General features: G+C 33.4%; 11 protein-coding genes, 1 long non-coding RNA gene and 2 pseudogenes across 28 annotated transcripts; 9 read left to right on the top strand and 5 right to left on the bottom strand.

Moving 5' to 3' along the window:
* Window positions 1-200: 200 nt before the first annotated feature.
* On the bottom strand, window positions 201-3021 carry LOC148579060 (uncharacterized). The gene is made up of 4 exons (XM_088488342.1): window positions 2577-3021; window positions 1660-2255; window positions 1180-1442; window positions 201-774 (listed from the first exon to the last, which is right to left on the bottom strand). The coding sequence occupies exons 1-4, from the start codon at window positions 3019-3021 to the stop codon at window positions 201-203; spliced, it is 1878 nt and encodes a 625-aa protein (XP_088344468.1).
* A 7586-nt stretch (window positions 3022-10607) lies between these two features.
* On the top strand, window positions 10608-13245 carry LOC107623391 (probably inactive leucine-rich repeat receptor-like protein kinase At5g48380). The gene is made up of 2 exons (XM_021114001.2): window positions 10608-11714; window positions 12269-13245. The coding sequence occupies exons 1-2, from the start codon at window positions 10824-10826 to the stop codon at window positions 13166-13168; spliced, it is 1791 nt and encodes a 596-aa protein (XP_020969660.1). The 5' UTR covers window positions 10608-10823; the 3' UTR covers window positions 13169-13245.
* A 2769-nt stretch (window positions 13246-16014) lies between these two features.
* Window positions 16015-16518, top strand: LOC107622220 (pathogenesis-related protein PRB1-3 pseudogene; annotated as a pseudogene).
* Window positions 16519-17630: 1112 nt separating this feature from the next.
* LOC107622153 (pathogenesis-related protein 1C-like) lies at window positions 17631-18149 on the top strand. The gene has a single exon (XM_016324050.3). The coding sequence runs from the start codon at window positions 17631-17633 to the stop codon at window positions 18147-18149; it is 519 nt and encodes a 172-aa protein (XP_016179536.1).
* Window positions 18150-19292: 1143 nt separating this feature from the next.
* LOC148579059 (uncharacterized) lies at window positions 19293-21064 on the top strand. Its single transcript, XM_088488335.1, has 2 exons — window positions 19293-19510; window positions 19582-21064. Exons 1-2 carry the CDS (start codon window positions 19293-19295, stop codon window positions 21062-21064), a joined length of 1701 nt encoding a protein of 566 aa, XP_088344461.1.
* A 7990-nt stretch (window positions 21065-29054) lies between these two features.
* LOC148579058 (pathogenesis-related protein 1-like) lies at window positions 29055-29555 on the top strand. Its single transcript, XM_088488330.1, has one exon. It carries the CDS (start codon window positions 29055-29057, stop codon window positions 29553-29555), a length of 501 nt encoding a protein of 166 aa, XP_088344456.1.
* Window positions 29556-35585: 6030 nt separating this feature from the next.
* LOC107620022 (pathogenesis-related protein PRB1-3-like) lies at window positions 35586-36047 on the top strand. Its single transcript, XM_016322248.1, has one exon. It carries the CDS (start codon window positions 35586-35588, stop codon window positions 36045-36047), a length of 462 nt encoding a protein of 153 aa, XP_016177734.1.
* Window positions 36048-37756: 1709 nt separating this feature from the next.
* LOC107623576 (uncharacterized) lies at window positions 37757-42303 on the top strand. 10 transcript variants are annotated; one of them, XM_088504766.1, is made up of 12 exons: window positions 37757-38009; window positions 38097-38163; window positions 38262-38379; window positions 38567-38676; window positions 38771-38830; window positions 38909-38998; window positions 39263-39532; window positions 39650-39813; window positions 40229-40436; window positions 41106-41197; window positions 41848-41959; window positions 42046-42303. In XM_088504766.1, exons 3-6 carry the CDS (start codon window positions 38295-38297, stop codon window positions 38930-38932), a joined length of 279 nt encoding a protein of 92 aa, XP_088360892.1. In that variant the 5' UTR covers window positions 37757-38009; window positions 38097-38163; window positions 38262-38294; the 3' UTR covers window positions 38933-38998; window positions 39263-39532; window positions 39650-39813; window positions 40229-40436; window positions 41106-41197; window positions 41848-41959; window positions 42046-42303. The 10 variants fall into 10 exon arrangements, with proteins under 10 accessions (XP_088360892.1, XP_088360880.1, XP_088360877.1 ...); XM_088504754.1 differs by having other exon boundaries at window positions 37773-38009; window positions 38909-39532; window positions 39790-39813; XM_088504751.1 differs by having other exon boundaries at window positions 37773-38009; window positions 38909-39532; window positions 39790-39826.
* Window positions 42304-45778: 3475 nt separating this feature from the next.
* LOC107623575 (vacuolar protein sorting-associated protein 51 homolog) lies at window positions 45779-50900 on the bottom strand. 8 transcript variants are annotated; one of them, XM_088503012.1, is made up of 16 exons: window positions 50610-50900; window positions 50283-50380; window positions 50048-50187; window positions 49914-49968; window positions 49729-49836; window positions 49457-49560; window positions 49273-49350; window positions 48783-48860; window positions 48571-48674; window positions 48319-48419; window positions 48214-48233; window positions 47504-47856; window positions 47186-47278; window positions 46755-46905; window positions 46428-46515; window positions 45779-46341 (listed from the first exon to the last, which is right to left on the bottom strand). In XM_088503012.1, exons 2-4 carry the CDS (start codon window positions 50370-50372, stop codon window positions 49926-49928), a joined length of 273 nt encoding a protein of 90 aa, XP_088359138.1. In that variant the 5' UTR covers window positions 50373-50380; window positions 50610-50900; the 3' UTR covers window positions 45779-46341; window positions 46428-46515; window positions 46755-46905; window positions 47186-47278; window positions 47504-47856; window positions 48214-48233; window positions 48319-48419; window positions 48571-48674; window positions 48783-48860; window positions 49273-49350; window positions 49457-49560; window positions 49729-49836; window positions 49914-49925. The 8 variants fall into 8 exon arrangements, with proteins under 8 accessions (XP_088359138.1, XP_020968603.1, XP_088359161.1 ...); XM_021112944.2 differs by having other exon boundaries at window positions 49457-49555; XM_088503035.1 differs by having other exon boundaries at window positions 49457-49506.
* Window positions 50901-78171: 27271 nt separating this feature from the next.
* On the top strand, window positions 78172-79677 carry LOC107620021 (uncharacterized). Its single transcript, XM_016322247.1, has 3 exons — window positions 78172-78467; window positions 78656-78966; window positions 79028-79677. Exons 1-3 carry the CDS (start codon window positions 78172-78174, stop codon window positions 79675-79677), a joined length of 1257 nt encoding a protein of 418 aa, XP_016177733.1.
* Window positions 79678-83297: 3620 nt separating this feature from the next.
* Window positions 83298-83775, bottom strand: LOC148579057 (uncharacterized; annotated as a pseudogene).
* A 7403-nt stretch (window positions 83776-91178) lies between these two features.
* Window positions 91179-91679, bottom strand: LOC107622082 (pathogenesis-related protein 1A-like). Its single transcript, XM_016324003.3, has one exon. The coding sequence runs from the start codon at window positions 91677-91679 to the stop codon at window positions 91179-91181; it is 501 nt and encodes a 166-aa protein (XP_016179489.1).
* A 978-nt stretch (window positions 91680-92657) lies between these two features.
* Window positions 92658-93152, top strand: LOC107622290 (basic form of pathogenesis-related protein 1-like). The gene has a single exon (XM_016324155.3). It carries the CDS (start codon window positions 92658-92660, stop codon window positions 93150-93152), a length of 495 nt encoding a protein of 164 aa, XP_016179641.1.
* Window positions 93153-108118: 14966 nt separating this feature from the next.
* Window positions 108119-110870, bottom strand: LOC107621904 (uncharacterized). The gene is made up of 2 exons (XR_001615982.3): window positions 110476-110870; window positions 108119-110396 (listed from the first exon to the last, which is right to left on the bottom strand). It is a non-coding gene; the product is annotated as an uncharacterized LOC107621904 (long non-coding RNA).
* Between the last annotated feature and the right edge of the window lie 11026 nt (window positions 110871-121896).

The raw sequence follows: 121896 nt of genomic DNA, 5'->3' as shown, positions 1-121896 counted from the left end.
TGTTTATCCCTATGTAGGGTTTGTTTGTTTATAATGAGAGTAGTTGATAGATGATATGGTCGTTTACTATTTATTTGACATTTTTCGTACATGGGGTGACGAGGGGTGAAGGACCTCATTAAAACCTCTCCGTGAAAAAACCAAATATGGGAAAACCACGGTAGTAGGAAAAAGAGTGTCTCCCCTTGTCCTCATCACAATTACACAAAGTAGTTTCTTAAAGATGAGATATTCCAGATTCCAGGGACGTCGTCCCCCTCTAATGTTTGTAATGAGTATGCACCTTTGCCAAGGACATGGTGAATTCGGTATGGACCTTCCCAAGTTGCGGCGAGCTTTCTGTGTGTAGGTGGTTTCCTGGCCTCTTCTGTTCGTCTGAGTACTAGGTCATGCTCGACGAATGTTCTGGGTTGCACTCGTCTATTGTATTTTCGTTTGATTATTTCTTGCATTCCTTTTTGTTGTAGCTTCGCTTTGTCTCGAACTTCTTCTATTACATCTAGCTCTGCTCGCCTTATGTTGTTGTTGTCGGATGAGATATTCTCGGCTCTTGGTGAGTTTATAGCGATCTCAACTGGTATCATGGCGTGAGAGCCATAAACCAATCTGACGGGGGATTCTTGTGTAGTTGTTTGTCTTGTGGTGTTGTACCCCCATAGGAGCTCTGGTATTAGCTTGGCCCATTCTCCTTTGGCCTCGCCGACCTTTTTCTTTAGCGCTTGGAGGATGACTTTGTTTGCAGCCTCCGCAAGCCCATTTTTTGTGGGTGTTCCACTGAGGAGAAATGGTGTTTAATTTTGAAACCCTGCAAAAAGATGGCTAAGTTCTGGTCGGTGAATTGCCGACCATTGTCAGTGATAATTTCGTGTGGTATTCCAAATCGGCAGATAATGTGTTTCCATATGAATGACCGCACTTTATCAGCCCCGATTTTTGCTAAAGGCAGGGCTTCAATTCATTTTGAAAAATAGTCAATTGCTACGAGTAAATATTTTACCTGGCCGGGGGACTTTTGGGAATGGACCGAGGATGTCAAGCCCCCATTTGTGGAAAGGCCAGCTTACCTTGGAGGTGTGTAGTAACTCGGCTGGATTTCGTATAATCGGTGAGTGCTTTTGACAGCTGTCACATTTTTTGACTTTGTTGATGCAATCTTGTTTTATTGTTGGCCAGTAATACCCGGCTCTAGTTATTTTGGATGCTAAGATCATTCCTCCTATGTGGTTGCCGCATACTCCTTCGTGAACCTCGTCCATGATGATGTCGGCTTCTTCTTTGTCCACGCAGCGTAGCAGGGGTTGGGAGAACCCTCTCTTGTATAGATTGTGTCCGATTAGGGTGTAGGATGCTGCTCTCCTCTTGAATGTCTTCATGTCTTTCAATCCTTCCAGAATGTCCCCAGTTTGTAGGTATCGTTTGTATGATGTTCTCCAGTCGTTTTCCTGTGATATTGAGAAAATCGAGTTGTTGCTGAAGCTCGGCTATTGTTAGTTGAGATATAATAGATTCTTGTTGAGTTTTCCTAGTTGTTGCCAATTTTGATAGTGCATCTGCTCGGGTGTTTTGTTCCCGAGCTATGTGTGTGATTTTTATCGAACGAAATTAAGACATAAGTTCTTTAGCTATTGAATGGTATTTTTCTAATAATTGGTTTTTTACCTGGAACTGCCACGTTACCTGTTGCACGATTAGCTGTGAGTCGCAGTATACTTGAAGGTAGGTAATGTTGAGGGATTGTGCTAGTCTAAGCCCGGCGAGCAATGCTTCATACTCGGCTTGATTATTGGTTGCCTTGAACGTGAACCGAATTGATTGTTCGGTTTGGAGGTCTTGTTTGTTCGTGAGCAGTACACCTGCTCCAGATCCTTCTGAATTTGAAGCGCCATCCACGTATAGTTCCCACGCGTGATCTTCCTTTGTTTGTTCGGCTAGTTCAACCACAAAGTCGGCCAAAAACTGTGCTTTCATAGCCGTCCTTGGTTCGTAGGATATGTCAAATTCTGATAGTTCGATTGACCATTTTGTCAATCGTCCAGATGTCTCGGGTCTTAACAAAACTTGTCGTATTGGTTGGCTAGTCCTGACCACGATTGGGTTGCTTTGGAAGTAGTGTCGCAACCGTCGTGCTGTAACTATCAGTGTGTATGCTAGCTTTTCCATTGGTTTGTATCGTAGCTCGGCGTTTTGCAATATTTTGCTGACAAAGTAGACCAGGTGTTGCTGTCCTCCTGTTTCTGTGACTAGGATCGAGCTTGCTGCATTAGTAGAAATGGATAGATAAAGTAGTAAAGGTTTACCTGGTTCTAGTTTTTGCAGAATCGGTGGAGATGAAAGTATTAATTTGAGCTTTTGGAAAGCTGCTTCACACTCAGCGTCCCATTTGAATCTTTGTTCCTTCCTTAATATGTTGAAGAAGTGTTGGGAATGTGTAGAAATTGCTGGGAGGAATATGGACAGGGCGGCGAGTCTGCCGTTGAGTCGTTGCACCTATTTGACTGTTTGAGGGCTTCTCATCTTTATTATCGCGTCACATTTTTCTTGGTTGGCTTCTATTCCTCTGGATGTCAACATGAAACCGAGGAATTTTCCTCCCCTTACCCCGAATGCGCATTTTTTGGGATTTAGTCGCATATTATGCTTCCTTAGTTGTGTAAAGATTTCTTCAATATCTTTTCCATGATCTTTGGGTTGTTTTGTTTTTATGACCATGTCGTCGATGTATACCTCAAGATTCCGTCCTATTTGTTTGTTGAAAACTTTGTCCATAAGTCGCTGGTAGGTGGCACCTACGTTCTTTAGTCCAAAAGGCATTACTTTATAACAATAGTTCCCCATTTCAGTGATAAATGCTGTTTTATCCTGATCTTTGGGGTGCATTAGGATTTGATTGTATCCTGAATATGCATCTAAGAAACTCAAAACATAGTATCCTGATGCATTATCTACTAGTTTGTCAATGCAGGGGAGATGGTATGCATCTTTGGGGAATGCCTTATTTAGGTTTCTGAAGTCGACGCACATGCGCTATTTATCTGATACCTTTCTTACCATTACCACATTTGATAGCCAGGTTGTGAAGCGTAGCTCTTTGATGAAGTCGGCATCTAAGAGCTTCCGAATTTCTTGTAGGCAGGCCGACCTTTTCTCGTTTCCCATGTTTCGTTTCTTCTGTGCTATAGGTCGGACCCTGGGGTCGATCTGTAGCTTGTGGCAGATAAAGTCTGGGTCGATCCCTGGCATGTCGGCAGGGGTCCATGCGAAGAGGTCAGCATTTCCTTGCAGAATTTGTGTTATTTGTTCTTTAATACCTGCAGGTAATGAATGGCTAATGTAAGTGACATGATCATTATTAGAATCTAAGATTACCTTCTTGAGGTCGTCGGTTGGTGAAGGTCGGTCTTGTAGGTTCTTGCGAGGATCGGGTCGGCGATCTCGGATATGTTTGACACCTGAAGGGTTTCTTTTTGTTTCGTTTCTTCTGCGCTCCCTGCTGTTTTGATTTTTAAGCTCTCATTATAACATCGTCGATCTTGAATTTGATCGGAGTAGACGGTTTCTGTTTTGTCATCATTTGCCTGAAATTTGGAACAAAGATGGACAGTGGATACAATTGAAAAAAAAGAGTTTAATGATGGTCTATCGAGGATTATGTTATAAGGGCTCGGGCAGTCAACGACCAAAAACAGGGGAGTGGATCCTCTCCAGTGAGAAAAAACGGGATAGTATCCAGTGTTCAATCTAACCATTCATTGCTCTCTCTCTCTTATTTATTTCTGGTCCCACTCATAGAATCAAAAGTAATAGATCACACTGTATTCTATCAATTGTTAAAAAAACTGGAGAGGATCCTTTTCCCAAAAACAGGACGTCTTTTGTTCTGCAAAGAGGGTGGTCTCCTATTGTCGTTTGCAACCAAACGCTCCCTAGGATGGAAACTCGTTCCCCTCAGAAACCGACCAATTCGCCTGAAGAGGGTTGTATTGTGTTTGTGCTGAGCTTATTTTTTGGAAAGTGGAGTAGAAAATGACATCTACGCTGCTTCCTGGGTCTAGGAGTAATTTTCGGACAAGGAGATCTCCTGTTTGTATTGATATCACTACAGGGTCGTCAAGGTTGGTGGTCTTGGGCTTATGATCACTCTGATTGAATGTTATTGTCGGCGTAGCCGGCTGTTTTGTGGTAGTTTCGTCCGTTCTCTGGACGGCTAACATAGCCCCGTAACTCCTTTTTCATGCTGAGCTTGTATTCCCGCCTCCGACAAATCCGCCTGAGATGCAGTTAATGACTCCTCGTGTTGGTGGTAGTTGGTGTTTTGCCTTTTCTGTGGCATGAGGGTCTCGCTCTGATTGGTTGTCAGTGTTTGTTTGAGTTTGTTTTATTCGGCCGCTAATGTATTTATCCAGGTGGCCTTGTCTGGCAAGTCTTTCGAGGAGATCTTTGGCGATTACACACGCATCGGTCGTGTGGCCGAATTTCTGGTGGAAGGCACAGTGTTTCATTTTATCGACGTATCTTTGGTCCTGATAGGATCCCGCTCTACTGGGTGGTTTGATGATCTTGGCGTTCAGAATCTCCTTAATGATGTCTTCTCTTTTTTTGTTGAATTAGGTGTAGGCATCATATTTCGGGGTTAGCTTGAAGGGCTTCTTGGTATCCTTCTGATTCGGCATCTTAAGGTATTTCTCGTCTTCTCGCCGGGGTAGAGATCTTTCTACCCACCGAGCTTCTCTGAGTTCCTCAATCTCCATTTGTCACCGCTATTGTTTCTTGGAATTTTCCTAGCCTCAGGCCACTTTTTAACGCGTGGAGGTATACCTTGGGGTCAAGGTCGGGTATCTCTACGGTTGCTTTGGCGAGTCTGGTCATGTAATCCTTTAAGCTTTCGTGTTGTCCTTATTTGATGGTGCTGAGGTAGTCTGACCCATGGACGTATATTCTTGAGGCTGCGAAATAGTCTATGAAAGATCTTGCCAGATCTTCGAAGCTGGAGATAGAACCTGCAGGAATTTTTGAAAACCAGAGTAAAGCAGCACCATCTAAATAAGTAGGAAAGGAACGACAAAGTACGGGGTCCGAGGCACCATTGAAAAACATCTTGGATTGAAACTTTTTGACGTGCACTTGGGGATCACCGAATCCTTCGTAAGGTTTGAGTCCTGTTGGAAGTACAAAATTTTTCGGGATTTGAACACTCATGACTTCCTCGGATAAGGGGTTGTCCAGTCTGAGCTTTTCCTTCAGGGGAGTGACCTCCAAAGACTCGGATTCTCGAGTATGGGGGGAATTCCCATTAGGAGCTTTGGACGATTGTTCAGCTATTTTCCGGACCTCTGCTTAGAGGCTCGCGATCATGGCCAATAGTTCCGCTTGGGAGGGTGGTGACGCCCCGTTGTCTGTCATTGGGTGAATAACCTGCTAAACAGAGAAGAAAAGTGGTAGAAAAAGGTGGGGTTAGTTAATTAGGACTAAGACAGCCCGACGGTGGGCGCCAAATGTTCCGTGCTAGGATTCTTCCTCCGAGCTATAACTCGAACAAGTGCTTCTTTGGCTTGTTGCTTCTTGCTCAGAGAGAACTCCTCGAAATTCCGTTAACATCGGCATGGAACCTGCAAAAGAGACTCCGACGCCCAAGTTAGTAAGTTTCTTAAGAATGCGAAATGCTTCGTAAAAATAAAATTGGTATGTGATTTCTTAGTGTAGCTCGGTCTTGATGGATGTGACTTAGCTGCAGTTGGGGTTGTAGCTTGTTTATATTGACTTTAGGGGACTGAGCTTTGTAACGGTGTGATGGACGAATACTCCAGAATTCTTGGGTTTGTTTTCTGTATATTTGATAACGTCCGATAATAGTGCGGAAATCTTCGCGTAGGGATATAAAGAGATATTTTCGGTTGTGCTTAGTGCTCGGTCAATGATTCTGTAGCCGAAATTGTTGGTATGGTACACAAAGAATAAAAGTATTTATACTTTTAAAAAATACAAGTAGTTCTAAAAATAAAAAATTATTAAACCAGGCCTAAATATACTAGCTGCATCGCATATATATTAGTAAACTTTGAAATATTAAAGAAACCAGCTTTCACATTAATGAGAACCAAAAAGCAATATATATAACATGATATTATTATTATTTCACTTGTTACCTTCTCGGTTATCAGTTAAGGTTATATGTATATATTGGAAATATTTAATTAAAAAAATAGCTAAAATCAGCCTAAATTTATTTTATTTAGTATTTATTAATTATGGTAACAATTAATAAATATCTTATTCAATAATTAATGAATATTAAATAAAATAAATTTTAGTTTTTTTTTTTCCTAGTATAACCGAGTATCTATCTATATATATATATACACTCCCTTCCCTGAATCAACACTAAGAAATCGCCTTTAATTTTACAATCCTCAAAAAAATAAAAAGAAATTAACAGAATGAAAAGGTTGTTGAAAATTTGGATCGTAGTAATAAGTTTTGTAAGTGTGATTTCATGGTTTTTAGTGGCTGCTCAAAATTCTTCATGGAATAACTATCTTAGAGTTCACAACGATGCTCGTGCAAAAGTTGGTGTTGAGCCACTAAAGTGGGACCGGAATCTGGCAAGACATGCTATGAGATACGTGTATGAATACATTTCACGTTGCAATAGCATTAGATTTACGAAATCTAAATTTGACCAAAACATTGTACACTTCAAGTATTCATCAGAATTCGATCGAACCGGAATAGATGCTATGACTAGGGGTGGCAATGGATAGGGTAGGGTAGGGTTTGGAGTCAACCCTAACTCTACTTGCGGATTGAGAATATCTCAATCTTAACCCTACCCGTTTCTTAACACGTGGGTACCCGACTCTATCCGCAGGTTATAAAAAAATGCAACGTTATTATATAACTTGATGATAATTTAAAATAGAACTGACTTTTATGTAAAAAAAATTTATTAAATTATCAATTAATGATCTTCTTTTAATGACTAAGGATCTTTTGTATTTAATGAGAAGTCTTTAGTTCAATATCCATTTAAAATATATTTTTATATAAGTATATAATATATACATATATAGGGTGCGGATTGGTCGGGTAGGTTTGAGGCTCAACCCGCACCCTATCCGACCCGCACGAAAACCCTACCTACACCTTACTCTACCCGCTGCGAATCGGGTTGGCAACCCTACCCGACCGAATGAAATCGGGTTAGGTACCCACAGATAGAGTACATATTGCCACCCCTAACTGTGACTTTCTTTGTGAATCAAGATAGATGTTACGACTACAAAACAAATTCTTGTATTGATGACAAAAATAAATGTTGTTACTATCCACAGGTTGTTTGGCGTACAACTACTTCTGTAGGATGTTCTGGAAACAAATGCTTGAATAATCAAGGAACCCTTTTTACTTGTTATTATAGCCCTAGAGGCAACATTCCAAATGAGCGCCCCTATTAATTCGTCAATTATCTCCCTCAACACACTTCATCATCACTAAATAAATAAACCTGTTAGCACTCTATAATACCAATGTATTTGTAATAAGAATTTAATTTGGATATAATATAAGTTTGCACTTTTTCCTACGGTACGGTTCTGATCTTTACGATTAGAGTAAATATTTTGGGTATAATGAATAAATTTGTACTTTCTAGCCACTACGGTAGATATGTTAATCTTGCAGTTTTTTTTTAGATAAGCTTGTGAAAGACTTTTTGTCGTGTGTACTACTTGGGTATCTTTCTGTATAGGAAAAACAGTCAAAGAAGTAAATAATTTAATTAATTTATAATTATTTTAATTAATTTTATTTATTTATATTATAAAATATTTGTACTTAATTGGTTTTAATAGAAAATTTAATTTTAAATGGATACCTTGAGGTATTCTCGTTGGGTATCACCAGGGACAGATTTATATGTAAGTGAGTGAGAGCAAGTGTCCCACTAGAGTTTAAAATTTTTTTTTTCAATACATAGTAATAAAATTTATTTGCTCTCATTATATAATTAAATTTGATTCCATTATAATTTAATTTCACTTATTAACTTCAATTATGTAAAAACAAATGGTAATTTAAGATTTAAATAAATTTGTTATAATAATCTTTAAAAAGAAGGAGTAAAATAATTATAGATTTGTTATTTTATAATTGTAATTAATAAATAAATTTAAAATTAAAAAAATATTTATATATTTAGTGAATATTACTATTGTGTCGTGTATATATATTATATATATTTGATTATTTGTTCAAAACAGAGGTAACTACTAATTTAATATCCAAAAGATTCAGACACAAATAAAATAATCATTGAATGATTTAAAAATTACAAAAAAAATAACTAATAAATATTATATTTATTAAAAGTGACAAAAAAAATTTCGTATTTGACAAATGACATATTCATTTAATCTAAATTGTTTTGCCAACGTTTGAATAAATATTTAGAAGATGCACAAAAATATTTAGAGCAAAATTTGATTTCTAGATTTTTTTATTTTTCATAAAAATTTAATCATTCACAATTAAAAAAATTTTTAAAAACTCAGTTGACATAAAATTATAAATTTTTAAGAATAAAAATATCTTATTTTTTAATATTACCTGCAAAAAATTACATTAAAATATGACCTTTAAAGTCTTTTTTTAAAATATATATTTAATGTATATCTAATTTTTTGGAACTTATTTGTTGTTCACATAGTTATTTTTTATTGGCAATGGAAAAATAACTATTAAATATTAATATTAAATTAAAAATGATTAATAAAATATTAATCTTATAGTGACTATTAAATAAAAAATAATTAAATCTATAATAATAATAATAATAAAATAAGAAATTAAAATAGTATTTTTATTCATTGGTGTCTTCTTTTTAAGTTAACTTTAGTTATTTTTGGGACAACATCAGTCGAAAATTTTTTTTTAAATATGAATATTATAAAAATTCGATTTTGTAATCGTATGAAAGATGAATTTTTAAATCGTTATTTAACTACATATATAAAAACAGAGACATTTGATTGTATTGACAATGAAAAGATTATTTAATCTTTTTAAAATATAAAAACTAAAAAAATGAAAATTTTAATTTATATATTATTATTTAAATTATTATTTTAGTATTTTAAGTTGTTGATTATATAATTTAAAGACTAATTATATTTTATAATAATAAAGTATAATTATAAAAATTATTATCATATTATGTATATTTTGCCTCACTCACAAAATCTTCTGGATCCGTCACTGAGTATCACGGTAAAAAGCTCACCGAACCCACTTTCGAGTTTTCATTTTCTCTCTCTTTTCATGGCGTTAGGCAAATCATTGTTTTTAATCCAAGCAGCAAAGAAGCATCAACCTCCTCCATCCAAGGCATACTCACGGCGCACCCTTATCAGTAAACACTCGTTTCTTAACGCCGTTAGCGGTACTGCGATTCATTGTGGTTCTAATTCTTTCGGAACACAGTGCAATAATTCACATTCTTCTCATCAATTGTCTCCACACTATCAATCAAATCATTCAACTTCCGTAGCTTTCTCTTCGCAACGCGCCACCACGAGTCTCCCACCATCTACGCAACGCCGTCCAAGATGTCATTGCCGGCCATCCTGCAGTCTTCTCCTCCTCCTATTTAGTTTTGATGATTCTTTTAACTATTTTTTATGTTTCTTTTCCTAAATTTCTGACAATTCTTTTTATTAGTTTTGGATGATTTTTTTTTCTATGTAGTTTTGGATGATTCTTTTTCCTGTGTTTTATATGTTTTTTTAGGATTTGGATGATTCTTTTTATTAGTTTTGGATGATTCTTTTTCATATGTTTTGTATGTTTTTTCTTAGGATTTAAGTAATTCTTTATCTTATGTTTTGGTGTGTTTTTTTTTTTGAATTTCAAATTTTTTTTTAAAAAAAAGAAATTAGAATTTGCGTAATAAATGGTAAAAGGTGAATTAGAGTAAAAAGAGATAATTAATAATCATTAATTTTGTATCATTTAAAATATAAAATTAAATAATCATTAATTAATGATTATTAATTAATATAGAGTAAAATTCAAAATTATTTGTTAGCTTATTTTTTACTAGACCCTCTTGGTTCCTAGCAGAATTCGTCTGTATAATGTATTGTGAAAATAAAAAATAAATAAATAAAAAGTTTGCAATTAATACTAATCAAATATGTTAAAGCATTCATCATGGCGTACAAGTATATATTATATTTGATCGGTCATTTTCATAATCAATCACCCTGTTTATAAGTTAAATGTTAATTAATAGTAATACAATATTCAATCAACTTCTAGTTGGCTAGCCAACTCACTTAAGATACTTAGATTTGTATGATTTGTATTAAATAACACACTCAAAGTGAATTAGATTCAATATTAAAAAATTCTTAGCTTGTTTGACATTTCGAAATCCTTTCCCCTTGTCTTGCACGGCATTTATCTAGATTAATACAATAATAGTGATGAGGAAAATCAGTGATGAAATTAATATTTTTTGTCAAATAAACTGTGACCACATATAAAATTTTGTTATTATTATGGTCAGCAGAATTGGAAATATCTACGTTCTATGCGAAACTTGGGAACGGATTGTGTCTCTGCGAAATTTCGTTACCTCTTTGATCAACTATTGCTACGTTTGAAGATCTAGTAACTCAATAAAATTGACTATGAATTAATTAAGTAATAACAAGCACCATGAAAATTGAAAAATTCAGCTCATTCTCTCTCCCTCTTTAGTATCATCATATCCAACATAATCTTTCAATTTTGTTCATTTTCATTTGGTTTTTGCCGTGCCCAAAATTATGTTGAGTTTTGTTCCAATTCATATATTCTTGTGGTCATTATTGTTCTGTTTCTTCATGATTGTTTATGGAGCTGAATTAGGTGACATCAATTGCCTAAGAGAAATCAACAACTCATCGGACTCATCTAATCAAATATGGGATTTCAATTTCAATATCAACACCATAGATTTGTGCTCATCATTCACTGGTATTGAATGCATGAACAGTGGTATTGATGAAGAAAAAGTAATAAGTCTCAAGCTTTCCAACATGGGGTTAGAAGGCCAATTTCCTCATTGCATTGAGAATTTCTCATGGCTGCAGAATCTGAACCTTTCACACAACAAGCTCTTTGGGAATATCCCACCTGATATTTCAAGTAAGCTTCCATATCTAACCTCACTTGACCTATCAAACAACAACTTTTATGGGGAAATCCCAAAGGCTATTGCAAACTTGTCTTACTTGAATACCCTTAGACTTGATGGTAACCAGTTAAAAGGAACAATCCCAAAAGAACTTGGCTTTCTTCCAAGGATCACAGTGTTCAGTGTTGCAAACAATTTGTTATCAGGGCCAGTGCCTGTGTTTGTGAACAATAATGTTGATGTTAGCTTGAGCTATGTCAATAATAGTGGACTCTGTGGGGGAACAACATTGGGAAGTTGTGATGAAGAGAGCTTATTTGGTAAACCCTTTTGGTATAGTTTTGTTATTGCTTTTGTTTGTTCAGCAACTTCTGTCATAGTAACTTTCATGGACTATACTCAACCTTGGAAAGAATTCAAAAAGAGTAGTAAGAAGAGTAACACCATATATCCCTTGAGAAAAGAACTGAACAATCAAAAGCATACCACTAATGTAGCTCAATTGCTTCCACTGGCTTTGCAAGAGGAAGGAAATAAAGAGGTTTCTCTCTCTTGCTTTGTTTATTTTTTCTTTATTTTATCTCTAACATTTTTTAAAAATTTTAAAATATCAATTTGTTTCAATATTATCTTTATATTTCAAAATTCAAATATGTTTTAATTATATACCCTTAAGTGTTAATACCGTTAAAAAAGATATTATAGTAGCAATTATATACTATGTATCAGTGACAACTATAAGCTAATGTGTTAGTGACACATCAACGTAAAATTGTCACATCAAATGTTGGTTTATCCAAAAATATATTTAAAACATTTTAAAACGTCAAAAGATAAAATTAAAACAAAACGTTAAGGATAAAATAAAAATAAAATAAAAATTTTGAAATAAAAAATAATATTTATAATTCAGAAAATGTTCTTATAAATAAAAAATATATTGATAATACCTCTAAAACATATCACTTTTATCAAAATTTACTTTAATATAATAATATATTTTTTTTAAAAAAAATTATTATAACTATCATAATAAAAAAAATGCACTATTGTAGGATCTAATAGTATAGCATATTACTATTTCATGATTTACAGCTCTGTAGATTGTTGGAGAGATTGATACCAAGAATGAGCTTCATGGAGCTTTGCAAAGCAACTAACTACTTTAGCTCAAACAACATCATGGGGTTAGGAACAACAGGGATAATGTACAAGGCAGAGGTACCAAATAACTGTCTGATAGCAGTTAAGAGATTCTATGATTCTGAAAAGTACAAGAGACAATTCTTGCTTGAAACAATGATTCCAGGGAGACACATGCACCGAAACATAGCCTCTCTGCTTGGATTCTGCATAGAGAAGAAGGAGAGGATACTAGTCTACAGCTACATCTCAAATGGAACATTATGTCACTGGTTACATAATTCTCAATTGGAATGGCCTGAGAGGATTCACATTGCAATTGGGATAGCAAGGGGATTATCTTGGCTTCACAAAAAGTGCAACATCATACACCTCAATCTATCTTCTGAATGTGTCTTGCTAGACAAGAATTTCGAGCCAAAAATTTCGAATTTCGGCAAAGCAAAGTTCATCATGAACCAAAAGAATCATGCAAGGATGAGACTGTTTCTGGTTGATGAAGTCATTGGGGTGAAGGGTTCTTTTGAGAAGGATATCTATGACTTTGGAATAATCCTTTTTGAGCTTATAACAGGACAAAAATTAAGCCTAAGTAGTGATTCTTATTCTACTAATTATGATGATGACATTGGTGTTGATAATAGCTCTTTGAGGAGCTATATTAGCAATAGGTTGTTCACTGATCCTAGTGATTTTTATTATGCCACTGATAAATGCATAACTGGGAAAGGGTTTGATGATAAAATTCATGGCCTCCTAGAAGTTGCATGCAAATGTGTTAAACCTTCTATGGAACAGAGGCTGAAGATGGATTATGTGTATAGAACTATTGCAGCCATGTGGAAAGGTTGAACCTATGCAGCAACTACATAATAGACTGTATTTGATTTGGTGAATTGTAGTATATATTTTATATTTTATATCTTATAAGTGAGTTTTATGGTGCCTTCAAAATACATATGTTTTAACTTTTTAAAAGAGTGATTCTTATCTCTCAACATTCACATTTAGGTAATTTAGTCACAAAATTTATAGGTACCATAAAGTTATCCTATCTTACATGATATACAACAAAATTAACCATAGGATGTGTATAAGTACTTTTAATTTAAAATTTTTTCAGATCAAATTTAATAACTATAGTAATATATGCAAAAGTTTCACATCTGTTAGAGAAGAGAACAAAACATATTTTACAAAACATGAATTTATGGATGTGTTTTGATGGGTTATTGCAAGAAGCTTTGCTATATAAATGAAGAAGGTTTAGCCAGCATATATACTTGATTAGTGAGTCATTTCATTCAGCCATTTACAAGCTTTTTAGAATTTGACCCCAAGTTATGAAAGATCAGAGGCAGATCATCTAGTAAATAAATGAAACATGTATTCAAGTACATTAAAAGGTAACTATATGATATAATATAAACAGATTATAGATATCCAACCCTAAACACTTCTCTAATTTTTGGAAAACATTGGTAGAAAACAATAATAAAATGAAGATAAAGATGGTAATAGTAATAAGTTTTGTAAGCATATCATTGGGTGTGCTAGAGTTAAGTGTCAAAAGGGATGCACCTTATTCAGGCACGGACCTACGATTGGTAATTTGGGGGCACTTTCCCACTTTCATTTTATTTTTTTAAACAAAAAAAAGTATACATATATAATATGTCTCCATTTTAATTTTTAAAAGATCCACTACAAATAAATTAAGCTCAATTATTTAAAGTCTTTAATCCATTTTATCTTTTTATTATATTAACTATTAGTTAATCTAATTAAATTTAGTCTTTTTTTCATTCTCAAATTTCAGCGATCACTCATTTATTCTCTTAAATCTTCTTTTTAATTTCATATTTTCAACATTTTTTTTCAAAGCGTAACTGTTCGGGTGCCTGGACGGCTTCCAAGGCCCAAATCCAATTAGAAAGTTCAATAAATTTATTGCAAACAACCGTTCACAAGGTAACTTTATTACTTAAATTTAATTTTCATTTCTCAAGACATTTAGCCCCAACTTAAGGAAAAACTAACGCAAGTTGAGATTGGGAGCTAACATAAATATTCACAACCGAGGTATAACTACATTATAAATCTCAACTTGCTAAAAGTATGAAAATGGCAAGTTAAGTTTGGGAGCTATGTACCATATTTTTTATATGTTGAAAACACCAAATTATACCTCGGTTAAGATAGAATCAATTCAAAAATTAAGCGAAACTCCTTAACGTAAACGAATCCTATCCCAACAAACCCCTCTTCCAAAAATCATGCCCTCACGTAGGTTACGGAGATCTCGGCACTAGTTGACGAATAATTTAGCCCTAGCCGAGTTATAAATCAAGAGGTGACCGACAACATGAAGTAGAATATTCAATACACCACTTCACTGATTACGCGTATATCTTCTTAAGTAATTCTTCACTGACTTGAGCGTCGGAGTCCTTTTTGCAGGTACCACACTTGGGTCTGAATTCACGAGGATACTCTGAATTCAAATCGAATTTCCAGACACCTGAGACCATCACAAGACCGATGTATAGTTCGAAAGGAGTAATCCTCCCGGAACAAGTATTAATCATTAATTTTTTTCGACAATTAACAATTTCTTGACCCTCAATAAAGGAAAATAAAGATTAGTAAATCAAATAACAATTGAAAAATTAATAGAAACAACCAATGTTTTGAAAATCAAATTGATTCAATTAGTTAGATTGAGAATCGTTTAACTATGTAGTTTAGTTCATAAACTAAAATTATCTGTTTAAAAAATGTTCATTAACAATTAAATTGGCCAAAAATCGATCGATCAAACTAAATTGAAAACTGATCAATTTTTTTTTGTGTGGGTGTCTCTTCTTTTATGATTCTTGTAATATGAGTATCTATAATGAATTATTTAAATTTACGACAAAAAATTATTTTTTATATATAATAAATAAGTAATATTTAATAATTAAAATAAATTAGACAAAAATAATTAAAATTTATTTTATTTAATATTTATTAATTATAATAATAATTAATAATTAATTAATAAATATTAAATAACATCAATTCTATTTTTTTTCTGTTTTTCAAACATTATAAGATATAGTTTTGATTGGGTCAATTAATTTGTTGTATGCGTCAACCGAGAACAAACATGATCTAGTATATATCTATTATTTAGAGAAAAAGTAGTGTCATAAGATTAGCACATTTGTGATTTATAATCACTAATTAATTATTATTATTAATATTTTTAATAGTGTGAAATTATACATTTTTTTTCTACTAATTAAATATGGACCAAATTTTAATTAAAGTATTGATTTCTTCGATTTTTTCTTATTTAAAGTGTCTATCGTATCGTCTTGATTAAAAAACGTTTTTGTCGTATATATTAAAGTAAACACCTTTATTAATAATTTATATTTCTTTGTCGATCATCTAGTAAATTTCGATACATGTATTCTAAGTACACGAAAAGGCAACTACGACATAATATAAGGGTAATGTTAGGTAGAAAAAAAAAAGTCAAAACTTGCTTTATTTAGCATTTATTAATTATCGCAACAATTAATGAATGTTAAATAAGATAAGTTATGGCTGTTTTTTGCTGATTTTCTTTGGTTACTAAACATTTCCGATAATATAAATAGATGATACATACCCAAGCCTAAACACTTCTCTAAAACAATAAAACGAGGATGAAGATGGTAATAATAATAATAAGCTTTGTAAGCATATTATTGCCATTGTGCATAGTAAATGCGGTACAAGAGTCTCCAGAAGAGTATTTGGAAATCCATAATGATGCACGAGCAAGCGTTGGGGTTCCTCCGCTGAAGTGGGATGTGAAATTAGCAAAAGAAGCTCAAAAGCATTTGAATAAACTCATCCAAAATTGTCTCAAGGGGAAACTTCAGCCAATCCCAAGCCCTTACGGCCAGAATGCTTTGTGGAATATGGCATCCGATCCCTTTACGGGAGCAAAAGCGGTGGCATGGTGGATTGCCGAGAAAAAGTACTACGACCATAAATCCAATTCGTGCATTGGTGGTAATTGTAAATGCTACACTCAGGTTGTTTGGAGAAACACTACTCATGTTGGGTGTGCTAGTGTTAAGTGCGATAAATGCCAAATGAGATGCACCCGTGTTGTTTGTCTTTATAGTCCTTCAGGAAACGTTGATGGTGTACGTCCTTACTAATTAATTAAACTATTTTTATATACACTAAAATTGACCATTAAAATTGAATAATGCTACGTAATTAAATTATTATAAATAATAAATAAAAATATATAATTAATAATATTTATATTTATAAAAAAAATGAATTATCTTTTTAATTTAATTGATATAATTAATTTTTTTATAATTATCTTTTCTCATCATTTAATTATTCTAAAAGTTCATTCCAAATTTAATGTGAATCAAATCTCTGCCTCGGTTCCAACAGCTCAAATCACTTTCAACATGTCTGATCTCAAATCACTCTTCTTTTATGATTCTTGTAGTATGAGTATCTATAATGGACTATTTAAATTTGCGACAAAAAATTATCTTTTTATATATAATAAATAAAAAATATTTAATAATTAAAATAAATTAGACAAAAATAATTAAAATTTATTTTATTTTATTTATTAATTATAATAATTAATAAATAATTAATAAATATTAAATAAGATAAATTTTTATTATTTTTTTTGTTTTTCAAGCATTATCAAATGTAGTTTTAATAGGGTCAATTAATTTGTTGTATGCGTCAACCGTAGAACAAACATGATCACGTATTTATTATTTAAAGGAAAAAAAAGTGTCATAAAATTAGCATATTTGTAATTTATAGTTATTAATAAGTTATTATTAATATTTTTAATAGTGTAAGATTATATTTAATAGTGTGAAATTGCATACTTTTTTTTACTGATTAAATAAAGACTAAATTTTAATAAAAATACTAATTTTTTAGACTTTTTCTTATTTAAAGCGTCTACCGTATCATCTTGATTAAAAGACGTTTTGGCCATATATATATTAAAAAGTAAACACTTTTATTAAATAAAAGTATAAAATAAAATCTACCACCATAGTCTAGTAGTTATTATGAAAGATCAGAGCCAAGGATCATGGATTATACTTGATCATTAAACTGCTCTAATAATTGATAATTAATAATTTATATTTCTTTGTCGATCATCTGGTAAATTTCGATACATGTATTATTCTAAGTACACGAAAAGGCAACTACGACATAATATAAATAGATGATACATACCCAAGCCTAAACACTTGTCCTCTAAAACAATAAAACGAGGATGAAGATGGTAATTATAATAAGAATAATAATAAGCTTTGTAAGCATATTATTGCCATTGTGCATAGTAGCTGCGGTACAAGAGCCTCCAGAAGAGTATTTGGAAATCCATAATGAAGCACGAGCAAGCGTTGGGGTTCCTCCGCTGAAGTGGGATGTGAAATTAGCAAAAAAAGCTCAAAAGTATTTGAATAAACTCACCCAAAGTTGTCTCAAGGGGAAACTTCAGCCAATCGAAAGCCGTTACTACGGCCAGAATGTTGCGTGGCATATGGCATCCGATCCCTTTACGGGAGCAAAAGCGGTGGCGGGGTGGGTTGCCGAGAAAAAGTACTACGACCATAAATCCAATTCGTGCATTGGCGGTGGTGATTGTGACTGCTACACTCAGGTTGTTTGGAGAAACACTACTCATGTTGGGTGTGCTAGAGTTAAGTGCGATAAATGCCAAAAGAGATGCACCCTTGTTCTTTGTCTTTATAGTCCTCCAGGAAACGCTGATGGTGAACGTCCTTACTAGTTAATTAAACTACTTTTATTAAGTGTACACTAAAATTGACTATTAAAATTGAGTAATGCTACCTAATCAAATTATTATAAATAATAAATAAAGATATATGTTATAAGTTATAGTTTAATATTAACGAGAAATGATATATATATATATATATATATATATATATATATATTATTTTGTGTATTTTTTTCTTTCGTACATCTTTCACTTTTAGTATGAAAAATAATTGCAAAAAATGAATGAAAATAAAAAAAATTATCTTTCATACCATAAAAATATTAAAAATGTAAAAAAAAAATGATACAAATATCATTTTTTCTTTATTAATTATCACTTACCAAAACATGTTAGTATTCTACCATTCCAACACGTAAGAATATGATCGGCTAATATATACTATAAGTTTGCAATAGCTTCCTATTTTCGTTCTTGTTGCATTGATCTTGTACATTTTATGGTTATCAATTTTAGCTTAAAACAGTATGCAATTAGTATTAATCATTAATTTTTCCGATAATTAACAAATTCTTGACCCTCAATCAAGGAAAGTAAAGATTAGTAGATCAAATAACAATTGAAAAATAATAGAAACAACCAATGTTTTTAATACGTCACCCTTATCCTCGGTCGCACGAAAAGCTCAGCACGTGAGCAAATAAGTTTGGTTCCGCATCAATCGTCCGAAAAGCTCGGGACGAAAGCAGACAGGAACAGCCTCACCCAGTTGAAAATAAGAGACGTGCTTAGCAAGCCTAATCACCAAAACAGAATATTGTAACCAACCTACAAACTAGGACTTATCCACAGCAAACGGGCAAAATAACGCCTATAAAGCCGAGCTAATATCCTCGGCTAAAGTTTAGGTTCCATTCTCAGTCTTCATACTTACTTAATTACTCTCACTCGAGATTATCACTAACTTGAGCGTCGGAGTATCTTTTGCAGGTATTCCCGCCGCGGTGTTCGTTCCAGGCCGACGTATAGCTCTTCCTCTCCGACAGACGTTTGCTCGGAGTCACTAAGCTCGGCCACCTCAGTGCTAGGACGAATCACTTGGCGCCCACCGTGGGGCCGGAATATATCTGACCTCACCATCCATTTTATTTAGTATCTTACCTTATTTTGCAGGATTCCCTATCCTCGGACATGGCTGACAATGGGAACCCCCAACCCACACAGGCAGAGCTCCTAGCTCAGATCACCGAACTCCAGGCGGAGGTACGGAGGATAGCTGAACTGTCCAATGGAAAGCACGAAGGAGAAAGCTCTAAGAGCTCGGCGCAGGACAATACAGATCCCCTGAACATCACTCCACCAAAGGAGAAGTTCACCCTCGAGAACCCCTTTTCTGACGAGATCACTAAGTTCCAGATGCCAAAAAACTTTGTATTACCTACAATGCTGGAACCGTACAAGGGGTTCGGTGACCCCCGAGCTCATATCAAAAAGTTTCAATCCATGATATTCTTGCTAACAATGAGCATGTGCTTTGCCGGGCTTTTCCTACTTATCTTGATGGTGCTGCATTACTGTGGTTTTCTAAACTGTCTGCAGGTTTGATTTACTCCTTTGAAGAATTGGCGAGATCCTTCATTGACTATTTTTCTGCATCGAGAATTTATGTCCATGGATCAGACTATCTAGGCACAATCAAACAAGGCCAACATGAGAGCTTAAAGAATTACATGACCAGGTTTTCCGAGGCTACCATGGAGATCCAAGACTTAGATCCGGCTGTCCACCTCCATGCCCTCAAGGCTGGCCTCCGACCAGGCAAATTCCGAGAAACCATTGCGATAACAAAACCAAAAACACTCGAGGAGTTCCGAGAAAGGGCTGCTGGTCAAATGGAGATTGAAGAACTCCGTGAAGCCCAAAAGCCAGACAGACAACCACAAAGGAGGGATGAGGAAAAAGCTTTCCGATCACCAGGCAACAAGGATACAAAGAAGCCTTTCAAGCTCACACCAAAATACAACACGTATACCAGTTTCAATACCAAGAGAGAGAATATCATAAAAGAGATTCTGAATGCCAAAATCGTGAAGCCACCAGCTCGGGCAGGAAACTACCAAGACCAAAGGTTTGTGGATAGGAGCAAGCATTGCGCCTTCCATCAGAAGTTCGGCCACACCACGGACGACTGCATTGTCGCGAAAGACCTCCTAGAAAGACTGGCGCAACAAGGACTTCTCAACAAATACGTCGAGAGCCAGAAAGCCAGAAGAGCAAGCTCGGACAGGGAAGAGAACAAACAAACTGTGACAGACAAGAACAAAAAAGAGCAGACAACCCCTGACCCACCAAGAGGCATCATCAGCCACATATCAGGAGGATACGCAGGCGGAGGTGAAACAAGCTCGGCCAGAAAGCGAAGTTATAGGGAAATGCTGGCAATCGAAGGAACTCTACAGCCAAAGAAGGAAGAAGACCCAGGTGTCACAATATCCTTCAATCAATCAGACTTCAGATCGGCAAGCCCTAACCTTGACGACCCAGTGGTGATTTCCATCCAGGTCGGAGAGCTGTTGGTAAGGAAAACACTGCTGGACCCAGGTAGTAGCGCTGATGTCTTATTTTATTCTACCTTTAAAAAGATGCAATTATCAGAAAAAATGATACAGCCCTCCTCGGGAGAACTAATTGGCTTCTCCGGAGAAAGAGTCCCCATCATGGGACATATATGGCTGAGGACTACAATGGGAGAGATCCCTATGTCAAAGTCCATTGATATTCAATACCTAATAGTAGACTGTTATAGCCCTTATAATATTATAATCGAGAGACCTGCCTTGAATATATTCAGAGCGGTGGTGTCCACATTACACCTGTGTGTTAAGTTTTCAGTGCAGGAAAACAAGATAGCTACAGTGTACGTGACCATCAAGAAGCTCGGCAGTGCTACAATGCTTGTCTAAAGCAAGCCCATACGAAGGAGACAACTCGGCCCCAGGTCCAATCCATACATAGCTCGGCTGACACCACAATGTTAGCCGATCTCGACCCGAGAGAAGATCTCGACGAAAGACCTCGGCCAATGGACAACCTTCACAAATTAACACTAACAGCAGATGAAGAGCAATACACACACATCGGAGAAGCACTAGAAGGAAATGAACGAGCAAGACTTGTACACATACTGCGCCAGAACGCCGACCTATTTGCATGGACACCAGACGACATGCCTGGAATAAGCCCAGAAGTCATCTGCCACAAATTAGCAATTGACAAAACAGTCCGACCAGTGGCACAAAAAAGAGAAACCTCGGAGAAGAGAAAAAACAAGCAGCACTTGAAGAGACCAAGAAGCTCCTCAACGCAGGTTTCATCAGAAAAATTCGCTTCACCACATGGCTATCAAACGTGGTAATGGTAAGGAAAAGTTCAGGTAAATGGCGCATGTGCGTCGATTTTACAAATCTAAACAAAGCTTGCCCTAAAGATGCATATCCATTGCCTTGCATTGATAAGTTAGTTGATAACGCTTCTGGTTTCAAAGCCTTGAGTGCATACTCTGGTTATAACCAGATTTTGATGCACCCAGAAGACCAAAGCAAAACAGCTTTCATAACAGAGCATGGCAATTTTTGTTACAAGGTAATGCCTTTTGGCTTAAAGAATGCAGGTGCGACATACCAAAGATTAATGGACAAAGTATTCCAACAACAGATAGGAAGGAATGTGGAAGTCTATGTAGATGATATGGTAGCAAAAACGCCTGCGCAAGGGTCACACTATGACGACTTGATAGAAGTCTTCAACCAACTCCGAGCATATAACACGAGGCTCAACCCAGACAAATGTGCTTTTGGAGTCCAAGGAGAAAAATTCCTTGGCTTCATGCTAACCTCAAGAGGTATAGAAGCCAACCCAGAAAAATGCAGTGCAGTGCTGACCATGACAAGCCCAAAAACAGTAAAAGAAGTCCAGCAATTAGTAGGTAGAATAGCCGCCCTATCACATTTTCTACCCGCAGTGGCAAACCGATCTTATCATTTCTTCCAGACGTTCTCTAAGGGCAAGAAATTCACATGGACAGACGAATGTGAAAATTATTTTACGGAACTCAAACAGCTCTTAACGTCACCTCCAATACTCCAGAGACCAGAGCCAGGTAAGCCGTTATACTTGTATTTATCAGTATCTAACCATGCCATAAACTCGGTCCTAGTGATGGAAACAGGAAAACAGCAAAACCCAGTATATTTCATTAGCAAGGTATTGCAACCAACAGAAATGAGGTATCCAAAGATAGAACAGCTAGTGCTGGCACTAGTCACCGCAGCAAGAAGGCTGCGGCATTACTTTCAAAGCCACACAATCATAGTACGAACAGATCAACCACTAAGGCAAATATTAACCAGACCCGAGCTCGCCGAACGTTTAATAAAGTGGTCAATCAAACTATCCGAGTTCGACATTCAGTCGAGAAAAGCTCTGAAGTCACAAGTACTCGCTGACTTCGTGTCGGAGATGACTAATAAGACCCAACACACGGCAGCCAGTTGGAGCATACATGTAGATGGAGCATCAAACAAAGAAGGAAGCGGAGCTGGGGTACTGCTAAAAGAGGGAGAGAAAGTGATAGCCGAGCAATCACTTCAATTCCACTTCAATGCAAGCAACAACCAGGCGGAGTATGAAGCTCTACTAGCAGGACGAAAACTCGCCCAACAACTCAAGATACCTCAGATAACAGCCTAATGCGACTCATCACTTGTAGTACATCAAATCAAGGGCGAATACCAGGTAAAAGATCCTTTGTTAGAGAAATATTGGCTCATAACAAAGGATCTCATTTCAAAGTTCAATAAATTTAATATTATTCATGTAAACCGAGAACAAAACACTAGAGCCGATGTGTTATCCAAGTTAGCAACAACAAGGCAGGCGGAGAACACACTGGCCTTGTCACAACTAACACTCGACAAACCGAGTTTTGAGCAGGACACAATCTTAAGCATCATGCAGGTACCAGACTGGAGAACACCTTTTCTCAATTACATCAACACAGGTGCCATACCAAACGAGGAGCCGAACTTGCCACTCTTCTGACGAAGAGCAAGTTTCTATACAATACTCGGAAATACCCTATACAGACGGGGACACTCCCAACCACTCCTCAAATGCATCAGCAAGGATGAAGCCGAAGATATTATGGCAGAAACACACGAGGGGGTTTGTGGAAACCACATCGGCGGCCGAGCATTGGCGGCAAAGATATTGCGAACAGGATACTATTGGCCGACGATAAAAAGGGACTGCATCTCTAAAGTCAAAGCATGCGATAATTGTCAAAAGCATGCCACACTCTCAGAAACCCCGGCCGAGGAACTCCACACCATAGAGGTAAGCTGGCCTTTCGATAGGTGGGGATTGGATATCCTCAGACCCTTTCCGAAAGCGCCAGGCCAGGGCTTAAGGAAAAAGCTTGGCGAAGCTAAAGGGGAATGGGCCGACCTCATTTCGAAAATCCTATGGAGTTATAACACCAGCACCCAATCTGCTACAAGAGAAACTCCTTTCAAACTAGTATATGGTGCCGAGGTATTGATCCCAGTAGAGGTCAGCGTCCCAACACTAAGGACCGAGCTTTATGATCAGATGAATAACTTGCAAGCTCGAACAGCCGAGCTCGATCTTATGGAAGAAGAAAGTGACATCTTAGCCATAAAGCAACGAGCCAGAAAACAATACCTATAACGAAGACACAACAAAAGGGTAACTCGTAGATCCTTCAATAAAGGAGACCTCGTACTCAGACGCACAGAAGAAGCTCGGAAACCTCCAGCACATGGCAAGTTGGCAGCAAATTGGGAGGGACCTTTCCAAGTTCTCCAGAATCTTGGAAATGGGGCTTACAAGCTAAGAACCCTTAAAGGAGAACAACTCCCAGGAACATGGAATGTCTCCTCACTAAGGGGATACCAATCATAACATATGCTGTATATACGCGAATGATGGCACTCTTTTTCCCCTCTGAAGGTTTTTTCCCAAAAAACACACGGGTTTTACTCGGAGAGGGTTTTAACGAGGCCGGACGCCACAAATCATCACACTAATGAACCTTATATTACAAATCAAAATATTTTTTATCTTGACAGTTACTATATATTCCAATCAATAAAAATTCAAAATAAATTCGAGTTTCATACTCGGAAGTCAACATGCGCATGCTGAACACATTACTCGGAGAAATACAGATAAATAAAACAAACACCCTAGCTATCCAAGCGAATCCTAAGGGCTCACTCCACCACAAGCCCTATATTAGAGCCTCTGCTCTCCTTAGTAACAATCTGATCAGACAAGAAATGGCTTCAGCCATCTTCGATACATACACGCAATTGTTATCACGATACAATATATCACTATCATAACTTAACCAAAATATCATATTTTATAAAACAAAGTAAGTCATTATCAAGCCGAGCTACATACTCGGAACCCAAAATATCACTACCGAGAACAATACTCGGAAATTGTCCAACAAAGCCAAAACAGTCACAAGTTTAAAACCTACTACACCATGTACAAAATAAAAAGAGTAAACTAGCAAGGCCTAATCTGCCTTATCACCCATGCTGGATCCCTCGCTCTCACTTCCAGCAACAGCCTCGTCTTCCACAAGCTCACCATTCACGACCACCTTCATAACGTCAAGCTTTGAAGGATCAGCTTCCAGGTATAGCACCTTGACCTGGGAAACAGCGCGGTCAAAACCTTGAGCAAAAGCCTCATAAACCCTGCCTTCCAATTCTTTGATCCGAGCAGAGAGTTGATCATTCTCGGACTCCATGACCTTCAACTTTTCAGATGATGCCTTCTAGAGTTTCCTCTCATCAGCCAAATCCAACTCTTTCTTCTCCATGGAAGCAGAGAGCTCGGCAATCTTTTGGTTTTTTTCCTGGATGATCCCAGACAGCTCTTCTACCCGCGAAGCCTCTTTCTCCTCCCAATCCAGGGCAAGCTTCTGTGCTCGGCCAATAGCAACGATCTGGGCACCAATCACCTACAAAAAAGGAAAACAAGTAAATAGGTGACATCAACAAAAACTTAAAAATACAACAAAACAACCTATACCTGAAGAAATCGGCTAACACCAGCTCGGCCAACTTCGTCAATCATTTTCATGTCATTCGGGAAACAGCAAAGCTCATTAGCCATGGTACCAAAAGGATACAACTTCACCCATAGAGATCTAGCGTGCATGTTCTGATCATACCCATGGAGCCTCTTCTGTGATTCATATGCAGACTCGACCATCTGCAGAATCATGGATGACTCCCCCTTACCTTCTAAAACCTCGGCAAGGCTACCTTGACCTTGCCCTCTCTTCCTTTTTTGCTTCTGCCCAGGGCCATATTGAATCAAAGCAGCAGGACCTTTCCCAACGTTAGATGAAACCTCTTTCTCCCCTTTCTTACGCTGATTAAAGAAGAGCTTCAAACCTGCCATGGTCATGGCAGGAGCTTTCTCGGCTACAAATAAAAAACAAACCAAGATAAGGAACAACAAACCAAAACATAAACACAGAACAAACATAATAAAACAGATTACCTATGCGATCATACAATGCCTGCCTATCAGTATCCCATTTCAACATCTCGGCAACAGATAACAAACCTTTCGGACCCAAGGATTTAAACAAAAAATCCATCACAATATCATCATCAGGAAGCCTATCATCTACGTCCAAAGCTTGATACGGCTCGGCACACCAAAACAACGGAAATCTCTCGACTAAATGCTCATTCAAATAAAACGGGAAGTCTTCGGGAACACTTCTAACCCTAACAAACATGGATTTAAAATCCTTAAACGAAGACTTATATAGACCAAACACAGCACGACGAGGATAACTGCTAAGATTTACCCACAACCCCCTATTCACCCCTTTTGCCTGAAATAAAGAGAAAAACAGCCTCAAAGACGGCGGACGCTCCAACAGTTCCATCAAAACCTCGAAGGCCCGGACAAAACCCCATGAGTTAGGGTGAAGCTGGGTTGGAGCACAGTTCAACCAATACAACACCCCACACTCGAATTCGGTAAAGGGAAGCCTCACACCCAACTTAGTAAATAAACAACTATACATGAAAAAGAAAGACCAATCATCAAGTCGGTTGCACACTTGATCATCTCTTTCACAAGGTAATAACTCTATTTTAATACCACTACCCACCCTGACCCAGGAATCCGAACCCAGCAACCTCACTGACTCCTCATCATCAAACTGGGAAACATACCCCTTCACTCTAGGATCCACCCAACTGTACAGGTCACCCACATTATAGTCCTCCATCACAAGGAACGAAACAAGAAAGAGAGAAAAGCAAAAAAGGAAATAGAGGAGGAGTTAACACTGACCTTTCTTACTCATTCTCAGTCAGACAGAAAACACAAACCTTTTTCCTTTTTCGAAACAAAGAAGTATGAGGGAAAGAAGCAATGAAAACTACAAATAACTCCCCACCAGGCACAAAAACGGTTACAATACCAGAGCGTTTAAACCAATATTGTTAGAAATGAGAAGCATTAAACCCACTACAAAAACCAATGGACATGGGTGCCTAGAAAAACGGAGCAGTTTCACATCAATCATGTCACAATGGCGCGTAACACGAGGCAACCAGAAACGTTTTGCATTCTGAAGCAGAACCAAGCCGAGCTTGGGGGCTACAAGGAGCATATGCGACAAACAATTCGGCAACCGAGGATTGCGGTACTCTTGGTCCGAAAGCTCGCCTTAGTCCTGTCCAAACCAAGGCAAGCTTGGGGGCTATGATACGTCACCCTTATCCTCGGTCGCACAAAAAGCTCGGCACGTGAGCAAATAAGCTCGGTCTCGCATCAATCGCCCGAAAAGCTCGGCACGAAAGCAGACAGGAACGGCCTCACCCAGTTGAAAACAAGAGACGTGCTTAACAAGCCTAATCACCAAAACAGAATATTGTAACCAACCTACAAACTAGGACTTATCCACAGCAAACGGGCAAAATAACGCCTATAAAGCCGAGCTAATATCCTCGGCTAAAGTTCAGGTTCCATTCTCAGTCTTCATACTTACTTAATTACTCTCACTCGAGATTATCACTAACTTGAGCGTCGGAGTATCTTTTGCAGGTATTTCCGCCGCGGTGTTCGTTCCAGGCCGACGTATAGCTCTTCCTCTCCGACAGACGTTTGCTCGGAGTCACTAAGCTCGGCCACCCCAGTACCAGGACGAATCAGTTTTAAAAATCGAATTGAGTCAATTGGTTAGATTGAGAATTGTTTAACTACGTGATGTGATTTGGTTGATAAACTAAAATTGTCTGTTTAACTAAAAACTGTTCATAACGATTAAATTGGCCAAAACTCGATCGGTCAAATTAAATCGAAAACTGATCCATTTTTTGTGTGGGTGTCTCTTTTTTAATTTTTATGATTCTTGTAGTATGAATATCTCTAATGAACTATTTAAATTTACGACAAAAAAAAAGTTATTTTTATATATAATAAATAAAAAATATTTAATAATTAAAATAAAATAAATAAAAAAAATTAAAATTTATCTTATTTAATATTTATTAATTATATTTATTTTTTAAGCATTACCGAATATAGTTTTGATTAGATAAATTAATTTGTAGTACGCGTCAACCGAGAGCAAACATGATCATAATTAAGTATTTTTTAAATATTATTTTTTATTTTGTTTTTATTATAAAATAAATAAAACATAAATATTTTTTTAATTTTTTAAATAATTAGTATGTAAAAATATATATTTAAATTAATTAATAATAATAAATTTTTTAAAATATTGTCTAAAAACTGAATTTTAAAAAGTAAGTAATATTTTTTATATTTAAAGCGTCCATCGAATCGTCTTGATTATTAAATGACATTTTGGCGATATATATTAAAATAAACACCTTCATTTTATACTACTATATAAAATAAGAGTATAAAATAAAATCTACCATCATATTCTAGTAGTTATTATAAAAGATCAGAATCGATTATACTTGATAGAGGGTTGCTACACATACAAATCTTTTTGGCTTATAAGTCTTATAAATTGACATAAGTTCAACAAAACACACACATTACACTCCCACATTCAAGAGTAAATAAACGCACATTATTCAACCACTTCCTGTTTTCAAAGCGCACTACTCACCATGCATTATATGAACGACTCTTCTTCTTCTTCCTCCATGAAAACGAATTTTTTGCCAAATTTAAAGATAATGGAACTTCAGAAATACACCCAAACGATTACAGAAATACACACCCAAACGGTTACGAGAATTCACCCAAACGATTATAGAAATACACCCAAAGGATTACAAAACTACACCCAGAGGATTTAAGAAATACACCCAAAATTCGTTGAAGTACACCTTATGCATAATTCATAACTCTTTCTCTTTCTCCTCCTCATCTTCTGCTGCTTCTTCTTCTTCAAAAATGATTTCAGAGCTTGATGTCAAAAAATAATGAAAATCGAGAATAACGAAAAAAGAAAATAGAGAGAAAAGCACGTAAATGAAGAAGGAGAAAGAGAAGGCAAGAAACGAAAGAAAAGAAGAAGAGGAAGAGGAAGAGGAAGAAGAACGTGCAGCAAGAAGAAGAAGAAGGTGCAGTGAAAACGTGCAGTACGGTTCAAAGCGCGTTAATATAAATGACTTATAAAGACTTATAAAAAAACGCTTATATGTGGAGAATTATTCTAGTTGATAATTAAGCTGCTCTAATAATAATTGATAATTAATAATTTATATTTCTTTGTCGATCATCTAGTAAATTTCGATACATGTATTCAAGTACACGAAAAGGCAACTATGACATAGTATAAATAGATGATACATATCCAAGCCTAAAACACTTGTCCTCTAAAACAATAAAACAAGCATGAAGATGGTAATAATAATAATAAGCTTTGTAAGCATATTATTGCCATTATACAAAGTAGCTGGGGTACAAGAGTCTCCAGAAGAGTATTTGAAAGTCCATAATGATGAACGAGCAAGCGTTCGAGTTCCTCCGCTGAAGTGGGATGAGAAATTAGCAAAAAAAGCTCAAAAGTATTTGAATACAACCATCCAACATTGTTTCGAGGGGAAATTTCACCCAACCCCAGACCCTTACTACGGCCAGAATGTTGCGTGGCATATGGCATCCGATCACTTTACGGGAGCAAAAGCGGTGGCGGGGTGGGTTGCCGAGAAAAAGTACTACGACCATAAATCCAATTCATGCATTGGTGGTGATTGTGAATGCTACATTCAGGTTGTTTGGAGAGACACTACACATGTTGGGTGTGCTAGAGTTAAGTGCGATAAATGCCAAAAGAGATGCACCCTTGTTGCTTGTCTTTATAGTCCCGAAGGAAACTATCCTGGTGTACGTCCTTACTAGTTAATTAAACTACTTTTATTACGTATACAATAAAATTGGCTATTAAAATTGAATAATGCTACGTAGCTAAAATTAAATGTAAATCAAATTTTATATTTTTTTTGTTATTACTATATGTATTTATAATTTTATAATTTTTTCTCTCAAATAAAAATTTTAAATTTTTATATTTTTAATTCTAAAAAATCTCAAATCACCTCAACACATTTTATAAAAAATAAAAACATTTTAAATTTGATCGGTCTTTAGTTATTTATTAAAAATTAAAAATATTTAAAATTATTGGTTTATGATCTGCAAAATAAAATAATAAATAATAATAAAGTAGCATCAATTTATTGATTATGAATGGATATTATATGTATAAAATTATAAATATTATACATATAAATTAAAAGTATAGATGTTAAATTAAAGAATTTAACAATTTCTATTATACAACTTATATTTTATATATAGACTATAATAAAATAAAATATAAAATATAAACAAAATTAAGAAATAAAATTTTAAAAGTAATTATTAATTCGTTATATTAAAATCAATAAATAAACATACATATAAATAGTAAATAAAAAAGTATAATTATAATTTTTTGGTGTACATGAGATAATTTGAAATATATAACAAGACACATAGTTTAAAATTTGGTAATATTAATTATAAAAATTTGTCAATTATAAATATTATAGGTATGAAATTATGGATATTATTAAAGTAAAATTCTGGATGTTATGTGTATCCTATCTAACTATGAATATTATGTATATGATCTTATTAAATAAAATTAAAAATAAAAAGTTTTAGTTAGTTTTGGTTCCTTAAATTAGGGCTGCACGGATCGGATTGGATATAGCCTAAAATTCTATTCGATCCGCACTGCACTCATCGAATCGGATCGGATACGATATCCACAATTTTTCAAGCCAGATCCGATCCGATCCGATCCGCAAGTATGCGAATCGGATCGGATCAGATATCGGGTATATCCGCATAATTAAAAAAAAATGTTTTCAAATTCCATTTGGCTATTTTTACAAAAAAAAAAAAATTCATTTTTCACCTGTTTAAGCATATTTAATTTTAAAATATTATCAATAAAAATTCTCTTGAATAACAAAAAAAAATAATAACACAAGATTTAAGTTTAATGATTCTAAGTCGAAGTACAACATAAAAAATAAAAAACAAAATATCATAAAATTCATAAAACAACACACTAAAATTCATATCACGTTAGGGTTTATTTTCTTAAACTATGCTATTTATATGTGATGTGCGGATATGCGGATTTGCGGATCGGATCCGCGGATATCACTGCCAAATCCACAATTCGATCCAACCATATTGCGGATCAGATCCGATCCGATCCGATCTGATGGCTCTGCGGAGCGGATCGGATAATATCCGCAAAATTCGGATCGGATACGGATAATTACCGCGGATATGCAGATATTATCCGATCCATGTGCAGTCCTACCTTAAATTTAGTTTCCAAACTTTTTTTATTAAAATTATTTATTAGTATATAATACAAGTTAAAATATAGAAGATACCTCGAAAATGAGATAAAGAGTAATATATCAAATAAATACTAAATTCTTATTATTCTCATGATGATGCCATTATTGATGTTAATTGAGGAACTATTATTTAATTTAGCAATAACTTGTTCACTGGTCCGATCCTATTGATTTTCATTATGCCACTGATAAATGCATAATTGGGAATGAGTTAGATGATAAAATCTATGGCCCTCTAGAAGTTGCATGTGAATGTGTGTGTTATGCTATCATGTGAATGTATAAAACTAGCTATTAGAGCTGACTTGATGAAAGGCAGGGTCTATGCAGCAACCAACAAATAGACGATAATTAATTTGATGAATTGTAATGAGGTATTTGCTATGGTCTTTAAAAGTAATTTTTAATTATTAAAAAAGATTAAATAATTATTTTTTAATTTAAAAGTATACTAACTAAAAAATTTTAAATATTTAAAATTTACTAAAAAAATTAGACAACAAATATTAGATGCCATAGAATTGGCCTTATAATTAATATGTGACATTATACGTATATGCATAAGTTTTGACTTGTTAATTAGGCCTAATAATGATCAATATTTCTTAAAACATTTATATCAAGTTAGAGAGAGGGGGATTTTAAATCAAACATTTATATCAAGTTAAACCACACATATATGATATAATTTTAGTAATACAAATGGTTATTTTTGTAGAGAAATTATGTTTATATTTCTTTTTTTTATATTATTAATTTCAAAACGTTATTTGAAATACTAATTTTTGTGAGATTAATAATTCTATTATGGCAACATAGTTTAGATTCATTAATTTTAACGAAATTAATAATTTCATTATAGAAACTCACTTTAGTTGGTTAAGTTAAAGATATAAAATAGACTTTTTACTTCTAAGAGAATTTAGAATAAAATAAGTACAAAATTTATATCATATTCATCTTATATTTACTTTAAAATTAAAGGATACATGAATTATTTATACTAATAAAAAAAACCTTTATAATTTAAATAGTATATAATTAATACATAACACAGTTTAATTACTATATATCCTAAACAATATAAAATTTATATCCCTTTATTATAATTAACTAATTAATATACTTAATCTCTTGTTTCTCCTTGTTCCTGCATCACTATTATTTGATTAAGGCATTTACAATCTTTTTTAATTTGACCTCAAGTTATTATGAAAGATCAGAGTCAAGAATCATCAATTATATATAATCATTATACTGCTCTAATTGATAATTAATGTTTTATATTTCTTTCTTGATCATCTAGTAATTAAATCAATACATGTATTCAAGTACATCAAAAGGCAACTATACATATATAGCCATTATTCATTACAATATTATAATAATCCAACCCAAAACACTTCTCCACTAAAATGAGAATTGGCAGAGAACAATAAAATGAGAATTATGAAGATGGTAATAATAATAATAAGTTTTGCAAGCATATTATTGCCATTGTGCATAGTAGTTATGGTATCGAATGAGGCAGAGCCTTCGGTAGAGTATTTGAGAGGCCACAACACTGCACGAGCAAGTGTTGGGGTTCCTCCACTGAAGTGGGATGTGAAACTAGAAAAAAAGGCTCAAGAGCTGGTGAATGAATGTTTCGGAATCTGCTGGGGAAAAAATTGATGAAAGGACTAATTTGGTGTACGATATTCAATTTCAGGGACTAAAATGAGTCATTTGATGCAAAGTAAGAGACTAATTTGGTGCACATGTAACGATGACATAGTGGATGACACGTGGACAAATAGCATTACAACACGTGGCATAATCTGACACGTGGCAAAATAGCATTGTGACACGTGGCATATCCATTCACGTAGCATGCCACGTGTCATTGACCAACACGTCATCGTACCGTTACACGTGTCCAAACCATGAAGTGATACCTGTCACCAAAAGTCCATGTCATCAAGCCACGTCAGCGCATCGTTAACGGAAAACGGATCAGGGACTACTTTGGTGCAATTTTTCCAATCTCAGGATGTAATTAGTGCAATTGGAATTTCAAAGACGATTTTGATGCACGACGTCAATCTCGAAGACCACTATGAGAATTTACTCGCTAAAGTTTGGATCTGCTGAACACATTATAGCAGCAAAAGCGGTAGCGAGATGGGCGTGGCACAGAAAGAGTACTACAACCATAAATCCAACTCGTGTATTGGTGGTAAGTGTAAAGAATACACTCAAGTTGTTTGGAGTGAAACTACTCATGTTGGGCGTGCTAGAGTTAAGTGCGATTACTGCCAAAAAAAATGCACCCTTGTTGGTTGTCTTTATAGTCCCGCAGGAAACGTTGCTGGTGTACGTCCTTACTAGTTAATTAAACTACTTTTATTATTATAATAAAATTGGCTATGTCAGAAAAGTAAGAGAGAATATTAGAAAAATTGTTTGTGTGTATTTAAGTTATTTAGAATGATATAAATATAGATACTAAGATAGCGTTTGTTTTGAGGTATTGGAACAGAGATTTGGAGACTGAAACTCAGTATTATGTTTGTTCGCTCAAATACTGGTACTAAAATTTCTGTTTCTGTCTTTAAAATTTCAGTATTTCAGTACCTCCAAAAAGTGAGGACACAGGGGACTGAAATTTTTAGAGACAGAGACTGAAACTTTAATAACATTTTATACCTAAAATACGCTCATTTCAATTAATTAATTCCGATTTTACCTTTTGTAAAAATTAAATTAGAGTTTCATTCTTGTTTTAGTTTCTGTCTCCCACTTTGCACCAAACAGAATACTGAGATTTATTTCTGTCTCTGTCTCTTAGTCTCTGTCTCTCAGTCTCAGTCTTTTAATCTCTGTCTCTCCACCAAACGCTACCTAAGAGAATAGAAATAAGGGAACCACTTAAATAAAGACGCATAAAATATTTTTTTTAAAGATGTTTTTTAGTAATTAAAATTTAACACATAATTAATTAAATCGTGTTATTTTTGTTAAAATTAGGCTAGACAAATTGATTTGACCGAAAAAATGGTGAATCAAATCTTGAACTGGTCTAAATTAATATTATTTTTTATAGAAAATGATTACAAAATTCTATTATAAAAAAATGACTAAAATATTTCTATTATATATATTAATTTTGAGAATTTTAAATGCTAACCCTTTATTTTTGTATCGTCGTACGATTAGAATTTAGAATTTCCAAAATTAAAATATATATAAAATAAGAGTATTTTAGTCATTTTCTATAATAAGGATATTGTAGTTATTTTTTATAAATAATAATATTAATTTAGATCGGTTCAAGATTTGATTCACCTTTTTTTTTGTCAAATTAATTTGTCTGACTTAATTTTAACAAAAATAATATGATTTAATTGATTATATATGTTAAATTTTAATTATTAAAAAATATCTTAAAAAAAGATATTTTAGACGTCTTTATCTAAGTGACTCCCTAAAAATAATAAAAATATAATATTCTATAATAAATATTGAGATCTACTATTCTACTTATATTCTAACATACTATTAAAATTATCTATTAATATATAATACAAGTTAAAATATAAGATGCCATAGAATTGGCCTTGTAATTAATACGTGACATTATACATATATGCATAAGTTTTGACTTGTTAACTACGCCTAATGATCAATATCTCTTAAACATGTATATCAAGTTAAAGAGCGGGGGGTTTTAAATCAAACATTTATATCAAGTTACACCACACATATATGATATAATTTTAGCAATACAAATGGTTATTTTTGTAGAGAAATTATGTTTAATTATTAATTCCAAAATACCGTTTGAATCACTAATTTTAGCGAAATTAATACTTTTATTATTATGACAACATATTTTAGATATAAACTGGACTTCTTACTCCTAAGAAAATTTAAAATAAAATAAACAATAAATTTATATCATATTTAATTTACCTTCACTTCAAAATCAAAGAGCACATGAATTATTTATACTAATAGAAAAGAAAAAATCTTTAAAATTTACGTAATGTAAAATTAATATATAACACAAAAATTACTATATATCCTAAACAATATAAAATTTGTATTCTCTTATTATAATTAATAACTAATTAATATACTTAATCTACTATTTCTTCTTGTTCCTGCATCATTATTTAATTAAGGCATTTACAAACTTTTTTTAATTTGACCCCAAATTATTATGAAAGATCAGATTTAAGAACTATCAATATAATCATTATACTTCTCTAATTGATAATTAATAATTTATATTTCTTTCTTGATCATCTAGTAATTAAATCAATACATATATGTATTGAAGTACATCAAAAGGCAACTATATGATATATATACATAGATTGTACATATATAGCCATTATTCATTACAATATTATTATAGATTAATATTTGGCAAGCATTGGCAGAGAACAACAAAATGAAAATTAGGAAGATGGTAATAATAATAAGTTTTGCAAGCATATTATTGCCATTGTGCATAGTAGCTATGGTAGCTAATGAGGTTGAGCCTCCAGAAGAGTATTTGAGAGGCCACAACACTGCACGAGCAATGGTTGGGGTTCCTCCGCTGAAGTGGGATGTGAAACTAAAAAAAAAAGCTCAAGAGTTGGTGAATGAATACCTGGAAATCTGCTGGGGAAAACCACCGCCATCCAAGTCCCCTATCTACGGTGAGAATCTGATGTGGAAGTATGCATCCGCTGAACACGTTACAGCAGCAAAAGCGGTAGCGTGGTGGGTGACACAGAAAAAGTACTACGACCATAAATCCAACTCGTGTATTGGTGGTAACTGTGAAGAATACACTCAAGTTGTTTGGAGAGAAACTACTCATGTTGGATGCGCTAATGCTAAATGCCCAGATACACCAGGCGTCGTTGCCAAATGCACCGTTACTATTTGTCTTTATAATCCTAAAGGAAACCTTCAAGGTCATCGTCCTTTCTAGTTAATTACAACCGATGTTATATGCATCAATTTTTCTGTTCATTTTTTGCTATACACCTTTAAAAATGTTTGGTTGTTGTAACTACTCTTTAAAACATTTAACTAACTTTGTAATGGACTTATGTTATTTTTTTTATAATTATTTATTTGTTTATCTGTATAGTTATATATGTAAGATACATTGCGAAAAGTATTAATACTTAAAAAATTATATATTTTTTTGAAGTACGTCGTTAATTTTGGAAAGAATTTAGCATATTGCTAAAATTTATATTTCTATTAAACCAAGTGAAATGTATATGAATTTAAGGAGATGATATAAAAAAATTGTGTACTATTAATGAAAATTGATGAATTGACAACTCTAATTATAAATTGGATAAACTACATTATACTTTTAAATTGATTAAAATGGTATTATTATAAGACATATGATTTATTATACCACCTTATCAGAATTAACTATTTATGTATTTAACGCGAGGGTTTCTACACTTAAATTTTTAGACTTTTTTTAGTACATTATAATTGTAATTCATGAATATTTGACTTTTATTGGTATGATTTATTGGTCTATAAATATGAACAAAAAATGTTGTAATTAAGTCATGGAAGTTAATTCATATTCTTTGTAATATTAAGTATTCGATTTTGTATCAAGATAGACCAAATTATTTTAGGCTTCGAATAAAATTGGAAGCTTTAACAAAATTCAATACAACATAGACCAATAGCCAAGTGAATTTATCTGCACCTTATTATTGTTGCAAGTTACAACAGCAAATGTACTATTATATTAAAGGTTTACAAATGAAAGAATTAATTTAATTAGCATATACATGAATTGAGTAGTTACATCAGAATACCTAAATAAACTATCCATACAATAGATAACTACCTGCCATGACATTAAGACCCTAACCACAAACAATCACGGAATTGCAACCTCTAAATTATCTCATCACTATTCACCCACCCATTGCCAGCAAATTTTGTGTCCATTTCTAGTATATATTCAAACAATATAATGATGACATGAGATAATAATAATAATAATGCATGAGACCCACTTGACTTATTTTATATCTTAATTTATCATTAATCAAAATTTATACCAGTTTTTAGAGGTAGCCTGAATTGCTAGCTCAAATAAAGATGAAGTCTTTTCCAGATCATCACGAAATTCCCACACAATCCTAGCATGTATAAGTTTAAAAACTCAATTATTCCAAAATGTATGAATACAAATGCTTGAGATCTGTCTCCTAAACATTATACTCAACTGATTAGAGGTTCTCGTTTTATCCTTGCTGTTTCGTCTTATCCAACAGAAAATACTGATGACTGACTGAACATTGCCCTCCTCTGAAAGAAGTGATCAGACACTACTAGAAAACTAGTTATTACAGACGGATATTTCCGACGGATTTTATCCCACGGAAATACAGACGGAATTTCAGAGAAATTTTTTGTCGGAAAATAAAAAAATGAATTAGTATAAATTACAGACGGAAAAAAATCCGTCGATAATTCTGTCAAAAAAATTAATTTTTTCCGTGGAAAATGGTTACAGACGAAAAATCCGTCTGTAATTAAATAAACAAGAACGCAACATTTTATTAAATTATTACAGACGGAAAAATCCGTCTGTAATTTAAAATTTTCCGTCGAAAATATTAAAATAAATGTTTAATTCTCGTTCCTCTCTTCATTTCTCAAACACCATCCTTCGCGGGCTCCTCACCCATGCGGCCATGCCCTCCAAATCCTTCATCGGTGGCACCTCTCGCTGTTGCACCGCCACTGCCCGGAGCTCCATCACACCCCTTTCCCAATCTCTCCGTCACACCCATTCACCAGTCTCTCTCTTTCAGCTTCGACGCCGATGAATTTTGCCACCCTCTCGACACCGTTTTCTGTCGCTGCTCATTGAAGCTCGTCAGCATCGTCGTCGTTGATTCAGGTAGGCTCCGTCGTCCCTTTCGATAACATTGATTCTCTTGCCATTGTATATGTTCTGTTCTGAAAACAATTTAGGGTTTTGTTACAGACACAGAGATGGCAAGCTTTATGTGAAGGAACTCCAATTTGTTGAGCATTGAATTGAATCAGATTGGGTATATTTTGAAATGGACTTTGTTAATATGCATTCTACATGTTTGTTGTTTTGTCTATTTCTGACTTTCTGTTGTTGTTGTTGTCTCTTTGGGGTTAGCCTCATTCTTCAGGAGAAATTAGGAATAGATTTATGTGTGTGAAAGGGGAAACTAAAATTGGGAAGAAGCTTGAGAAATCACCCGTCTCAGAAGAAGAGCTGATCAAGAAAATTGAAGGTAATACTTTGACTTCAAATTGATTGTGACTATGTTGCTGCTTCTTGTCACCTTTGTCAATTAAGCATCAAGATTCTAGACGGCATGAAAAATCATCTCATGTTAAGACTGACAGGGATATGAAGTTTCTACTTAGATATAGAGAAATGAAAAGAAAACTTCTAATTCAATGCTTGAACTAGTTTAGAGTTAGCACAAGAAGAGGCTAACAACCTATCAAGCATGGTCCATTCGGATAATGTACGGCTCGAACATGATGTGGCCTTCCTCAAGGCTGTTTTAGATGATACACAAAAGGTACATAACATTAACACACTTTGATTGAAAAAGCACTTGGATCAATCATTTTATACAATAATGTTGTAATCACCTGATTGAGTTTTTGTTGTAGGAGCTGCACTCAACCAGAGGTGTGATTGCTGGAGAAAGAGCCAGGGCATTCCAACTACAGGTATAAATATAAATATTTGTATTAATTACTAGCCTTAGCTGTATCATTCATAACATCACTTTCTTTTTGTACACACAGTATGAAGTATTTCATCTCAAATAGAGATTGCAGTCAGTGGAGAATCGAGAACCTACTCCAAGGAAACCTTTTCATCTGCAGTGAAGTGAAGTGGGTAGTTGAAGAGTAGTTACTAATAACCATTTAAATCAGTTAATGTGATCTTTATTTATTTATTTGGTGTATAACTCATGATCCTTTTTGAGAACTAACCTTTCTCAAACATGTTAATAGATTGAAAATTTACACTTCATAGATAAATATTTTTATTACCCCTTTTTCTTGTATGTTTTCTTCTCTCCATCTTAATGATATTCTTTGATCATAAAAAAGTAAAATCCAACTAAAAATTGTGCAAATTATTTTGTTTCGCAGGTACTTCTTATCCTGCCAACTTTGAACAGCTTTTCGTATATTCTGTTTTCATAAAGAGAGATCACACCTACTGAGTCTTGTGAATGGCACAGAACTGTATCCACAACTGAAATATACCACAATCATTTGTTTTATCATCAGGCTCTTATTCTTCTTCTTCTTCATGAAGGGTTACTAAGATGTGGTAAGAGTTGCAGATCTCAAAAGAGGAAATATCTCTATTGAAGAGGAAGCCATCATCACTAAGTTGCATGCTTCTTTTGGCAACAGGTTAGTGCTATTTACTACTACTCTATATGTGTCTCAATGAGAGAGGTGACCTACAAATCCTAATTCATGGCATATGCATACGTCTCCTTATTGTTATGTTTGCCACTTTCCTTGCAGTCACAAAGGTGGCTGTGGGAAACATGTGAGGATTTGTTATTTGGTGCATTCATGACACATGGCTCCTCTTTCCCTTGGATTGATTATTCATTATTATTCAAACTAATGGTCCATTTTGCTTTGCTGTTTCAACTTCTCAGAATTAGGTTGGGCGTTGATCTACTGTGAGTCCCTGGCGTAAGCTTTTTTAATACAATACTATACTATATGTTTTAGTCGTCTAATTTACTATTCCTAAATCACACATTTCGGTCATCATTAAAAAATGCAGAAATATTTGTGCAACTCTTTTTTTGTTTGTGTTTTATTTCTAATTCGTTATTGTTGTCTCATTACAATAAGGTGCAATAATATAGCTTTTTAATTTCTCTCAGTGTTACCAAAAATGTGTATATATTTGAAGTGTGATTCTTATTTAAATATTATAGCAATAAGTTAAAATCTAATTTGTGTAAATAGTTTAATTAAATTTTTTTAAAAAAATTTAAACAATAAATATTTATATTAAAAATAGCTTATAAAATAAATTATTTTATATTTATTTTTTTAGTTTTTAAATTTTTGTGATGGCTGGATCAGCTTCAGGATCAGGGTCAGGGTAAACGTCAGTGGGTGCTGATACATGGAAGGCTCATTTAGCCATGGCCATGGTGCAGCTCTTATATGGTGGATACCATGTCATCACAAAAGTGGCCCTCAATGTTGGTGTCAACGAATTAGTCTTCTGTGTGTTCAGGGATCTCGTTGCCCTTTCTATCCTTGCTCCTGTCGCTTATTTCCATGAAAAGTATGCTCTTTTTATCTCCCTTTTCTCCTTTAAGAAATTTTTAATTGTGTTCTATTTTAGCCATAAATAATTACTACTTTCCAATTTGTTGTAGAAAAATTTAACCTGTTGGAATAATTACTATTTTGCATTTGCTTCTTATTGATGCACTTTTCACTGTATATGAAGGGTGATTCTGGCACCGTGGAGTCTGTGTTTAGGCCATTCTATTTGTATGAAAATATTAATTATTTAGAAATTTCTTCCTGCAAATTTAGAGCATGCTCTGTATTTCACTGATATTGAATGGCTTACTCCTTTTGGACATTAATTTGAGGCAATGAACAATAGTAATCTAAAACCTGGTTCAAGAAATGTACTATGTTTGTGCTTGATTGTTGCTACTGGTTCTAGGCTGCTAATCATGTTTATATACTATGTTTATATCTTATACAAGAAATCAACATATGCTTCTGCCACGCAGCCAGCAATTCCAGTCTTTACGTTTCTGTTTACTGTAATGATTACTAATTCACTTCAAAGATAAAGGAAGTACATGAAAATTGTGATTTAAATTTTGTGGGTCTCTCTAATTATATTTTTGCATTAGAAAGTTGTAAATAGCATTTTTCCATGATTTCAATGTTTCTGTTTAGTTCAGATTAGGAATTATGAATTTGGTTTATTTAGCAGGTGGAGTGGGACTGTTTCTGCTATTGTTTCAGAGGGGAGCGCAGTTGGCGAGAGTTTTTCTGCGACTGAAGTCTTCAAACTGACAAAATGTATTCATCTTCTCTCTGTCTGATTCTGATCAATGGTTAATCCTGCTATTCAAGAATTCATTTAAGATCAATAAAACTCATCGTCATGATTACATTATGCAGTGTTATATATATATTAGAGACATGCGCAACACAATAGATCACAGTATTATTTATTTATTTGTATATTACTGCACATGAATACTAAAGTAATTAATGCCACTCATTGCTGTTCCCACTAGTTCATGACCCATTTCTAATTGTTCCAAACATAAGTTAAGAATTAGGGACATAGATATGAGACAGTATTATTATATTGACTAATTAGCTTAAGTAATTTCTTTTAGCATCGAAAGGAAAGCATGAATGGTGACTGATGAGTATTTTATATATATATATATATATATATATATATATATATATATATATATGCAAATTTTATAAATTTAGGGGTTAAAATGAATATCCCGTAAATTGTAAGGGCATTGAATAAAATTATGCCTACTTCAATTTAACTATTTAAAAAGTATAAAAAAAGTCATGTTAAAAATGGTACTAAGATCATCAGTATGCAGATGGGGTAGATATGTCAGAAGTGCAGGTACTAAGATAGGTCAAAATGATGCTTTTCTCTGCAAATGTCATTCTAAGAGAATTGTGCAATCATGCAGGATGATTTTTCAGCTGTTATAACAAAGTCATTGGTGACCTTGGTGCATGGCCTGGAAACCAAAGGTGAAGTTGCATGCTCATCTCAATGGATCCATTAGAGACTCCACACCTGTATGTATATCCATATCTCTATCTTCTGAGATTCATCATCCTTTTATTCTTTTTTTAATTATTATCTATATTCATTTATTTTGCAGAGAACTCACAAAGGCCTTAGATGAAAAGAGTGTTATAAATTTCTCTCAAGTGGAGCATATTATCATGAAGTGTATCTTAGTCAGTGGCAAATATACACGCTAAGAGATTTCTTATTCCATAAGATTTGACTACATGCTCTTTTAATTAAATATTTATTTGTGATGAATTATAGTTGATGTATCAACACACTTTGATGTATGGTTGTTACTTAATATTATAGTTGATGTATTAATACACTTTGTTTATGTTTTGAATTATATTAACTTGTTTGTTTATTTTTTGAAATATTATAAATATTCGAATACAAAATAGATAAAAAATTATATTTATTAAATTTATATTTATTTTGTATGAAAACAGGTTTATTTTGTAGTAGAAAAATCTAAAAAAATATTATTTTACCTTATTGACGGATTTACAGACGAATTTTCTATCTGTAATCAGAGTGTGAGATGATTTTCCAAAGTTTAAATTACAGACGGAAAATCTGTCAAAAAATCCGTCTGTAATTACAAACGAAAAATCCGTCTGAAAATCTGTCTGTAATTACAGACGAAAAATCCGTCAGAAAATCCGTCCTCTTCGGGAAATGGATGGAAAATTTACAGAGGGAAAATCCGTCGATAACTGATAAAAATCCATCGGTAATTTTCCGACGGAAAAAAATCCGTCGGTAAATAATTTCCGACGGGGCTTTTACAGAGGGATAAAATCCGTCGGTAACCAAAAATCCGTCTGTAATAAAGACTAAATCTGTGTGTAAATCTGTCTGTATTAATCCATTTTCTAGTTGTGAGACAAAACTTCATATAATAAAAGTAGTAGAATTGACAATAGTAATAATTTATATACATAGTTAAGTGCCACGTTTATCTTAATCTTTATGACCTCTTTTTCGAAAAAAGAAATAGTAGATTACTCACCAATTCTCATACAAAGTAGTTAAAAATAAATAGTTCAAATGATGCAGCCTTGAGAGTGAGTTCTAAAATAGCACCATTTTTAGAAGAGTAGAAAATTTATTTACAAATTGATGATAAGTTGCATTTTTATTATTTCATCTAACGACCAATCTCATATGAGTAGAAATAAGCTAAGCAAGCATACCAAATAATGAGTAGTTTAAGATGAGTGCAAATCAAAGTAATATAACTAATCAATTTTTGAAGTAAATTAAGGCACTAATCCTAATCTCATAACCAATCATTTTTCCCAATATTGCAGAAACTGGCGAAGTGAGATTGGTAGCGCACAAACCTTGGCACTACTGCTCCACTGTGCGTCACTGATCCATCCTCCTCTCTCCGGTATCGAGCTTTCGAGTCTCCTGCACAGTGTCTAAAATCCATACTTCCTCATCCATGGTGGGTAAAATCCCTAATCTCCGACCCACCCTGCGCCTCTGTGTGGTTGTGGAGTCACGCGGCTGCCCTCCGTCCTTCTCTCACCAGCGTCGAAGTTTCCCATCTCCTCGATTGTGCGAGAAACACTTACACGCTCCTCCCCCGTGTGCCAATCTGAGCTATCGCGGCCTCTCCTGTCACTGGTTCGTTCTTTCACATTGATCTTTCTTTCTTGTTTTCATTCTTGGTTCATAATTTTGATTCAGGTTATTTTGATTCAGAATTTGTCTATATCTTCTATTAATTGGGGTTAAATGTTACTATTTAGAGTTAGAGATTTGAAGGTACTACTTTTTTTATTTATTGTGTGCTTTGTATTGAAATTGATAGTTAGAGTAAATAAATGAAAAAAGTTATTTGATTAATTCAGTTTCAATAATGTTTAATTCCATTTTTGACATAATATTATGGATGAAACTGTTTGAAATAAGGTTCCCAACCATCCTTTTCCTGGGACTCTGTTACACACTTACATTATCAATTGAGAGCCTTAAGGTTTAGCTCAGCTTAATTTCAGCCGAATCATGTGCACCGATTGTCTTCATACCCTGCTTTATTAGAGTTCTTCCATAAAGTTAGAAATGACTTAACTTCAGTACTAATAACTAGCTATATACTATATATCAGGATCAGAACTTCTAAGTTATTAACATTCTCATCAAGTCAAATTTTAATTCGAAACAGTAGTGAACTAGTTACTAACACTCTAAATTAGGCGAAATATAAAAAAAAGGATCATTATCGTTATTAGAGGAATGGTCAATTGGTCATGGATCGTGCTTCCCATTTTTGGAATTGGAATCATTAAAAAAGAGGGACTTAGGTGTGTGTATAAATCAGATAAAGAAATGCTAAGGTGTTCATGTTGATCTCCATTATACTCTTTGTATGCTAATAGCATCTATGTTCTGCTTCTGAGCTTGAAATTTTCAACTATTATATGATGACATTCTAGAGAGAGGGTTTTGTGCTCAATTATTGTATGAGAACCTTATCATGATATTTATGTTTTGATTAGACATCATTAAATCTGATGAAAGTTATTTGCTTAATTAATTTTATTGCTTATTCTATCTTCTTGTTAATTTATTATCAATTGATTGAATCTCTCAATGGATGAAAAACAAGAAGAAAAATAAATATTTAATAAAGGCAAATGAAAGATCCTAAATAACATCAAATATAATGTAAGAGAACATGTGCAGAAGAAACATACATAAATCCACATACTTGTCTTCATGTAGGAATCTCAGTGAATAGCTACAATTATATAAACATGAATAAGAATAGTGTTGTTATCATTTGATTATTGTTCTTACGAAACTTCTATCATGCTACAAAATATATTTAAAGCTGATCCTTGGACTAGTAGCTCGCTCTATATATACTCAATTTACTCAGTTTGTTATTAATAGAAAAAGACTTAACCTTGTTATCAAAAGGACAATTTAATTTCTTCTCCTTTAACCTGTTATTAGATACACTAAGTGCTTGTGCTGTCTTAATCTTGCATATGAAAAAATTTAAAAAGTAAAAAGGTTCTCTACAATTATATAAACAAATTTTGATACGTGTTTCATATTTTTGGAAGAGACCCAAAAGTAATTTCATTGGTTCTGTTAAAATATTAGGAGTTGCATCAATGGGATCGAAGGTACAGGGACAAATTTGGATGTGGGTTTATAACAAGTATGGGCAAGTGGTCCTTGCAAAAAATATTTGATGAAGTGAAGGTAAATATTTAGGTGTTTAATTCTGTGTATATTGTGTCTGACATATATAATACCGTTAAATAAAACATACCACAACTAGAAAATGGATTAATACAGACAGATTTACAGACGAATTTAGTCTTTATTACAGACGGATTTTTGGTTACCGACGAAATTACCGACGGATTTTGTCCCTCTGTAAAATCCCCGTCAGAAATTATTTGCCGACGGATTTTTTTTCCGTCGGAAAATTACAGACGGATTTTTACCAGTTACCGACGGATTTTCCCTCTGTAAATTTTCTATCCATTTCCCAAAGGCGACAAACTTTCCGACGGATTTTTCGTCTGTAATTACAGACAGATTTTCAGACGGATTTTCCGTCTGTAATTACAGACGAATTTTCCGACGGATTTTTCGTCTGTAATTTGAACCTTGGAAAATTATCTCACACTATGATTACAGACAGAAAATCCGTCTGTAAATCCGTCGGTAAAGTAAAATAGAAATTTTTTTAAAAATTTTTCCATTGCAAAATGAATACTTTAGGTTTATTTTTTAAATTTCCTCCATCAAACACACTGTAAATTGAAAAAAAAAAGAGGCCAAAAATCATATAGATAAACATAATATTCATTATATGATACCTATAAAATTGGATGTTATTTTTCAACATCATTGGCCGATATCTCACTATCTCAATAAAAAGATACCCAAAAAAATAAACCATTGACAGAACTATAACTATTTACATTACTCATTGACACTACTAGTTCCTTCATTTTCAACAATTTAAACAAACAAGATTTTATATTGATCCTATTCCTTTTAGATTGCATGATGGTGACTTGCTCAGAGCCATTGACAAATACACCTCCTGGATCTCCTTGTGGTTGTGTGGCCACTTCAAGTTAAACTCCACATCAGCATTGCAATATACAAGTTCTTCCCTTTAGTTTTCAAGCTAGCTGAGAAAATTACAGCCAGTCTTTTGTTGAGTCGCAACCAGGTTCGCATTGTTGGAGCTAATGCAGCAAATCATCAACTAGAGAAAATCCTGTTCTCTTAAATTTGGTGCCTCAAGGAGTTAAGTTTGATGATACAACAACATTCTTGATATACAAGAAATTCTGGCACAAGGAAATTCTCACTGATGCTTCCTTTTTTGGCACAAGAAATTCTGGCACAAAGAGTCAATATTATTAACGCAGAGAGAGTATTATTAACGCATCCGAATCTTAGTGATTAAATTAATGTGTTATGTACCTCCTCCAAAGGCTATATCAATTGATGGAATTCCTACATGCTGCACAAAAGGTTTATAATCTGATCCTCCACCACCTAATCTTCCAATCTTTCCATGTAAAGAAATAGTTCATGATTAGATTCAGGCCAAATCAAATGCAGAATTTTCACTACTCAGCAACAATTCAGCAAAGCTAGCAGTAGAAAATTTAATAATCACATATCTCTAATTTTAGAATTCAGATTCAGAATATAAAATTGCAAAATTAGAGTCTACAACAGCAAAAGCTTCAAAATTAGCAAGGAAACAAAAAGACAGCACGATTTAAGGCAATAAATAGCTCTTACCATTCAAAAGACAAGTTTTCTCCCCGGTATCTTTGTACTGACGGAGACATTGGTTTAGACGGAAAAGATAAGGCAATACAAGCACTAAAGGGATTGCAACAGAGTGACTGCCACACACAGAATCAGCTTCCAACCAAGCAATTGTGGCAACCTACAAGAGTTTTGGAAAATGGATCCCCTAATTAGAGAAGTCAATCAAGCATCTTGAGAGCCAAGAACAAAAGATACAAGTCTAGAAACTAAAAATTTTAACTGTTAATGAACAAGCTCTATGGAAAAGGAGAATGGTAAGAATGCTTAAATCTGTAGACAAATTACAAATATCAATATTATATAGAGTCCACAGTGCTGGTTTTTTTTCTCGAGAATGAGCAAAAGCTTTTATTTCATTAGACAGGAATAAACTAACTAATGCATGTGTTAAAACTCACCTGTATCATAAGCTCAACTAGTTCCTTCACGGATACTTCATTGTCTGGGTTTCCCACATTGAATATCTGTCCATTTGCTCTTTCAAGATTATCCTGTGACAAGTTGACATACACATTATCTGAAGCTCATGGAAACTCAAAAAGTTGGGTTAAGGAAGTCATGCAGTGATCCATTTCTATGAAACTCATAGACTAAGAGGTGCTGCCCATACTCTGAACAATAACCAATATAAATGGATGAATAGAAGAAAGAAAGAAAAAAAAATTATATAACAGATACAATGAAGAAGAAAATAAAAAATAGAGAGAAGAGAATACCAGTTTCAGAGGCTACGAGGAATAAGAGAATCAAGCATGGAAGTAAAAAGGAAGATTTTGCCATTCTGAAAGTAATTAGTTGTGGCTATGGTATGAGTTTGAGTGAAGTGAAGAAAGATGAATGAGGATTGGGTAGTGTAAAGTGGATGGGATGGTGTTACTATATATATATAGTTCAGCTACAATTCATATCCAGAAAATTTGGAGAGGTAAGCTGTCTTCTCATAACTTTCTGTCTTCACATAAATTTGGAGAGGTAAGCTGTCTTCACAGAACTACTAAATAATTAATAAAGGAGAGAACATTTAAGATAAATAAGGATACAGAGACATAAGGAAGAATTGAAGCATCACCTATTAATAAAGAAAGAAGAAAACTCAGTGCCTTAGCTTTAAATTTTCTACTTTTGTATATCTAATAACTAACTCGTAGATATGCCTTTTTGTCCCTCACTATGGATGCTCTTGTTAACAAAATTGAGCTAAAAGGCTTACACACAATGCATCAAGAATCAAAATCAAGTAGGAACATAAAGAGAACCACGTGAGGGACATTATAGGTTGTGCTTGTCTTTTAGGAGCCAAAAAGAAAATAATAATAATAATAATAATAATAAAAGTTTATTATATATATATATATATATATATATATATATATATATATATATATATATATATATATATGAGAGAAATTTATAACACCCTTTTCACCTAAGGCCTTTGTGAGTTCTCTGCAAAATAAATGAATATAGATAATAATTAAAAAAGAATAAAAGGATGCTGAAGATCAGAAGATAGAGATATGAATATACATACAGGAGTGTGGAGTCTCTAATGGATCCATTGAGATGAGCATGCAACTCCACCTTTGGCATTGACACCCACCACTCCATGTTCTTGTTTGTTAATTAGTGAATCTCACGGCAAGAATAAGAATGGAGAGAATAATAAGTGAAAGTGTAGAAACAGATGGAGTAATATGTATATTGAAACAGGGGGCTAATACTATATATATATATATATAGAAAAGCATCAGTACTTTAGAACAAAGATTGACAACTATTGTACCTCTATTGGAATTGTAAACACACATGTTGATTTAGATAAATCAAATTCTTTTCGAAGAATTTCTCTGTACAAAGAAGCCAATTCTTGAAGCTACATTCTTTAGCCTGCATGAATAAGCAAATAATATTTTGAAGTTTTGGCTAAAAATTAATGAATGCTAAAAATGAGATAAGTTTTGGCTAATTTTTAATATAAAGAAAATCAAAACAAACCGGATATTCCAACTGCTTAAGGAGCACTGTAGCTTCAGCTCTCTTTTGTATTGATTCAGAATTTGAAAATAGCTTCCTCTGGTTAGAGGGGGAAAAAGTCAAATTGTAGCATCAGTTATCCTTTCCAGTAAAACAGTAGAGATTTTAAGTTAACTATAATCTATATACTTTTAAGTCTTAGCCATGTTTGGAAGGATAGCTAATGTCAGCTAATCCTATTGAATATTATTGGTCAGTAAAATAGTAGTTGGTCACTAAATAAGACAGCATATAGCAATTCAACAAGGGCATTATATATGCCAATGTATAAGCTAATAAGGGAGGCAGAGAAACACAAATTAACACTTAAATAAAGCAAATTATAGAGGTATAGAAGATCAAACTAAGTCACAAGAGTAACAAAATAGATAAATGCATCTAAGATGGACCCAGGCTTGTTTTGCTTGATTGGCCCAAGTCCAAAGGCTTGGCAAAGGTGAAGGAACAAAACCTGCAAGTTTTTTACTATTGTAGCCATTGCTTCCTCAGAGACTAGCTTGCAATCCTGGAAAGATGAATCTCCATATGCCTAAGACAGAGAAGAACAAACTAAGATATTTCATCTATGACTTTGATTTATATGTTTGCGAAAGTAATCAAGGAATGGAATTACAAGCTATATCATCCAAACTAACCATTAAAATTGGCATTGCTCCAGTGTAAAACCTAACTGCATCTGCATAAGCTTTCGATTTGATGCACTTGTTAAGTCTATCAGGTAGATCATATATGAACTATTCTTCAACAAGGATGAAAAATATGTGAGCCATATTTCTAGAACATATAATTATATGCAATATTAGAAGTACAAAAAGTTGTATCACCAAGCTAAAATACATGGAAACATAAGTATTGTAGTGAAGAACAATGTGAAACCAGAAAAAGACACATGTAATAGCTCTAATACCTGAACTTTATGGAGAAGATTGCAAGTAGGATGCAGCTTCTCTATGTGCTCCCTTTTGTCAAAAAGAGAAGTGTTAACGCTGTCACTCCTTGACTGCACGGACATTATCTGCAACAACCAGGGAAAACACACATTCCTATCAAACTCAATTCGAATCGGATTGAGTAAACTATAGCTACAACTACCTTCTCAAGATGCTACTCCATGTTTGTCTCCATCCCGGAAATGTTACTTTTCATCCTGCGTGACGAGAAATGTCATCAACTCCTACCTAAAAAGCCACACATATGTTTTCAGTTTTCACACTAAAACTAAGTACCTCTTTATAGTATCAGTAGCATTGATGAACTTGTTATAGTTCTCGTAAACCAGCATTTGCAAGTCAGTGTCAAGATTCTTAATTTCAGCAGCCAGCTTGACGTGGCACTGAAGCAGCCCTTCCAAATTGGACTTGTGAACCTTCACGAAATTTCCCAATTTAATGATTCCAAATTAGAACCTAACAAACAGAAAATAATCACAACAAAATGCGAAGAGACTTGGAGGGAGGTTACCATGAGGTTCATGTAGTGATCGGGATCGAAGGAGTTGGAGTTGATATCGTCGGGTGAGGCGTGCTTGGCGGAGTCGGTGCCGGTGGACATGGCAGACTCTGGAGAATAGAAACTCTGAAAGTTAAAAACTATAGAAAGCAATGGGCTACCATGAATTTTAGGTCAAAAAAGCTTCGATTGCAGAAAATAATTCATCAAAATCAGAGTAAATCCGTAGATTCAAACTAAGCACAAAAGCAGAGTATGATAAACCTAAAACTAGCACAGAAAAATTGAGCCCTAAGATTTATCACGAAGAACAGAATCACAAAATCAGCATATATATACCTGAAATTTGAGATGGTTACAAGAAGAACTGAGAGAGCGAGTTGAGATTAGATAGAAGAGGCGCCAGAGGGAGCAGATGCAATGAAAGCGGAGGCAGAGAGCGCTCTACGACCATGGGAGTAGATGCGACGACAGCGGCGGCGGCGGGATCTCGTGCGACACAAGGAATGATAGAGAGAGACTGTGCGACGCAACGGCTCGGCAGCGGCAGCGGCAGCGGCGGAAGAAGCAGAAGTAGCAGCCACAAAGAGAAGAACTAGCTCGTGTTATGGAGAGAAGAAGAACTGAAGAAGCTCGTGTTTCATTTGGAAGAAGCTCCTCTTTCATTTAGGTTTAATTCAATATTTCTGACGGAAAATTTTAAATTACAGACGGATTTTCTGTCTGTAATAATTTAATAAAATGCAGCGTTTTGTCTATTTAATTACAGACAGATTTTTCGTCTGTAACAATTTTTCACAAAAAAAAATTAATTTTAACGACAGAATTATCGACGAATTCTTTTTTCCGTCTGTAATTTATGCTAATTCATTTTTTTTATTTTCCGACAAAAATTCCTCTGAAATTCCGTCTGTATTTCTGTGGGATAAAATCCGTCGAAAATATCTATCTGTAATAACTAGTTTTCTAGTAGTGATATATCAGTCCGCATCTTCTCTATTGCCAAATAGACCATCTACTGGTCCACCTAATATGCAGCCAATGCCATTGTTTGAGTTTGATTTCTAGCTTTATATATGTTAAAGTTTCAGCTTGTTAAAGATGCCTCCGATTTTGGTTTTAGCTTCAGGTGTACTGAATGTAATAGAGATTTATATTATTACAACTTATGTGAGAAACTTTTTATGGCATTAAGTTGTAGTTATGAAGTCATGTTTTTCTTTGTTTTTTATTTTATTTTTATTCACTCTATTTGTTGGGATTCATGAGTATCTGGGTCTATCAATTTAGTTTTATAAAAGTTCAAAGCTTGTGAAGTGGGCAGAAAGCTACTGGCATTGGGGTAGGGGTGGATTACGTAGCAATCTCTCATCTATAAAATTTAGTTTTTGATATTTGATGGCATTTGTGGTTATTTTCTTGTTTGGTTTAGTTTACTGCCAAAGGAAAATTTTGGCTTCTCAAGGTAGCTTTAGTAGAAGCAATTCATCGATGCACCACCCATCGCAGGTTCATGTCTGCCCTTGGAGCACTGCAGATTCAGACTCCTCACTTCTGTTCCAACTTCTACTCATTGTTAGTGCCTTCTTCCTTCTGCTCTGCTCATTACTTCTGGTGTTTTCTTTTTTGTTTGATTTGTTCTGAACTTTCTTTCTATACACTTTGAAAATGATTTTGCTCGTTTTTTGTGCCCAGTAATCTTTACTATGTAGCTCCCCTTTCAAGAGACGTTGTTCAAATTGAGTGTAGTGAAAGATGCAATTGAATGCAGTATAGGAATTTTACTATTTTTAATTATATGGGTTTTTTTAAGTTGTAAACTTTGTTCATGGATTTTAATGTTGCACAGCTTGTTGCTATTGATGCCACTACAAGTGCATTTTATGGATTCAACAATGGTATGCTTTTTTGCCCATCTTTTGGGAATTGATTTTTCTTATTACATCTATATTGTGCATATATGTCTATCTCACTAGACATGTTAGCTTTTTTTTTTAACGTAAAAACCATAAAAGAGTAATTGCATATATGAGATTGGCTGTGATGGAATAACATGCATGTATGTGTAGTGCTTAGTCTTTGTAGGATGAAAATATTATGGAGGCAGAGGGCCCTTGATTTGAGATATTTTTTAATATGTTTTAAAGTCAATTTAGCTCATATCCTAACATTTATTGAATTAGTTAACTAGTATGATTATTTAGCATTTTTGTGTGCATAGAATTATTGTGTTGGAAGGACATGAAAATATCAAGAGTCTCATTTTTTCCTTGATTTTATTCTCTAGTTAGTTTCATGGATAATTTTTCCATTATTAAAAGGTAAGGACAAATGTAAAACTGTGGTTTTAAGCATTAAGGCACAACATTATTCTTGATAGTGACATTTATATATTGTGCTATATTCTTGTCTAAGCTCTATAGCTTGATCACTTAAGGCATGGATTATTCAATGGCATTTGAAATCCTGCTCGTCTTTTATATTTGGTATTTGAGTAGGTGTTCATCACCATTCCATTATCAATTATTGATATATGTTGTATCTTTAAGCCTGATGTGCTTGATTAATTTAGTTGCTCACTTTTTTTCTTCCCGAAAAAAAGTTTTCTCACATCAAAGTATGCATTTAGGTTATGAAAGAGCTTATAAGAACCAACAAGAAAAACTCTTGGGTAGAATTAGTTCACTAGAATAATGGAAATTGTGGTAACCATTGTAAGAAGGGATAATTATATCTATATGTTCTTTAACTTCTTAAGGAAAAGAATTTCATACTTCAAATTGGATGTTGTTGGAAAGATGCCTTTGTATGTAATGTAATAAAATTTGTTTGTTTGTCCAATGAAGAAGCATTTTATAAGAAATTAAATGACTCCACACACTGATTAAGTTTATTTTTGATTGATGATGTATTCTAAATGTTGTCTATCTGGATGACCCCTTGGAATTTTTGTTAATGTTTATGGCTTCCATTTGAGTATTTGTTGGCATATCATATCTATTTTTCTCAACCCTCTATTTTATTTCCTTAATGCGTGACATACTATTTTCTCAATTGTTCTTAAGAGTTCCTCCAGCTATGGCTTTGTCCTTTGGAAATGATGTTCAAAATGGTAGAAATCTAAGTCTCACAAGTGCAATGCAGTTAATCGAACGTGTTCCTGCTGCCTTGCTCTATTGGCCACTAATTCATTTGGCTGGGGCAGCTACTGATGACATTGCATTGGGTGTTGTTGTTGGAAGTAAAGGAAGAGGAAACCTGCCTCGTGCAGTATTTGATATTCGGGCCACACTTCTACTACTACTTATTGGTAAATAATTTGTGTTGAAATCTGTAGTGAAATGGTTGCAAGTTGCTTTTGTTTTTATTCTTATGTTGATTTAAAAGAATGTTTTTGCTCAACCGATATTTGATAAAATGCTTCATTGTTGTTACATTTCATAATTTTTGTGTGCCTGAGTTTACTTCCTTTCATTTTTCTACTTACAGTCTTAAGATTGAAATGCTTATAATCTATTAGGTTCAAAGCAGCAACAGAGAAGAAAAAGAGGCAGGCGATGGAGAGTGCTTTGAGATATCTATTTCAATGGCAGGTGAGGAGCTGCCACCAGATATCATTGCAGGGATGAATTCGGTGGAAGGGTAGAGTGAAAAATTAGAATTTTAGGATTGGACTTATTTTGGTTTGAAGTAAACATTTTTTTGAATTTCACTATGCAATTCTTAGCAAGAGATTTACTATGTTGATATTTTTATAAATATATTATTTTATTTTCTAGTAAATTTTGTTGTTTTTGCCACAAGTTTAGATTCAATGGCTTTAAAATATTAAGATTTATAGTATTAAAAAATCCAAAAAGGGCAAAAAAAATATATCTTTAAAATTAAACAAAAAAAATTAGTGTTTTTTAAAAGGAAAATCCATTTTTTTAAAATTTGATTTGGAATTAGCGGCGGTTTTATAACCGCCACAAAAAGCCATAAATAAAAAAACCGTAGCAACATTGCAGCGGTTCGTAACCGCCGGTAAAAAATATACTAAATCCTAATATTTGTATATTGCGGCGTTTTAAACCGCCACTAGATTAGTTAGCGCAAAATACTGATTCAGCGACGGTTATACCAGCGGTTGCTGAAAATTGCCGCAAAATCATTTTCCCGCACCAATAACCAGGGCAGTCCACTAAACCGCCAAAATTTGATTTTACGGCGGTTTAAAACCGACGCTAATAGGAAAAATAACCGCTGCAAAGCAGCGTCTCTGTTGTAGTGATTTACGTAATGTAAAATTAATACATAACACAAATTACTATATATCCTAAACAATATAAAATTTGTATTCTCTTATTATAATTAATAACTAATTAATATACTTAATCTACTATTTCTTCTTGTTCCTGCATCATTATTTGATTAAGGAATTTACAAGCTTTTTTTAATTTGATCCCAAGTTATTATGAAAGATCTGATTCAAGAATCATCAATATAATCATTATACTGCTCTAATTGATAATTAATAATTTATAATTCTTTCTTGATCATCTAGTAATTAAATCAATACATACATGTATTGAAGTACATCAAAAGGCAACTATATGATATATCACTACTAGAATTTAGACATTTACTAACACTTTTTATATAACAATTTTTAAAATGTTAGCTATACTAATAAAATTATACTTTTAGTAACATTTGTAAAATAAATATTAGAAAATATCATTTTTATTTTTACAAAAAAGTAAAAATAAGATACAAACGTTACCAAATTTCATTTCCCTTAATTTCATAAATCCTACAATCTCGAAGCTGGGTTCTCTTCATTTTCCCCCAATTTCACGCGTCTGAATGTCGTTCTCACTCCCACTCTCGAAGCTGTGAAACCACCTCTCGCTCCTCCTCTTCGATCTCTCGCTCTGCCTCTTCGACCTTTCGTTTCGCCTCTTCGATCTCACAGTTCGCGAATCGAAACCACAATCCGGTGTTCTCACTCTCACTCCAGCTCGCGTTGTCTCGCCTCAAGTTCATCTTCTCGCGCCGTCATCTTCTCGCCTGGATCGCCGTCTTCTCGCCGGTTTCATCGTCTGCTCGTCCCACGGCCTGGTAAGTTTCAGTTCTCTTGTTTAGTTAGTTACTTACTTCTTCAATCCTCTTTAATCTTTACGTAATAATTAATTTGACGTTTAATTATTAGTTGATTTAAGTTTTTAATTGGTGATTTAGTAGTTAGGTTTTGAATTTAGGTTTTCATTTACCGATCTTGAAATATGTTTATTTGCTTATTAAGTTGTTAAAAACCATACATTATAAGGTTTTCATATCCTCTGTTTTCTAGTTGCTTTTTCTTACTAAGCTTGGATTCTAATTTCTAATTTCTGTTTTGTTTGATATTGCCAATTGGAAAAACTCATATATTGATTCTAGAGGAAATTGTTGTATAGAGTAGTAATTAATTTGATATAAAATAAGAAGATTTTAAAGAAAATAGTCTAATAAGGACATTTACCAATTGGAAAAACAGTGATAAGGTATGGTCTCTCACTCTTTCGCTAATTTATTTTCTATTTTTCCCCTTGAAAAATAGCAAATTAGGTATTTTCTTTACTGGAATGTGGAAGAAAGAAAATATATCTTTTTGTTGTTATGTTTTTCCATTCTAACAAATGTCCTTCTGTTCTTGTTTGAGATAAATTAATTATTCTTGTTAAAAGCTGCTTCTGTTATTATTCAAATCCTTCTGAATTTATTGTTTGTATTTACACAATTTTTTTGATGTGCTTCCGCGATGAGTTCTATTTTTTTTTATTTTAGTAGACTCTAGTTATGTTTTCTCCTCTTTTACCTCTTTAGTTTTGTTTGAATATTTTGACGAATAGAACTAAAATCTGTGTAATCTCAAATCCTCAATTTGATTGCTCCTGGCATAGAAGGACTCGTATATAGTTCTTTAAAACTGGACAATTTAATATCACTCTTAATCGGGTTTGCCTCTTTGTTAACTTTTTTTCCTACCAATTTTCCATTTTTGTTTTTGTTGACCCAATTTCGCAAAGCATCTGATCATGTGGTTTTCTTACCTAACCTAGTTAAAGGTTTACTTCTCATTATGTATTTGATGTTTCAATTATTTTGTTTATACTTTCTTATTTTATTCAGCTTATAGTCTCATTTTTAGATTGGCTAATATACTCTTAACATATGATAGAGCACTAAGTTTTCATCTCTGTTGTCCTATGCAATGCTTGCACCATAAATTTTGTTAGCTTTTTTTTAATTTATCTATGGTGGCAGTTTCAGGATTCAACATTTTGATGTGCTGGTAAAATACTTGCAAGAATGATTAACTTTCTAGTTCACTACTATTGTGATATGATTTTTTGCACCGGATGAATTTTTAATTTTTTATAGAACAATAAAGTTGTTAATTGGATATATTTGGGATTGATGGTGGTGATTATGCAAAAAAATCATAACAAGTAAAGGCCTCGTCAAATGTAGTTGGCTTTATTTAGTGTGATAGGGCTCAGGTGTTGTTATTGCTGTACTAGTTGTTTATGTCCCCTGCTTTGAGCTAATATTCTTGACTTGTTTAACTCTAGGTCTGTAGCTGAAATTTTCAAAAGTCGAATTGCCCCAATTTTGGAAGACCCTACTGAAGATCTTAGCTTGAATAAGATCTTGGAAGGGAAAACTAGAAGGATCTCAACTTGCATGTTCTATAGCATATTGGTGAGTTGTTAGAAATATTTTCAAGTGGATTTTCTTTCACTTAATAGTATATATGACACACCTGCATAATGGCATTGTAGAAAGGAAGCAGCATTGCGCCAAAGAGAGGTAATATGGGATTAACTTGAAGTGTAGATGCGTGTATCATAAAAGAAGTATGTATACATCACAGTGAATGGAGCTATTGTTCACCAAATAATAGCATGTACCATCTCTTTTTGGATACAGGCTGCACTTAAAAATGCCAAAAAGGATGGAATTGGTAAGGAAATCACATCTCTGCAGGCTGTAGTTGAGGTGAATATATTTTCTCCTCCCCCCTTCATTATTGCCAGAATAAATAATTTTTCTAAGAATGATTCCTCTCTTGTTATATGTTGAAATGATTTCTTCTCCAACAGAACGCAAAAGTTGAAGTGGCAGCTGCTGCGAGCCAGCTAAATGGAGCTGAATCTGAAGTGAAAGCTCTTCGGTCATTACTGCTAAATTTTATCTTGTGTAACATTTGCTATGGATTATAGGCATCTGTGCAGATGTTGCAGTTTCAAAGTATGAACTTTGGTCATTATTAGCCCCTCTTCCTTTTGAGGTTGTCCTTTCTGCAGGACAAAAAGCTAAGGAGGAATAATGGAAAAAAGGCATGAAATAAAGACTTCTTATTCTTCATTTCATACTAATTTGACAGTGTTATAGGACAAATCTGTGCTCATGTTATTTTTTCTTTAGTGATAATTTTTACTGTTCTGTTTTATTATGAACCCTTGGTTTTTCTAGATATAATTATAATCAGTTTTAAGCAGGTGATGAAGCCCCAGACAAGAAAAGCAAATTTGTTCCAGACTTGAATGATCTTACTGGAGAAGGAAATATCAAGAATATGCTTTCAGTTGAAATGGGACTGAAGGAGTTGGCATCTTTAAAGGTTTCTTTGAATGCATTGGTTTTCTTGTTTTCCTAACATTCCTCTATTGCGTATTTTCATAATTAAACCATTTAAAATTTTCATGTTTTTGTTTAGAAGGCATTGTAGTCGCTGCTTTGAATTCCCAATCAATGGTTGTCATGCATAACCTGTCAAATCATTTTTACTTTCTCATTTTGGTTGCTTATTCCCTAGAGTAGAACATTAGAAATCATCTTCAGCTAGTGGAAAATAGTTTAATTTTTGCTGCATAGTACATTAGTAATTTTCAAGTGGTAGGTAAGCTCATCCTTATTCCCTTTGTCTCGAGTTTGAGCCCTTGGATGTTTATAGAACTGTATTGAGAGAAGCAGTTATAGTTCCTCCAGTTGGGTTAGTATACCAGTGGCAAAGACTCATGGTTTTCATTCTTACTTTAATTGTGCTTGTTAATGGAGTGTAAATAGAGAATATAAAAGAGGTTATAATTTCAATTCAAGATTTTTGTTTTTGGGGTAGAATCAAGTTATCTTTTGCTATTAATATTGTCAAAACAAATTTTTATTGATATGCATAAAGATTGAAAGAATAGATGTTGTTGAATGGATGGAGTATTTGAGTATGGTTCTATGTATATGGAAGGAATGCACAAAATTTTGTATGTTATATGTCAAAAGTTTCCCCCTTATTACCGAACATGTGTTTGACAAGTGGAGCGTATGTATAAGTGACCCCATGTTGTTTTTGGCTTAATATGTTCAATTGCATAAGAAGGCAGTGATGGGGTTTTTGCAGGTTTCTGGAGCTCTCTGTGTGCTGCCGGAAGCTGGGGAGATTGAGCCAATTACTCATGTTTTATGTACTGTGTATCATTTTTTTTATATGAAATATTCATAGAATTTAAGTGCTATAAATATTTTTTTCTCATCTTATTTGCATCACGAAAAAAACTTGTATAATGATTATTGATTAATGAAAGAGGTTATAAGAATTTCATTGTGTGAATTTGTGAATTTAATGAAATATTTCATGTTGTAGTAATTAATTTTAGTATATTTATATTGTGTATAATATAAATAAAAAATAGTATAATATAACTAAAAAAATGTTACTAAAGATCTTTTGTAATATTTTTTAAGTGTTACAAAAAATATCTATGGTAACATTTTTTTAAGTGTTATAAAAAATATCTATGGTAACATTTTTCTAAGTGTTACATAAAATATCTATTGTAACATTTTTTAAGTGATACAAAAAATATCTATGATAAGATTTTTCTAAGTGTTACAAAATATATCTATTGTAACATTTTTTTAAGTGTTACCAAGAAAGGTCTATTGTAACATTTCTCATAATATTACTATAAAAAATCTATTGTAACATTTTTATTAAATGTTGTTAAATCTTTAAAAAAATGTTAATAAAATTCTTTAGTAACATAGGGTATATTTAACATTTGTTAAAATGTTACTAATATACATAAGTAACATTTTAATATAACTTGGTAATATTTTTTAAATGTTAGTAAAAGTCAAGTATGTAGTAGTGTATATACATAGATTATACATATATAGCCATTATTCATTACAATATTATTATAGACTAATATTTGGCAAGCATTGGCAGAGAATAACAAAATGAGAATTAGGAAAATGGTACTAATAATAAGTTTTGCAAGCATATTATTGCCATTGTGCATAGTAGCTATGGTAGCTAATGAGGCAGAGCCTCCAGAATCAGGGAACCTGCTCCAAATCTCGTTCTCCTTCGTACTCTCGCTCTCAATCTTACCCCAAATCACATTCTCCTTCACACTCTTGCTCTCAATCTCACTGGCGCTCTCGATCGTTCTCCTTTTCTGCTTCGCACTTTCGCTCTCAATCTCACTGACGCTCTCAATCGTGCTCCTCCGCTCCTTGAATCTCTCTCTCGTTTAAACAAATTCTAGGGTTGGGTTTGTTATTCTCTGTTTTGAGGTGAGTCTAATGGAGGAGGAGAAGAACCTCCTTTCGTGTTCTTTCTTCTCTAATTTTCACTGCTTCATTATTATTCTTTGCAATCTTCTTAAGCATTTTTGTATATATTTGTTAAGATTTTTTGGCCATGAATTGATTGAATTCCTAATGTTAAGATCTACTTAATTCAATCCCGAGAATCCCGAAGAGGACACTGGTGATTTCAGATTGTATCTCCAACTGCTAAGGCGCTCCTTTTTCTTTCCTGGCTTCATTTCTGAAATTCATTTAGTTATCCTAGCAATATTTTACACTAGAAAGCAAAGTGTTAGTAGTTAGTAACTAGAACGAGAGAAGCAAGACTTGGATATAATGTGATATGTTACGACTATTGTGATATGATATTGTTATGCCTGTTCTGTTTATGTTTCTGTTTGTGTTTGTAAACTTAACTAGTTAACTAACCAGTTTTAAGTTTTTGCTATGGAGACAGTAATAACATGAATAATGTTCAGCTAAATGATTATGTTCTTGGCCTGATTGTGTTTAAATCAGACCTCCATGACCCTTCTTCATATCTTGCTTCATGGAAAGATGATTCAAGTGCTTGTTCATGGAACAGGGTTCAATGTAATTGATGCGTGAGCATATTTCCTATTTTTTCCTAGTGAATTTGCATTCAATTTATCGAGTTTAATCAAGAATTAATTATCTTTTAGCTACAATAGATGCTACTTTGAATCATTTGTAATTCTATTTATTTTAGGTAGCATTTGGCTGGATTTGATGGAGTTTTCGCAGAAAAAGAGAAGAAGGCGAATGATGCTATCAACGCTGACCTCTCTGTACTCAAACCTGAATAACTTGAGCTACATAGGTCCAATGGACGTGATTCTAGTGGTGTTGGAAAGCTAACTTTCAGAAATTTCCAACGATATATAATAGTCTATACTTCTTTTCCACCAGTTCTGCCAAGGCTGCGCCTAACTTGAGAAATCTCAAGTTAGGCGCAAGACATTAACAACAACATACAACAATTGCCTTGACTCCTTAAGTAAGGCGCAATAAATCTTCAAGTAACGCACACCATGTGAGTTCAACACGCCCTTCCTCCCTGCATCCCTCAAGTAAGGCGCAGCTATTCCCCAAGTTAGGCGTGGATCCTAGTGAAGCCAAGTGGTCCCCATGCTTACAAGCCTCGCACGGATTGTTGATTGATTCTTTATTAAACTTTAATTCAATTTAAAAATAGGAAAATATATTATTTAGTTTTAGGAAATATAATTTACATTAATTAGGATTAGATATAAAAGGGAAAAAGAATCAGCCCTTCGGGCTCTTCTCTTCTCTTCTACCGGATTCGACAATTTATAGTTTATCTGAATCCTAGTTTTTCTCCCTGAACCATGAGCAACTAAACCTCCATTGTTAAGGTTAGGAGCTCTGTCTATTGTATGGATTGATACTATTATTTTTCTATTTTAATTCATGTACTGATTTATTATTCAAGAATTGTTTTCATTCTTTATTTTATAAATCTGGGTGGAACAAAAGTATGACCTTGATTCTAATAGAGTTCTTATATAACTTGGAAAACCTCTTTACTTGAACAACAGCTTGAAAATATAGTCTCTTACATCTCTAATTATCTAGACTTAACGGGATACGTGATATATAATCCTCTTATATTTGGGTAATTAGGATTTTTGTGGCATATAAACTATAATTGAACTTCACCCTCTAATTGGAATTAAGTGACCAAGGAATTGGCGGTTGATGAATTTTAGAGGAGACTAAAAAGGTCTAAGGAATTAGGGTTTAGTCAGATATAGTTTGCCATGAATTAAATCTTGCATAATTAAAATAGTTAGTAAGAAAAGTCAATCCAGAAAATAGATAACTCTGAAGCCTTAACTGTTTCTCTATATATTATTCACTATTTGTTTACTGCTAGCTTTTCTGATTCTCTGATTTACTGTTTAATGCAATTGAGACCCAAACAATACTTTCTGTTTGTCTGACTAAGCCAATCACTCAACCATTGTTGCTTGATCCATAAATACTCGTGGGATCGACCCTCATTCACCTGAGGTACTACTTGGTACGACCCGGTGCACTTGCCGGTTAGTTTGCGGTTATAAATTTTGCACCAGCAATCCAGCAACAGGAAGATTCACTGAGATCAATCTTGCTGGGTTGGGATTATCTGGAAGAATTGGAAAAGGCCTTGAGAAGTTGCAGCATCTAATGGTATTGTCTCTTTCTCATAACAATTTCAATGGTAGCATTACTCCTTCATTTACACTTTCCAGCACCATTCAGAATCTTAATCTAAGTCACAATGGCTTCTCTGGTCAAATACCAACTTTGTTTCTCAACATGAGTTCAATTAGGTCTCTTGATCTTTCTCACAACTCATTCTCAGGACATATCCCTCAAAGTTTCTTTGACAGTTACAATTTCTTTCACTACTTTTCTTTGTCCAACAACATGTTTGAAGGACAAAATCCAAGTAGAATCTCTAGATGTTCTTCATTGAATAGCATTGATCTTTCGAATAACCGTTTCGCCGGTTATATTGATTTTGCTGTTGTTTGGTCATTGAGTAAGCTTAGGCAATTGGATTTTTCCAGCAATGCCTTATCAGTTTCGAATTGAAGATTAATGACCCAATGTTTTTGAGATTCTTTTCATGAGTTTCCTTTTTATCTAATTTTTTCTGCTCAAGCATGCAGGACAAAAATAAAGGCCAAAAGTTTAAAATAAAGTAAGTTTGAACTACTAATTCACAAGCTCATATATTGCTCTTTTTACGCTCGTACCTTAGATTAGATTATATATTTATTTCTTGGATCCCGCTAGGGAGACAATGGACTATTTGTACAATGTGCACAATGGGCTATTGAGTTACAAAATGAACATCCCTCATACTATCTAGAATAACCATCCGAGTACTAGAGATAATAAACATCTTTCCAAAAGTTTAAACTGATTTTTGGGTTCACTAAGGGTCGAACTCTTGACCTTTCAGATCTAGAGCTCTAATACCATGTCATGATACCACTCATCCCAAAAGCTTCAGCTGATGGAAAAAGGTAATACTAATAGTTATATCTCTAATACTCCCTAAACCTCCATTGTACACATTGTATAAATATTCCATTGGCTCCTCATACTTTCCCTTATTTCTTTTGTAGCAAGGATGAAGAAGACGAGACCATTGTAAATGTGAAGTGCCACTATGCTCAAGCAGAAATTGATAATTGCATTTTTAGTCTTGGTGATTGTGCAATTACAAAAGTAAGTGCATAGAGTTTGAAGACATACAATCTTTATCCTATTAAAATTTGTTGTGACTTTTAATTGAACTGTGTAACATCCTTTTTTTTTAATTGGCATATTTGCATCCTTTTTAAGCTTAACGGTGTTTGTTGCGCTTCTGTGTCCTGTTCTTGTTTCCCTCCATTGCTGATTTGCTTTTGAGGTGCTATAAATGGAAATTCCATAACGGAAGCTCAACAAATTGTAGGAAAATCTACATAGATTATAAGGAAAATCCTAATAAAAACCTGTTACTCATCAACACAAGAAGTAACCGTCTTCCTCTTGTCAGTTTTCTCTCTATCTTTCAAATATTCATTTCAATTTCTATGCTTTGTTCCACTAGAAATAAGTTTATTTCACGGCACAGTCACAATCTGATGAGCTTTATAGTTTGCCCTTTTTCTTTCTTACTCATGCTAAAAAGATGTATCTTTTATTTTTATTTTTATTTTGAAGAGATAGAAGGGTCTCTTGTTGGATTTTCGCTCTCAAGTTTTGTATACAACTTATCTATTTGTAGACATGAGTTTTAGACTTGAGTTCTGTTGGGTTTGAATCTTTCTTGTGTTTTAGATTGTAATAAGTGTAAGTACTGGCATAGAAGTTACATTTTCAGTATACAACTCATGCTAAATGAATGAAGTTCTTGTTTGAAATAATAAAATTAAATTTGGATTCTAAATCTCATGTCATGCCATTTCAAGGTTCATTTACTGCTCTTCTGCTGGTGTCTATCTCAAATCTGATCTATTACCTCATGTCGAGGTCAGTTTACACTTTACAAATATTCTATATTAGTGCAGGATCCAAAAAATGGTCACACCTGAAGGATGTTAATTGAATACTAATACTTGTTAAGAAAAAATGATAGGTTGATGGAGTGGATCCAAAGAGCAGGCATAAGGAAAAGCTTGAGACAGAGAGCTTGCTGTATTCAAGAGGTGTTAACTGGACTTCATTAAGGCTCTCATTTCCAAGGTAGCATCCTCATCCTCCATATTTACTATTAGTATTTAGTACTACTACACTGCCCTGTATTTGATTTGCAACTTACAACTACATTTCGACTCCATTCTAGTGCTAAGTGCTAACTTACTTTAATTACAGTAATTAATTAATAATTAATTGTTAGTACTCCTTATATAATTGAGCTGCTCCATTTTCATTGCATATTATATACTATTGTTTGTGGTAATCAAAATTGCTTGTCATTTTATGGTTTGTATTTGGTTCTTCTTGTCTTGTGCACCCCGTTGGGCATGTGGGGGAACTCTGCAACTGCTCATTCATTCAATCTAGCTGCACAATATAGGATAAAGTTCTACTCATCACGTGCACGACAACACTTTAACTGCAGCTGTGATTTTCTATAAGATTCCAGAAGACGTTAAAGAAATTTTTTTAACGGGTGCTACTTCCAAGCTCGGCAGAGCTATTGCGCTTTATCTCTGCCGAAAGAAAGTTAAAGTTCTGGTAATAAGCTTTTCTATTTATTCTCAATCTGTTACTGCCTCACATCTTACAATTTTCATTATTAGTGTTTTAAATATAGGCAAATTAAATTTCTAATATCAATATGTCATTAATTAGTTGTACCTCTTAGTAATCAAAATATGATAATTAAATAAAATGAAGTTATTAACATACATTTGCAAGAATTTGAGTATATATGTTTAGACCAACGCTGATTGATTTTCATAATTTAGCACAATATAGGATATGCTAAGTTATATATTTTATATTTATTTTGTTAGTAAGTATATTTTATTAAAAAACATTCATAATATAGAAAAATAAATATATCTATCTTATAGAAAATAAATAGTATTTAAGTGTTATATACAAAAAATAAATATTTATGAAATGTGTTGAAATAAGGAGGAACTGAAACTGAAAGCTTTTATTGACTATAAAGGATAAAAGCCTCTAGCTATATCCTCTTACATTTTTTGCTCTTTATTCTTTCTTGATCTTGCCCCTTTTTTATTCTATCTTAATTTGTTTTTGAAATGGTTGAGACTAGTTGACAGTAAACAGTTATATTTTACAAATCTTTTGGTGATTTACTCTTTTAAAGATTAATAATGAACTTTCTAACTACATTAATACACAAGAATAGGACCACGAATACTACTAATTATAACCCAACATGATATATATTATATACCTAATATTTTTTATTTAATTCACTATTAATTTTTAATCTTTTATACTAAAATATTGACTCAGTAGTATTTTCTAAAATTTATATCAATAAGCTATATGTTCCTTTTTTTAATTGGTGTCTCAATAAGTTACATTCTATTTACAGAGGTAGAGATTTTTTTGTCTGATTTAGCACATTTAAACCTTTTTCATCCAAAAATTATTTGCAGCCATTCATATTTATATACTTAAAAATTAATCCTGTGATTCTGGTTTATATACTCAAGCCAATTGCTAAATATAAAGGTTTCTTATGCTTATTACACTTATTACACTTGTATAGAGGAGAGGGAAGCTCATTTGAAAGCTCGGTAAGTGATCCACAACTTTAGAATGTTATGGACTTTTCCATTATAATGTATTTTTATAATTGTCAATTCACTATTAGTTTGTCTTATGTTACCTTTCTTGTAGTTTTCTATCTCCTTCTTTACTGTCATTGATCAAAGAAATAAACATAGGAGTTTATTTGCTAGTATATATAATATTTGAAAGCTAGACATGTATGACTGTTTTGAGTGATAAGAAAGGTTCTGTGTCTATTTCTTGCATCATTCTCTACTTGAGTATATACATAAGCTGCTAGTTATTCTAATCTCCGGTCTTCACTGAAGTTGAAATTGCTACAATGAGTTACTGGTGAAATTCAGTGTTCAATCTCCACTTGAATACTTGATCCTTTCAATTCTATAGAGAATTCTTACATGACTTAATAAAAAAATTTAGCATGCTGTACCTGTTGTTTTCCCTGTATTTGCCATTGATTACAATTTTCTGATAGCTTTGGCGAAGGATTAGTTGAGAAATCTAGAAATAGAAGATTTCAAGTACTTTTACTATTTTCAATGCATTTTTTTTCTTATGGTTCCTTAATCAGTGCCATTAAGGGCACTACAAAGATAACGAATAAAAAATAAATGTTATACCTCTGTAGAAGCTCATTATGCTGCTGTGTATGAGCTATAGAAAGTTTCTTCTCTGTAAGTTCTACAATTTACGGCCTCTTATGTCTAGTTGAGGGAATAAGTAGCTTAAATTTCAGTTAGCATATAAAATTTTCAGGATTTGAAAGGTAAATTCAGCGTGCTTGCTGTATCAGAGAAGTAGAAAAGAAGAATGCATGGAGTGCAATCTTTGATGTGGAGGATCCGAGATCAAAAGTCCCACATTATAAAGGAAAGTTTTTGAAATCTCTCCTGAACTAGTTGTCGCAGCAATGAACTAGTCAAGCAGATAAATACATTTTTCTAGGATTAGTATAAGGACTAAGTTTTTTATGTATATAGTATCACTTTTCCTTTTTTTTTTTTTATATGGAATGTTCATAGAGTTTAAGTGCTATAAGTATTTTTTTTCTTTTTTCTTTTTATTTGCATCACGAAGCAAACTTGTACAATGATTATTGATTAATAAAAGAGGTTATAAAAATTTTATTTTGTGAATTTGTGAATTTAATTAAATATTTTATGTTGTAGTAATTAATTTTAGTATATTTATATTATGTATAATATAAAATAAAACAAATAGTATAATATAACTAAAAAATGTTACTAAAGAGTTTTTGTAACATTTTTTAAGTGTTACAAAAAATATTTATGGTAACATTTTTTAGAGTGTTACAAAAAATATCTATGGTAATATTTTTTTAAGTGTTACATAAAATATCTATTGTAACATTTTTTAAATGTTATAAAAAATATCTATGATAACATTTTTTTAAGTGTTACAAAATATATCTATTGTAACATTTCTTTAAGTGTTACTAAGAAATGTCTATTGTAATATTTTTACTAAATGTTATTAAATCTTTTGAAAAATGTTAGTAAAATTTTTTAGTAATATAGGATATATTTAACATTTGTTAAAATAGGTAATATTTTAATATGATTTGGTAATATTTTTTAAATGTTAGTAAAACTCAATTATGTAGTAGTGGTGGTAAGTGTGAAGAATACATTCAAGTTGTTTGGAGAGAAACTACTCATGTTGGATGTGCTAATGGTAAATGCCCAAAAACAGGATGCATCATTGCCAAGTGCACCGTTACTGTTTGTCTTTATAGTCCTAAAGGAAACGTTCAAGGCCATCGTCCTTTCTAGCTAATTACAACCAATGTTATATGCACCAATTTTTCTCTTCATTTTTTGCTATACACCTTTAAATTATTGTAAAATAAAAAAGGAAAAAATAATTATATAAATGGTGCATGCAAATATCATTTCTCTTTTAATATGTAGTATGTACTATAAATTTGCACTTTTTATTATCGTTCTTGTTGAACTTGTTTTATGTGGTTATTAATTTTAGCTTATAACTATGGTTGTGTTTGTCTAAGGTTATTTTTTTGCCTTCTATATATGCATGTTATGTTTTTCTTCTAATTAGAAATTAAAACAGTCTGCAGTTAGTATTACACATTAGTAATTTTTAGATAATTAACAAATTTTTTACCCTAACAAAGTAAAGATTAATATATCAAATAACAATAATATTTAAGAGCCAAAAGAAAATCAACTTAAAACATTCTAAAATTATTTTATTGTACTGTGTACTATTTAATAATTATCAGTTACTTTATTTTGTATTTATTAATTACTGTTAGAATAATTAAATAATATTAAATATAATAAATATTTATAGATTTTATATGTATATATAAAATTGTATATATTAAGTTAAATAAAAAAATATTAATTTATAACATGATAAAGATTAAGTCCAGCCATTACAAGAGATACGGAGTATGACGGCGAAAAATTGCCAGCTATTTATCTTTCTGTCGCAAAACAAACATACGGACTTTTGAATATATAGATATTACGTAATAAATAAAAAATATATTTTTGTTATTATAATGTAAATTAAATACTATAAATATAAATTATGTGTATTCATGTAATAAGAATATAAATTGATAAATGTATATGCTTATAATATGCTATTTAATATATAATTAATATTTTTATATACAATAAATATTTCAGTAATTAAAAAAAAGATGAAGTACGTGAAAGGATAATAATTAAACTTTGCTTAGTTCATCAAATAAAATTAAAAGTAAAATATTTTAGCTGGTTTTGGTTTTTTAAGTTTGGTTCCCAAACTTTTTTATTAAAATTATTTATTAATATATATATAATATAACTTAGAATACAAAATATACTTTGAAAATGAGGTAAAGAGTAATATATTAAATAAATACTAAATTCTTATTCTCATGATGATGGCATTATTGATGTTAATTGAGGAACTATTATTTAGCAATTACTTATTGTTCACTGGTCCGATCCTAGTGATTTTCATTATGCCACTGATAAATGCATAATTGGGAATGACCGAATGAGTTAGATGATAAAATTTATATCCTCGAGTAAAAGTTGCATGCGAATGTGTTATGCTATCATATGAATGTATAAAACTAACTATTAGAGCTGACTTAGATATAGATAAAAGGCAGAGTCTATGCAGCAACCAACAAATAGGCTGTAATTAATTTGATGAATTGTAATTAGGTATTTGCCAGGTCCCTAAATGTTATTTCTAATTGTTAAAAAATATTAAATAATTATTTTTAAATTTAAAAGTATAAAAATTAAAAAAAATTTAAATATTTACAATTTATTTAAAAAAATTAGACAACAAATATTAGATGCCATAGAATTGGCCTTGTAATTAATATGTGACATTATACGTATATGCATAAGTTTTGACTTGTTAATTAGGCCTAATAATGATCAATATCTCTTAAAACATTTATATGAAGTTAGAGAGAGGGGGTTTTAAATCAAACATTTATATCAAGTTAAACCACACATATATGATATAATTTTAGCAATACAAATAGCTATTTTTTAAGAAAAATTATGTTTATATTTCTTTTTCTTATATTATTAATTCCAAAATGTTGTGTAGAATATTAATTTTGGTGAGATTAATACCTCTATTATAGTAATATAGTTTAGATTTATCAATTTTAACGAGGTTAATAATCTTGTTATGAAAATCTATTTTAGTTAATCAAGTTAAAGATATAAAATAGACTTCTTACTTCTAAAAGAGTCTAGAATAAAATAAATACAAAATTTATATTATATTCAACTCACATTCACTTTAAAATCAAAGAGTACATTTGTTATTTATATTTGTAGAAAAAAAAGTCTTTATAATTTAAATAGTGTAAAATTAATGCATAACACAAAATTTATTATATATTTTAAACAATATAAAATTTGTATCTCCTTATTATAATTAGGAGTAAGTATTGTTTTGGTCCCTAACATTTAGATTCACAATTGAAACCGTCTCTGACGTAATTTTTTATTTAGAATCGTCTTTAATGTTATATTTGATTTTAAAATCGTCCCTTCGAATAAAATTTTTTATTTTATTACTAAATTACCCCTATTCTAATAAAAAAATTATAAAATCAAAAAAAATAAAAGAAAAGAACATGAGGGTGGAGAAAGAAAAAGGGGAAAGGAGGCGTGGGGAGGAAGGAAAAGGGAAAACGACTGGGGGGAGGAAAGAAGAAGAAGGGAAAGGGGAACGACGCCGACAAAGTTTGGAGCCGACGTCGCCGTTGCCGTTGGGAACCAGAGCTCGCGAGAGAGAGAGGACACGCGAGCCAGGGAAAGAGCTTGTCATTGCGCTCCGCCACTGCCGCCACTGCTACCGACCTCGCCGCCACTTCGCGTTCTCGCCGCTGCACCTTGCCGCTACTCTTCGCCGCTGCACCTCACCGATTCTGCTTCTACTTCCTTCTGCTTCTTGCTTCGGTACTGTTTTTGATTCGCCTTCTGCTTCTGCTTCCGGTTCTATTTCTGCGTCTGCTTCTGTGTATGTTTTTGTTTCTGTTTCTACTTCTGCTTCTTCTTCTAATTTTGATTTTAATTTGTTATTTTTTTATTTTATTATTGTTGTGGGTTTATTTTGTTGTTGAATTTAATGTTGTTGTTTCTGAATTTGAATAATATGTTATTGTTGGTGTTCTTGAATCTGATTATTAGTATTTAGTAGGAGTAAGGGACGTGGTGATAAAAGTGATGGTGGTGGAAGGTATTTTTGTCCGTAAAAAGTCAAAAACACGATTTTAAAATCAAATACAATATTAAGAACAATTCTAAATAAAAAATTTTGTCAGAAACGATTTTAATTTTGACCTTAAACGTTAGGGACCAAAATAATACTTACCTCTTATAATTAACTAATTAATATACTTAATCTACTATTTCTCCTTGTTCCTGCATCATTTACAAGCATTTTTATTAATTTGACCCCAAGTTATTATGAAAGATCAGAGTCAAGAATCATTAATTATATAATCATTATACTGCTCTAATTGATAATTAATATTTTATGTTTCTTTCTTAGCTTGATCATCTAGTAATTAAATCAATACATGTATTCAAGTACATCAAAAGGCAACTATATGATATATATGGTGATGCACCGACAATGATATAGATACGGGACACGATACGACACGAAACATTCTGACATGTAAATTTTAAAATCTTATAAGACACGTATTTTTTAGATAAATCGTAATGATATTTTGATATTTTATTGATATTAAAATATAAATTAATTTTTTAATTATTTTTAATATCTTATTTTAATTATATCAAATATTTAAAATATTTTTTATTTTAATAAATAATAATATATACTATATCTAAATTTATTTCAAGAATATATGTTAAGAATAAGACTGGACACGCTGACACGTGATGATATTTAAGTGTGTCCAAACATGTGGTATCCGAAAAAGAATTTTTTATTTTTTATTGACACACGATTAGACACAGTACACATGCATATCAAACAAGCTAAGTATCGATAAGTGTCGTGTCCGAAATATATCCGATACGCTTATACCGCAATTCAACAAAGTGTCCGTAATTCATATATATATATATAGATTGTACATATAGCCATGATTCATTACAATATTATAGACTGATAATTGGCAAGCATTGACAGAGAACAACAAAATGAGAATTATGATGGCAATAATAATAAGTTTTGTAAGCATATTATTGCCATTGTGCATAGTAGCTTTGGTAGCTAATGAGGTAGAGTCTCCAGAAGAGTATTTGAGAGGCCACAACACTGCACGAGCAATGGTTGGGGTTCCTCCGCTGAAGTGGGATGTGAAACTTAAAAAAAAAGCTCAAAAGTTCGTGAATAAAAGCCTCCAAATCTGCCGGGGAAAACCACCGCCATCCAAGTCACCTATCTACGGCCAGAATATTATGTTGCAGTATGAATCTGCTGAGCACGCTACAGCAGCAAAAGCGGTAGCGAGGTGGGTGGCACAAAAAGAGTACTACGACCATAAATCCAACTCGTGTATTGGTGGTAAGGAGTGTGATGAATACACTCAAGTTGTTTGGAGAGAAACTACTCATGTTGGATGTGCTAATGCCAAATGCCCAGAAACACTATGCTCCATGGCCAAGTGCACCATTATTGTTTGTCTTTATAGTCCTAAAGGAAACGTTCAAGGCAGTCGTCCTTTCTAGCTAATTGCAACCAATATAATGTTATATGCACCAATTTTTTTCTTCATTTTTTGCTATACACCTTTAAATTTTCGTTAAAAGAAAAAGAGAAAATAATTATAAAAATGGTGCATGCAAATATCATTTCTCTTTTAATATGTAGTATGTACTATAAATTTGCACTTTCTATTATCGTTCTTGTCAATCTTGTAGTTTTTTGTGGTTATTAATTAATTTTAGCTTATAAGAACGTTTTTTTTTTTAATTTGCCTTGTATATATGCATGTTATGTTTTTCTTCTAATTAAAAACTAAAACAGTCTGCAGTTAGTATTACACATTAGTATTTTTTAGATAATTAACAAATCTTTTACCCTGACAAAGTAAAGATTAATACATCAAATAACAATAATATTTAAGAGCCAAAAGAAAATCAACTTAAAACATTCTAATAATTTTATCGTGTACAATTTTAATAATTATCAGTTACTTTATTTTGTATTTATTAATTACGGTTAGAATAATTAAATAATATTAAATATAATAAGTATTTATAGAAATTATATGTATTAGCGACTCAACAGATATTAATGTGTCTGTTCAGCCACTTTTTTATTCAATTTAAGAAATTTTTTTATATTTTTATTTTTAAAATTATAAATTTAATATTAATAATTAAAAAATAAAATGTATAAAAAAATATATAAAATTATAGACATTAAATTAAATAAAATAATATTAGCACTTTGAGGAACTATATTAACAATAACTTGTTTAGTGATTTATATATATATTATTATGCCATTCACAAATGCATAAGTGAGAAAGGGATTAATGATAAAATCTATGGATTCCAAGAAGTTACATGCGGATGTGTTAACTAAGTGTGTGTTTGGATTATAATTTGTAGATAGGAGTTTGCATCAAATTGATTTTATAAAATTAATTTTGATAAAAAGTAAGTTTGTTAACGTAGTTTATGTTTAGCAATTTTTATATCAAAATTGATTATAGTAAAATAAACGTTGTTTAGATTATATTATTTAAAATCACTTTGAGATGAAAAATTATTAAAAGGGACATCAATTTAAATAATTTTTTTAATATACATGCAAAATTAGAACACCAACAAAAATAATATAAAAAAAATATTTATCATATAAATAAAATAAATACAATAAAAATAAAATTATAATCTTTCTAGTACTGTTAATACTCTTTAATTTAGTATTATTTTGGACTATAAATTTTTATTATTTATGGCTCTATTATTACTTATAATTAATTTTTTATTTATTTTCTCTTTTTATAGAGTACATCAAAGAAATAGAAAAAAATTATACAGATAAAAATAATAAAAATTTCATAAAACCAACAATATATATCATATGAAAAAAATACAATAAAAAGTAAATACAATATAAATAAAAATCAAATAAAAATACAATATAAATTCATATGAATAAAATCAAATAAAAAAATTCATACACAATATAAATACAATGCAGTAAAGGATGGAAAAAAAATTTATATGAATAAAAAATAATAAAAATATTATAAAAATTAATAAAATACCTGAAAAATCATAGCACTATAAAAAATTTTAAAAAAATCAACAACATAATGGATAAAAGAAATATAATAAAATAAGTAAAAAATCATATGAACAAAGCCAAATAAAAATAAAAAATAGTATAGTAAATGATAAAAAAAACTTATATAAAAATATAACATGAGAAATCAAAATACTACATAAATAATATAAAAAAATTTATCATATAAATAAAAAATATAATAAAAACATAAAAATTAAAATATGAAAATGAGTACTAAAATTAATAAAAAATTAAAATATTTAATTTATTAGTGATTGAAACAAATTTGAACGATTTTGATAAAAAAATTGAAACGAAGAACTATGAAGAAGTAGGAAGAACTACAAAGAATTACTGTAAAGGTAATAGTTACTAATATTCTTTTTATAGAAAAAAATAAAAGGTAGAGTTGATAAAAAAAAATTCACCTAATTTTTCAAAAATAATTAACAATTATAAAATCATTTATGCATTCAAAAAGATAAAAATTGCTAAAGATAAGAGTAAAACTTTTAAAAGGCTCATACTTCTCTCTTTCCCAACCCGTTTACTAAACACACCTTTAAGTTTTCTATAGAACAGAAGTCAAAAATAAATAATGTGTATAGAACTATTACAACTATGTGGAAAGATTACGGACCTTAGTGCGACTCAGATGAAAAGCTGAATCTATGCAGCAATTAAACAATTAGTAGGTATTTAATATACGTAGTATGTATCTTATATCTTCTAGGTGTATACATCTTATGAGTAATATTATGAAAAAAAATCTAAACTTATTTTATTTGACTTAATATCTACAATTTTATATATTTAATATTTCAAATTAGATATTTATTATATTTAATATTATATATTTATTTTAAAAATAATTAATAAAGATAAAATACAATAACTTTAAACTAATTTAGATGAATTTTTATTATCTCTTAAATATTTTTCCTTTGTTCGTATGATACAAAATAAACAGATGTGCATAAATAATTTGGAATTATTTCTGATCGAATTTAACAAATAACTATGGTAATAAAACCTAACAGTTACAAAAAGTAATTCTCAACTATATAAATGAAGGTTGAGAAGCATATAATAATTACTTGTTAGGTTCGATGAGTCATTTGATTCAGCCTACACGGTTTTTTTTTTTTTTTTTAATTTGACCCCAAGTTATTATGAAAGATCAGAACCAAGGATCATTGATTATACGACTCTATTTAATTTGATAAATTGTAGTTAATATATATGTGAAATTGTACATATATAGTTTTGACTTGTTAATTAGGCCTAATGATCATTATCACTTAACCATGTAGAGAGAGAAAGAGGGAGAAGGGGGAGGGGTTAAATTAAAGATTTATACCAAGTTAAATCACACATACATGATGCAATTTTTAGCAATAAAAATAGTTTTTTTTTTAGAGAAATTATGTTTATATTATTTGATTCGGCCATTTACAAGCTGTTTTAATTTGACCTCATGCTATTATGAAAGATCAGAATCCAAGAGTCATCGATTATACTTAATCATTCTGCTGATCTGATTGATAACTAATATTTTATATTATTTCTTTCTCGATCATCTAGTAATTAAACCAATACATGTATTCAAGAACATCAAAAGGCAACTATGATATAATATAAATAGATTATACATATCCAACCCCAAAAAGTTGTCTAATTTTTTTGTGAAACATTGGCAGAAAACAATAAAATGAGGATGAAGATGGTAATAATAATAAGTTATGTAAGCATATTATTATTACCATTTTGCATATTAGCTGAGTCGCCAGAGTATCAACAACAGTATTTGCACGGCCACAACGCTGCACGAGCAAGCGTTGGGGTTCCTCCATTAACGTGGGATGAAAACCTAGAAAAAAAAGCTCACGAATTTTTGAAAAAACACATCATAGATCACCTCGAAGGAAAACCAAGGCCATCGGAGTCCCATAAGTACGGCCATAATCTCGCGTGGCATGTGGGACCCGAAAAGTTTACGGGAAAAGTGGCGACGGCGCGTTGGGTGGCAGAGAAAGCACACTACGACCATGAATCCAACTCGTGCATTGGTGGTGATTGTGAATGCTACGTTCAGGTTGTTTGGAAAGACACTACTGAAATTGGGTGCGCTGAAATGAAGTGGAAAAAGGATTTCATCTTTTTTGCCTGTCTATATAGTCCTCCAGGAAACATTCACGCTCATCGCCCTTACTAGTTAATTATTACCACCAATATTATATGCACCACTTTTTTATTTACGGTGAAAACTTTTGTGTAGTTGTATTCGTGTGAAGTTGATAGTTGAGAATCATTAGATAATCTAATAAGTTTGATTAAATTATCATCTAATAATTTTTAACTCTCAACTTCACACGAATATAATTACATGTGAGTTTTTACCTTTTTTATACATTATATTTTTTATTTTTCGTAGAAAAAAAAATGTATAAAAAATGGTGCAAGTATATCGTTTCTTTTTTATTACTCTTACTAAATAAAACATGTTAGTACCCTATCATATATACCAACATGTAAGAATATAATAATTGGCTAATATGTATTATAAGTTTAATTTGCACTTTCTATTATCGTTCTTGACTTCTTGCATTGTTGATTTTGTAGTTTTTTGTGGTTATTATATTAACTTTAGCTTATAACTATGGTTGAGTTTGTCCAAGGCTTTTTTTTTTTTTCTTGTATACATGCATGTTATGCATAACATAACATGCATATAAAGAGTTTTCAAGTAGTATTAAAAATTAAAACAGTTTTCAAGTAGCATTAAACATTAATTTTTTAGATAATTAACAAATTCTTGATCCTCAATAAACGAAAATAAAGAGTAGTACAGCAAATAAATACTAAATTCTTGAGCTTATAACAGGACAAAGATTAAGCCCAAATGGTGATTCTTATATATTCTCATGAGTGATGACGACGGAATTATTGATGTTGATTAACTATTTTTTAAGGGTAATGTTAGGGAGACAAAAAAAAAAACAATCAGAACTTGCCTTATTTAACATTTATTAATTGTCGCAACAATTAATAGCAATAATAACTTGTTTCATGTAACACCTAATATTATTATACTAGGCGTAAATTTTATTTAGATGGTCTTGGTCGTCAATATTTAGCTCTCTCAGAATTTTCAAAAGAAAATTATTATATAAAATAATTTATAAAAAAATAGTGGGTACTTAATTTTTTTTGAAATTATTTAAAAAGAGTCTTTGACCATTATATACAGTTGCCCTTTGATGCACTTGATGAATGCATATATTGATTTCAAAAATGAAGAAAGCGAGTATACTTATACAAATTATTTATTGATGTTAATTACTAAAGCAGTGAAATGATCTCATTAGCCAAGAGCCTAAAGAGCTTCAACGTAACAATTCACATCTCTTACTTGCTTTCCTATTACAGAACATATGTCAAAGATAAATAACTATGGTCGCAACAATTGGAGTAACATGTGCAAGAATTACTTTAACATGATTCCTTATACTAAACAAAATAACAATAATGCAAAGAATTCAAAGGTTAATGAACATACATACAGCACGATTACACGCAACTACTATATCTAAATAAAGGGCGAGATTGAAAAACCAGTCAGTGCGTCATTTGATTTATATTTGTTTTCATCTTTTACTTTTTTGTTCTAAAATTGATTAATAAATTAATAGTTTAACAAAAAAATTGAAAATTTCAAATTGCGACTTATTTAAAAAGTTTTATAATTTGTAAAGTAGCTTTACCATATTGTGGGATTTAGTTTTTAAAATTCAGCATAAAAAGATATAGTTAGTGTTAAACTGTTAATTATGATGACTGATCAGTTACCTAAATTCTGGCCCACCACGGCAATTTCGGAACCAGATTCCACCAAAGGAGATAAGCTCCCCGAAAATCTCTCCAACCTTAATCACTAAACTCCCATAAATCGAAGCACTATTAGGAGACTCCACAAAATCGATAACAAATGATACGGATAACTGTCATACACAAACTCAATATAAACGAGTGACCAATAAAGTCACAGGTACGTAATCCATTCCATTTTGACTCTGAATACTCTCACACTCTTACTTACTTGAGCGTTGGAGTCCCTTTGCAGGTGCGCAACGCCGCCGTTCTTACAAGACGACGTTCTTCCTTTTTAGCCCAAGGGAAGCAAGTTCGAGCAACAGCAGAACGAGCTATACCTCGGAGACCTTTATTCACATAGGAACATTTGGCGCCCACCGTGGGGCCGAGATCTTCTAACCCCACAATTTTTTGAAAATTACCTTCTGTGCTTTCTCATCTTTTTTGCAAGTCACAACACATGGCTGACAAACATAGCCACGCTCCCTCAAACCATAATCCAGCCGAACTGATGGTCATCAACGAGACCCTAAGGGTCGAGAACCAAAGAATGGTCAAACTCTTACGCCAAAGGCAGCACAGTCATAGCAAATGAAGAGAGCATAAGGATGCCAAAAATAAGGACGACCACGATGAACACACGTCGGAGGCTAAACATGTCATACCCACTCCCCCAAAAACAACTACCAAAAGGACTAACCCCTTTTCGAAGGAGATCATGAGCTTCTAGATGCCTAAAAACTTTACCCTACTGACGACCCTGAAGCCCTTTGTGGGAATAGGAGACCCAAATATCCACGTCACCAAGTTCTATACGATGATGTTCATGAACAAAGAATCCGACCCAATCCTATGTCGTACCTTCCCCACCTTCCTAGATGGAGCCGCCCTGATCTGGTTCTCCAACCTCCCTGAAGGCTCCATTTCCAACTTCGATGAGCTGGCCAACAAGTTCGTCAACCATTTCGCAGCATCCAAGATATACGTGCACAACTCCAACTACCTGAGCACTATAAAGCAGGGGCCACATGAAAGCTTGAAGGACTACATAACCAAAAGTCCACCTTCACGCCTTAAAAAGCAGCCTCCGTCCTGGGAAATTCCAAGACCATAGTCATCGCAAAACCAAAAACCTTATTTGAATTCCGAGAAAAGGCAACAACCTAAATCGAGATTGAAGAGCTCCGAGCACTGCGAAAAGCAGAAAAGCCCACCTCGAACAAAGAGGACGAGAAGCGAAACAAGCATCTAAGCAGCAGGACAGACCAAAGGTCATTCAGACTTACACCTAAATTTGACAGCTACACTCCCCTCAACACCAAGAGAGAGGACATCATCAAAGACATCCTGCATTCAAAGCTCATTAAGCCTCCAAACAGAGCTGGCACATACCAAGACCAGCGATACGTAGACAAATCCAAATACTGCACTTTCCATCAGAAATACAGACACATAACAGATGACTGCGTTATAGCAAAGGACCTTCTCGAAAGGTTGGCCCGCCAAGGCCTATTAGACAAGTATATTGATACCCGAGGAAGAAAGCGAAATACAGAAAACCTCGGCCAACATTCCAAAACGACTGACAATCCCCAAGATAAAGGGAAAAAAGGTAGACGAAGATATTAATCCACCTCGTAGAGTAATAAATTCCGTTTCTGGTGATTTTGCAGGCGGAGGATGCACCAACTCGGCTAGGAAGAGATCCTACCGGACTATGATGTCAGTGACGGGATCAAGTTCGTCTCAATCCATCAACCCAGACAAACCAAGGATCTCATTCCTCCCCAAGGACTACAAGGCAAGCGATCGCAACCTTGACGACCCAGTGGCCATCTCTGCACAAGTTAGAGAGCCGTTGGTAAAGAAAGTCCTAATGGACCCAGTGAGTAGTGCATATGTACTATTCTACTCAACATTTCAGAAAATGAAGCTAAGTGACAAAGCCGTCCAACCATCATCCGGGAAACTGGTAGGTTTCTCAAGTGAGCGAGTTCCTATCCGAGGTTATATCTGGTTACAAACTACACTTGGCAATTACCCTGACTGTAAAACCATAGACATACAATACTTAGTCATTGATTGCAAAAGTCCTTACAATATAATTCTAGGAAGACCCTCATTGAATGCTTTCAATGCTATTATTTCTACTGTGCATTTGTGTGTTAAGTTTCTTTCGCAGGATAACAAAGTAGTGATAATTCATCGAGATCAAAGAGAGGCCAAGAAGTGCTATAATGCCAGCCTAAAAAATGAATATTCAAGACAACCTGAACAACAATACGTCCAAGCAGTATACAACTCAGAACAATTACCCCAGTAGCCAACCTAGATCCTCGGACCAACCACCAAGAGTGACCGATGCCGACAGATGACCTCACAAAGGTTTAACTAACAGCCGAGGAGGGTAAATATACATACCTCGGCAACGCGTTGAAGAACGGAGAGCGAGAACAATTGGCTGAGCTATTAAGACAAAACATTGACCTATTCGCATGGACTTCAGCAGACATGCCGGGAATAGATCCTAACGTCATCTGCCACAAGCTGGAAATCAATTCATTGATCCGACCTATAGCTTAGAAAGAAAGACACCTTGGCACAGACAAAAGGGAAGCCTCTCTGGAAGAAACCCAAAAGCTTTTCAACGCTGGATTCATAAAAGAGCTCAGATACACTACCTGGTTAGCCAACGTGGTAAAGGTAAAAAGGAACAACGGTAAGTGGAGGATGTATGTGGACTATACAGACCTTAACAAGGCCTGTCCAAAGGATGCATATCCCCTACCATGCATCAATAAACTAGTTGACAGCTCTTCCATATTTCAATGTTTAAGATTTATGGATGCTTATTCTGGATACAACCAAATACTAATGTATTCAGCTGACCAGAATAAGACTGCTTTTATTACTGACAATGAAAATTTTTGCTATAAGGTTATGCTGTTCGGACTAAAAAATGCAGGTGGAACATATCAAAGACTCATGGATAAAATCTTTTCAAACCAAATTGTCCGAAATATAAAAGTCTATGTTGACGACATGGTGGCAAAAACACTGCATGCGACAAACCACATTAAAGACTTAAAGGAGATATTTCAACAACTTCAAACGTACAACATGAAACTCAATCTCGAAAAATGCGCTTTCGGAGTACAAGGATCCTCGGTTTCATGCTCACCTACCGAGGTATTGAAGCCAACCTTGAAAAATGCCAAGCGATACTGAACATGAGAAGCCCAAGGACGGTCAAAGAGGTTCAACAACTTACTGGTCGACTAGTAGCATTGTCTCGATTTTTGCCTTGTATAGCTCACCGATCGCATCACTTCTTCAAGGCGCTAAGGAAACAGGAAAATTTTAAATGGTTTGAGGAATGCGAAAAATCCTTCATCGAGCTCAAAACCATACTATCAAAACCACCTATGCTTCACAAACCGGAATTGGGTAAACCGCTATACCTCTATTTATCTGTTACTAATCATGCTATCAGTTCTGTCTTGGTAACAGAAACAGGAAAACAACAACATCCAGTATACTTCGTTAGCAAGTCCCTCCAACAAGCTAAAGTCAGATACCCGAGACTAGAAAAACTCGCCTTGGCCTTAATAACAACGGCCAGACATTTGCGGTACTATTTTCAGAGTCATACCATTATAGTAAAAACAGAACAGCCCCTCCGTCAAGTTCGGGCAAAATCCGAGCTTGCTGGAAGACTCATCAAATGGTCAATCGAACTATCTAAGTATGACATCCAGTACCAATCACGAGGAGTCATAAAATCTCAAGCGCTGGCTGATTTCATTGCAGAGCTGACGGTAGACAAATCCAGTCCAATCATAACCAATTGGACGCTATACGTCGATGGGGCTTCGAACAACAAGGGTTCTGGAGCTGGAATTCTTCTTGAAGACGAACAAGGGATAGCTCTAGAGCAATCCCTGCAATTTATCTTCCATGCAAGTAATAAACAGGCAGAATACGAGGCCCTAATAGTAGGACTAAGGCTGGCCCACACAGTGGGCATAACACAACTAAGCGTCAAATGCGATTCCCTACTCGTGGTGCAACAGGTAACAAGTAACTTCCAAGTAAAAGATCCATTGTTAGAAAAATATAATGTTATTGTCAATAACCTTATTCGTGGTTTCTGAAATTTCAATATTTCCCATATACTTCGAGAACAAAATGATAGAGCTGATATTCTTTCGAAATTGGCAACAACTAGAAGTCAAACTAAAACTCCGACCTTATCTCAACTAACACTTGATGAATCTAGTGTTATGCTAACAGCAATTTTGAGTATTTCACAGGAAGAAGACCGGCGAAAACTTTTCGTACACTAACTACAAACAGGACAAATACCCGACGACATTTAAAATAAGAGAAAATTCAAAAGAAGAGCAAGTTTGTACACACTACTCGGCTCCGAACTATACAAGCGAGGTTTCACAATACCTCTTCTAAAATGCCTGGATACAACGGATGCCAAGTTAGCCATGGACGAGGTACACAAAGGTGTCTGTGGAACGCATATAGGAGGACGAAGTTTAGCTTCTAAGATCCTCCGAGCAGGCTACAACTGGCCAACTTTGCAACAAGATTGCATGCATAAAGTTCAACATTGTGACCACTGCCAACGTCATGCACCGGTCATCCATAACCCAACCGAGCAGTTGCATTCATCAGAGGTAAGCTGGCCGTTCAATAAGTGGGGGCTGGACATCCTCGGACCTTTCCCACCAGCACTAGAGCAGGTTATATTTTTAATTTTTGCTATTGATTATTTTACAAAATGGATAGAGGCAATACCATTAGCAAAAATAACTTTAAAAAATGATATCTTTTATATAGAGAAACATACTCTGCAGATTTGGTATCCATCAGTCTATTATAACTGATAATGGTAGACAATTTATAGATAAAAAATTCACAACTTTCTTACAAAATTTCAAAATAGTTCAACAGTTCTCATCTGTAGAACACCCACAGACTAACGGTCTAGCTGAGACTGCCAATAAAATTATCCTACAAGGGCTCAGGAAGAAACTTGAAGACTCCAAAGGAGAATGGACCGAGCTCATCCCAGAAGTACTATGGAACTATAACATAACAGAGCAATCCTCAACGAAAGAAACCCCTTTCAGGCTGGTGTACGGATGTGATGCCATGCTACCTGTCGAAATCTCCTTACAATCTCCCAGAACTGCAAGCGTCAATGAAGACGACAACATTGCAAATAGAAGAACCGAGCTTGACCTCGTCGAAGAATATCAAAACAAGTCAACACTTCAACAACTCGCAGCAAAATGAGCTATAGCTTGGAAATACAATAAGAAACTCAAGTCGAGAACATTCTTAGAGGGCGACCTCGTCCTCAGGAAAATAGAAGACATACGAAAGCCACCAGGACATGGCAAGCTAAGCGCTAGTTGAGAAGGCCCATTCCGGATTTGCAAAGTCATCGGCAAAGGAGCATACAAAATACAAACACTTGATGGCACAATACTACCAAATAATTGGAACATTTCTTCTTTAAAACTGTATTACAGTTAGTCTATAAGTCGGACACGGTGATTCAATCTTTTTCCTACTACCAGATTTTATCCCTAAGTTCAGTTTTGCTAGAGAGATTTTAATGAGGCACACCACCCCGCACCCTTACAATTACTAATTCATAATACAATAACTGTCAGTTATTTCGTATATCTGTTTTCTATCCTACTCGGCCGAGTACTTTAAACAAAATACTACTAAACTCATGCGATGAGTATTCAAAAAGTTTTTCAAGTCAGAAAACCACACAACTCACTAAACATGCATCAACATTCAACCAAATTATAGCAGTACCAAACGTTTTTTGGCTAAGTAAGCCAGCAAACAACATCAAAATGGTTTTTGGCTATAAGCCAGACGTTTCACAATCATACAAAAGATAAACAATGTACAACTACTAATTTATCACATAAGTTCACGGGGCATCTGGGTTCTCACCCTCCCCCTCAATACCATCTTCATCATCCTCAACTAACTCCTCGCCAACAACAACCTTACTCGGATCCATTGCAGATAATCAGCAGCAGGCACCAGAAATTTCGCTTGCTCAACAGCCCACTCAAATCCAGCAGCAAACATCTCGGGGTCGTGGTCTTCTTTGTCAGTCTCGAGCTTTTTCTTCTCAGCAACCAGCACAGCCAGCCTAGCCTCCAAAGCGGTTTTTTCTTCATCAAACTTCTTTCCAACATTCTCGGTAGCAGTTAGCTTCTCTTGCAAAGAGTCCACCAAAATCCAAAGCAGTGCGAAGTTTGTTACCTTTATCCAAATTATCCTGCATCAGCTGGTCCACAACAGTTTTGTCAAACGAGTCCCTGGCATGTTTTAACTCCTGAGTTCGGCCAATAGACATCAGCCGAGCTCCCATCACCTGAAATAACAAACAATCAAATCAAACCAGCACAAACTAACATTGCAAAGGAAAGATGAACAAAGATATCATACCTGAAGATATTGACAAACGCCAATGTCACCAACATCCTGAACCAGTCTGATATCGGCGAGACTTTGACAATATTCATCGGCAACCATCGACAGAGGAAAATGCTCGCTCCATAGTGAAGTGAGATCCTCATCTCCCTTATAACCATGCAGTGCCTTTTGATTTTCGGTAAACCTCTTTACCTGATCCAAGTCGACCTCCTTCCCGCCAAATTCGTCACCGGCCAAATCCACCACCTTTTCTTTCTTGCCATCTCCCCTCTTTCGCTTATAATTTACTTTCTTAGTAGGAGAGGGCTGATTAACCTTGGCTCCTTTCTCAGCCTTTGCATGACTACTAGACCCTTCTTTATCCACGTTCTTCGCTCGGAAGAATGCCCTCAAACTGCTCGATGTCACTTTCGGAGCCTTCTCAACTGCAAAAATACCAATACAAGAGAAACATCAAAAACCATAAAACGAACCAGACGAGTCCAAACAAAATTTTTACATATGTACTCTGAAACAACATCTTTATCAAACTCCCACTCAAGAAGTTCCATAACAGACAACAAACCGGAAGAGGAAACATTGTTAACTAAAAATTCTACCATCATCTCGTTTCTAGATTCCATCTCATCCATCCCCAATATCTGCCTAGGTCTTGGACACCAGAATAAAGGAAACTTCTCCAGCAAACAGTCATCAATATACCAAGAAAACTCATCCTTGGCAACACTAATATTCAGAAACATTGACTTAAACCCCTTATAAGACGACTTATACAAACTAAAGATGGCTCGTCTAGGAGCACTCGCCAAGTTCAACCATTCACACCTTTACACTGGAAGAGAGCAAAAAACACCTCCAGCGACGGTTCGGATTCAAGGTACTCCATTAACACCTCAAACGCCCTAACAAAAGCCCATGAATTTGGGTGCAATTGAGAAGGCGCACACTTAAGCTGCATCAACACTCCACGTTCAAACTCAGTAAACAGAAATCTAACACCAAGGTTTACAAAAATGCAACTGTACATGAAGAAAAACTCAAACTCTTCACCACGGTGGTATACGCGGTCATCAGCATTACCAGGCAAAAATTTAATATTAATACCCCCACCTTCCCTAATCCACGAAGACGCTAAGCCTAACTGAAACACGCTCTGCTCATCATCATACACAGAAGACCATCCCTTCACCGATTCCGCTACCCATGCAAAAGGATCATTAGGATCCCAAACCCACACATCTTCAATAATTTTATCTTTTTCATAAGCAATTTTCTTTTTACCCCGACCCCTAACATTCCTCCTTATCACAACCTTCTTCCCTTTCTCCATCCCAAAAGACACAATAAAAGAATAGAATGAAAAGAAACTAAATGAGAGTAACTAACCTTTTTTGCTCATCTTCACCAAATACACAGAAAATGTAAGACCCAAAACGAATAATCAAGAGTCTAGCAAAAACCACCCACCAGCCCACTACCCATACCTTCAGCAAAGCTAAAAACCACAACAAACCCTAGCTGTCGATGAAAAAAGATACACAACAAATCAATGGTCAATATTCATCACCGTTTCCATATCCAATGTGCATTTAATGCACATGACTTTTTCAATATCTTCTCTCTCTTCAAAAAACACTTTCATGTAAATTGCCACCAAAACACGAGCTTTCCCCTAATTTTTCAAAATTTTGCAATAAACAAGCCGACCTTAGGGATTCCATAATATCCGGTTCTGAGCTATACAAAAGCTCGACCTGTGATAGCTTGGTTTTGCAAAACAGGTCAAGCTTGTTGGGGGTTATGATCCGTTACCTAAATCCTGGCCCACCACGGCAAAACCTCGGAACCAGATTCCACTAAAGGAGATAAGCTCCCCGTAAATTTCTCCAACCTTAACCACTAAACTCCCATAAATCAGAGCACTATCAGAAGACTCCACAAAACCAGTAACAAATGATACAGATAACTGCCATACATAAACTCAATATAAACGAGTGACTAATAAAGTCACAGGTACCCACTCTATTCCATTTTGACTCTAAATACTCTCACACTCTTACTTACTTGAGCGTTAGAGTCCCTCTGAAGGTGTCTAATACTACCGCTCTTACAAGATGATGTTCTTCCTTTTTAGTCCAAGGGAAGCAAGTTCGAGCAACAACAGAATGAGTTATACCTCGGAGACCTTTATTCACACAGGAACAATGACAAAATTGAATTTCTCTAATAACCATTTAATATGTCATAGAAGATAACTAACTATTTATGAGGAGGTTAACTAAAGATCACCTTGATTAAGTATTTGAATTAAAATTATAAAAGTTTACTACAATATACTAAACAAATTAAAAATAATTGTTTTTAATAATACCTACTCTAAATAAGGATTATCTTCAGAATATTTTTTCATAAAATTTTAAAGAATAGAGAGTTGTGTATTATAACAGTCGCATATGGATTTTTTCCCAATGCAATTAACATTTTATATTACTTTGATGAGTTGTTAATGTCTTCTTAGCTTGACATCGAAAGGCAACTATATATACGATGTAATATAAATAGATCATACATATTACGATCGATTACAATATAGCAATAATCAAACTCTGAAACTCTGCTTTAATTTTTGACAAGCATCGAAATTCGGAAGGTACCAAAGAAAAAAAAGAGAGAATGAAGATAGTAATAACAATAATTTTCGCAAGTGTATTTCCATTATAAGTATCGGGTGAGTTAGGGTTTCTATTATATGTATTGCGTTGGAGTTGAGCCACTTCAGTGGACCAGGCCATTAGTTAAGGAGTTGCTCAAAGGTTCTTGAACAAACACATTGTTGACTCTCTCGAGGGAAAATTGATAACACTAACTACTCCTTATTACGAATCCAATTCTTGCATTAGAAATGATAGGGATTATAAGAATTTATTTTAGTTTTTGCTTAGTTATTAATTCAATTTTTTTAGTTTAGTTTTTTAATTTAGTAATTTAATAATATATTTTGTCTCATTTTTTTAAATATGGGAGCCATTTAAATAAAAATATTAAAAATATTTTTTTAAAATATTTTTTAATAATTAAAGTTTAACACATATAACCGATTAAATTATATTATTTTTACTAAAATTAGACTGGACAAATCAGTTTAGCCGAGAAACCAATAACTTAAATAATTTTGAATCGGTCTAAATTAATATTTTTTATGAAAAATGACTACCATATCCCTATTATAAAAAATAACTAAAATACTCCTATATATATATATATATATAATTTTTGAAAACTCTAAATTCTAACCTTATAACCGCAGAAAAGAAAAAAGTTAGAATTTAGAATTTTTAAAAAATTAATATATATATATATATATATATAGGAATATTTTAGTTATTTTTTATAAAAAGGGTATTATAATCATTTTTAATAAAAACATAATATTAATTTAGACCAATTCAAAATTTGATTTACCATTTTTTTTGTCAAATTAATTTATTTGGCCTAATTTTGATAAAAATAATACAATTTAATTGATTATATGTGTTAAATTTTAATTATTAAAAAACATCTTTAGAAAAAGACGTTTTAAACGTCTTTATCTGAGTAGCTCCCTTTAAACATAGACTATATTATATATACCAAAATCAACCACCAAAGTCAGTTATCCGAATAAAATACATGTTGAAATATAGATACATATTAAAAATAAATTAAACAATACATATCTTTATATACAAATACATATATTAATAATTAATTTTAATAATAGATTTTAATATATAAATAATATTTTTATTTAAATATTAATGACTAATTAATGGCCTCTAATATTCCTTTTCTTGCATTGGTGGCAATAATTGTCATTGTTATACTCAGGTTCTTTGGAGGAAATATATAGGGTGTGCTAAGAGTTCAGTGCCAAAATGGAGGCACCTTTGTTACATGCAACATCCCAGATGAACGCCCATACTAATTAATAAAACAATTCGGGTAATCAACAATGTGTAATGTCTTAGCATTGTACATGCAGTACCAATATAACTATGGTTGAGTACTTGAGGTTGTCAAATCCTTTTTTCCTTGTCAATGTGCATCTAGCTATGTGGCCATCTTTTCATGTAATAATAATGTTTTTCTTTCAATTAAAAGGTTTATAATTAGTATCAATAATCAATTAAAGTCTTCATCATCTTGAGTATATGTCCTTGATCAGTTTCGTAATAAGCTTGATCCTGATTTGTGTATTAGTTTCCATTGTATAGACTTGAGAAAAGACTATATTATTAAATTATTATATATATATATATATATTAAAAATATAAGTATTTATTATTTTTTTCTATTAATTTCAATATTTGAGATAAGTAATTTCAAAATATAATGTTAAAAAATTTTTATAATTAAAAGTTCTAAAATTCAATTCTTATTATTACTAATAAAAGAAAAAAATTCAAGATAAAACAAACTAAAAACAATTATATATGCATAATGACAATATAATATAAGCTCAAAATAAATTTTTGCATAAAAAGATATATTAAATATATAATCATTTATTATTATAAATTGGTACACTCTCGTATGTATGAATCACAAACTTATACCCGAATGCTTACTATGGGCACTAAAACCTTAGAATATATATTTATGATATAAATCGTATAGCAAATTCCAACAGAGGGTTTGGTAATTATTAAAGTATTACTTAATTAGTAGGGCCGTTTATCTCTATAGTTTCCTGGAGGGTTATAGTTACGTGCTCCAGATTGAGACTCGATATTCTGTTGATCCTACGTTGTAAAGGTGATTGAACACGTATAAATTTTCGGGAATAGTAGTTTCCATTGAGCAAAGTTTTATATATGAATGTATGAATTATGAATGATATGAGAAAAAGCTATGCATAGACTCATGGGGATGCGCGACGGGGGACAGTCCAAGGGTTTCGGACTTGTCGGGTTGACTTGATAATCGACAGATGAGCCTCATCAGCCATAAGACAGGCATGCATTATGTGCATATTGTTTGAGTTGTTTGATTGTGCATTAACTGGGAATGCCTAACTGCTTATAACATACTAGTTGATATACTTGCTATTTGTACTATTTGTATTCTACTTGTATATGTTTTTGTTTGCTTGTTTGTCTCTGTAATATCATCGGAGATGGAGGAACGGAGGAAAGGCGAAGAGAGTTAGGATTCTTGTCAGTTTTAGTTAGATTTTAAGGAATCAGTTTAGTTTAGAAAGCTTTAGAAAACCACTATACTTTATGGCTTCTGTTTTAGTTCTTTAAGGTTTATAATCTGAGTGTCGGCGTTCTAGGATTACCTCTGGCATTCCCAGGACCTTATATATTATGTGCGTGGTACCTTTATCATGCTGAGAAGCTCCGATTCTACCTCATACTGTATTGTTTTTTTCAGATGCCAGTCGAGAGACACCTCACTAAGCGTCTGGATTCCTGAAGCGGAACGGTTTCTGGGTTCTTTTGCTATGTAGCTTTTATATATATATATATGTATGTATTTAGCTTACTCTCCAAGAAACTTGTTTATCATGTCTCTCATAGAGTTAAGGAGAGTTAAGGTTTTATTTCTGTATTTTGGGGTACTTATACATATATGTAAATATTCTCCGACTAGCCTTAGTTTCGCAGGCTGAATCAAGAGCTAGTTATGCTGTATTTTTGGTTATCTATCTAGTCTTTTGCTTATTCATATCTATGAATCTTTTGGTTTCTTCACACACAAGTTATTCTGTTTCTGGAACGTTACGTTTTTTATTTCGCGATTTTGTTTTATCCATTTTTTTAAGGCTCCTAGTTTATTATATTCTTTCTGCTATTATATGTATGTATTTTATTTTAGAAATCGTAGCGCTTTACCACTTCTATTTTATATCCTAGGTATAAAATTCTGTGTGATAGGATGTTACAGGTTGAGGACTTGAGGTTGTCAAATGCTTTTTGGCCTTGTCAATGTGCATCTAGCTATGTGGCCATCGGATCTTTTCATGTAATAATATATAATGTTTTTCTTTCAATTAAAAGATTTGTAATTAGTATCAATAATCAATTAAGTCTTCATCATCTTGAGTATATGTCCTTGATCAGTTTCGTAATAATCAATTTAATTAGTGACAAGCTTATCCTAATTTGTGTATTAGTTTTCGTTGTACAGGCTTGAGAAAAGATCATATTATTAAATTATTATGTATTTATGTATAAATATATATATATATTAATTTATTTTTAATATATATTTTGTATTATAATATATATTAAAAATATATAAGTATTTATTATTTTTTTTATTAATTTAAATATTTGAGATAAATAATTTTACAATATAATATTAAAATTTTTATAATTAAAAGTTTTAAAATTTAATTTTTATTATTACTAATAAAAAAATCAAGATAAAACAAACTAAAAACAATTATGCATAATGACAATATAAGCTCAAAATAAATTTTTGCATAAAAAAATATATTAAATATATAATCATTTATTATTATAAATTGGTACACTCTCGTATGTATGAATCACAAACTTATACCCGAATGCTTACTATGGGCACTAAAACCTTAGAATATATATTTAGAGAAAATGATAAATAGGTCTTTGACCTTTTGTCCTGCAGACATTTTCGTCTCTAACCATTAAAAAATATTTTTAAATCTCTGACCTTCACAAAATTTGGACAGATCAGTCCCTGACGGAGGTATTTGGATGGATCAGTCCCTGACGGAGGCATTTTGAACGGAGGGACTGATCCGTCCAAGTTTTGTGAAGGTCAAAGACTTAAAAGTATTTTTCAATGGTTAAAGACAAAAATGTCCGTGGAACAAAAGGTTAGGGACTTATTTGTTCTTTTCTCATATATTTATGATATAAGTCGTATAGTAAATTACAACAGAGGATTTGGTAAATTATTAAAGTATTGCTTAAGGAAAAGTATATGGAATCAAGAGGTGATCAGCAAAAAAGTAAACAACTTAACTAATTTATAATTATATTTAATTAATTTTATTTGTTTTTAATTTATAATATTTGATATTAATTGCTTCTCACCCCAAATTAAAATTCTAAATGATACGTTGGAAAAATAGGGGGCGGGGATCACGGAACTTCCAATAATCTCGATTTTTAGTATATAAAAAAAATTTATAAAATATATAAAAGACCATTCATTTAGTATGAAAAAGAAACATTCTGATACTTAGTAGAAAAAATATCCTAATACCTAGCATAAACACCATCCACGTAGAGATTTTAGATTCACCCAAAGACATTTGGCTGATTTTTTACTAGTACCTTATTGGTTCCTAGCACTGTTGCTACTTAATTAGTAGGGTCGTTTATCTCTATAGTTTCCTGGAGGGTTATAGTTACAACTAACCATGATTGATCCATTGTAGCACCTAACTCTAGCACACCCCACATGTGTAGTGGTACTCCAAACAACTTGAGTATAACCAAAACATTTATCGTCGTCACCGTCATCACCACCTAAGCACGAGTTGGATTTCTCATCGTAGTATTGTTTCTCTGACACCCACAATTCAACAACTTCTTTTCCAGTAAGGTTTTTCCAAATACCAGTTCCAAGCACTAAGTTCTCACCGTAAGGACCTTCCGATGACTCCAGCTTGCAATCTTCAGCGTGCTTATTCAAGTGCGCACGAGCATATGATTCTAGCTCCTTGTCCCATTTCAGTGGTTTAACCCCAACTCCTTTGCGCGCCGCGTTGTGAACCTTAAGATAATCTTCTTCAGAATTTTGAGCCGATACACACCAAAAGAGTACACTTACAAAACTTATTATTCGTCCCACACTTATCTTCATTTTTAATATTGTTCTCTGATTGCAAAATTTACTAAAGGTGATTGTGTTATACTATGTAATTGGTATTTATAAGAGAATTAATGGCTTAAACGTTGCGTCAAGAGGTAGTGCCGCTAACTTCTTTCTTTTATTTTAAGGAAACTACTTTTTGCTCTTGCTCAAGAAACATTTTTTTTATAAATAAATACTGATTAACATAGTTGTCCTTTGATGCACTTGAATGCGTGTATGGATTTTAAAAATGTTATTAGTATATTAAAATCAAACATCAATGTATTTGTATATAAATACATAGATGGTTTAATTTATTTTCATTATTTATATTCTAATATGTATTTTATACTAATAACTGATTTAGCAATTAATTTTAGTGTTCATCTAGCATAGTCATATTGATTTACTAATAAAGGAGAAGAGAGAGTATATATTTATATATAAGAGAAAGTCTATAGGACCAACAATTTTATTAAAATTTGACCAGTATTTAATAAATAAAAAGAAAGTAAGCAATCTTATATTATTAGATGTAATTTTACATCATTAAAAATACTAATGATAATTAATTAATGGCTACAAATTACAAAACTTGCTTGCCCTAACACTCTTTTTTGGTAAAAGCTCAGGTGAAGTTGACTTTGTGTGAAGTTGATACTTGAGAGTCGTTGGATGAAAATTTAGTCAAATCAGTCAAATCATTTAACGACTTTCAGTATCAACTTCACATTAAGTCGACTGCACCTGAATTTCCGCATTTTTTTATACAAATTATTTATTGATGTTAATTATTAAAGCAGTGAAATTAATTATCTTAGCCAAGAGCCTAATTATTGTAGTAAAACCATTGATCCTAATTATTCAGATATATCAAAAGACAAGCATGATATAGTATATGATATCCCACAACCTATATATTACAACATAATAATAACAATCTTGTTTAATTTTTGGCAAGCATTATACTAAGGAACCAGAAAAGAAATGAGGGCGAAGGTGATAATAATAAGTTTTATAAGCGTGCTTTTGGTACGATGCATACTGGGTCAAGACTTTTCAAGAGGGTACTTGGATGGTCAAAACGTTGCACGGGAAATCGTTGGGGTTAAGCCACTAAAGTGGAATCCAGAGCTAGCAGGAGTTGCTCAAAAGTTTTTGAATAACCACATTGTAGATTGTCTTGAGGGACAGTTAATAACATCAACCGCTTCTCCTAATTATGGCCAGACCACTGCACGTAATGTGTTATTCAATAACTTTACGGCAGCAGATGCTGTGGCGTCGTGGGTGGCACAGAAAGATTACTACGACTTCGAATCCAACTCTTGCATTGGTGGCTATTGTGGTTGCTATACTCAAGTTGTTTGGAGGACATCTACTCATATAGGATGCGCTAGAGTTAATTGCCGAAATGGAGGCACCCTTGTTACGTGCATTTATCGCCCTCGGGGCAACCTTCCAAATCAACGTCCTTACTAATTAATTATGGTAAAAATTCACGTAGAGTCATCTTCATATGAAATTGTTAGTTGAGAGTCGTTAGATGACAATTAAATCAAATCTGTTTAATCATCTAACGACTCTCAACTATCAACTTCACATGAAATTAACTGTAGAAAAGTTTCTATTGTTAATTATACAATTCATTTAGGTAATCAAGAATCCAACTATGGTTGTGTTTGTCAAAGGCTTTTTTTGCCTTGTGTGCTTAGCTTCCTTTGTGCTCTGTGGCCATCTTTTCATCTTTTGGTTGGCAATAATGTGATTGATATATTATTGTCAAATTATGTTCAAATGTTGCTTCTAAGGTATTTGTTATCATGAGTTTGCTTTTAGGTATTTTGTTAGATTGGTTGATTTACAATTATACATATACTTGTTAAACTAGTTTTTCAATAACCAAAGTGTTACTAAGATTTAAATTTAGAAAGTGTTTTTTATTAGGAAGATTCTTTAAGAAAATATAGCAATAAACCCTATCCAGACTAAGTTATAGTTACGCTTAAAAAGGATTTTCGTACCGTACAACAGTAGTGTTACACTTAAAAGAGGATATTCAAATCCTACATATTTGGCATATTTGGAAAGTGTGACAAAGATCCAAAATATTATATTGACACGTTTATGAAAGCATGGCAATAAAGAGAAAATAGCGCGCTGAGAAAGTATGGCAATAGAATCACTAAGATGACCACGTTTTATGAGCGTGGCAAAAGTCCTATGTGCTTTGTGGCCATCTTTTCATCTTTTAATTAAAAAGCTTGCAATTAGATTGTTAATAATCAGTTATCACTACAACAAATACGGATGATAGCGGCGGCTAATTAGCGGCTGTTTATCAAATCGCAGTAAATTGGCAAGATAGCGGCCAATAGGGTAACGGTTTGGGCTCTGCTACAAAAAGAACTAAGATAGCAGCGGTTAGCTTTCCAACAGCTGCAAATCAAACCAAAGAAGAGAGCCAGCTTTAAGTGCCCCGTCACTCACTGAAGTCTGAATCACTCCCCCTTTTCCAGCCCTAGCATCTCTTTGACCACCCACGCAGCACCACCATCGATCATATCATCACCCCCTAGCATCTCTGTCAGAACCACAAAACCACTGCGAAAACCCTTCTTCTCTTTCTCTTTCCCTGTTTTCTGCCTTCTCTGTCTCACCGCCGGCTACCATCCAGTGCCACCACAACCATATTCTTCCCCTCCTTACAACCTCGCACTGTGGGACTGTGGCTCTCTAGCTCGCCCATGCCTCTCTCATTCCCAATCGCAGAATCAGAACAGAGCCACTCTAGTGTTAACTCGACTCAGGTTCTCAGATCACCTTTTCTTCTCTATTTTAGTTAATTTAGGATTAGTTATATGTTGATTCTAGTATTAATTTCATTTGCTTAGAATTATTTGCTGCTATTAGTTGAGTTTAGGTTAGAATTAGGATTTCCTGATTGGAATTAGTGTTAGTTTATACATAGTTAAACATGCTGATAAGAGCTTCTTGAGTTTGAATTTCAATTTGTTTGGATTGATTGACTGATGCTTTGTTGAGTAACTGCGAAATGCTACTGATTTTTTTATGTCATTGGTGCTGAATTTTGAATTGGTGTTGCAAAGAATGCTTGTTAGTGTTATTTTGTGTTGTTTATGCTTTTGCATGCCAAGTGTTTTAAATATGTTTTAAAGTTCAATGCAAATATGATCTATGATAAGGACTTTATGGATGGCAATGTTTGATTCATTTAGTGCACCCAACCTAATGAGATATGGCTTGGTTGTTGTTGTATTCTTCTAGCTAGAGAAAATTTTGTTTCTTGCAATATCATGCCACAGTTAGTGATATTTTGCGCCAAAAATTTTGCATTACTTGATAAAAGCAATGTTGTGTGTGATTTCACCATAAAATATATAGGTGCTACCGTGCTAGACATGAGTAAGTGAGACATCTACTTTGAAGTATCTTATGCTTTTTTGGGCTTAAAATGGGGAGAATTATGAGTTGATTGTGTTTTCATTAGTCGTGTCAATCTAGAATTAATCATATTTGTTTTTCTTTCTTCTCCAGATTCCTCACCAGCCTATGTGTGATCCTATCTTCACCATCGGCCAAGGTCGTCAATGCGATTTATAGCTTAAAGATCCAACTGTTGGCAATATTTTATGCAAGTTAAGTAACATCGAGGTAGAGGTTCCACTTTCTATTTTATGCAATTCAAAATAGGCGGTTGAGTTGCTAATGATCTATCTAGTTTGTATTTTGGTTATAAAAAATGAGTCATTTGTATGATGCATTTTTGGTAATTACTATTTTAGATTACTGATCATGGTTGTTATTCTACACAATGTGGAGGTTCACCTGTTGCATTACTGGAAATCACAGGAGGCAAAGGTGCTGTTCAAGTTAATGGTAAGACCTATCGCAAGAATTTCCCAACTTGTACTCGTTGTTAGTGCCTCCTTTCTTCTGCTCTGCTCATTACTTCTGGTATTTTCTTTTTGGTTTGATTTATTCTGAACTTTATTTCTATGCACTTCGAAATTGGTTTTGCTCGTTTTTTGTACCCAGTAATCTTCACTACGTAGCTCCCCTTTCAGGAGACGTCGTTCAAATTGAGTGTAGTGAAGGATGCAATTGAGTGTAGTATAGAAATTTTACTATTTTTAATTATATAGGTATTTTAAAGTTGTAAACTTTGTTAATGGATTTTAATGTTGCACAGATTGCTGCTATTGGTGCCATTACAAGTGCATTTTATGGATTTAACAATGGTATGCTTTTTTTATAAATGCATATCCTCAAGTTATACATTGATAAATGCACATCCCCAAGTTATTAGAATATATAGACTTGATTGTAGCTAGGTTGGTTATAGTTTGGCTCCTATAATAAACTTGACTGAAGGGATTCGTGCTGATTAAAATGTGCAGCAACAATTATATATAGGCTGACCAAGATAGATAGATAGATAGATAGACTAATATATATATATATATATATATATATATATATATATATATAGCAAGATATATGACGAATTAATTAATACACGTACATTCTTTTCGGGGTAATTTAGGTAAATAAATTGGCTTAAAATCAATTCTACATGAATATCTTGATTGAAAAATATATGCATTTGTGTCCTCTTTTCTAATTTGTTGTTGACGAAGTAAACTCAAAACTTACATGTAAATCATTGCAAGTGTCTAACAATTTACTATAACGGTGTATATGATGTTAAACTGTTATTGGGTACAAATTAGTAAGACAAAAGTAAATCATCGTTGATCTAACGATTTAGTAAGTTATATTGGTTACTTATGACAACAATTAAGGCAGAGAGAAATTTATGAGACACTCCTCCTACACTCGTATATGGACATACAACTAGACTATAAATATTAAATACATGCCAATTTAGATCGATTTATATAGAAAATTTAATATAATTTTGTTACAATTTGCATTCTATTGGTTTCACTTTTACTTCCCAATCTAATTCATAATTATTTAAGATATTGTGTCTATATCGATTTGGATTTATTGGATTTGGATTTGGGAATTGATTTTTCTTATTACATCTATATTGTTCGATGAAGAAGCATTTATAAGAAATTAAATGACTCCCCACACTTATTACATTAATAGCCAATAAGTTGTCTTTCTTACGTTCCCATAGTCGCTCAAGTCCATGTTCTATAAGTTTAAATTCCTCTCATGCTGTAATATCCAATTCAACGACAAGAGTATTTTCATAGCGTGCCTGAACAACATACCAAAAATAATGTACAATTACTGTTTGGATATAAAATGATACATTGTAATTGTTAGGATTTGGTTGAATTAGTCCCACATTGCTCAGGATAGCAAATGGAGTGGGTGGCCTAGGCTATAAATATGAGGCTAAGTTCTCCATTTGTTTTTGCACCAGTCAGAAACACTTTAAGCTTGTATCTGATTTTTCTTTTCCTCTGTACTCTTTATTAGAGAGTGTTGTGAGGTGTAGTTAGATATTTGCTTTGAGAGAGTGTGGGTGTACTGGGGTGCCGGTGAGAGAAAGAAGTCTATGTGTTGTAACAATTTTCACATAGTGATATTCTCTGGTTGTCATTTGACAACGACCGTGGTTTTTTCTCCGGTAATTGGAGTTTCCACGTTAAATTCTTGTGTTGTGATTGTGTCTATTTTATTTCTCTGTCAAAGGTGTTTTCTTAAGGGGGAATGGTGTCTTATTCCCAACAAGTGGTATCAAGAGCTTCGGTTCGGTGGGATTTATTCTTAGTATGCTCTGTGGTTGCAGTCTAGTCTGAACTTCCACATCAGAAAAGAATTTTGTCCTGTGGCTTGAGGTTGATCTTTGGTTGCTGTTGTTGTTGCTGGAAGGCAGTGTGACACTGTGAGAGTGCTATTTGGAAAGGTTCTGGCTAAGGAAAGACTTGGTATTTAAGTGTGTCCATTGTGACCCACCTCTCTTTCCTGGGGACCCTTCCTAGTGAACGGTTGAGTTATACTATTCCAGTATACGGTTGCAACAATGTCAGGATATTCAAGTGCTGTGAAGCTTGAAATAGAGAAATTTGATGGAAGAATCAATTTTGGCTTGTGGCAAATACAAGTCAAGGATGTGTTGATACAATCAGGTTTGCACAAGGCGTTGAAGGAGAAGATCTCTGGTTGCTCTCTCTATGAGAGAAGATGATGTTCTCTAGAAGACAAGAAGTATCCTCATGGTATTACCGCACTGCCATGGGTAAGGATGAGTTGTGGCAATCGGGTCCACAATTGCACACGGGCATTGGTTGGCGTTGAGATGCAAGGTGTGTGGCGGAGTTAGGTCGATGGCTGAAGAACTTCTAGGAAAAGCCAATTTGGAAGTTGCACCATGAATTTTCAGCAAGGTTTCGATCTGTACCAAGGTGAAATGCTTGGAGTGGTCTAATTCCAAGTGAGTATACTTTCATGGTGGAGTATGATAGTTCTCTGAACTATGATTGTCGGTATAGACAATGGCAGCAAAGAATTGTCGGTGTTGACAATGGAAGCTGAAGATATGTGACTATTTCAATCAAGGTGGAGATTGTTAGGATTTGGTTGAATTAGTCCCACATTGCTCAGGATAGCAAATGGAGTGGGTGGCCTAGGCTATAAATATGAGGCTAAGTTCTCCATTTGTTTTTGCACCAGTCAGAAACACTTTAAGCTTGTATCTGATTTTTCTTTTCCTCTGTACTCTTTATTAGAGAATGTTGTGAGGTGTAGTTAGATATTTGCTTTGAGAGAGTGTGGGTGTACTGGGGTGCCGGTGAGAGAAAGAAGTCTATGTGTTGTAACAATTTTCACATTGTGATATTCTCTGGTTGTCATTTGACAACGGCCGTAGTTTTTTCTCCGGTAATTGGAGTTTCCACGTTAAATTCTTGTGTTGTGATTGTGTCTATTTTATTTCTCTGTCAAAGGTGTTTTCTCAAGGGGGAGTGGTGTCTTATTCCCAACAGTAATCCCTTACAATATAGGAATTTCAAAATTAATCCAAAGATTCGATACCTAAAATGTAGAAAGTAGGTGACTCAATCGAATAAGAATTAAATTATTTTTTTTGCAATAGAAGGCAGATTAGAATGCCTGGAATATATGTAGGAGCTTAGTGTAATATAGTCAGCTAAGAAGGTATAACTCAAAGAAAAGCCCTCTACTCTATCTGACTACCAAACTAATAGTTAAGCTCTCATTAACAAGTGATAAGTATAATGCTAGCTTATTAGCATAATACTAGCTTCAGTCTCACCGTGTCAGGGAACTAGTTTCTAATCATAGTATATACTATAAAAGTTCATACACTTAAAATTCTATAGTTCAACTGTTCTTCAGAAATTCCAGACTACTTGATGCAGACATCAAAACCCCATAATATACGTCCCTAACAGGCTGCAAGATTACAAGCTGACGGAGAGAATCCAAGGTCTGCTAGTGAAGGAAGAAAAGGGGAACAAGTGCAAAAATGGGGATGAACTGGAGCATGTACAATTAATTAATAACTATCCACCAATAACTATTTATATACAGTTCTAATCAATAATAGATGAATCCATCAATAACCTTTAACTATCCACATATACTAGATACAACTAATACTTCCAAGCAAATGAAACAAGGTTGAAAAGCACTTATGTCTTGATGTGGTACTCGTGCTGGTGAGAATTAAATGAAGTTACAACTTTACACCTTATGGATGCAGCATTGCAGTTTACCACATAGTCCACATTATCTTGGCCTAGTGAGATATCTTGTTACGTTCAATCAACTTAAAATAAAGATAAAAAAATGATATAAGTTAACAACAACAAAAGCCAAAGGAAGTGTTTTTATATTAGTTAGTTATTTTATATATATCTTTTCATATAACTTCTAACAAGACTTAAGTATAAATTACATGGCGATTAGTTAATAAACACATGAATATTTACCTTCACCTCATCAAGTATTTTCTGTGAGTACTACGTGTCTGTACTTGTTGTAAACTCAAATCTAAATTTAGTGGTGTATCTTCGGTCCCATTGAAACAATTCCTAAAATTTTAACACTATAAACTAAAATTTATGTTGGGTTTCATCCAAAAAATATGAAGCAGGACATCAAGGTTTTTTATATTAGGAGAAACAATCATACCTTCATCATTGAAGCAAGTGCATGACCAATGGCTTGAGTGAGGTGTCTGTGTCTAGAGAAAGCATCCAGCCATAATTGTATACGGGACTCTTTGAACCACAACTGTCTTGAAAAAGATGTAGCGTGGTCCAACGAAGGGAATGGAGAAGCATCTATCATCTTCTCTACGAACCAGTAGCTTTGGTAAACCAAAAAGAAGTCTCGGATCTCCAATTTTTCTGATAGGCCACAGACATAGAAAGAGTGTACAAGGACAATATAAACATGTGATTGTAGGAAGACTTGAAGGAGAGGATACAACATGGTCAAAAACCGGTTAGATAAAAGAGAAATTTATGAGAGAATAAGTTTTTAAATATCTAAAATAACTCAATCAATTCAATCTATTGTCTACTGATATGACCAAAATACAAGACACTCAAAATCATTGGTGAAGCATGATAGTAATATTTATGCAGAATCTCATATGAATATGAGCTAAATGTATGACGGAAAAATGTATTTATGAATCGGCGGTCTCATCACAATCTTCAACGCCGTCATTAGTGGATTCTTCTAAATCGCCATCTCATGTCAACCGCAGGCAAGCTAGTCATACAAGGCTGGGGATGAAGGTCGACCTCACACTTCATAATCTTCAGCCATGTCAAACAAATCTCTTGGCTTCACATGGACTACGACACTCCATCCGTTGTCAACCTCATCATCCACGTAGAACACAAGACGCGACTCAGATGCCAAGATGTGTGGCTCGTCGTCTTCTCGATTACCGGTGTGAATCGGTGTGGCAAAGTTGACATAGGTATGGCCCAATACGTCTTGTCGTATGCCTCTGCCCGACGTGATGTCTGCCCAAAGACACTTGAACAAAACTACCATGAATTGACCACTGTAGTTTAGCTCAATGATGTCTACTAATCTCCCGTAATACGAGACACCACCAACAGCAACATTGCTATCCCGTTTGCTTGCATAACTTCTAGTATATGAAGTGACATAAACCCCGCTATTCTGTGTTTTCATCCTTTCCTCCCTCGACATGGTTCTAAATTTATAGCCATTAACGTTGTAAGCCTTAAATCGTCTTGCTTGAGCAATGGGACTACAAGCAAGCCACTGCAACTCATTCGAATAACTGGTGCTTCCAAAGGGAACCTGGCATGAAACAATTAGACCCAAGACAGCACCAAAGGATATTCGGATCCTGATATACAAAGGATTACCTCATGCTTGAACCAGTTGGGAAACTCTCCGTCCACAACAGGGAGAGGGGGTTGCTAACTCAATGGTCATAGAGTACTCGGCTTTTAAGTGCGACTCTATTTTTTACACATTTTTATGAAGCAATTGTTTCGTCCATAGACTCGGTAGGGTTTGTAAGACCACGACTGATCCAGAAAGGAATGAATGGAAAAAGCTGCATGTCGTATCAATAGCGAATTATAAAAGGATCTCATTCTTATTGGATCGGACCATTTTTTTGTTTGAATTTGTGAACAAAATCAGTTGGGTTTAAGTAATAAAGGGATAGAACTTGGCAACTCCAATTATAGAGAAACAAAAAGCAACGAGCTTTCATTCTTTTTAATCGAATGATTACCCCATCTATTTAAAACGTTTTTAAAAATATATTAGTGCTTGATACGGGAAAAGCTTTTCCCATGAATGGATTATTTATTTTTGTTAGGGTTAAGTTCAATTTTGGTTCCTAACGTAGGGGTCGAAAATTTGATTCGTCCCCAACTTTTTTTTTGCTACAAAATGGTCTCCAAAGTTTCAGTTTGTTTTAAAATAGTCCGACGGACGAAAATACCCTTCCCTCCCCTCTTCTTCCTCAACACCCATCTTCTTCCTCAACATTAACCAGAAACCAGAAGCAGATGCACAAACCTAGAAGAACAACAATGGATCAAAGCAGCATCAAAATTCCAAATTCAAGCCAAATCAAAACTCAGAACTCAAAAAAATCATCATCATCAAAACTCAGAACTCAGAAAAAATCATCATCTGAACTCAAACAAACAACAATAAAAATAGCAAGAAATAGAAGAACAACAATAATAGAAGAACAACAACCCAGAACTCAAAATCATCGTCATCTTCAAAACTCAGAACCCAAAATCAGAAAAACGAAAACCCATAACTTAGAACTCAATGGATAATGGAATCAAAAGAACAACAACACAAACCATATTGATAATCATAAGCATGCAGAAGCAGCAGAACCAGAAGAAACCACAAGAAACCAGAAACCAGAAACCGGCGAGGAGCAGCGACCCCGGCGGCCGAGCGAAGAGCGACGGCGTCCGTGAAGACCGGTGGCGGCGGCGAGGACCCTTCCCATTCCCCCTCTTCTTCCCGAAACCCCCCTCCCCCCTTTTCTCCCTTCGCGTTCCCTTCCCCTTTTCCCCGAGGAGCAGAGCGGCGGCGGCAGCGAAGAGTGGCGGCGGCAGTGAAGAGCGGCGGCGGTAATAAAGACCGGTGGCGACGGCGAGGAAGCAGGAGGAGGAGGTGGTGGTGGTGCCGTGGTGCGGTGCGGTGCCGGAGGGCGGCAAGATGGCGGGCGGCGGTGCGGCGGTCCCCCTTCCCTCCCCCCTCCCCCCTCCCCCCTCCCCCCTTTTTCTCGCACCCCCTGCTTTCTTTCTCTCCCCACCCCCCCCTTCTAGTATCCCTTTCTTTCTTCTTTTTATTTATTTATTTTATATTTATTTTATTTATAATTTTTTAAATGAGGGGTAATTTGGTAATAAAAAAATAAAATTGGTAAAAAGGACGATTTTAAAACAAACTGAAACTTTGGGGACCATTTTGTAGAAAAAAATTGGGGACGAAACAAATTTTCGACCCCTACGTTAGGGACCAAAATTGAACTTAACCCTTTTTGTTATGAGTCCTAATTATTAGCTATTCTCTATTAGGGGGTGGCGATCAATGTGTAGAAGAAAGAGTATATTGATAAAGATATTCTTTTTTCCAAAATCAAAAGAGCGATTAGGCTGAGGAACTCTACCATCTCTGATCCATTTGACACGTGCAATTTCTTTTCTGTCGATACGTCCCGCAATTTGTACTTGAATTCCTTTTGTCCCCACCTGTTCAGTTAATTCAATAGCTTTTTTCATTGCTTTACGAAACGAAACTCTATTCCTTAATTGCCCGGCTATAAATTCTGCAAGAATATTAGGATGTCCATAAGAGTTTGCAATTCTTGTAATAGCAATGTTCAGTTTTCGGTTCACACAATTGAGTTTTTTTTGTAAATTCATCTGTAGCTCTTCTATTCTTCCAGGCTTACCCTCAATTAATAACTTTGGAAATCCCATTCTATGTGAGCCTGAGATCTTGTTTTATTTCGCAACTTTCTCTTTGTGATGGCTCTAAACTCATTGTGCACACAAAAGTTGATTGTTGGTCAGTACTCTCAATACCATATTGGCTCACTTCATACAAGTAGAACTCACACTCCATACTTACCCCAAGAATTTCTCTACAGCAATGTAATTGACCAGTACATGGCGATGTGCTTGAAGGTTTTCGGTTGATGTTAGAGTAAAAAAGGAAGCAGCCCCGACTGCCTTTCCAACCTCTGGGAACATGCTGGCAATATCGCTTGGCAAAGCTTCGCTCGGCCGATCATCAACGCACGTAGGTCGGTTGATCCTGGTCTCGACATTATCTAGGTACCTTGAACAGAATGTGAGAATCTCCTCGGATAAGTAGCCCTCTGCAATTGAGCCTTCCGGTTGTGCCTATTACATACGCACGTAATGCTTGAGACGATATAGGTACCTTCGAGAACATAACAAGTAAACTACTAGAACCAGGCTATATTAACGAAACATATCGAGAAGGCTAATACAGATTTCTACCTCTCAATTTGGTACATCCACCGGTAATGCACTGGGCCACCGAGATGTACCTCATCGACTAGATGCACCATTAGATGAACCATGACTGTGAAGAAGGAAGGTGGAAATATCATCTCCATGTGACACAGAGTATGGACCACACGATCCTGAAGTAGAGGAAGTTGCTGAGGATCTATGGATTTATTGCATATTTGTCGGAAAAAGATTGATAACTCTGCCAAGACGGCGGACACTAGGGTGGGCAATACATGTTTTGACCTAATTGGCAATAGATGTTCTATTAGAATGTGGCAGTCATGACTCTTTAAGCCCAATAACTTGCGCTGTTTTAAATCAACACAGCGAGAGATATCGCTAGAGTACCCGTCTGGAAAGACCACATTCTTGATGGTCCTCAGAAAGACATCCTTCTGTGGATTGGACATGGTAAAGACTGTAGAGGAATACTTTCCACCTTCAAGTGGCCACATGTCATGCTTGATTCCCATCAACTGGAGATCTTTTCGAGCTTTTAGGTGGTCTTTGGATTTACCACTCTTGTTCAACATGGTGAAGACAATGTTATCACACAGATTCTTCTCTATGTGCATCACGTCTAGGTTGTGACGTAATTCGTTGTTCTCCCAGTATGGGAGGTCAAAGAAGATACTCCTCTTTTTCCAAGGAGACTCGTCTTGCACCACGGTCTGCTGTCCGCGTCTTCTTTTACCAGCAACCGATTGCACCTTGCCAAGTGAGACGTGCACACCCTCTAACTGTCTCGAGATATCCCTGCCAGTCAGTTTTACAGGTGGGATCTGTTCTCTACCTTACCATCAAATCTAGGCCGATCCTGTCTATATCTGTGATCGTGATTCAAGAAGCGACGGTGACCCATGAAACACCATTTCTGACTGAAGGTAAGTCGCTTACTCTCGGCATCCAAATTACACGTGGGACAAGCTCTCCCGCTGTACGTATTCCAGCCAGATAAATTGCCCAAGCTAGAAAAATCGCTGATAGTCCACAGCAAGGCAGCATGCATCTTGAACGTTTTCTTCTCACTAGCGTCGTACGTATCAACACCAGCCTACAACTGCTTCAACTCATCGATCAGGGACTGTAGGTAGACATCTATGTCCTTGCCAGGCATTTTAGGACCGGAAATAATCATGGAGAGAATATAGTTAGTTTGTTTTGATGCAAATCCACGGGAGTAGGTTGTACGGAATAAGAATAACTGGACATATTGAGTACTTCGAACTCAGATTTCCATAAGGATTGAAGCCATCACTGGCCAAGGCTAAGCGAACACTCCGTGGATCGCCACAAAATTCAATATATCTCCTGTCAAATACTTTCCAGGCCTCGCCGTCCCTGGGATGCCTCAAAGAACCGTCAGAGTTGGTTCCTCTCTTGTGCCACAACATGTCCACGGATGTCTTGCTGGACATGAATAATCGCTGCAACCGTAGAATCAGAGAAAAGTAACGGAGAATCTTTGCCGGCAGAGGTTTCCCATTCTTATTGACAACAACGTTGATCCTTACTAGAGAATTCTTTCGGGTCTTTTGCTTCCACCTGGATGCTCCACGCCATTTGCATCTAGACAGGTCTTGGTCGGAGCCCTGATATAGCATACAGTCATTTGGACATGCATCTATTTTCTTGTACTCAATACCGAGCTTCCTTATGATCCTCTTGGCATCATGCAAGGTCTTCGGAATCTTTGCATGCTCAAAGGCATCCCCCCATAGCTCTAGAATCAACCCGAAAGCCTTGTCGCTCACTCCACACATGCACTTTATATGGTACAGCCTCACCAAGAAAGACAGCTTCGAGAATCTTGAGCATCCCAGATATAATTTATGCTCGCCGTCCTCAAGCAAGTCATGAAAGGTACGAGCCTCGCGGCTAGGTTCATCAAATAAGTACGGCAACCTCTTCGCAATGTCTCCAACATGCTCATTCATCGAGTCTTCATCATCACTCTTCAGTCCCGACAAGTTGAAGGCGTGATGGACCATATCACGCATTTGATCTCCTGAATTTCCAGTGGGTTCTAGTTCTTCTCTACCACTGGATCTCTCGTTTACGATCCTCTCACCGTGATGTAACCATAAAGGTATAGTTAGGGGGAAAGGGTTTCATCAGAAGATGATCATATGCATCCTCTCTAGTTTGAAAAAACCGGAACCTACACAAAGGACATGGACAATGTATCATCCCATCGGATGATGCATTGGAAAATGCAAAGTCAAAGAATCTATTTAGACCATCCCTGTAATCTGCACTACCTCGTGGTTTTGTAATCCAGCTCTTATAAATGTCTAATTTAATGAAATAGCACAAACAAAGGAATAAACTGTAAACAAAGACATAAAACAAACAAAAATGGTGATAAAAAATGGGCTATGTCCGAAGAACTAATAACAGTTTATCACAATTATAAAATAGGGGAGTAGAATAAGAGTTGAATTCGAGAAATTATTACAAGCAAAATCATGTAGCACACAAAAAATATTGGGTAGGTTACTTATTTATTGCAAAATTCTGTACTTTCTAAAAAATTACTGGCAGAAAGAATTGCTAATCCCAAGTCTAAAAAATGAAAAGATAAAGAAAAGCTTCCATAAAAAATGAGGAAAAAAAACACAGGAGTAAAAGTTAGAATTAAATAATAATTAAAAATAGTCACTAAAAAAAATAATAATGAAAAATAAGGTGTGAAATTGTTGAACGGAAAATAACGCACGAATGATTAGATTGCATTATAATTCCTTTATAGCCTTTGTTATCTTTTATTGCCGGATACCCAAACCATTTCAACTAAAAAGTTGGAGGGCCCTTGGATGCTAAATTGTAATCATTAGAAAAGTATGGTAACCGCATCTCTTAATAGTAATGTGGCCTTTCTCAAGGTGCATATCTGACCCGCATGGATATGAAAGAAGCTTTGAAATTTTTAGTGCGATTTAGAGAAATATGCAGCCGGCTTAATTTTAACTATGTTCAAATTTCGACCACAACTGAAAAAATATAATTTAGTGCAAAATATTAAGCATGAAATCCCATTTAAGTAAGAAAATAATGCAAGTATTAACTTAATTCAAATGTCATGAAATTATTTTTTTAAAAGTTTAACTCAATAGAACGAAAGACATAAATAATTATAACAGAGGGATTATAAGCAATGCACCATCAAGCAGAGAAAATCATTAACCAAATGGACCTAGTAACTGTATTCTCATCTTCCCAACCCCTTTGATCCCACTTACTCTCAGATCCTGGACATAGTTTACCTCACCCATGTCAACGATAATGAAATTTGCAATACCAGTATCCTCGCTGGCCTTGTGTCGAAGGTTAATACTTCAAGTCATTCATCAACTCACATTCAAGAATATTCTACCATCCACCTTGTTTTTATCAAGGATAAGTATAGACCTTTAATGAACTAAAATTTTTAAAGTCTTTTAAGTTGTAGGACACATTCAAGAATAATTTATTTTTATTTTAAGAAATTAATAAATTATTCTATTGAGTTTAAAAAATTAATTTTATATTTTTATTTTAAAATTATAAATTTAATAATAATTAAAAATAAATTATAAAAAAATAAAATATCTTAAATTATTTACATGTAAAATGTTAAAATAAACAAATTTAAATCAAAGAATAAAATTAAAAAATATTAATTTGTTATTATGTGTAACAAAATTTATATAAAAATTTACTGATATTATTTAAAGATTAGTTATTTATAAATATTAGTAAATTTATTTATTTTTTCAATCTTATTTAATTAGAAGCAAATTTAAAAATTTATATTCAAAACATTCTTTATTTTTATCAATAATTTTAATAGATAAAAAAATATAGTTCTTCAATCTTATCTTGAACCTCTTTAATTATCTTTAATTTTATTATTTTTTAAGATTATTAATTTTTATTTTGATTATATTATCTCATCATATTATACACTATCCGTACTAATTATTAATTTTTAATTTTATTATTTTTTACCATTTTTTATACACGTATTTATCATTATTTTTTTTAATTAAGTGAAATAAAGATAAGGAGAGAGTACTACATGTACTCCATAGAATAAAGAAAAAGACACGTGGATAAAAATTATGTAGAATAAAAAAGTAACTATATAAAGAATAAAGAAAAATTAACTAATAATTACATTCTTAACCGAAATATATATATACTGAATTTGTTGAATAATATGTGGATAGTAGTTATCAACTTGAGTACACATGTATACAACGTATGAATTTCTATAGGTTGACTTCAATTTATGTTTCTTGGTTAATAACTTTTACAAATAAGACTTAATGTTGTTTTGAAAATATAGCTGAAGAATATTAAGCATGGCTGCTCCTACTTAATTATTGATTAGTTATCTATTAAGCCCCTTTGATCTGAGCATGCTTAGATTGAGAACAATAATAATAAATTAGAATCATCACACTCATAACAAATAACAAAGTTTGAAAGAAAAATAACTTTGATCAAAGTGTGCTCTAGAAGCTTCTCCTCAGAGACAATTTTGCAATTTTTTTGCACAGTACTTAGCAACAGACACCGTTGAAGATCCTCTACACGCTTTCAGTTTCAAATAAATCTGCATTAAAACACAATTTCCAAAACCCAAAAGAAAATAACAAAAACATGCAGTTACTGCAAGAATATGCTTTCCACTAGAGATCCCAACAGGGTTCCATAAAAACAAAAAGAAAGAAGCATGAAAACTTAAGGAGAGAAATGGATGAGTACTGTGGTATCTTAAATCACAATCAGCTATATGACTGTGTCAAGGAATATATTTATCAAAACAATAACATCACGTGGTATTTAACTAATACCCTACACTCCAACTTTTTTTTCCCTTCTCCCATGTACCAAATCATAAACATTGCAAAACTAATTGGTACTCCACCAACCTACCATCAAATATATTAGCCCTGTTTTCTTAGTTATTCCATGACTTAAAAAATTAAAGATACCACAAATAGAAATCCAGTATTTGTGAGAAACACATTAACAACGTAGTTAATACTTTGACCACAAATCTAACTGGAAATCCCAACTTTCTGCAGGGAACAAGCATAATAGAACAGAGATAATGGGAATGACAACTGAATTATTAGGGTACTCTTATTTGGATTTGAACCATAGAAGGAAGATGCTATAACAGTGATAATTATAGTAACAATAATGAAGCATATAATTGAGTTCTTCCAAAATTTTGGCTTCATTTGCAATGAAACAGTAAACTGCATTAACCAAAAATGAAAAAGAAAGAGGAAACTTTCGCCAAGGCAAAGAAATTGAAGTCAATTAAATAAATGATAAATTAAATTAAACACGCACAGTCTATAATAAGTCCATTATTATTCATATATGTAAAAACATCAAAATCCTGTACAACAATTTCTCTACCAATATTTAAAATATAATCAAGCTAAGCTAGCTAGCTTTCTAAATTAATTAAGTACTATTTTCTAATTTCACGTAAATAATAATACAAATGCAACTTCTCTATGTCATTGCCATAATGTTGATCACAACAGTTACCAATCACACAAATATAAAATGGGATATAGGGTCATGTGTCTATATGTTTGTTAGAACTTAGATAGGCCTCTTGATTTTAACATTCCATTCATGAATCAGATGATACCATGCATAAATGCTGCAAAACATGGAATAGAACTAGGCACAATATAAAGAAAATATAATCAATAAGCTTTCATGTTTTCAATGAATCGGACACAATAAACCAAAAACTCCAATAATGCATCTATCTCAGGAACTAAACGGCAAGAAGAAATTGTAAAATTGTACAATGACATGCACAAGCATCAAAGAGATTCAACTAAGCAAGCAAATTTAAAAATATTCCATCAAAACCATTTGGATGGATCAAAGTTATCAGATGTAAATTTTGAAGAAATAAAATGTTCTCCTTTTCTAGCAAATTTGTTTAAAATAAAGACCAAGGTGTAAAGCACAAATAACCCACCAGCAACACATCATATGAAATATAAAAATACCAATGTTCACTTGTCACTTGAAAAAGTCAATAACAAAGTGCCAGTTCCAGATACATTTGTAGCGTATTGAGAATTGGATTGTGAGACAAGAATCAATCCAACAACAAAAGTTTCACAAGGTTACAGTGTACATAAAGTATCTATGAACTTAGTATCAGAGCAGATAAAATTGCAAAGCAAACTATCTAACCCAGAGAATTCAGATTAATTGAAAACTAAATGTATTTATCTAACGAATTCAGACTATCTAAACAGCATCAATTAACCCCAATTAATAGAAGATATAGAAAAATTCCTTTTCAGAATCCTGAACCAAGAATGAAAACAAGAAGGAAAGTTCAGTGTGGAAGAACAAACCAGTGACAAGGGAGAGGCTACAATAGCTCAGATTGGCTCACGGTGGAGGAGGGTGTAATGGTGTCGCGCACGATCGAGGATATAGGAAACTTCGATGCCGGTGAGAGAAGCACGGATGGGGGCTCTGCGACTCGAAAACCCACACAGAGGCGCAGGGTAGAGCTGAGGAGAGGGATTTCGCACACTGTGGATGAGGGGGTAGGGTTTCAAGAACTGTGGATGGATCAACAGCAATGGCGCACGGTAGAGCAGCGAAGGCAGTGTTTGGCGCGCTACGAAGCTCAACTCGCGGGTTTCTTCAAAATTGGGAGAAATCAATTAGTGGTTAGAATATAAAAAGGGGAATTGAAAAATGAATTAAGATAAGAACCTCACCTAGCGGCATTTCTTGCCGCGGTCGCTGGGGATATTGCGGCACAGGGAGAGTGGGTTGTTTCGCGCCCCTGCTCCCTCTCTTGTTCGCACCGAACAGATAGGATTATCCAAAGAAGCTTGAAGATATGTATGCAAATTTGGCAGCGTTTTCCACTGCCCAACCGCGATACAGGACTGTTTTGCGGCTTCTACCTGACCGCTGCTCAACTCTGCCGCGATCCTTTCAATCTGCGGCGATTATGGCCACCACCGCTACTTACCCGCCACTACTCTCCGCTTCTGCCGTAGTGTATGTATTTTAAATATTGTCTATCTGGATGACCCCTTAAAATTTTTGTTGATGTTTATGGCTTCTGCTTGAGTATTTGTTGGCATATCATATCTATTTTACTCAACTCTTTATTTTATTTCCTTAATGCGTGACATACTATTTTTTCAATTGTACTTAAAAGTTTTTCCAGCTATGGCTCTGTCCTTTGGAAATAATGTACAAAATGGTAGAAATTCAAATCTCACAAGTACAATACAATTAATCGAACGTGTTCTTACTGCCTTGCTCTATTGGCCACTAATTCATTTGGCTGGAGCAGCTACTAACAGTTCATTAGAATATACTAAATAAATAGTTGCATGTTATCAGCTTAAGCTTTCATCATTAATTGCATGAAGGTTATGGTTATTGCTTATATTATTCTTGGTAATTCCCTTGAAGAAAAAATAAAAATTAAAGGGCACTAAAGATAAAGAATCAATGACTTTTTTGGTATTTAAAAAATATCATTTAAAAGAAAAATTAGACTACGAGATTGATTAATGACATTATTATCTTTTAAAACAATATTTCAGTCTTTTTTTTATAAATTTTAAAATTTGATTTAAATAATTTCTTTTTATAATGATGATATATTATTTAGTCTCTTATATTAATTAGTTTTTTGTGAATGATCCTTATTAATTTGCTCTTTGATAATTTGGGATGATAAAAAAAATTTAGTTAATATGTGTTTTGAGATAGATATATATGAGTTTAATTTTGATACACTGGATTCCATAGTTCTAGAATGTTTGGACCATTAAATGGTTTCATAACAAAATATGTTTTTTAAGTTTTTTAATAACTACAAAATAATCTTTATTTAATTTTAATTACAAATTAATCTTTTATATATTATTTAATTATAAAATTATTTTTTATTTTATAAATTATTATTTTATCATTCATTTATCATGTTTATTAATAATCAAGAACAAACCAATAACGAATTAGATCTTCCATTAATCGTAATAAATATTTTGGCAATCCTAATCAATTAGAATTTTATCCTTGATTCATTACTTTCGTAAACGCTCGTGAAATCGTGTTTCTTGAAAATTCAATCGATTGGTATTGCTACACAATCGATTGAATTTTGTCAGCCATGTAAGTTTTTTCTAATTCAATCAATTGTTCTTGTTACCCAATCGATTGAAGTTATCAAAGCAACATGGGTTTTCACAATTCAATCGATTGGTTGTGTTACCCAATCGATTTAATTCTTCAAAGCAATATAAATTTTTACAATTTAATCGATTTGTTGTAGTACCTAATCGATTGAATTGTGCACTGCGTCATATATTATGCCATCCTAAATTTTTCTGCTCGTGTTTATAAATTATTATTTTATTATTCATCTATCTTATCTTTAAAATTCTATCTTCAATTTTTAAGTTTTTATTTTGATTTAGATATTCTAATCTTATTTTTCTTTAATATTAAGATCATAAATTGGTGAATAATCTATCATCAATTACTTAATCCTACAATTGAAATTGTTTATCAATCTCCTTGATTATCAATTTTTTTTATGATTTTTGTTCATCATTTATCTATCTACTTAATATCCAATTTTTCTTCATTGTTTATCCATCTCTTTAATATCCAATATTTATCGTTGATTATGCGATAATCACAGTTGCAGCAATGGACAGAGATCCAATCAATTTCTTCATTGTAGTGTTCAAAAAATAATCCATTATTTTGATTAAAAAATTTGAGATTAATCAATAGAATCTCTAATGTTGCAATTGTTCGTTTCGATTCTTTATTCATGAAATTGATTGTGTAATAAAAAATATATTTTTTTATCTTTTAGTAATTTACATACATTGTGGAATACTAGAAAGTAAATAAAATTTATTATTTTTTATTATTAATTAGTTAGCAATATTTAAAACTGTGAACTTAAAATGTATTATTGGATTATTATACTAAAAGAATTTATATAGTTTATATTTTTTTTTTGTCATTTTGAGTCCCATTATAATGTACGCTCAACGTTTTGATGGTATTTATATAGCTTATATTCCATGGTAAATCAAATTAGATTAATTCGATTTATGGAATTGGTTGAGCGTCGCAGCAAATCGAATCAATTAGCATTTTATCAAATCTCTAAATCGAAGCAATTAGCTACGAATTATATCACGGATACTCACCTTTGAAGACAAAAACGTTCAATAAAAGATATTTTGGGACCAACTTAAAATATTACTCAAAATTATAATATTTTAAAATTAAATATTTAACTACCAAGTCTAACAATTCAAACACTTCCATTGGATACGTTTATTTGTACTTCTTAAAAAAACATAAACGATCGATTGGGTAACACAACCAATCGATTAAATTGTGAAAACCCATATTGCTTTGATGATTTCAATCGATTGGGTAACAAGAACAATCGATTGAATTAGAAAAAATACACATGCCTTGCAAAATTCAATCGATTGTGTTATATGTCCAATTGATTGAATTTTTAAGAAACACGATTTTATGAGCGTTTACAGTTGTAACGGATCAAGGATAAAATTCTAATTTATTAGGATTGTCAAAATATTTATTACGATTAATGAAAAATCTAATTTGTTATTATTTTTGTTCTTTATTATTAATAAACATGATAGATGAATGATAAAATAATAATTTTTAAAATAAAAAATAGATTTTATAATTACATAATATATAAAGGATTAATTTATAATTAGAATCAAATAAAAACTATTTAGCAGTTATTAAAAAACTTAAAAAATATATTTTGTTATGGAACCATTTAATGGTCCAAACATTTTTTGGACCATCAAATCATCTGTCGTGAGAGTGTAAAACGTTTTACAAAGTCGTACAATCACATTCCTTCTTTTGGATGATCACTTATGTAATCAATGTAAAAAGTGTATTACCTAATTAGATGTACGTGTATATAAAACTATTTTAAAATAATAATATATCAAAATTAAATTTTATATAATATATATATTACCATTATTATGAAAAGAATAAACATTTATGTGTGGCCATCTAATTTATTAAAGAATATAAAATTGAGTAAACTACTATTTTTACCCACGAAAATTGAAAATGTTGACATATCTACCCATAGAAAAAGGAAATTACCATTTGTACCCATGAAATATGAATTTCGAACAACAAAATTATCCAAACACTAAAAAATTACCTAAAATCCCTAAATTACCCTTATCTTCACCACCACACCACTCCCTTCACCCAGTTACCTTTCTAACCCTAACCCTCTTCACCCAGCCACCACCCCCTTTTCCTTTCTAATCTCAAATCCCACCACCACCCCCTTCATCTAGCCACCTTTCTAACTCTAACCCTCTTCACCCAGCCACCACCCCTTTTTTCCTTTCTAATCTCAAATCCCACCACCACCCCCTTCACCCAGCCACCTTTCTAAACCTAACCCTCTTCACCCAGCCACCACCCCCTTTCCCTCCAAAACTCACACACAGAGACATTACACACACCCCATCCGAGGAAGAAGAAGAGAAGATGAGGGGGAGGGAGACCGCACTAGCAACGTGGGGACTCGCTGCCACTATCGCATCATCGTTGCCGTTGTTGAGGGAGTCCGAAGAGGAGATGTGAGCCAGAACCAAGGAAGGGGGAGCTGTCGCCGCCATTGATTGAGTCCGTCGTTGTCGTTGTCGCTGGTTTGGAAAGAAGAGAGCGCGCAAGAGATCAGAGAAGGAGGAGAGGGCGACGGCACCGATGGGTGTCATTGCCACCATCGTCGTCGACATTGTTCAGTGAGGGAGGAAGAACTGTTTTTTCTCTTTACTTTTTCTATTGTTGTTGTTGTTGCTTTATGTGAAGAAGATTGGCGGTGGTGATGGTAGTGATAAAGGAAATGAGATGGTGGTGCCTTTGAACTCAGAGTTTGGCTCAGGCGAGGGCAAGACATGGAAGGAGAGAAGGAGGGGTGGATAATGCAGATGATAATAAGGGTAATTTGGGGTTTTATGTGATTTTTTATTGTTTGGATAATTTTGTTATATGGAACTCATATTTCATAGGTACAAATAAATGGTAATTTCCTTTTTCTATGGGTAGATATGTCAGCGTTTTCAACTTTTGTGGATAGAAATAGTAGTTTACTCTATAAAATTTATTAAACATTCGCTCTCGGTACTAAGCATGGTGATTTTCATTATTCCTAAGAAGTAAGAACAAATATTTTATAGTTTTTAATAAGAAAAAGTACGAGGAGCCTTAAATTGAAATTAGAATTAAATTAGAGGTAATTAATTAATTTTCAATAGTTTTAATTTAAAATTTGAATTAAATCATGATTTTTGTTAGTTATGGCAATTAATTAATTTTGAGTAATTATGGCAATTAATTAATTTTGAGTAGTTTCCCATTTAAAATTTGAATCAAATCATGATTCCCGTCAGAATCAAATTAGGATTATCTCCCTTTCTCAATATGGTGTAAACTCTTCTCTCACTCTCTCCTCGAAGTAGAAGCCAGTACAATGCCGCCACGGTTATCAGTCGCCGTCAGATATCGCGCCGACACTCTTCCGACTAGCGCCGTCGTCCGCATAGGCCACCATACGTAGGGAGGACGCGCATATTGTGTGAGTCGAGCTCGCAGCACCGCAGTAACCCGGACGTCCAGCGCCTCCATCGCAGCCGGTTCCTTCTTCCTCTCGCCGGATGTTCACTTTTCTGTGAATGTGAATGGTTATTCTTGGGTGCTTAGCTGTAGACGATGATTATTGCTGGTTATGATTTATACACGTTCATATTGGATGTTCATTTTTGTATGATTTTGGATGTTCACTTTCTCAATTTTCGTAGATGTTTATTCTTTGAGTAATTCAACAAGACCCAGGCAGCAGCATTGGGATGATGCGAGCACGGAGTTTGGGGCTGCAACTCACGTCGGCGACGCTGACAATTGCAGGTCACGGATGTTTGGCACAAGGAGGCGGAGCACGACAGTTCCGGTCAACAGGAACGGAGGCTACACGTCGCGCAGAAACTGAGCGGTAGAACGTAGGTTGCTACGCACACGGCGGGGTGGCGAAGAAAGGGGGTTTTTCTGCGGAACAAACAATGGAATTTTTTGGAGGGTAGATAATGGTGGGTGATGAAAGGTTAATGTGAAAGAATTTGGAGTAAATTGGGAGTAGATATCACAAAAACAACTAGAAATTAAGGATAATAATGTTTAATTTACATTATTAATACATATTGAGTCAAATAAACAGCCCATTATACATATTATATAAATACTTCATTGTCTCCCTGGCAGGGCTCTTTTAATAATAAACATAATGTTTTCATTACTCCTAAGAATTCACTTATATAATACTATATAATATTGTGTGGTACACTTGTTCATTTTATTTTAATATTGTCGTTGTTTCTCTCTTTTATTTATTGATTTAATATTCAAATATTTTCTGTACACAATATGTTTGATTAAATGTTTGAATATAAAGTATAACAGTTCATTAAAATACACCAAATAAATAATAGTCGCTTTTAATAATAGTAGACTAACTCTAAACAAAAAAATGCCTTATATTTTTCCCCTAAATTTTGAAGGGTAATCAAACATAGCCTTATTTTATTAGGGGAGGATCAACCATTTATGACATATATGGAATGATGAGGGTTTAGCAACATATATGTTATCAGACTTCAATATCAGTGTCTGTAAGTATCACTTGATTCCAAGCCTTTTTAACGCCATCAGTAGTTGTTTTGAAAGGTCAGATTTCAATTCAGATTTTAAAAGACAATCATGATATAATATAAATTAATGACTATATACATTACATGTATGCTAAAATTAGCCATTAAAATTAACTACTAATATAAAATACATATTCAAAATAAATTAAATTACACATGTATTTATACATAAATATATTGATAACTGATTTTTATGTACGAATAATATTTTTTATAAACAAACTAATTATATATATATATATATATATATATATATATATATATATATATATATATCCACAACCTATTGCAACATAATAATAACCCAGCTATGAGCAATCTCCTTTAATTTGTTTGCACCAAAAAAAAAAATGAAGATGGTAATAATAAGTTTACTTAGCGTGCTCTCGGTACTAAGCATAATGTGTGATGATGGCTTTCCATCAGATTACCTATATGGTCAGAACGCTGCACGAGCAGATGTTGGGGTTAAGCCATTAAAGTGGAGCAAGCAGTTAACAAGAATGGCTGAAAAATTCTTGAATAAACACATTATACACTGTCTCCAGGGGCAATTAGTAGCACGCTATTCTATTTATCACGGCCAAAACACTGCACGTATTCCAGGATTCGAAAACCTTACAGCAATACATCAGGCTGTGGAGATGTGGGTGGAACAGAAACGGTACTACGACTACGAATCCAACTCTTGCATTGGTGGTGGTAATCTTTGTCATTCCTACACTCAAGTTGTTTGGAAAGATTCTAAGGAGATAGGGTGTTCTAGAGTTACCTGCCGAATTGGAGGCTCCCTTGTTGCATGTATCTATCGCCCTCTAGGCAATGTTGCAGGTCAACGTCCCTACTAATTAATTAAACAATTCTTCACTAAGGTTGTGTTTGTCAATTTTTTTTTTTTTTTGGGTCCTTGTGTGCTTAGCTTCTTATGTGTTATGTGTCCATCTTTTAATTTGCAATTAATATTGTTCAAGATGGTCATTATTTATCTAGCACTCTCCAATTTAATAATCGATTTAATTGGTGTCAAACTTGAGAAAAGACCAAGTTATTGGTCCATTATTAAATTATTTTAGCAGTCATTAAGCTAGTCAATGGGAATAAGGGCCGTTTGGATAGATTCATAAGTAATTTTTTTTAACTTTTAACTTATGAAAATGTGTAGTATTAATGTCTGGTACAATTTTCAATGTAAAGTTACAACTTTCTAAAAAGCTATTTTAGTGCTTAAGGAGAAGTTAAAAAAAATGACTTCTCTTATAATAAAAGGTTTTTTTTATCACTTTTCTCTTAAAATAAGTACTTTTAAAACTAAAAAACTAAATATAAAATAACTTATTTATAAGCTACTTTTAATATAAGCATTTATTATTTAAGCTATTTCTTCAAAAGTAATTTAATTAAGTTATTTATCTAAACGGGGCTAAGTGTCTCAGAAAACACTCAAATTTTCTAAAAATTTATGAGCTGAAAAGATTAAATTAGAGAATTCTTTTTATATAGATGTATAAAAGACAATAGAAGTGCTAATTTTCCGATTAAAAAGAGTATAAATTTAGAGAAGATTTTTTTATTTTGGGACTAACTTTTTTTAGAATTAGTCAAAATCTTCGAAGAAATACTAGAGGGATTATCTTATCCCCACTGATTTGCGAGTAATTCTGTTTTCTTTTAGATTATAATCTATGTCAATACTAAAAAAAAAAAAAACAAATATTATATACTCAAATTTATTTTTTTTTCAGTGAAGGCAATATTTTTTACTTTTAAACTATTATTAGAATAATAAATCTCTTTGTTATTCAAATAAAACCAATATCCTCTGCTCTTTTGAAAAATATTATAATATTTTTTAATTTATTATTTAAATTAAGTGCCTCACTATTATCATGACATAGCGCAGCCGAAGCTTTACTCTTCAGTAAAACAATGGCAAATTGAAGGGGCAAATTAAATGCCTCACCACGTTATTACGAAAGAGTGCCGCTAAAGGTCATTTGTGGTTTTTACTTGTATAATTGATTCTCGTCTTGGTCATTAATTTCATTGGTCTAATATTTAATATTTTATTATAATTACTTTCATTTGTTGCTACCTCAACAATCCTCTAGTACCTCAAGGATATTATTAAACATATGTATTAAAAATACATTTTAATAGTATTATAAAAAAGTATTTCACTTAAATTTATTAAAAAGATAAATTTTTTATATTTTTAATAATTAATTACATTAAAATTTTTTATTTTTATACTCTTTAACATGTTATAAAAAGACATTTTATCTAAATATATAGTTTAACACACACGAAAATCCACATTCAATACTTGCCTTCAATTTTTGCAATCATCAAATATTTAAAGAAGAAAATGAAAAGTGTTTTTTTTTTTGGTCCGATAAAAAAAAGCACAAAGAGCAATTAAGATGAAGATATCATCTCCTTCCTAATGATCTGATCAATAACACTACAGAGAATTAAAAATTTGGTATAAGGACGAGAATGACTAGCTGCTGTCTTAGTTAAACGGTCAGCTATTGAGTTTGTTGTTCGTTGAATCAATTGAATTTGAACCACCCAATTTCACTGCAACACTTCAGAAATCTTCAAAAGAAGGTCTGTGTATTCTCTCCGCATCAGAGATGAATCCTTTATATCCAAACTAAACAAAGACTCCTCCAAATTGCGAATAGCTCACACCAAATAATAGTTTCTATCGGAATGCTTGCCGAACAACCCAATAACCATTTATCCGAACCGGCTCGAATAGCACACCCAAAACCAACAAGTTGGTCTCGTTCCAAAAGACTAGCATTACAATTTAATTTAACAACATTAATTGGGAGAGGGCACCAAGAATTACACAAAAAGGGGATGATGTGTCACCTAATTAGAATGCTTAATTGCAGCATACTCAACTGCAAAGTGTCTGATAAGTTTGAAAACTTTTTTCTTGCTCTAAATATCATCTTGATTGAAAATATCATTGTTTCTATCCCTCCAAATCCACCTAAAACTTGCTGCAAAAATCTCTTCATTGGTCCGAAGTTTTAGGTGAAGCCAACTTTAAAAATCCAAGGAGACATTCTAAGTTCGCATTCCCACCTTCAAGCTCTCTCAAATCGGCCTCATTTTATTACAAAGTTTGAGACAGTGTTCTACAAATTCTGGTGCTTCATTACATCTGGGACAAAGATCTGTTGCTATTAAATGTCTTCGGTAATGGAAGCTGGCAGTAAAAATGGCCCCATGCAGAATGAGCCAAATCAACCTCTTGACCTTCTCAGGTATTTCTAAACGGCAGAGCCACAACTAATTCTCATTTGTATTCCATGCAACCTTTCTTTCAAGAAGCTATTCATAATCATTCCTTGTTGAGTAAGTCTTTGAAACATTAGATCCCTAACACCAATTCGGATCACACCCTAAGGTTTTGGAAGACTTCGGTAGTGATAATAAATTTTATAAGTATAATTTCATTCTTTTTAATAGCTCAAATCAAAATTATCTAAAAGACTATCTTAAAATTTACAACTATGTACGTGCAAGCATCTGAGTCCAACCATTAAAATGAGATACAGTAGTGTTGGAAGAACATATTCATATTTTTGTGAATAAATGCCCTGTAAAGTGTAAAGTAGGAAAGGGTCCTAGTGGTAAATATACCGGACTTACTGCACGAAATGTGGGATTTATTATTAGTGGAGTAGATACTGTGACTCTTTGAGTGCAAACAAAAAAAAAATTATGATTACAAATCCAACTTTTATATTGTTGGTAAGAAATCTAGTTGCATTCTCTATGTTCAAGCTGTTTGGGGATGAAACTACTTCTTTAGATTGTGCTAGAGTGAAATGTCACGATATTAAAAAAGGTATTTTTATTAGTTATAATTATCACCTTTTAAACAACTTTTCGACTAAACATTCCTATATAATACGTGAATTACCAAATTATTTAAACTCATCACCTTCCTTATTATGTAAGAATTTAATTTGGCTAGTCTGCTAGTATACAATATAATTAAGTTGTTGGTCTTGCAGTCTTGCTTAATAGATTTGTCAAAGGCTCATTTGTGTGCTTTATGTATGCCTTATGGCTCATTTACTGTTTCACCTCATTAAAATCTGAACTTCTGTAAACCTCTATTATAATACAGTTTGTTTCCTTGTAGCAATATTTATATAAATATTTTATACTTTTGATATTGCTACATATTTTTACATTGATATGGCAGTCATATGTCGTAGCACTGCTTTATGTAAATGTGGTTATGCTTTTTTAGATGATATTTTTGCTCATACCAAACTATCATACTGATTGGAATTATTTAACTTGTTATTATTTTCTAAGATTAGCAACATATGTAGGTGTGGCAATTTTCTTTTTTGAAATTCAGTGACATAAATATAATTTTTCACCTTTTTCAATATATCTTTGATAATAACATCCTCTTTTAATTATTCAAATTTAGCTCTGAAAATCCTAGTTGTTGTATTCGAACGATCCTGCGGAGTTTGAATATAATGTGGAATTTAAAAGTTATTTCTGACCATGATAGATTGCATGTTGTAGTGAGAAAAAATTCGAAATTATTATATACTTGCTATTATTAAATTAATATATTTTTTTTTAAATAATAAATAATGTTACATGTCTCATGATTATTATTATTGGATGATATAGTAACGTTTTTTTACAGTTAGTATTCAAATTAGTTATTTAATAAAATTGGTTCAATAACTCATAAATACATAAAGCGTTATCTATGTTTTTAATTCTAGAATTTGAAAAATATTTATTCATATTCACTACTTGTAACATTTAATATAATATTTAAACTTTTTAAAAAATTACGACACATTTTACCATTATCAAATTTTGTCATTTATTAAATTTTTAATTGGACAAAAATTTTTATAATAAAAAGTATTAATCTTTATTTATGTCATATATTTTTAAATACATGAGATGAAATATCAATATATATCCTTATACTCTTCTTCTATCATTGTGTTTGTATTTAAATCAAATTTTTCTTAGTTTTATTTTAAAATTATAATAATATATATTATTACCAAAATTTTAAAATATAAAAATATAAATTAAAATAAAAATTAAAAAATTAAATTAAAGTATATTAAAAATCATTATATTACATTAATTTAACACAATATATAAATACTATTTTGATAATAAAATTATTATGATAAATTTTAATATAAAAATATTATTTAATATCTTATAAGTGTTATGTGTTATGCTAGATCAACGAATTGAATTAAGAGTGTTTGAGAGATTTTTGTAATTATGTTATAAAATAGTTCTTTTGTATATAAAATGATTTCATTTATTTTTTAACATAAGAATACAAAGACA

Source organism: Arachis ipaensis, chromosome B10 (assembly GCF_059453495.1).
Source record: "Arachis ipaensis isolate K30076 ecotype BB chromosome B10, ASM5945349v1, whole genome shotgun sequence".
Taxonomy (NCBI): domain Eukaryota; kingdom Viridiplantae; phylum Streptophyta; class Magnoliopsida; order Fabales; family Fabaceae; genus Arachis; species Arachis ipaensis.
This window is presented reverse-complemented; position numbering and strand designations above follow the sequence as displayed.

What these genes read in the sequence shown, in the direction of transcription:
- LOC148579060 (XM_088488342.1), bottom strand. Translation starts at nt 3,021, where the DNA reads ATGTGCGTCGACTTCAGAAACCTAAATAAGGCATTCCCCAAAGATGCA. An exon ending in AGGTAACGTGGCAGTTCCAG is followed by an intron (nt 1,443 to 1,659) that starts GTAAAAAACCAA and finishes TCAATATCACAG; the next exon opens with GAAAACGACTGGAGAACATC. An exon ending in TCCAAAATAACTAGAGCCGG is followed by an intron (nt 775 to 1,179) that starts GTATTACTGGCC and finishes ATTTCTCCTCAG; the next exon opens with TGGAACACCCACAAAAAATG.
- LOC107623391 (XM_021114001.2), top strand. Translation starts at nt 10,824, where the DNA reads ATGTTGAGTTTTGTTCCAATTCATATATTCTTGTGGTCATTATTGTTC. An exon ending in AAGAGGAAGGAAATAAAGAG is followed by an intron (nt 11,715 to 12,268) that starts GTTTCTCTCTCT and finishes CATGATTTACAG; the next exon opens with CTCTGTAGATTGTTGGAGAG.
- LOC107622153 (XM_016324050.3), top strand. Translation starts at nt 17,631, where the DNA reads ATGAAGATGGTAATTATAATAAGAATAATAATAAGCTTTGTAAGCATA.
- LOC148579059 (XM_088488335.1), top strand. Translation starts at nt 19,293, where the DNA reads ATGGCTGACAATGGGAACCCCCAACCCACACAGGCAGAGCTCCTAGCT. An exon ending in TTTTCTGACGAGATCACTAA is followed by an intron (nt 19,511 to 19,581) that starts GTTCCAGATGCC and finishes GTGACCCCCGAG; the next exon opens with CTCATATCAAAAAGTTTCAA.
- LOC148579058 (XM_088488330.1), top strand. Translation starts at nt 29,055, where the DNA reads ATGGTAATAATAATAATAAGCTTTGTAAGCATATTATTGCCATTATAC.
- LOC107620022 (XM_016322248.1), top strand. Translation starts at nt 35,586, where the DNA reads ATGGTAGCTAATGAGGTTGAGCCTCCAGAAGAGTATTTGAGAGGCCAC.
- LOC107623576 (XM_088504766.1), top strand. Translation starts at nt 38,295, where the DNA reads ATGTGTGTGAAAGGGGAAACTAAAATTGGGAAGAAGCTTGAGAAATCA. An exon ending in GCTGATCAAGAAAATTGAAG is followed by an intron (nt 38,380 to 38,566) that starts GTAATACTTTGA and finishes GAACTAGTTTAG; the next exon opens with AGTTAGCACAAGAAGAGGCT. An exon ending in TTTTAGATGATACACAAAAG is followed by an intron (nt 38,677 to 38,770) that starts GTACATAACATT and finishes TTTTTGTTGTAG; the next exon opens with GAGCTGCACTCAACCAGAGG.
- LOC107623575 (XM_088502961.1), bottom strand. Translation starts at nt 49,833, where the DNA reads ATGTCCGTGCAGTCAAGGAGTGACAGCGTTAACACTTCTCTTTTTGAC. An exon ending in ATCTTCTCCATAAAGTTCAG is followed by an intron (nt 49,556 to 49,728) that starts GTATTAGAGCTA and finishes GTTGAAGAATAG; the next exon opens with TTCATATATGATCTACCTGA. An exon ending in GAGCAATGCCAATTTTAATG is followed by an intron (nt 49,351 to 49,456) that starts GTTAGTTTGGAT and finishes TCTCTGTCTTAG; the next exon opens with GCATATGGAGATTCATCTTT.
- LOC107620021 (XM_016322247.1), top strand. Translation starts at nt 78,172, where the DNA reads ATGATGTTCATGAACAAAGAATCCGACCCAATCCTATGTCGTACCTTC. An exon ending in TGGGAAATTCCAAGACCATA is followed by an intron (nt 78,468 to 78,655) that starts GTCATCGCAAAA and finishes TAAATTTGACAG; the next exon opens with CTACACTCCCCTCAACACCA. An exon ending in CCAAGATAAAGGGAAAAAAG is followed by an intron (nt 78,967 to 79,027) that starts GTAGACGAAGAT and finishes GTGATTTTGCAG; the next exon opens with GCGGAGGATGCACCAACTCG.
- LOC107622082 (XM_016324003.3), bottom strand. Translation starts at nt 91,679, where the DNA reads ATGAAGATAAGTGTGGGACGAATAATAAGTTTTGTAAGTGTACTCTTT.
- LOC107622290 (XM_016324155.3), top strand. Translation starts at nt 92,658, where the DNA reads ATGAGGGCGAAGGTGATAATAATAAGTTTTATAAGCGTGCTTTTGGTA.